The sequence below is a fragment of the Periophthalmus magnuspinnatus genome, chromosome 7 (genome assembly GCF_009829125.3).
Source record: "Periophthalmus magnuspinnatus isolate fPerMag1 chromosome 7, fPerMag1.2.pri, whole genome shotgun sequence".
Classification (NCBI taxonomy): Eukaryota; Metazoa; Chordata; class Actinopteri; order Gobiiformes; family Gobiidae; genus Periophthalmus; species Periophthalmus magnuspinnatus.
Window position 1 is genome coordinate 5,334,648 of NC_047132.1, and position 144,179 is coordinate 5,478,826.

The 144,179-nt window shown below is 39.1% G+C and overlaps 6 protein-coding genes across 8 annotated transcripts in view; 2 read left to right on the top strand and 4 right to left on the bottom strand.

The window, feature by feature from the left end:
* The first annotated feature begins 10,134 nt into the window (after positions 1 to 10,134).
* Positions 10,135 to 77,270, top strand: LOC117373744 (chemokine-like protein TAFA-1). The gene is made up of 6 exons (XM_033969837.2): positions 10,135 to 10,351; positions 13,310 to 13,451; positions 71,819 to 71,959; positions 75,578 to 75,702; positions 76,817 to 76,906; positions 76,996 to 77,270. Exons 2-5 carry the CDS (start codon positions 13,310 to 13,312, stop codon positions 76,847 to 76,849), a joined length of 441 nt encoding a protein of 146 aa, XP_033825728.1. The 5' UTR covers positions 10,135 to 10,351; the 3' UTR covers positions 76,850 to 76,906; positions 76,996 to 77,270.
* Positions 77,271 to 96,274: 19,004 nt separating this feature from the next.
* On the bottom strand, positions 96,275 to 104,357 carry LOC117373885 (chemokine-like protein TAFA-4). The gene is made up of 5 exons (XM_033970008.2): positions 104,345 to 104,357; positions 103,153 to 103,263; positions 101,629 to 101,784; positions 99,907 to 100,031; positions 96,275 to 96,855 (listed from the first exon to the last, which is right to left on the bottom strand). The coding sequence occupies exons 1-5, from the start codon at positions 104,355 to 104,357 to the stop codon at positions 96,844 to 96,846; spliced, it is 417 nt and encodes a 138-aa protein (XP_033825899.1). The 3' UTR covers positions 96,275 to 96,843.
* Positions 104,358 to 105,042: 685 nt separating this feature from the next.
* On the bottom strand, positions 105,043 to 111,773 carry uba3 (ubiquitin-like modifier activating enzyme 3). Of its 3 annotated transcripts, none has more exons than XM_033969729.2 (18): positions 111,704 to 111,773; positions 111,563 to 111,601; positions 110,750 to 110,873; positions 110,573 to 110,653; positions 110,400 to 110,482; positions 110,240 to 110,320; positions 110,022 to 110,065; positions 109,873 to 109,937; positions 109,641 to 109,796; positions 107,460 to 107,562; positions 107,242 to 107,352; positions 107,064 to 107,117; positions 106,954 to 106,990; positions 106,792 to 106,873; positions 106,609 to 106,709; positions 106,464 to 106,527; positions 105,582 to 105,636; positions 105,043 to 105,507 (listed from the first exon to the last, which is right to left on the bottom strand). In XM_033969729.2, exons 1-18 carry the CDS (start codon positions 111,721 to 111,723, stop codon positions 105,419 to 105,421), a joined length of 1,389 nt encoding a protein of 462 aa, XP_033825620.1. In that variant the 5' UTR covers positions 111,724 to 111,773; the 3' UTR covers positions 105,043 to 105,418. The 3 variants fall into 3 exon arrangements, 2 of the variants coding, with proteins under 2 accessions (XP_033825620.1, XP_033825621.1); XM_033969730.2 differs by having other exon boundaries at positions 111,540 to 111,601; positions 111,704 to 111,755; XR_008648738.1 differs by lacking the exon at positions 105,043 to 105,507 and having other exon boundaries at positions 106,464 to 106,523; positions 106,605 to 106,709.
* Positions 111,774 to 112,059: 286 nt separating this feature from the next.
* Positions 112,060 to 115,371, top strand: LOC117373759 (PRA1 family protein 3-like). Its single transcript, XM_033969859.2, has 3 exons — positions 112,060 to 112,350; positions 112,978 to 113,195; positions 113,774 to 115,371. The coding sequence occupies exons 1-3, from the start codon at positions 112,169 to 112,171 to the stop codon at positions 113,947 to 113,949; spliced, it is 576 nt and encodes a 191-aa protein (XP_033825750.1). The 5' UTR covers positions 112,060 to 112,168; the 3' UTR covers positions 113,950 to 115,371.
* A 138-nt stretch (positions 115,372 to 115,509) lies between these two features.
* On the bottom strand, positions 115,510 to 118,660 carry lmod3 (leiomodin 3 (fetal)). Its single transcript, XM_033969604.2, has 3 exons — positions 118,070 to 118,660; positions 116,063 to 117,679; positions 115,510 to 115,652 (listed from the first exon to the last, which is right to left on the bottom strand). Exons 1-3 carry the CDS (start codon positions 118,355 to 118,357, stop codon positions 115,605 to 115,607), a joined length of 1,953 nt encoding a protein of 650 aa, XP_033825495.1. The 5' UTR covers positions 118,358 to 118,660; the 3' UTR covers positions 115,510 to 115,604.
* A 1,517-nt stretch (positions 118,661 to 120,177) lies between these two features.
* The window catches only part of frmd4bb (FERM domain containing 4Bb), a 30,384-nt gene continuing 6,382 nt past the window's right edge, over positions 120,178 to 144,179 (bottom strand). Inside the window, exons 2-23 of the mRNA XM_055222951.1 lie at positions 135,246 to 135,311; positions 134,587 to 134,681; positions 134,249 to 134,341; positions 133,780 to 133,864; positions 133,457 to 133,513; positions 133,346 to 133,368; positions 131,785 to 131,868; positions 131,635 to 131,700; positions 131,391 to 131,448; positions 131,213 to 131,299; positions 126,036 to 126,112; positions 125,789 to 125,927; positions 125,567 to 125,708; positions 125,247 to 125,380; positions 125,017 to 125,133; positions 124,688 to 124,916; positions 124,549 to 124,602; positions 124,293 to 124,437; positions 123,957 to 124,124; positions 123,041 to 123,813; positions 122,350 to 122,485; positions 120,178 to 120,801 (exon numbers count right to left, since the gene is read on the bottom strand). Of these exons, the coding sequence (XP_055078926.1) occupies positions 120,762 to 120,801; positions 122,350 to 122,485; positions 123,041 to 123,813; positions 123,957 to 124,124; positions 124,293 to 124,437; positions 124,549 to 124,602; positions 124,688 to 124,916; positions 125,017 to 125,133; positions 125,247 to 125,380; positions 125,567 to 125,708; positions 125,789 to 125,927; positions 126,036 to 126,112; positions 131,213 to 131,299; positions 131,391 to 131,448; positions 131,635 to 131,700; positions 131,785 to 131,868; positions 133,346 to 133,368; positions 133,457 to 133,513; positions 133,780 to 133,864; positions 134,249 to 134,341; positions 134,587 to 134,681; positions 135,246 to 135,311 (2,868 nt within the window). The 3' untranslated portion in view covers positions 120,178 to 120,761. The remainder of the gene's footprint in view (positions 120,802 to 122,349; positions 122,486 to 123,040; positions 123,814 to 123,956; positions 124,125 to 124,292; positions 124,438 to 124,548; positions 124,603 to 124,687; positions 124,917 to 125,016; positions 125,134 to 125,246; positions 125,381 to 125,566; positions 125,709 to 125,788; positions 125,928 to 126,035; positions 126,113 to 131,212; positions 131,300 to 131,390; positions 131,449 to 131,634; positions 131,701 to 131,784; positions 131,869 to 133,345; positions 133,369 to 133,456; positions 133,514 to 133,779; positions 133,865 to 134,248; positions 134,342 to 134,586; positions 134,682 to 135,245; positions 135,312 to 144,179) is intronic.

Sequence of the window (144,179 nt, forward strand, 5' to 3'; positions counted from 1 at the left end):
CTATAATAGAATCTTACAGCGTTGACCATTGAGGCAACACAAAATCCCATAGAAGCAACATTATCATCCTCAGAAATGTGTGGGGTGACCTATGCTGGGGAGGTTCCTCGGTACTATTCAACTCATATGCAGGCTGCAGTGGCCCAGAACAAATAGAGCTGAGAGCGCTGGGCTAGTGTCCATAATAAACTCCAGAGACCCCCCAACAGCAGGTACCAGTCCGTTTAGGAGACATTTGTTGAGATAAGTGCTGCGCGGCAAAGGGCGAACGGCTGCTTTGACCTTGTCGGAGAGCTTGGATGAGAACATTTCTGCAGAATCCTTTAAGAGACGACATAACATACAATTTTTTCTATGACAGTTAGAGTACGTCTATCCTATGTCTGTTTTCATAATAGTGAACATACTTTAGCTATAGATGTTTGCGGGAAAAAGCGGTGTTGGTTTTGACATCTGCGAAATGTTTGGAGAGCTTCAATCGCTAGGTTTCACATGACAACACAACAGTTGCCGTGTGCCGAGGTGACATGGGGGCAGGAAAAATGACTGCTGTTAATATGCAGATTTTGAGGTTGGATAATAGAGTGGCATAATGGACTACTATATACTGTATATTGTCACTATATATCAGGCAGTAGTTATATCATACCATACAAATGATATAGAAGAGGCCTGGTTTCTACCCGCCCTTTTGAAAGTGTGATCATATAACAATAATACACTCTATTTTACTGTAGGTTGGTGATTTACTTTTCACTTTCAGTTTCAGTTTCTTTAAATGGCCGGTATTACACTATGATTTATGTTATAATGTTGTTTCCGTATCACAAACATACCTGGAGTTGTGTTTTTTTGTTTCATTCACACATGTTTAACACACAAACAAACCTACATATTTAGGCTGAGTTCTTCTCTCAAACTGAAAACACTCTGTTCCACCTTGTGATGTCATCATGTGGTAATACAGGAAGTGCTCCGCTGTGTTTTTAAACTCCATACACCTTCACTGGATACTTTCAACCCTGGCATTGCTTATGTTTACTGAACTACAGATGAAAAGTAGCCGTTAATCTAAAAAAAAACTACCACTTCATGACATCACAAAGTGGAACAGAGCATTTTGAGTGGTGGAGATGTAGACAGACTAATAATAAAGGGTTACTCAAATATGTGTGAATGACAAAACACACAACTCCTGGTATGTTTTTAATGAGGTAACAACATTGTAACATGGCGTAAAGCTCACAAGAGTTAGTTTTGCGTAATATAGAACCTTAAACAAGTACTATTGTCTTTGTACATTTTGAATACGGAAGGAGCATTTTGAGGCCTATCTGCTGACATAAAATTACATGAATATATCAACTTGTAGCCAATTTGAAATGTATAGAGAGAGTGTAGACTAAAATTATATGTTCTGAAATGGAGCCATTTTAAGAAACCATATATGGGAAGTCAATCATTTTTGCAGTGTTTACAATAAAAGCCGTTTTGTGGTTCAAATTCAACAGGATTTTTTGTTTGCGACTTCCATGTCTAATATTTCTATTTCCCAATGCACTAGAAACGCAAAGGTGTGATCTCAAATATATATCTAAAACGCACCCCGTGAGTGTGGCGAGCACATAGCCATATAATTATACTGCTCCATTCAAGTGTTAATGTAAGTGAAGGGCAGAACATGAAATACATGCATTACAAAGAGTGCCAGCCATATCACATACAATTTTTAGGCATGTCAGGTGAAAGAAGCGACGCAGCTCCTACGCAAAAGAAATGATTGATAGCATGACTTTTCCGCACAAATATCTCGGCTGATATCCTTTCTTTGAAGCCACTGTAATCTTCACCTTTAATGTTTTCATATCGGGCTGTGCATCTTAAAAGACAGGCGAGGTATCGCGCCTAGCGCAGCTGCTTTATCTCAATTATTAAAGCAGCTCTTAATGCAGATTGGCACGGATGCATTGTGACATTTTAAAGGCGGGTTATGTTTTTTTTCTCTCCTATGAGCTAGTCGTCGCTTCACCTGGAATGTTCCACAAAACAGCATTAAATGTATCTATCTCCATGGAGACAAACAGGCCAAGTTACAGGCCCGCTCACAGTAACTACGCCAGTTTTTTTCCGAGTATTTTTTCAGCAATAAAAACACCTAAATGCCAGAATGATAAGTGAACACATCAAAAGGCACCCATTGTGTGCTTTTTCACACGTGTGCCACAAGGTAGAATATTTTTACAGTAGCAAATCTCCAGGGGGAGTAAAGGCAGTTGAATAGAACAGCTAGCTAACCCCCAGCCAGAAGGATACAACATCTGCTACACCTCTGGAGGCAGACGTCAGCAGTTTGCCGTAAAAGAATAGCTAGTTAAAATGTGTATAAAGCTTAGACTACTCTGGTTTCACCCGGGGACTACAATCCTGTAATTCTGTGTGTTAATTTAAAATGTTCTAATGCGCATGCAATGACATTTGACTTAATGGGGGGATCAAATAGTGTTGCTCTCTCCAAATGTCAATCGGACTGAAGGAAATAATGGAGGAAACGGCATTTGCATTAGGCAGAGTTACATGACGGTTAAAAAAAGCGATAAATATCATGCTGCGGGTGCAAGTGTTAGGTTTTCAACTACACACTGATAATGTCATGTATATGAAGGGAACTGGCTTCTATTAGAATTAGACCAACTGGGGGGGGAGGTTTAACTGGTCTAATTCTGGGGGTGTTTTAACTGCTTCACTCCTGAGTGCACCAGCTAGTCCAATTTGTTATGCATGTGAGCCATCTCCATAGGCGACGCCACCGGGACAAGTTACAGGGCAGATCTGTGGAGAGGCAACCCTGCTCACAGTAAAAACACCACACACAAAAAAAAACAACAATTAGTACTGACTGTGAAACAATCCAGGCAAAGCAATACCATTTCCATAAAGACCCAACCTGAAAAGTCACATCACGCACCTTTACGTTACATGAAATGCCAATCTGTACAGAAGTTGTTTAAACAGCCTGAATAATGTATAATATAGGACCTTTAAAACTCTATAAATAGCATGCGTTGGGAGTCAGATTTTCCTGTGGTTTTCACCTCTGCTTCTCGTCACAGCGCAGGTGCACGAGGGTTTGTGTCTGGGAAGTTAATGAGTTGTTTCAGCTTAGAGAAATGTGCTGTTATCCCGCGCTCCGATATAATGGAAAAGATTAATATCCTTAAAAGAATCTATTAAATGTTAAGATCAACTGATGTAAGGTGAGACACAATTTCCATCAAAGATGAGGAGCTTGGCGAATTGAAAAACATCCTTCTCCAGACTTCAGTTATTCTAATAGCAGGTTGCAGTGGATTCAAAGGCCACGTTCCCACTGAGTCTTGTCTTAGTATAATCTTATTTCTTCCTTGGCTGAACCTGAGAGTTGACTCATGCAGATAAATTCGACACTGAACCGTTTTTACACTGACCTTTCCGCAGAGAAGAGAAACAAAAACAGTCAATGGAAATGCAAATGTATTGAAAAGGCTTCCCTCGCACTACTGTTGTTTGTTGTCAAGTGTTTTTTTTATTGATCGCAGGAGGAAAGCAGGACTGTAATACCAACGATGCTGTATCTTTTATCAAATCTTTTCAGGACTAAGCTGGTTGGGGAAAGCAGTTTTGAACATATCATTTACAATCATTTAAAAAAAAAACACACATTGTGCTTGTGTCTGCTATATAGTTATGATCTATGAAACACTTGGATCATTATGTTATAATTTGGGCATTATAAATCACAATATTCATCTAAAATGGCTTAATAAAAGAAACAAATCCGCTAGCTTATGCATTAGAGTAGTGGAATTTTTTCCTTTGAACCAAAATGTCTACACGACGCCGCTGAATCCTATGCGTATCACTGATTAAGAAAATAAAATGGGAGAACAAAATGAGGGCGGTAGTGAAAACAGGACTTGATTGGCAATATGGCGTCTTGAAAGTAAGCATTTAAAGATTGCTCAAACATGCACGAATCACTCCAGACTTGAGACCAACTGTGTACAGTAAATGGTGAAGGGAAACAACTACAAAAGCGTTAAAATCTCTGTAAAGTCCAGTTTCCATAATCAGTCTCCTTAAAAGATGCTTTATATGTTTGTTTTAGGGTTCATCACCTTCTTGTCTCATAGAAATGTTATTGCTTTGCCTGGAATGTTCCACACTATGGTATATTTAATTACCAGTCATTTTTATTGCAAAAAAAAAAAAAATACTTGGTTTGTGGAATCCCCTGCTCATGTCCATGGAGTTGACTGAATTTCATGCAGTTTTATGGAACATTCCACGTTGACCACGTGACCCTCTACCAGAAAACTTTAGAGTTGCCCTTAGTCCACTTTAAAAACTGTGAGGGCAAAACAGTCTCTACGTTTCGAATATGCATAAAAAAGAAAATATTAAAGTTTTTCTCACTTGTAATTCAGTCCAATCGTTTTTATGTTTGACAAGCCTCTGAACGTAACTGTATCTTTATCTTTTACAGTCTACAGTTAGTTAATGGGAAGCTATTTCTGTAGCCACCGCTGCCCTGGGGTAGACTGACTGAAGTATGACTGCTAATCTGCGACATCTACCCCTCAGACCATCACCAGTTACTTCACAGATAATGGATAAGTGTCCTGCCAAAGGATACAACAGCAGCACTGGTCAAAGTTGGGAAGAACCAGCAACCTTTAGATTCTTTGACTGTTGCTCTAAGCACTGAGTCACTGTTGTTTATTTGTTTAATGTCCGTTTGATTATGTATTTTACTTCCATTTTTGTTTTTTTTCCCAATGCCTGTAGAACTGCCTGACTTTTATTCATCATTGCTCAAAAGCAATTGTGTGCTGATGCATGACATGAACGAGCAAGACAATGAAATGTTCTGTGTCTGATATCTGAATCTGCCTCGTGGGCACGCTGTCACCGAAATCAACCGGAATATCATCTTAAAATGTCGCATTTTATTTGCGGGCACCAATAGCATTAGTGAAGCCTGGTTTATGACACGAGGATAGGCCTGGCTGAGGGGTAAGCTAAATAGAAAAATACACTGTAGCTCTTCCTTATGCCTCACTCGGAGCAAAACACAACGATTTATTGACATTTCTAGTCTGCCTAGCCACCCCAGGCACGCAGACTAGCAACTAACACCTTATCTTAGAGGCATGGAGGGAAAATTTGACACAAAACTGGAGAAGCGTTAAGTCTGCGCCGATAAAACTGACATTATATACAAGAGGCACTTTTGCAGTTTTAAATGCATGTATTTGAGGCTGGGGTCAACAAAAAGCTGGAGGAGTTTCCTCTCTGGTGATGTCTGTGCCCAACCTGTAAGATTTAAGAGACAGCCCCTGTTGGCAGCTCCTAAATAAAAAGTCTCCCCATTTCCCCGAGGTGGGTAGGACTCTGTTTGCTTAAAGGTGCACTATGCAACTTTTCTAATGGGGATCTATCACAGGTCTTTTCAATCGCAGGTGTTTTATTACAAAAATATCTTGGAAAACAGGCATTCTTACTTTGAGAAGGCTTGCCTCTCCGCAGATCTGACCTGTAACTTGGCCTGTTGGGATTTAAATGCTGAGCAAAACCTAAAGAAGCAACCAGGTGTGGACTCTACAAAGTTACATGCTGTACGTTTAAGTAACTTTTTCAGTTAGTTTTCAGATACTTTTACTCCTATACTCGAGGAATATAGTTCACAGTAACAATCTACAGAGTAAAGGTTTTGGTTTCTTTTCCCATTGTGTAAGTCTAGTGACCAAAGCTTTATGCTGACAATATGAAATGATTTTTTTTGATTTATGAATTTGTGTTTCTTGCACTGCATCTTCAGATATGGTTTCATTTTTCTCAATTTTGTGCGACCCATGCCTTTATTTCATGTGTTTTGAGTAGACTCTTCTGAAATACCTGTGTACTTCTACTTGACAAATTTCTTGGACTACTTTGCACTTGGTCTTTTTGAGTAACAATATTTTGATGTAACAATTCAAGTTCTTGACTATTCTATCCACCTCTGCCCTTTTCAGAGTTATTGAGAGGAGAGGAGAGAGGAGAGAGGAGGAGAGGGGGTGAGAGGGAAGGAGAGGAGAGGGGAGGAGAGGGGGTGAGAGGGGAGGAGAGGAGAGGAGAGGGGAGGAGAGGAGAGGGGAGGAGAGAGGAGGAGAGGGGAGTGGAGGGGAGGAGAGGGAAGGAGAGAGGAGGAGAGGGGAGGAGAGAGGAGGAGAGGGGAGGAGAGTGGAGGAGAGAGGAGGAGAGGGGAGGACAGAGGAGTCGAGGAGGAGAGCGGTCTGCACTCAGGGAGGACACCACGAGGCGGCCAAGCGTGAAGTCGCCTCAGAAAAGTGCTGCTGATCTGCTCCAGAAGTCTCCTTGATTGCTTTGTTTCACTGAAACCGATCATGCCATTGTTGTGTAGCTGTCAAGAATGTGTAATGTCTATACAGATAGAGGTGGATGGAGTAGCCAGAAATTGTTTTCAGAATACCATGGGGCTCTGAAATGCTTGTTTTCCAAGGTATTTTGGGGCAAGAAAAACGCAATGATGAAACAAATGCTATATTTAACGCAGTGAAACATTTCAGGCAACGGAAGAACATATGGAGACAAACAGGTGGCCACCCCTACACCAGGAAAATAAATATGTAGGTCAAATTAACTGTAAAATGATGAGATATCTTAATCAGACTTGTTCTATTGTACTCAGTGTTTTCCAAAGTTTTTACCTCATTTAATATGCCTCTATATGGGCACCTCATATGTTCTTGGTGGCCCTCTTTCTCTCTAACACTGCCCCGGTCTCTATAAATGTCATGTGCACAAATTGACCGACGTGATAGTGGATCTGTTCTATACTTTGTTCTGTAGTGTCGTTGAGTCTGTACATCCCATTTTGTCTCCTTAAACCACGATAATCATTGTGTCTTCTCTTGAGGAGGAGCCATTTCTTAAGGATTCATTCAAACAGATGCCTCTTTAATTCTATGCAATTCATTTTATTTTTGTAACACCCAAAATCACAACAACAGTTGTCTCGAAGGGCATTCATGTTTTGGCTGATGGGGGAAACCGGAGTACCCGGAGGAAACCCATCCAGACACGGGGAGAAACATGCAAAACTCCACACAGAAAGGCCTGGGCGACCCGGGGATCAAACCAAACCTTCTTGCTGTGAGGCATGAGTGTTGCCACTCAGCCACCGTGCTGCCTACACACAAAAACAAACAGGAAAATCAAACAACAGGAAAAATCAGACAAAACAAGAAAAATCGGCCAGGCGAGGAGGAGGGAGGGGGGCGGAGGAGGGCCAGGCGAGGAGGAGGAAGACCAGGCGAGGAGACGGAGAGCCGGGCGAGGAGGATGAGAGCCAGGCGAGGAGGAGAGGGAGGCGGGTGGAGGAGGGCCAGGCGGGGAGGAGGAGAGGGTCCAGCTGTCATCGGGGCATCTGAAAGAGTTACACTCCACAGGGGGAGTGGGACAGGGGACAACATGTGAATAGCATTGCTGATGAGAAAATAGGACAAAGCAGAGGATAGTGCTCAGGTTGCCATACTTCCCCTAGCTAGTTATCTCCTACTGCAGCCTATCTTATCCCGGGTTTTAATGTCACTCCCTAACTCCCTCACTAAGTAACCTGGTCATAAGCTATACCGAAGAGGAAGGTTTTAAGCCTGGTCTTAAATGCAGAGACTGTGGGGGCCTGTTTAACATCAGCAAATCAATTAATTTAAAATTAATCAACAGGATGCATGAAATACAAAAATGCAACGTGATTAAAAACGTTTAGAACAGTACAACAGAGCACAATAGAATGAACCTAATTAATATATCTTAACAATTGCCTTTGTAATTAAATTTGAAAGCTGTGAAGAGACTTTATGGACACCCTGTATATGTAGATAAATGAATTCAATCTTGAAACTGCATTAATCTCCCTTGAAAAGCAGGATACATTAATTGCACTGGATTCAAGAGTTATTCACACGATGATGTCTGACGTGTTTATTCCTTTAAAATCTCAACATTTAGAAAAATCGATAAAACTATTGATTTTTGACTCACATTTGACATTTGGGAGCTTTCAGGGAGCTTTGAACTTTACATATTCTCCAAACATACACGCTCCAAAAAGTGCAGGAGCGGCAGTTAGTATGAAAAGGTCCATGAATACTGCTCTGCTAGAGACCTGAGTCCATGATTGTGTCACGTTCACTTTCTTTTAAATTAATGACCCACCATTTTGAGGATCTATTGTTCTGTCTACAGAGCTCTGCGATTTATGCTCTTTGGCTGTGGCTCGTATGTCCCATTTCCCTCAGCTCAGAGCTAAGGCACAGACTTTACACTGCGTAGGCCTATAGTGCCACATCTGAAGCACTTTCTCGCTGTTCTCCTCACTTCGTCTGAACTGGGACTGCACCCTCTCTTCCTGAGCTAGAATCAAAATAAAAAGTGAAGTCTTTATGCCGTAGAGATGGCGGTGTGAGCCCGCGCGCTGCAGGCCTTGGGCATGTTCTGCATGCTAGTGATAAAACATCCAGACACAATGGAGGGAGAGTGGAGCTGAACGAGCAGTGAAGGTGGCAAGAAGTGATCCAGTATTTTTATTATCAGCTCTGGTTTTCACTGGCCATCAGCTCATCTCCCGTGCACTCAAGAACCTCCTTTGGAAGACTGGCATTACTGTCCTCCATGATTCTCCCTCTGCTTCTTTTTAAAGTCAAATGTGTTTTTATCCTTTAAAGACTCGCCCATAAATCCACGGTATGATGTTCCTTCCAGTGCTTAGGATTCTTTGACACTGCATAAAACAATAAGGTTTCCTCTGGAGCCTTGACTCTCATGGAAACCAACGTCCAAAACTCTTCTTCTGGTTAAATGAAGAATGTATTTTCAAGTTTTTAATATACTGATTTGTCAGTATTACTTTATTGATTAGTTTGAATCTGGAAAACAAGGCAACATGTTGTTTTTTACAGGTTTCGCCAAAAATATGAGGCTCACTACACTGCATAAGATATCTAAAATACATAGCAAATGACGATATTTAAAGCTGTCAACTGGCCAAATCGTTGAAGGAGTGAAGACGTTTCGCTGCTCATCCAAGTCGCTTCCTCAGTTCTGGTCAGATTACTGCTGGACACTGTCTTATAGGAGCTAACTACACTGAAACTGTAAAGGATTTGTCCAGTTGACAGGTTTAAATTTCATCTTTTGCTATGGATCAACCTGGACAACTGAGGAATTACACAGACATATCTGAAATACAACGTCAACGTCGCTGTTTAAAATTTGCCCCTGTGCTATTTTGTGCATTTTTGGGACATTTCTACGCATTTTTACGCAGTTTTACGCATGGCCACTTCACCAAACTTGCAACAGCGACTTAGACCAGTGATTTTTAAGAGATTTTTTTTTGGTACCTGTCTCTTACAAAACCAAGTAAGCCAAGAAGAGTGTATACTTTCCCCAAATCTTTATCCAAAAGTTGAATTTTAAGAAGAACTGACATCAAACAGCGCGCACTTAAAACTTTTGACTTTGCGGTGACGAATAAATCCTCTCTAAATGTAAATAATTGTAAATCAGGTAGTCACAGTCTGTCTGATCACTGCTTCCACTCCTGTTTTGCATGTATCAGTAGTATAAGATCAATCCGCCAGGGCTGGGGGGTGGACTTGAAGACACGCGATACAGTTTTTTTTAGTCTGGAGCGCGCGTTTGGAGGCATTTGTTTCTTTTCGCGCGGTGAAAGAAGAAGAGGAGAGAGACGAGGAGGGAGGAGAGGAGATGGTGTAAAGGAGGAGGAGGAGGATGGAGAGGGGGGGGGGGGGGGGGGTATCAGTTAGACTCGCTGCTCAGAGGCTGCCTCACGCCAGAAGGATGCAGACGCGGAGAGATGCGACTCCACTACAGTTAATTAAAGCGCACTACTCCGCACGTGGCCACAAATGCAAACGGGGTAAATTAATCCAGTGTGAGAGGAGTCGGAGGAGTCGAGTCTTTTGAAGGGCGCAGACAGACGGTGGAGGTATTTATTTGTGTTTGACGAAAAAGAGAGACACACAGAGACACAGAGACAGAGACAGAGACAGAGAGAGAGAGAGAGAGAGAGAGAGAGACAGGGAAAGAGCAAGAACTGCAAATCTCCCGGTCATTTCTGATTCACTGGACTGTTGCTACCAAAGTGAGGAGTTGAGAGTGCTGGTTTGCGTTCTGGGAGTTGAGAGGAAATTTAGTTATCGCTTCGGATCAGCGCGAGTCACGTTATGCATGGATTTATGGCACAGCTTTGAGACAAGAAAACACTCTTCTTTGGGTTGTTCAGGTAAGAACTGTACTCACCACGACACACATTTACTGTAGTCTGTTTTTTGCATGTCATCGTTGAATTATAGAACTATTTTCAAGCCTGTTTATGTGTTTATTAAATCCTAAATCCTGGAAAAGTCCTGTTAGAAATGTCACTATAAAATAACCATTACAACTGATTTAAATGGCTGCACATATATAACTGGTTGTGCATTAATGTGGCTTGTTTATTCTTGATTTTTATGTGTTGAATGTCTGGGAAAACTCCACAAGCATCACCATTTATCCAGGCTTGGGTCCATCATAAAATAGCCAGTGATGTTTGAAGAAAAAGAGAAAAAATAACATTACATTATATTGAAGAACATGGTGAAACAATGTCACTCGTCCAAGTTGAACTGCTGTATCAAAATTACAAAACGTGACTGGAATATATAGAATAACTGTGTATAATGATGCTTATGTATAACTTTCAGGGCCTAAAGCCTCCTGAATTTCTCCTTTTCACTGTAACACGACTTCATATCATGACACATTTACTGCACTGAAACATTTATTTCAAAACTCTTTCTTTCCGTCAACTTTCTGCCATGACCAGGAGCAAACTATGTTCTATTTTCCGTTTTTCGTCTCTCTAAACAGCACGGCGAAACATTACAAGGCTTTTGATTCTTATTACTGCTGTGTCACTGTCACATTATTCTGACAGCCACAGAAAAGCCTCAGCAGCTGCCTTTCCTTACTTGTGAAATCTTATCTTTCTTTAAGTTTTTTGGAGTTTTTCTTGCGGGGGGGCTGGAGGGGAGGAACGGAAAGGAGGGGTAAGAACATCTAAGGAGCCTGTCATGGGGAATATGTGCTGCATGGAAGAAAAAGCTCCCGGGGGATCACTCTACATTTGCCGTGGTGAGGCTCAGGGACAAGACGGGGCCAAGTGGAAGAGGAAGACACGAGAAGTCATGCTTATATAATGCTGCTAATGATTAACCGTGATGACTAAAGACCTCCCATGAACACGACATTTTTTATAGCGCAAACCAAAACACTTTTATGTACTATTTGGGAAATGCAGTGATTAGGGATGGGCCACTGGGTGTTATTGACAAACATGAAAATATTTCGACCGCACGGTTAATCAGAATCAAATCGAAATCGCAGTTTGAGTTGGAGTTTTTGAAGTATCTTCATAATATTTTGACATTCCAATCCAACAGAAATGTGCAAGATGGTTACTTCAGATGTGTTGGACTATGAAATGACCCACATAAGAGACATATCTCGAAAAGATTACAAGTTAACATACCATCTTTATTTTGGGCTGTTTTTTGCATCATTATGAGACCCCATGTTCAAATTGTGCACATCTTCAAAGCAACATTCACAGTTTTATTGATAATTCGATCTCTTACCCACCTCTAACAGTAATAGGGATAAAGCCTGCTGTTGAGTGGCAGTATTCAGTGTCAGTATGTGATGCTGTCCCTCTCTTTGTTGGGGTCAGAAGCCAGTATTCCGGTATTGATCATATCAGTGGTTCTCATATTTGCACATCATGTATCACCTCATAAAGTATTTGGCATTTAAAGTACTACCAGGACACAATGATCACTTAAAAGCAGTAAACATGCAGAGCTAAAGTAGCACTGGATCCTAGGATTGTCAAAAGTATCAGAAATCAGATAGTAATCGATACAAAACAAATATCGAATATGCAAAAAGTGACAGGACAAAATTTTTGTTTTCCTGTTTTGGTGTCATTTTGTGCTTTATCAGGATATGATCCCACGGTAACAAAAAGTACTATTACTACTATTAACACTATTAGTACTATTATTTTGTTTATGAATTCTGTTACTAAAAAGCGATTATATTGTATTTTCATTGTGGTATCATTGTGGTAATCAGTATCAAGTATTGAGTCAGTTCCTTAGTATCGAAGTTGAGTTTGATTGAACACTATTGGTCTCTTGACTAAATCAAGACTTAAACAGATTTAAGGTCTTAATCAGGACAAGACCAAGGACTAACTTCAAGGCTCAAGTATATTTTTCACATTTAGAACTGCAGAACACCAAATATCAAAAAGAAAAACTATTGATGAGACAGTTTAAGAACAAGTGGATTGTATGGTATTTTCATCAGTTACATTGAAAAGAAAAATCCACTAATGCTGGATTTAAGCTCCTTTCACACATGACAGAGTGTGCATTTGTCCAGAATGGTGATATATATTGCTGAAAAGGTTCATTATCTTAACCTTACTCAGCCAGAACAACAACTGTGTTATTTGTGAGTTCAAAAACTCTTGAGAATCCCCCTAAGCTCCATATAGCTCCTGCTGCAGCATTTGAGCTCGAATCCACCAGTGCATCAGAGCAATTGTCCAATCACAGGACAGCATGTGCTTTAGGCAAAAGCCAAAGGGGATGTACCTGGGGGGAAAACAGAACAAAAATAACCGAAAACTACTGAACCTTGTGATTTTGTTGTTGTTGATAAAGCTCATTACTCCACCTGGCTTATTACAATCTGAGAAGAAAGACAAAGACAAAATTCTCCAAATTACTTAATATCTTGATAACTTCACCATGTATCTGACCAAAACTGCACTGACAAGGCAACAGCTTCACTGCAACTCATTCCAAATCAACTATTCATACTGAAAAGCACTGGGAAACTGTATTTATGTGAAAAAAATGTCACGATTCACTTCAGCTCACTCACTATATACTGTTCTGTTGCTGCTTATTTAAATTCTTAAAATCTAAATAAAATAATTAGTCCATTAATCAAAATGTTAAACGACTAAGACATGGATCAATTAATCGACTAAATAACTAAAGGACTACAGCCCGACCACCCACATCACACCTCTTACCTGTATATTTCTGTCTCACACACTGTATCCCTGCACACTGATGTCTGGAGAAGCATATATGATGCAGTGTCTGACTGTGTATGTGGTCCCCAGCAGATGTGTTCTGTCATGTCGTGGCTGCTCTTCCTGTGCCTCTGGCTCAGTGTCACTGCCATTCAACTGTGTCAGGCCACTTTCTATGACACCATCCCTCAGCATCCCGGGACCAGGCCTGGACGCACCACCCTCCACATGATCGGTGAGTCGCAATCTCTTCACATTATGCACTGGTCTGTCTGCAAAATTGGAAAAATAACACATTTTTAAGGCTGTATGGTTTTAGCAAAGTGCTATTGCAGTTCTTCTGACTATCAATGAGATTACATTTGTGGTACATATATATATTTGTAAATCAGGATTCGGTTCACAACGTGTCCAGAAGCATTACAGTTGCAGTTATTACAAAAATACTGAAATAGTGAAATGTGAACTGCTTTTTGAATCACATCGCATTTCGGAACCTGATTGGTGAGTCCTCATCTCTTAGACCTAATAACGTAAGGGTTGGAAAAATAACATGTTTTCCGTTGGGTTGGGTAATTGAATTTTTTCAACAAATGTTTTGGGTTTTGCGATATATTTTGAAATAAGTGATACATTCTCTATCCACAGGCATTACTGTTTGAGAGAAGATGGAAATATGAACTAAACTAATACAAGAATAAAGTGCATTTTGTAGAGGTCTAAACTACAAGATTATCAGGTCATGTAAGAATCCATGAAGACTATTTAGTTTTGTAGAGAAGGCATTATAATAGTAGAAATAATTAGCATTCATATCATTATGTATGAATATAGATATAATTGGTGGTGTAGCTTTTAGTTGAAAATCCCCCAAAGCACTTTATCATCTATATCTGTAAAAGGCAGAGACGGTGCTACCATTAGGCAAGAGTAGGCGGCTGCCTAGGGCCCCCGAACTGGAGAGGCCCCCAATCAATTGCCCTTTAGCGCCAGCAATAGCCAACGCCTCAGACCCATTTGATATTCTGTCAATACTACATTAAATGAGAGTAGTTTACTTTTAAACCTGAAAACACTCAAAATAGTATCTGTTTGATAAATCCATTTTATCTGGCAAATCATCCCCCATTTTCATGTTAGACTAGTACAAGAGTGTGTATCGAACTATTGAACTATTCCAATTTGAACTATTGAACTATTCCAATTGGACTTATTCTTGCATATACAAAAAAAACCCAAAACAAACAAAAAAACACTTGAAAATGATGTAACCTACAGTTAGAGCTCAACATGTCACATTATGTATTACAGCTTTAATGGCTATATTAATGGGTTTGAATAAATTTGACACTGATTCTTTGTAATACCTTTCTATGTACACTGTAATGACTTTTACTTTCCACTATCATCCCAATGCATGTAATAATCATATTTATCCAGTAATATAAAGTGCTAAAAATATTTTTACTATCGGCACATTTTTGTTGAATAAGGCGGTGTGCTCACACTCATCTTGATTTGATCCTGGTTTTGCCCCAGTTTGATTGTGATGTAGAACTGGGTTGGTCTTCTTCAAATCCTGGTGTAGTCCTGGTCTAATTGGTTTTGCTCTTGTCTTGTCCTGGTTTAGTCTGGTTTAGTCCTGGTTCAGTCCCAGTTTAGTCCCAGTTTTGCCCTGGTTTAATCCATGTTCAGCCCCAGTTTATTCCCTGTCTAGTCTTGGTTTAGTCCCAGTTTAGCCCTGGTTTATTCCTCGTTTAGTCCTGTCTAGTCCTGGTTTAGTCCTAGTTTAATCCCAGTCTAGTCCTTTTTTATTTCTGCTTTTGATTCTGTATGTGAAAGTGAGAACGCGGCCTATTATTCATCGTTAATCACACTGACATGAACCATAAAAACCCGGTGAATCAATAAATCAATGTATTGTTTTTTTAACTGAAATCCAATGTGGCCATAGACTCCCACACACTGACTAAGGTTTCACATTAAGCACAGAACAGAAGCACTGGTCTTATTTCACAACACATTCATCCTCTAAATCTCAGTCATTCACAAAATTGATGCAATTACTTTTTCCTATAGCCACACGATAGGCAAGACAGAATGTGCTTTATATGCATTAAAATATATAACAAGCACGATATAGGAGCACTGTGGAGATATTTCTTTTATATTTTTATTTCACTTTCTTCCACTTCAGAAATGATGCACTGGAAATAATATAATGGTACATTTTCTATGCCAGATGTCCTTCCATATATAATAATAACTGGGACTACTTGAGCATTTCTTACTGCCAGTGTGTTAGACCTATACTCGTTTTTCCAGTGTAATCAGTGGTTTGTTTTGAGAAATTTGTTAATGCTTTAAATTTATACTCCTACTCCTTTTCCTACTACAAAATCATTTACCAGTATTTAAAATGCCAGTTTAGTCATGATGTGGCTCATTTCTGTCAGAATATGTACTTATTAGATTGGCTTGAAGACATTATGCTTTTTTGAGGTATTTAGTGTTAAGTGTAAGCCGTAATTTTATGTAAGTCGCAATTTTACATTTTGCCTTTCTCTTCATAGTTGCACTGTAGCAAGCAGAAGATTTTCATTTACTTATTTGCACTGTTGAAAAATGACTAGGTGAATTGTTTGAACCCTACATGTATGACCCAGAGTCTGAATCTCTGAATAATCACAAGTATTGTATTTTCCGGTGTATACGTCACTCTGGAGTATAAGTCGCACCAACCAAAAAAATGCATAATAATGAAGAAAAAAAAACATATATAAGTCACATTTTTGGAGGAAATTTATTTTACAAAATCTGAGACCAAGAACAGAATTTGTATCTTTAAAGGCAAGTTATAATAATAGCTATAAAATGTAGAACAACAGGCTGAATATCAGTCCAGCATGCTAACGTAACACATTTATATTTATTCAGCTACATGAAGCATAGACAGAACTGAACACATGTCTGGTTTGTTAATGTAAGATATTAGCAGTTAATCGGATAAACTAAAGCATAAGACAAGCTAACAAGTTTACTTTGGATCTCACTCCAAATCACTAAATCCGTTGAATTCTTTATCATCGGCGTCTTTAGATGCAGCACCACTGCTGCCAGAGTGCCCTCGCGCAGGTGTCCATGTCACAATAATTTCACACATAAGTCACATCTGAGTATAAGTCGCGCCACCTGGCCAAACTATGTGTGCAACTAAAGTGCGACTTATAGTTCGGAAAATACAGTAAATAAAGAGTCGTGGGCGGAGATAGAGGGTAGGTGAGAGCGGACATTTTCTGAGCACAAGCTTTGAATGCATGACAGGATTACTCAAACGTGCAGGAATCTATTGAAATATGACTTTTGAGCTTTAAGTTAATGACGAAGGACACCTTTTAACTTGCCTCCTTAGTTAAAATATATATTTAAAGATATATTATTTCTAATAAATCTGCAATCAATGACAGATTTTTCAGAAACCGGATCAATAAGAGAAATTCACAGTGGCATTCATATTAACAGAAGTTTCGTTTTGTCACTCTCTATACCAGGGGTGTCAACTCAATTTCACTGAGGGCCACATCAGCAAAATGGTTCGTCTCAAATTTGCAAAGATATAAAAAATATGTCTGTGTAACTGCGTAAATCCTGATAAACTGACATTTTAAGACAGTCATACTTTTAAATTTACCTTGTCGCGGGCCACATAAAATGACATGGCGGGCCGCATTTGGCCCCTGGGCCTTGAGTTTGACACTATACTTTGCTCTATACGGTCAGAATTGTGTAGCATCAAAGAAACCTCATGAAGACTCCATAGTTTCTACTTCACTAGAAACCATTTTGTTTATACAACTCAACTGCATGCAAATAAGGCTCGTTCTAAGTAAAAGAAAGTAATTGGAGAAAATAGGTTAGTGCAAACAGTACTTGAAAGGCCCCATATAATGTATATACTCTCCCACCACGCAAAAAGTGCGAGTACAGCAGTTCAGATGTCATTAATAAACAAGGCATTTTGAAAGTTTTACATAGCACTTTTTATAAGGTCACTGCTGTATGCCTTTCCGGGTTTGTTACATCTGTTTAATTAGCTTGTCACTTACTTTCTGAGAACAGCTATAGTGTATACTTGCATTTGAATCGCATTAAGTCATTTACTGCTTTAATTAATAATAGGCAGCTCCTCATTAGGACCTTAATACTGTCAGCGTTCACTAGTGGAGATCACACTATGCGGTGGCTTTGCACTTCCATCCACAAAGCTATTACAGTTGATATTCATGCTACAGCGCATCTCTCCATATTTGAGCTGTGTGATTGTGTTTCCCTGTGAAATTGAGTTGAATAGAAAATGACTGAAAACATCCAACTTTTGTTTTCCTCTGCCAGGTGTAAGGTATGGTTTTGGTAAATAATTGTGATTGCGACAGAGCTGTGGGGAGAGAGGGAAAAAGAGGAAACATCAAAGAGGGACAAGTTGGATGTCACACCTCAAGCATATCAGCGAGGGGTCTTTTTGAATAATCTCAAACTGTGTGCAGCAGAACTCCCTGTTCCAACAACTTTATTTGTTACATCTATTCTCTCCAAGTATATTAATGCATACCGAGTGAAACTGTAGGTGTTAGCGTTGCACCTATACTCAAATCTGACAATAATGCATTCAATTAATTCACGTTTTGACATTCAAAGAGACATAACCTTGCATTAGCCCTGATAAACATGTCATCTAATCCCTTCTCTATTTTTCCCACCCAGTCCTGTAATTGGTCAGCCTTGGTCATGTTTAACCAATCATAGGGAAGCGTGAACTCTCAGAACAAGCAGATACTTGTAGTTAACAGCCTATACCACTCTATTTACTCACTAAATTTGATCATGGTAAGTTATTACATTGTGTATGCAGGCCAGATAAAATGTCAAGCCCAAAAAAGCATGCACTGGTCAGAGCTGGGTTTGAACTTTACCAACTTTCTCTTCTTACAAGATGGTTAATCTATCACGTATTTTGCCCCCAGAGAATGTCAAAAATTCAGATGGAAAGCAGAGGACAATGCCACTTGAGACGTACCACTTCTGAGCAAAGTCACTGAACAAAATATCTAAATGTTTAACCTGAACTTTTGCAGACTGGCTCCAAAAACTCACCAAATGAGTCTTAATCGGTATCACTTTACTACACGGCCCCACCTTTTAACCCAATGTGCTTTACACCTGCCAACAATCACAGCTGTATAATTGAATACTACCGCCACTTTTTGACGCTTCAGTGGAAAAATAATTTCAGTGAAGTTAATTTACACTGACAGAAAACGTTGAACACTGTGCCAGTTTGGTTTCATGTGGATAGGTCCTGTAATTGCAACGGTATTAATTATAAACCAAATCAAAACAATTCTTAGCGACCACACATCTCATTTTTTGTTTTTGTTTATGACGATGTCACAATCTAAGCTGGGGGCAGTATTCATGGGTTTAAGAGTGAAATTAGGTCCATTGCAACAGCAAAACTTTTTTTTATGAATAATGAAAAGTCCTAAAATTGTGTCGCAAACTGGGAAAAGTAATGTGACCGAAACTACGGCTTGGAGATATGGAGATTTTTTAACTTCGTATTGAACAATCGTGATTTGACTTTATTTTTATAACAACAAAACATGGCTTTTAATATTATTTTGCTCATGCACAATGCATTCATTTAACATTACAAATAGTCACATTTCTCTCTGAATTCTGCAAAGAGGATTGGTAGTAGATCTCTTAAATTCAAGTCAATGTCATTTATACAGCACAATGAAATACAACTTTAGCAGCCCCATAAAAGTCAACAAAATACGGGTAATATAATATATAGGCAAAGAACAATAAAACAATAAAACATCAAGATATACTACCTAGCTGGAATTAAATACCAGGGAGAAGAGATGGGGCTTCAGTCTACGCTTAAACTAAAGAGTTAGTCTGAGAGGATCTGACAGACAGAGGGCGCTGTTCCATAGTCTGGATGCTGCCACAGAAAAGGCTCTGTCTCCTCTGGTCTTGAGTCTGGCTTTGGGCACAGCAGCAGGAGCTGGTCAGCTGACCTCTGACCTCAGAGCTCTGGGTGGAGTATAGGACTGCAGTAACTCCCTCAAATAAATAGGACCCATAGAGTGCACACATTTAAACACAATCTATAACATTTCTCCTGATTAAAAAAATTAAGACTGATGATTAGAGATGACAGAATCTCACTTGAAGTTTGATGCATAGTCGTAACTGAAACCCATGAACAACAAGAAATATTCAGAAGGAAATGTTTTGCCAGATTACAACAAATATGTTGTAATATGGCAACAATACAATATATATGTTGTAATATATATATATATATAATACAAAAATGTATTTATTGCATAGTCATTTTACTTTCCCCTGATCTCTATTAAATATTATTTGATTATCAAGTGCGACATCATCATGGGTTAAAATGTTCTGAGTCCCATCGACACGAAGCGCTGAAACCCAGGCTAGTCTAAACCTCCTGATGAATTAAAGACACAAACTGAATAATGTATGAAATAACTAAATGTTTGTTTCCGACCTTGAACTATAATGATACAAATAATGTGAAATGTGTGTGAAAGTTCTGTTCCAAAATCATTTCTAAAGGAAAATCAGACTATAGTCATCACTGGTTGTATATGTTCAGATAGCATTGTGTAAAGCCCTAGAGCAGATTAAAATCTGCTAAAACACCATTAACGTGAATGAGGCTAGAATTATATTGTACCCTGAAGTAGCCAAAGTAATGACATCATCACTTCACAGCCCCATAGGCTCGTACACGGTGATGTCATCTGTAACTGAACATCTTTGCTCTGTTGTGACATCATGTGCACACAGCCCATGGAGAGTGTACAATTCAAAGCCTTCAGGGAGTTGTGCTGCTGAAAGGGAAAAGGCCTTGTCCCATTTACCATAGTCTAGGGCTGCTTCTCTGGCTCGGATAAATGAGATGCCAGTTTTATGAGAGCAGGATGGGCAGCCTGTCTGGATTGATTCGGACGCAGAGACATTTGTTCTGTGCTGCGTGCTGTGTGCTGTTGGATTGGTGGGAGGATTGGGGTTGACGGGTCATGAATTGGTGGCACAAGGCCGTTGGCTGCAGACCATTGGGCCAATCATTAAAGGCAGTGAAATGCCATAGGTTCACGGTGACTGGTATTACCACAGGAAATCGAGATTACAGGGGCGTGGGATCTGTTGTGTCCTTGCCAATGGAAATGTAGATCTACGGGAGATGGTATTAAAAGAGTCAGTCCAGAAACCTAACAGGAATTTAATCTTAATCTTAATAATTATTTTCACTTAGGGCATGGTGATAGTCCAGCGTTAGTGCTTATGTCATCAACCTCATTTGCAGTGCATCGAGTCATCTCCTTCAGCAGGGCGATGCATGCTCCTTTTACAATTTTCTCCACATTTTGGGTTGGGATGGGAGTCTTTAGATGCAGGCTGGATGATAATTCCCTTGTCTTGGCAATGCACATTGAATCTGAAACATGCCCTTTTTGATTCCCGTTGTTCCAAGTTCGAGAATTCCTTGACACATTGTTGTCTTGAGCATGATAATCCACCCGCTTGCAATATATTCAAGAACTTTAAAATAAAAATAAGGCTTGGTGATGTGGCAAATCAGTTTTCAATTATTTATTTTTAATTACAAAAAACATTGCAAATCAAAGGTATTTATCCATAGTTTGAACTGTAGATTGCTAATTGCTAATAATCCCCAAACTGATGATGATGATGATGATCCTGCACAGATTTATTTGCACAAAAAAAAAAAAAAAAAAAAAAAAAAAAAAAAAAAAACAGAGAGTAAATAAGATGTGTAGTCCACTATCAATAATTAATAAATATATCCCGATTTTTTCAGATGAACCTATTCAGTTTTAAATCCAAATAGCCATAGCTACTTTTATAGCATTTTAATTATTTAATTGTTTTTTGACATATAATTTTACTTTGTTCTGAACATAGACTGTATATATAAATGGACATAGCTAACCCACTAGCCGCTGTGTTTCAAATAGGAAGTGATCATGGGCGCATTCTGTAACTGCCGCAGTGATCCCCGTCATTCTCACCTTAAAATGTTCGTATTAACCCGCCCTATATGATCCTGGGGTTTTTATTTTGCTATTGTGTCCAAATTGACAAATCAGAGAAATCTTTCGCCGAGTATGGTCCCGCTAGCCTTAGCAACAGGTTTGATTGACAGTGTTGCTAAGTGACTGCGGACAGAAAGGAGCATTCTCACTTCGGATTGACTCTTTGGTTGCTATGATACTCATGGTCGGAATTCCTTACATCCCAATTCAACCCTGTTACTGCGATAAACATCATTTGATTTGAGCCAAACTTCGTTCACTTCTTCATACAGTCATGGTTCTGAATGTTGTTTTTAAATATACATTTTGTGAAATGTGCCACATTTAAAAATGAATTCCACAATGTTACCTTATACAACAAAAGGGTAATAGTGTGACTCCCGGTTGACAATGGTCGAGTTTATGGATTGTTCTTATTAAGTAGTGAAAATTGTCTAATCACAATTTTACAGCCGTAACTTTACAACTAAGATTATAACGCTGTATTAAAAATTAAACGATAGTTCAGAGGCTTGTATAAAACTTTTTTACATTAACATTCAGACAGTGCTTATGGTTTTAAGCAAGTCCTGTCTCTTTCTGCCAACAGACAAAAATGAATCTTAGACAGAGTAGCAATTTAATTTTTAGATGAAAATCCTTGAAAAAATAAATGCTTCTCTAGTATGAAATTCAATATGTTGTGGGGTATTTGTTATGCTGCATTGCTCTGCGTGTCCAGAGGGTGAAAGAGGAGGTGGTTCTGAATCCACCCACTTACAATACATTCAGGAACTGTCATTGGTGTCAAAGGTCATAGTACGAAACACTGCTAAATTATAATCTGGAGCTCAGTGTGTTCCTTATTTTATAGTTTTATAATAGTGCATTTAGAGCTATTTCAGTCTCAGTCTCTTGACCGGTGCATGCTGTGGTTGTGTCCTTAGGCAAGACACTAAACATATGTACATGTATTTGTGTGATTGGTGGTGGGTGGAGGGGCCGTAAACAGCTGTGGATTAGAAATTGATGAATTAAGATTAGAAATGACTGGCAAATGATATTGAAAAAGTGAAATAGGTATGAATCAGTTTCTTGTGCGTAACCGGTGAACACAACCAGCACAGAGGGTTTGAATACATCTGAATGAATCCTATCTTTACATATTAAGTTGGACTGTGTAACTTTTCTGGTGGGTGGTACACTACCTGCTTGTCTCTGTGAAGGTGTTATTTGCCTACAGTAAAACATATATTTAAATTATACATAGCAAAGAATACATTGAAAAACATACATTCTTATTGTGAAAGGGCTGGCTTTTGCTGGCCTAGCCCTCTTGTCTCCATGGAGATGTGTCCACTCGTGTCTTGGCTCTGACCTTCGGAGCTCTACATGGACAGGTTCCTGTACATAGAGGACTCGACCCTATTGATACTTGTCTGAAGCTCTGTTATGTGAGTTAGACTAATCTGAGCTTTATTTTAACACATTTTGACCATGAAGAACTGACTTAGTTGGAGCTACAACACGATGAGCTACAACACGATATTTTGTGCTGTTAAATACAGTAAGTATAAAGCTAGCTCGAATAAACCAACAGTTTTTAAGTTAGTCCTTCTCACCTTTTCTTTTTGTAGAAAAGCAAATGAGGCTATGGATGCTTCGATTGATCACAGTCTCCTAAACTGTGCTGTTTAAGTCCATTTTATTTAAAAAAAGAATCAATAGCAGAAAACCGGAGCCTTAGGTCTTCTGGGCAGAACGTACTGAGGGTCCCTTAAACATGTTTTAAAACTCAAGGAGACCACTTCATCTAAAGACATTATTTTTCAAGTAAGCATTGTAGCCTTATGACTCACTTTGCATTTGAACTTCATTACAACGTGTCCGTGGAAAGTGCTACATAGCATTTACTTAGCCTACTTATATGTGAAATGCTATGCTCTGGAGCCGTCATGGCAAACTATTAAAATCTCCATGGAAACAAGCAGCTGGTGGACCTTCATAGTTTCAGTGTGTGCCTTGATTGGTTTACTATGGTTGTTGAGTTGTGACAATTCATATTTTTTACCATTTTAAGGATTTATATGGACCACAGCAGAAAAGAGAAAGTTGGAGTTTTGGGACTGACAAGACAGTTTAATTTGCCTTTACACTTAAGAAGATTATTATTATTATTATTATTATTATTATTATTATTATTATTATTATTATTATTATTAGTAGTAGTAGTAGTAGTAGTAGTAGTAGTAGTAGTAGTAGTAGTAGTAGTAGTAGTAGTAATAGTAGTAGTAGTATTTATTATTGTGTTTATGTATTAATTATTATTATTAACTCAGAATTTAGTGCTGTCTAACTGAGACTATTGCTGTCGTATTTTAAAGAGACTACCTCAAAACCCTCATTTCAAAATATATCAATACTGGATGTTTACCACTTACCAAATTCTTAGCGCAGACAGCTCACAGGAGACTAGAGACTTGCATTAACCTTGTTCTTGTGAAATGTGTTTGCTCTGAGTAATCATTTCTTTTGACAGTGCATAACCAACAACCTGGCTGGACTGTCAATATTGGCTGCCTTATAGCGCCGAATACAAGCACAGAGTCCATTAGGAGAATGACCCTCCAGTATGTGCTTGTGCATGCTCAGTGATTTGGAGGATTGAGCCCACCCTGGTTCCACCCTGCAGCTCTAGTTACAGATTACCGACCAGACACTTGTTCTAACCCAGGGCTTTTATTGCTCCGGTCATGACTACAGTTTTGAAAGCTGCTATGTTGGGCTCTGAAGAAATTCTTTCGACTAAAGATATGTCCTGCTGATCAGTTTATTGAGGAAAAAAAAGGGGCAAAACCTCTCAAAACTATTACATATCTCTATGTATCTGTATCTGGACACCTTCGACCAACTAAATGACCAAGCAACTAAAGGCTTACGGATACTATAGATAGGTCTGGTATGGTCCTGGTTCTGGTGCTGTTTAGCCTTGTCCGGTTTAGTCCAAGCTTAGCCCAGATTTGGTCTTGGTGTAGTCCTGGTATACTCTTACATTTGCAGTAAAGATGATCACACTACCCTCACACGAGGCAGTTATTTCTGTTCATATTTAAATTTTCTGTTTAATCCTCATTTATCTCTGGTTTAGCCCTGGTTAAGTCCAGGTTTTATCTTTAGTTCTGGTTAAATCTTGGTAAAGTCTTGGTTAAGTCATGGTTAAGTCCTGGTTAAGTCCCAGGTCATTACCATTTACAGTAAACGTGCCTTCAGCTCTCCTCACAGATTATAGCTATCCACTCTCTCCAAGACACTCAGGGATGTTCCTTATGCTTATGTTTAAATCCTGATCAAGTCTGAGGTTATTCTTTGTATAGTGCTACATTCATACCGTAAAGATGACTACTACGTTGTTCACAGATTAAGGACAGCCACTCCCCCCATGGCATTCTGGTGTCCTGAGTTTATAGGCCTAGTGTTATAGTCCTGGTTTTGCCATTGGTTTAGTGTAGCTCTAGTTTAGCTCTTGTTTAGTCATGGTTTTATCCTGGTTTAGGCCTAGTTTATTTGTGGTTCATTACTTGGTTTAGTCCTTGTTTAGGTCTGGTTTGGTCCTGGTTTTGTCTAGGTTTAGCCCGTGTTTATTCCTGGTTTATGATCTGGTTTAGTCCTTGTTCAGTCCTGGTTTGGCCCTGGTTTTGTCCCGATTTAGTCCTGGGTTAGCCCTTGTTTATTCCTGGTTTATAATCTGGTTTAGTCCTTGTTTAGTCCTGGTTTTGTGCTGGTTTAGTCCTGGTTTAACCCTTGTTTATTCCTGGTTTTGTCCTGGTTTTGTTCTGGTTTTGTCCAGGTTTAGTCCTTGTTTATTCCTGGTTTATTCCTGGTTTACGACCTGCTTTAGTCCTGGTTTAGCCCTTGTTTATTCCTGGTTTATGATCTAGCTTAGTTCCTGTTAGACCTGGTTTTGTCCTGGTTTTGTCCAGGTTTAGCCCTTGTTTAGTTCTGGTTTATGCCCTGGTTTTGTCCTGGTTTTGTCCTGGTTTTGTCCTGGTTTTGTCCTGGTTTTGTCCTGGTTTTGCCCTGGTTTTGTCCTGGTTTTGTCCTGTTTTTTTCCAGGTTTAGCCCTTGTTTATTCCTAGTTTACAACCTGATTTAGTCCTGGTTTAGCCCTTGTCTATTCCTGGTCTATGATCTGGCTTAGTCCCTGTTTAGACCTGGTTTAGTCCTGGTTTTGTCCTGGTTTAGCCCTTGTTTAGTTGTGGTTTATGACCTGATTTAGTCCTGGTTTAGCCCTTGTTTATTCCTGGTTTATGACCTGGTTTAGGTCTGGTTTAGATCCAAATCCTTATGTTCACAGTAAACAAGCCTGCAGCACTCCTCACAGATGTCACTGTCCCTCGGGCAGTCTCTCCTCTGCAGCTTGTCCGTCCTCTGAGGTATGATTCATAAAGGTGCTGTATTTATTTGGTGCAAAGAGCGTGAACGGTGCTCAAAAGGGAACAGATTGTGTTCTCTAAAGTGCTGGCCGCTGAATTTTCTTTGCGGGTCATTCAATTCCTGACCAACTATACGTGACACAGAAGTGAAAAAAAGTAGTAGGCTCACTGTACACGTTTAGACAGACCCAGTGTAGAATTTGAATGTGATTGACTTGAGAAATAGGAGGAATAGTGCCCGTGGTGGTTTTGAAGTGTGGGGGTGTGCGTGGAAGGACAAAGAGAAGATGAGGTGCTGATGGCCTTGCTCTGTCCTTTGTGAACTCAACTCCCACGAACAAATGGTTTAGTGGGGTCAAACTGCTCCAGAGGTCATTCATATTCTTCCATAGTCATAATGTAACAGTATAACTTCAGTCTGGGTTTGTATGCAGTGTAAAAGCAGGAATTTATGCGATTAGTTCAAATAACAGGGACTTTACTCTTTATTTTAATTGTAGATTAAGATATGCGTAAGTTGTTGTGTCTTTAGGCAAGACACTTAACTCACCTTGTCTTGTACGAATGTGGTGCGTACGTGAATGTCAGTGGTGGTCAGAGGGGCCGATGGTGCAGATTAGCAGCCTCACTTGTGTCAGTCTACGATGTGTGAGTAAATCAATGTAATGTAAAGTGATTTATCATCTTGAAAGGTGTGTATAAAACCAAGACATAATAAGAACTAAAATGGCACTTGATTAATTGTTAATTAACTTTCTTGACAAACTGATACTAATACTGTAAAAACAGACTCAAAATTATACAGATAAGATAATAAATAGCCAGGAAAACCTATTTTAAACTCAAGGCATATACAGGATGTCCATGAAGTCATATAAAGACAATAAAAAAAGTGTATTACAAAGGCAATTGATAAGATATATTTTTTACCTCATTTAATACACCTCTATATTGGCTCCATTAGTCGCACGAAGCATATCAAGACTGTGCTGGATTTCTTGCCATGTTCGCTGTAGCAAAGCCTCATCAATGTTTGCAATCTCATCTGTTATCTTTTCCTTTAGTTCAGTAATGTCCCGTATCTTTGTTTGATACACGATATCTTTAACCCAGCCCTATAGAAAGAAATTCAGGGGTGTGAAATCTGGTGAACGTGGCGGCCACAGAACTGCTCCATCCCTTTCAATCTAACGATCTGAAATTGTTTGATTGAGGAGCTTGTGAACATGCAGACCCCAATGTGATTAAAAACTTATATAACCACTGAGTACAATAGAACAAATCTAATTAATATATCTTATGAATTGCCTTTGTAATCACATTTTAAATTTGTAAAGAGACGTTATGGACACCCTGTACCTTAAAATGTATACATGTATATTTTTGCAGTGTGCAGCTTAACATATGCAGAAGAATACAAGCTGCTTGCAAATGTCTTCACTTCAGTGTATAATAATTTATTCAGACTTTAGCCATAAATACTTTACTGCATGTGATATCTGTTTTACTCTCTCCTGGCTGCTGCCAATTGGATTCTATAGGAGCTACATACATAATAGTGATCTTACTTCTTACGGGTCAGGCCTCTACTGAACCTTCTCAGCATGAGGACAATGTAACTGTTGAGCCATGTCATTTTAAGTTTTCTTCTTTTACTTCTGTTCAGATGAGCAAATCCCCCCATAAGCCTTACCGAGGAGCCCAGGAGACCAACTGTTATCCTCCTCCACAAGGAAGAAGTGCAGACTGGTTCACTAAACAAACATGAAGAATGAGTCTGGTTTGTCACTGGCAACGGGCGTATCCGTATGCACTGTTTTAGATGCAGATAAGTTTATGGGCTCATGTATAATGCACATCGTTTTGACATCCAGCTTCCTCTGGCCTCCTCTTCTTGACTGTAGGGTAAGACTGAAAGATAAATTGCGATTGAATTGATGTTGCAGTTAGGCCTGTCACGATAACACATTCTGATGTTCGATATATATATATTATATATATTGCTGAAGAAAATATGTGATGAGCCTAAATCCCCCTAAAACTATTGTAAATGTGAAATATTTATGAAACACTTCCACTTTGAATTCATAATGAGTCGTAGAAGTTATTCATTCAACCCTTTTACAGCTCAAAACTTATTGTATTGCCAAAAAATTTCCAAAAATGTCCCTCTAGTACAAAGAAAATGTACAATAAATATTGACCCCCAAAAATGACTGCTTGATTGGCATAGCAATTATCGCAACAGACCTAGTTGTAATTTGAATGGTCAGTAAATGGTAAATAGTAATGGGTCACATTTTTATATAGCACTTTTCCACCTTCAAGTCACTCAGAGCGCTTTACATCAAGGAACTAATCAACCATTCACACACACATCCATACACCAGTGTACGCTGACGTGTATTAAAGTAATATAAAAAGTGATTTAGGCCTGCACAATATATTGCAATCAAATAAAAGTCTGAGTTGGTGTAATTATCCGACCACAAATGCGACAGTTATTTATAACAGAATGTCCTCTGCAGAGAACAAAATATCCTGTCTTTTAATTGAAACATCTTGTAGCTGTAGTTTGGGCCTCTACAAACCTGTTTTGAAATGCATGTCTCTCTTGGATTAGTTTATCCTTTCATATTTCAGTCTTGTCTCAAACGTCAGTGCCCTTGGAGTGGCTCACAATGTGCACTCTGAATGGAACCCTATTTTTAGACATATATCTTAAATCTAATCGCTAATCTAATTGCAATTAAAATCCCAATTATATTTTTCCCTCTCGAATCATGCAGTTTTGTAGTAATTGCCTAAATACAGGGAATAAAATATTCAATTTTTAGGTAATCTTATTTTGTAAAACTTCGTAGCCTCAACAGACATGTCCTGGAGTGCATGTTATACTTGTATTAGTTTAGCAGACAGTATCTTATTGTTCTGTCAAATGTTCGCGCTCCTGGTGATTGTGAAAATGTGCTTTGTGGACATTTTTGAAACTATACTACAAATCAAACTTTCATTAAAACAGAAAAGTTGCAAATTCCTATTTTTCCCCAAATTGCTCAGAAGTACTTTGTTGTCTGTGGAGTGCTACTTCAGTCTGTCCATCGACTCTCAGCCGGATGTTGTAACTCACTGACACTGAGGGCCGCTGACCGCACTGTAAAACCCTCTTGGATAGTCAGTAAAATTGATTTTGTATGACTTAATGGCTCCATTGGAGAGCACAGGCAAAGCTTGTATGCATAATGGTGAAATGCAGTTTACTGGCATTAAAGTACTTGAGGCATTTGGCTTGTTAGCTGGGCTTGAAAACTGAAATATAATTCTTACTAAATGAATCTGAGGACAATCAGCGGTCTAATTATTATTGTATGCTTACAGCTACAAATAGGTTTACGTATTTCAGCATTTCTCATTTATTTCCTCTTTTTACATCATGAATTATTCATAGAGTCGAGCTCCTCTAAGCTTGTGGATATTTGTTTAAACAGCACGTTTAATTGAAGTCTTTCAGCCTATTCTGTTCAGGGGCTATGGTTTGTGGTCACAACGCTTAAATGCAAAATGAATTTCTGTGGCCCACAGCCTAATTAATTAACCAGCCTTTTCCTTTCTAAACATTGTGCCAGGGCTGTATTGTCTCTGGCACAACTCTGAGTCCCTAAGCTTTAATAAAAGGTCTGAGAGGGCGACAAGAAGGCTCTGTACATGTCAACACGGAGGACAGTTAACAGCATCTCATGTGGTCAAACGCTGTCAAGTGGTTTACACCTGACACTGCCCATTCACAATATTCAAATGAGTTTTATTTCCTCTGTTTTATCGCTTAATACAACGACAACATTTGGTTACAGCTTAGAATAACTCGGAGATTCACAAACTTTTCAGGCCACAACTCCCAAAATCACTTTGCAACCACCCCAGGACCCCCCAAGATAAAGTCTAATGGAAATTTGTAAACTAAGGACAAATATTTGACTAAATATAATTTACCAATTCAACACACTCTGTTTTGATTTGTAAAAAAAACTATTAACTGCAGTGTAATTATGGTAAATATGGTAAACATTTTATACAGCACTTTTCCACAGACACTGGGGTTGAGGTAAGTGTTTTGCCCAAGGACACAGTGACAGCATCTGAATATACGTTTAGAGCAGTGGTTCTCAAATAGTGGGGCGCGCCCCCCCCAGGGGTGAGATGCCGAGGGGGGCGCGTATGACACTGTAGTACTGTACGCGCTGTACGCAGCGCGCGCACAGCAAAGAACAGGAGAGAGCGAACAGACCGTGACACAGGGCAGTGAACAAGAAACACTTTTTCTAAAGAGACACTATGGAAAACATTTTAACAGGGATGAAAAAAAAGGCGGATATAGACGGAGGTAAAGTCACCCGAAAAATAAGACGAGGAAGTCTGATGAAGCGTATTTAGAGCTTGGCTTCACCGTGACTCCGGTGGGACACGTGGACAGACCGGTGTCTGCTGTGGCAGTGGACAGTATGAAGCCAAATAAGTTAAGACCCCACCTCATTACACTTCAGTCACGCTGATAAGACGCTGGAGTTTTTTCAGCGTAAACATGCCAAATATTGCCAACAATCATCCCGCTTTGTAAATGTCACTTAAAGCAGCAAGCACTGATCATCATGTAAGGAGGTGTACCAAATTGCTAAATTACTTGTTTTAATTTGATATTTATTTAATTTTAATGTATTATTTTGATATTTATTTAATGTTTATTTAATTAGATTTTTAATTTGATATTTAATTATCAAATAAAATAATTTTATAATAATATAATAAAATAATATTATGGGGGGGGGTAGGGTTGGGGGGGGGGGGCGAATTTTTTTCTTCTTTATAGGGGGGGCATGACAGAAAATAATTGAGAAGCACTGGTTTAGAGCAATGGACAAACACTAATACGAACTGAGCTGCTGTTGGTGATTTATGGATCATTACTCAATATTAATGTTGAAATATTCCACGGTAAATCTTAACAACTGATCAATCTCTGATAGTTTTCCCTGTAGGATTTAAGCAAACATGATATGGCTAGTTTGACATAATTTTACCCTGCCCTACAGGACGTATTAAATTTAGCCTCATAAAAGTATTTCTCAGTGGACCTACAAACTTGGGTCTTCTGCCTGGAGTATGTAAAGTTTAGTTCCAGCTGGACAGTAAAAACCTTTAATATCACTATAAAATACAAGGAGATACGTGTCTTTATAGGGTCACTGGTGTAAAAATATGGCGTTGTGGTGTACAGTATAGGAACATTGCGTATACTGATAAAAGGATGTTTGGGGCTTTAATCTATAAATAGTGTGAAACTCGCAGCAGATATGTTCTTATTTATTTGTGCAAAATAAAATGGGAAACGGGAACGCTGATACTATTAGACAACAGTATATTACAGATGACAGGTAGCGTCTTGAATGTGCACAGGTTTACAGATCAGAGCCTGCTGGATGAGAGAGTGAAATCTTAACAAAAAACGAGTCTGTGGGTTTCATTTATAAAGCGTGAATGTAAAAATGTAAAAATGTTGAGCACGTGACTTTCTACTTGTGACCTATAAAGGAAAAAATGTGATGTCCAGACGTACCGCAAAGTCTTGTGGAGTTTTTGTAGACGTTGTAGAAGGAAATCTGAGCGACTTTCAGGAGGTTTGTATTTTATAAATGACATATTTTAAGACTACTTTTTTCAAATCTTTCTTTTTCACTACCTCGGCTTGACTATAGCCCGAGAAACAACACCTTTCAACTGCAGTTATTCTTTCAATGAGTACAGCAAACATAGAAGGACAGCAGTACAGCAGACATGATTGTTTTCATAAGACTAACTATGCATCTCTCTGATTGGCCAATACGCCTGTCAGTCAAACCTATATGAACTCACACGATCTGGTTTAGGAAGAGTCAGGGAGGGCACGAGATCTCATTCCACAAGATGTTGCATATTTAAATTGTTACAAGATTGTGCACACGTGTCAAAAATATCAAAAATGTGATTTCGTGCAGGTGACTTACATCTATTTGAGAAGCTGCAGTTAAAAACAAAACAATGCCACACTGACAGCAAAAGTAAAAAAATCTGAATGAATCACACATTTTGTGGTCAAAATTCTGAACGAGAATTTGATATATTTATTTTATTTTCCAGTTTTGCATGGCATATCGTCTTGTGGGAATAGTGTCTTTTACACATTCAACATAAAACCTGCCGAATCAGCATAAAACTTGTTTAATATGATGGCCCATTATGAAAAAAGAAATAAAAATGAACGTAATTATCTTTGAACCTTCAAGTTTAGTTCAAGAAAAGTGCCAACCAGCAATTACAAAACTTATAAAATGAAATCGTGATCTTATTCCTATAAAAATCTGCTGCTTCTCCATCTCGTGATTCCCTGATATTTTATTATTATTATTACAACAAAGCAAAAGCTACAAAACATGAATCAAATTGAAATGGTGATGTGAATTCTTTGTCATATCGCTCACCCGTATGCATCACGTCCTTGCATTAACATGATTTAACGTTTTATTATTTTCTGATTAGTACGGTCTCACTATTTGAAAACAAGGCTTTACACACTGAAGTTTCAACCAATGGCGGCGCACCTCAGTGAAGTGCATTAATAATAAAACCTATTTTGACACGTTCGTTCTTCCGTAGATGATTCACATTAAGTATGCAATTAAATAGTTCTTCACTATACTCCAGCGATCCATTAGGAAAAGTCTTTATCTGTCAGCTCAACCTAACTTTGATTTGGATCTTTTTCTTACAGAATACAGTGACATGACAGTGTAATATCTAACACATCACTGCAGATTCAAATGACTCCACCGCACAACTTTTCACAACTTTTCACATCTTTTCACAACTTTTCACAACTTTAACATCTGCTTTATCAAAAGTATTATAAGTCTTCATTTTTACAGTTAGTTTTACAGTTTAAATTATACATGAACATATATATGAAGTTGGTTTATTCATAATTACAAAGACATTCTACATAATGTAAAACGTGTTGATTTTTATACTTTGTGTTTTGGTTCTCAAGGCTTTTATTCAACTGTCCAGCATTTTATACTTTGGGTTCCCAGATTTTATGACTAAAGGCTGTTTCTGAACTCAGCATTGTGCATTTTATAGTAATCCTGTGTTTGCAATGCATGTATCATTTCTGTTTTCACCTACCCCCATTTCCGCCCACAATTCTGTACTTATTTGTCCATCCATCCATTTTCTTCCACCTATCCGGTGCCGGGTTGTGGGGGCAGCAGTCTAAGCAGGGACTCCCAGACTTCCCTCACCCCAGACACGTCCTCCAGCTCCTCCGGTGGGACCCCAATGTGTTCCCAGGCCAGACGAGAGACATAGTCCCTCCAGCGTGTCCTGGGTCTTCCCCGGGGCCTCCTTCCGGTGGGACACCTCCCTAAGTACTTATTTGTGATTTATTAAAAAAGAGAACCAGACTCTTGGTCAGAAACAAATTTAAGTTAAAAATGTTGCGTTTTCGTCATTGTTTTTCAAGAATAAAAACACTGTAAATCAAAATCAGCAGCGTGTTTCACAAAAATGTCCCGATGAGGAGGCCGCACCAGCATCACTGAGTCGCACTTTGAACAGGAAGTCAATAAACCCATTTTTATTACTAGATTGTTTTAGGTCAATATTGCAGCTTACAATAAATGAAAAAAAAATAAATGTTATGCTTTACCACTAAATACCAATACTTAATTACTAAACCTGCTACTTTCTGTTATAAATATGGTGCCACTTTGAGGAACGGTTGACCATTGACAACATATCGTATTAGGTTATGAATTAGTTAGTTAGTTACTATGGCAACGGTCCTAACATGTCGTCATTCTGGCGACATAGATCGACATATCCTCAGTATGTGACAACTATCCAAAGTTCAGTTGTGATTGTGTTGCCAGTCGTCCTATAATACACAAAATTGACTCTTGTGAGTTTTAAGCCATGTTATAATGCTGTTACCTCATCAAAAACAGACCTGGATTGTGTTTTGTCTCATTCACGCGTGTCTAAGTAACACTTTTATTACTATTATTAGACTGGATACTAGCAGGCCTGTCACAATAATTACAATATTGATCTATTGTTCAATATATGAAAGCTGGAACAATAATGTTTGGGGATCAATATTGGTCGTGTGCTCAATTTATTTGTAAAAGTGGGCGATTTGGGGTATTTTTATTATAATAGAAAAGATCTGAGGTGTAGAAGGTTGAATAAATAACTTCTATGGCTAATTATGGGTTCATTCTGCTGTTTAACTGTTGCAGCTCAGGTTTTTTAATGATACTTTCAGTTTAAAAGTCCTGTATTACGCAAAATTGACTTTCGTGAGCTTTCAGTTATGATTGTACTGCCAGTTTACAGGTCCTATACTATATAGATATTACTATGTCTACATCTCCAAAGCTCAAAATGCTCTGTTCCACCTTGTGATGTCATGAAACTGTATTTTTCAAGTTAACAGCTACGTTTTACCTTTTGTTTTACACAGTGCAGCACTTCCTGTAGTACCACTTGAGTGTTTCCTGTTTGAGAGAAGAGCCTAAATATGCAGGTTTGTGCGTTAAACATGTGTGAATGAAGCAAAACACAACTCCAGGTCTGTTTGTGATGAGGAAACAACATTATAACAAATCAGAAAATGGTGTAATATGGGACCTTTAAGTTCTTGTGCACAGACACGATCTATAAACATGTTCTGAAATATGATTCTCTTTATTAATTCATCAGATCCTATTTCAGTCTGGTCACTTCTTTGTCAATTCTTCTGAACTCGTTTAAAATATGAAATCAGAAATTTGATATTTTAGATATTTTCCCCAAATTGTTCAGTTTGTTTGGTTACAGTTGTTACCTTAACCTTTCACTTTTTCACTACTTCATTGATTTTACTAAGTGGAGCTAACTCTCTCGGAATCGCCCACGTCCCATCTGGTTTCAGCCCTTTGGCCCGCTCAAACTGTAGTGAGATTTACTTGATCTCATGAACATTTGTTTTAGTTGCTGCTCTCTCTCCTCAGGCTCACACTGCTCTTTTAGACTGTGGACTTGTCACTTCACTATTGCCCATTCACTTAGATGCATTTTTATCTCGTCTTTCTACTCTCCATCACGCACATGTGAATCATCTATATTCTATCTGTTTAAAGAGCCCATATTATGCTATTATCTGATCTGTTTTAATACTGTTTCCTCATCACAAACAGACCTGGTGTTGTGTATCGTTTCATTCACACATGTTTAACACACAAATCCCGCATATTTAGGCTGAATTCTCTCAAACAGAAAACACACTGTTCCACCTTGTGATGTTAGGAAGTGGACACAGGATACAGAAAGTGCTCCACTGTGTTTTTAAAATCATACCTACAACCCTGGAATTGCTAATCTCTTCTGAACAAAAGGTAAAAAGTAGCTGTTAATTTGAAAACTACCACTTCATGACATCACAAGGTGGAACAGAGCATTTTGAGCTTTGGAGATGTAGACAGACTAATACTAAAGTGTAACTGAATGAAACAAAACACAACTCCAGGTCTGTTTTTGAGGAGGTAACAACATTATAACATTGCCAAAAGCTCAAAGGAATCATTTTTGTGTAATATAGGACCTTTAAACTGTCTATATTTAAATTTGGGATTATAAAAAACTAGAGATGTCACAATTTTTTATTTAGTTTTCTACACTTTTATTCACACGGATTGGCCACAGTTTAGTCCTTTTTTTTTTTTTTTTTTTAGAGTTGAAATGCGCTTTTTTGATAGTTTAACAAGTTGTCATTTTAATATATATTTTATTGCATTTATTATGTTTATCTTTTAATTTTTTAGACATTAATCTTGAAAATATACTATAGTCAGGCTTCACCACCAATGCATTTAGCAATTGTACATATTCAATTCAATTTATTTTTGTAAAGCGCAAATTCACAACAGCAGTCGCCTCTCAGGGCTGAACATGAGAATTCATTTAACCAATACAAAGTTAGAAAATCAACAATGAAACAGAAACAGACTAGCAAATTAATCAACAGAAAACAAGCAAATGGAGAACAGTCTCAGAACTCTCCTTAAACTCTCCTTCTCGGCAAAAAAAAGCCAGTGGAAAAAAGAAACCTCGAGGAGAACCACAGTCCCACGGACGGACAGGCTGCAGATGTGTCCAGAACTAATGCGCTTCCATTCACAAGTTAGAGTTCAAGTCTGTAGGGCCACAGCCACTCAACTAAGGGACAGAGAGGGGCCCATTCACAGCAGAACAGGAGCCACCCCAGCAAAGCACCGGGTCATGCAGCCAGACGAGGGAAGTGAGGGTCCCGGTCCACAGAACAGGATCAGGGCACAGGAGAGGATATTACATATTACTCTGGATAATTCAGATTATATTTTTTACATGCTAACACCATTTCAAATCTATACTTTATGTCGAACTTTGTGCACTATTAAAGGGATACTGGTAAGTCTGTCTCAATAATTACAATATCAACCTATTGTTCAATATATGAAAGCTGGGACAATAATGTTTGGGGATCAGTATTGGTTGTGTGTGCAGTTTATTTGTAAAAGTGGACGATTTGGGGTATTCTTTATTAATATTTGAGCTGTAGAAGGTTGAATAAATAAATTCTATGGCCAATTATTGGTTCATTCTGCTGTTTAACTGTTGCAGCTCAGGTCTTTTAATGATACTTTCGGTTTAAAGGTCCTGTATTATTAGATTGATTGGCAATTCCAGGTGTGATATGATCCAAATGATTCCAGTGAAGGTGAAGGTATGGAGTTTAAAAACACATTGGAGCACTTCCTGTATTACCGCATGACATCCCAAGGTGGAACGGAGTGTTTTCAGACAAGAACATAGACTAAATTTGCAGGGTTTGTGCGTTAAACATGTGGGAATGAAACAAAACACAACTCCAGGTCTGTTTTGATAAGGAAAAGTGTAATTCAGGCCCTTTAAATATGATTTTCCTGCTTTGTCTCAGTGGTAGAAAGTAGTTTCACTGTTATTGTTTATTGCAATTTTTCACCTTAGTGATACATGGAGTCTTAAAAAACTTCAAAATGTGTTATCGTGACAGGCCTAGATACTGGTTAATGTTTTATAGTCATCTAAGTGTACCCCATCTAGACTAGCTGTCACTGTTATCGACTCCATTTCTTGCAACAGCTAATAGGAGTATAGCTCTCCAGAGGAAAAAGGTTGGAGACAACTGATCTATAAAATGCTCCAACGGAGTACCAGAAGAACTTTGATCACAGACGCATGTTCAAATCCATCTGGTCAAATCGACTTGTGTCTGTACTTAAATCAATTTGGCAACTTGGCTCATGTTTAAACCCCTGATTACTGTATCCATTATCCAAATGCTCCCAACTGTTCTACATCCTCACAAAAGACTGGATGAAATATAAACGCCATCACTGTCTGTAACTCATCTCTGTAGTTTGGATTCTCTCAATGCAAATATCGACTTGAACGTGATGATTTGTGAAAAATTGCTCTATTTGGTGTCTACTTTGTGAACCCTCTTGCCTATTTTAAATTCTTGGCAGGAATATTGAAATTCATTATCATTACTTAGACCTCATTAAATTGAAAAGAAGCATCTCAACTTACTAATTGGTTCCAAGGGGGACGGTGGGATGAAAAATAAGCTATGTAATTAATATTGGGTTTATCAGGTTGTACGGCACAATCCACTTTTCCTGCTTTTATAGTACCTCCGTGGTGTGCTATGAGTCTGCTCGCATATTTGCACTATATCAAATTAGCGTTCCAAAAGAGTGGCACATGTGCGTGTAAAAAGTAAAAGTGCAGTAACATTCTGGCAAGCACCGGGATCGTGAAAACTAGATGGAAAATCGGGTTTTACATGTGGCGATAAAGTGTAAAGTGGTTTCATGTCCATATTAAAGCTTTACCGTGCCGTCATTTAAAGGTGCAGTGTGAAACCTGGCCAGAGGAGGGTATGTCGCCTGCTTGTTTCCATGGAGATGGTATTGCATTGGCTTGAATGTTCCACAATATGACATTAAACCACAAACTGTATAAAGAACCCATAGCGGCATATGTGCTCCAGTCAAATGAAGCTCATCGAGGTTAAAGACGAATTTGGAGCTGAGTTCTATATTTGGAATTTCGACTGCAAGTATCATAGCAACCAAAAGCCAATCTGGAGAGAGGCTGTTGAAGGTAATGCCCCTGGTTTAGCACAGATGTTCATACCTTGATTTACAGACACAATAGCGAAATAAAAAGAGCAGATCAAGACGAGTTTTACAATAGAAAGTGAAGTGGAGTCGATGGAGCCAGAAGCGCAAACCAATTCTCACTTTCTATTTGGAATGCTGCCGCTAGCAGGTTAGCCATGTCCATTTGTATAAACAGTCTGTGCTTTAAACATATCGATCATGAATTTACTCATGTTTTCTTATTGCTCTAAAAATCTTGAATAAAATAGTTTGAGTCACTTCTTCACAGATCTGACCTGTGACTTGGTCTGGGATTATCTCCTGCTTAGATAAGTTTGGTGCTATACTGTGTAACATTCCAGACAAAGAAATGACATCTCCATGGAGACAAAAAGATAGAACCCTCTTTCAGAAAAGTGACATAATACACCTTTAACAAAAGTCAAGTCACGGTCAGAGCTCAGGTTGAATAATGAACGTTAAGTTTGATAATCTCATACCATTTACAATTTAATGTTTTGTTCTTGTGCAAGACACTTCTCCTACAGTATACTTGACTTTATCTGTGATTGTGTCATTGTGGACAGGCAACGAGTCCATATAAGTAAATACAATACCCACAGAATGATATAAAAACTCACTAGAAGAGCTGCAGAACAACTCCCGACGATTGGTGAATACATTTAACATAGTGTCAGGTTGCTCAAATTGAATCCTGATTACTATTGTTGCTCCTATCAATTATAAAAAAAAATAGTGTATTTCAAAATACAACCAAACGGTTAATTATGTTCTGTTCTGAACGTCATGAGTGTCTATGCCCCTGGAGTAAAGCTCTTATCAAACAATGGCTTTTAAAACATGAATTACAAACATTGCAAATACATGATTACGATTGTACTCACCGCCTGCAGAATGGCTTCAGATAATTGCAATATATTTTACTACCCAAATAATTATGAATACAACTTTTTGTGTAATCAAGCACCATCAAGTATATGAATCTTACTATGAAACTGGACCAGCACCCTTAGAGCTCAATGCAACGCTCCCAATCTCTCAACAGAAACAGAAACATAAACAAGCATACATAACAGGTCCTGGTCAGTCAATAATAATAAAAGGAACATATTTATTCTGCAACACTTTTTGGTCCTTCAACCCCTCATTTCGTTTACACAGTGGGCACATGGTTTATGGGCCCGCTCCCCCGTGTCATTGTGCGTTATGTGGTGATCACGTCTCTTGTTTTGCACTGGCAGCCAGCAGCTTGTGCATAATTGTTGCCTTTAGTGCACATGTCATATACTCTGAAAGGTCATTTAGTGGCTGTATTATGCATTATTACACAGTTTACATGGAGCAGGCACAGTGGCCCCCCGCGCGCCCTGTCTCCCCGGCAGAGAGAGGCTTGACACGAAACAGCTGTTCTCCAAAGGTTCTCTCTCTCCGCTCTATCCCTCCTTTTCTCTCAGCTCAGTGTAAGGGCTTTCATCAGTGTTGGCGATCTAAAAATATGCATTAGCAGCTCTGGACATTTGCCAGGCAGCGAAAAGGCAAGATAGAAAAGTCGGGCTTCGTGTGACATTTAAAAATAAATGACATTGTGCAGACAGGAGAAACAGTGTAGAGTCAGTGTGGAATCAGTGGAGGCTCGTGGAGGTTGGGATTTGGTGGAGCTGAAAGTCACACATAAGTCACTGTGTTGATATGGACTGTTGTTATTAAGCAAAGTGCAATCATCGTGCAAAGTGTTCCATTAGCTCAAGAAACATACCAGTAGTCATTTCAGTACAGAGAGGATGAATTAAGTAGAAAGCATGTATAAATGGTGTAGTTATGATAAAGTATTACCAGAAAAGGACAATAATAAAGAATAGAACAGAAATATAAGAATAAAGAATAATATCACAGTTGGTGGTTTTCATATTCTTGGATGTCATGATATCATACTCTCAGATGAGGGAAAGAGCCTTTTTCTCTATTGATAGCATTGTACTTTGCTATGAAATATCCAAAAGGTAAATTTACAAATGTTGAATTAAAATGTTTACAGTTGACAAGACCAAGAACTCACTGGTTTACAACAAAAAACTGCATTTTAACAATATTACTTTTACCTGCCCCCATATGTATTAAATATTATTGGGCTAATGTTGTGATTCAATCTGAAACTCAGCAATTGTTGGTTGTATTCAAGATGACTATATAAATGAAAATGTATATAACTTCTATGATCAAATAAACTATAAAGAATGTGAAAAGCCTGTAGTTTGACTGTTAAACATACGATCGTTATGTTTTATTCTGGCCTTTACTTTACAAAATGTGTGTGTTTTCTCACAGTGTTTTGATTGTTGATTTGGCATTGATTTCATGCCAGATGCCATGTCTCATTAACTCCTATAAACTTGCGTGCACGGGGCTGTCACTGGCATAAAGATTATGATGTTTTTGATCATTGTAATTGTAGAGATGGGACACAGTCTCGTGCCAAAAGATGTCAATCATGTGTTGTCCTGGTGAATAATCATGTTATACAGTATTTTATTGCCTCCAATCGGCTCCAATATGATTTACACTGCATCGATTAAACATGCACTATGTAACTTTTCTGACAGACCTTCTAGCCTCAATGGAGAAGTTATTGCATGGCTTAGAATGCCCCACAATATCTCTTTACATGTATATCTCCACTAAAGATCGACTGAGGGTTTTTTTTATGGTCGATGCCATTACTGATGGTTTAGAGAACGATCTTTTTGGGCTGATTTTGATTGTTTTTGATTATGTAATTCAAACTGACTACAATAAGAGAGCAGTGTAATCATGTTTCTGTAGCTATCTGTTCATATTAAAATGTTAATATAAAGCTTTGTGTGTATGTTTTAGGCAGCAGATTGACAAAAACAAAATATCGGCTTGTGCTGGAGATTTAAGGCCGATACGCTAAAAAGTCCAAATATCAGTCCAATATATCGGCCATCCAATATAATGATCTGTCTCTAGTCTCCACAGACAAATGCAGCTGAAGCCACCAACACAACATTTCCATTTTATGATGACTCAAGTAAAGGTTGTCTTTGCTTTTAAGAGGTATTTCTAATTAACAAACACAGGCTTACATCGGAGTTTCATCTCATTATTGTCTTTCTTCCTGTCTCCTGTATATGATTAAATGTTGCAAAATTATTAAGTAGAATATCACGTAAAACCAAAATCATTTTAATGGTTCATTTTAACATGCACTTGTTCCCACATTCAATATACAAACTCAAGCACTAAATTAAACACACTTGTAACTGTTCCATCATAGTCTGTTTGTTGATGCACGCTTGATATAGACTCAACAACCTACTCTACACCACTCCACTACAAAACCAATGTAATTACCTCTTTAAACCGATCCATACCATAGGCTGCCGCATGTTTAATAAGTCTCTCAAAATCCACTCGGCATTGTTTACGGAGCAACGCACACGGCAACGAGACTCAAATACTGATGAAAAAGCTGCAGCCTTTTTCGATGTTTTATTTTTTCATACAGTTTTCATGCATCTTAAAACAACAGCCACTCTGTGAGCTGAAAAGTCACTGTGCATTTCAATAAAGCATCAGACGTGCTTGGCCCACTGCACAGGACAAATCTTACAGGCTGCTGTCAGGGCCACCAGGCATATTTCATGAATTTTTATTATTTTATTTGTCATGGATAGCGACAGTTTTCTCAAAAGTAACTGGTTCTTTTCTTTGCTTGTGAGATATTTTGATTCTTGTCTGCAGTATTTTGTGAAAAGCGTGGAGCACAAAAGCGCAGGTGATGGAAAAAATGATGAGTAATAACAGCATCGATAAAAGGGTTTTGGTAGTTATTTCTTGACGCACCAAAAGTTTTTGAAAGATTTTAATAGCTTTAGTTTTTTATTTATTACTGTATAAGTCAATGGAAAAGAATATGCAACTTACTTTTTTTGTATTTTGTAACATAAATCACAGCATCTGGGTTTACTCCCTCTAATGTTGTGTAACAGATTATATTTGCATTTTTATGATACTGAATCTTTATTAAGTCTCTTTGAACATTGATTCAGCATATGTTAGTGAAAAGAACAATTGACAACCTTCAAAATTAAGTGGAAAATATAAAAGTCGAAAAAATACACATTTTTCCAGCACCTGCATGTCTCCATGGAAAGTGTTTTTTGTGTTGCCTCAAATGTTCTACAGAATGGCATCAAACTCTTCTATGTCCACAAGCAGGTGACACTTCCAGGGCCAAGTTACACACCAGAAATATGGAGATGCCTGTATCGGGTACTCTGGGTGAACAGTGACTCTGAGCAGTGAGGAGGTGACCATAAAGAGAAGTGCACATTAACTGTTGTGCTCAGCTTTAATCGAATGTAACTGTCATCTGAACTATGGAAATATTCAGGACTTTTAAAGCTTTTTATAGTTCACATAGGACATCAGTGCAGTGCTTGTATTTATATAGTAGCAGACTGATGTGGCTAAGTGATGCTTCCGATTCTCTGCTTGTGCACGCATTGTGACTTGTTGCGGTTAAAAAACAAATGTAACGACTGAATAAAGTGGATTCAGAGCTTTTAAAAGGTGTAGGATTTCCATAATGTCCAAAGTACATCCGTGGTAAAAGTGAGATAACGCTCACTGTTGTGCAAAAAGTGTTAAATATTAAAGGCTCTTCCCAAATGATATTGGGACATTTAAAAACATTTAAAACAGTCTCTCAAAAGAGTAGATTATACTGTTATTAAATTATATATAAATTATTTAATGCAATAATGAATTAGGTAATAATAATATTGGATAAATTGGATTTCTCAGGATCGGCAAGAACGCAAAATACTCGTACTCGTTGTGTAAAAAGTGGTATCGGTGCATCCCTATTGAACAGAGTATGTCATCTCCTATCATCCCAGTCATTGTATCACCAAAACATGACACGGTGACTTTCTCACACAAACCCCCAAATTTTGTCTGGAATAAGTATAATACCGCTGGGATGTTTTTGCAGAAGGCAAGCAAAAATAGTCACTCATTTTGACACCACACAGTCACATGTTTGCTCCCTCTGCCTGTCTTCCATCTGCATTAATTTGACATCCTCTAATCTGGTGCGCCCATTTCCTGTCAGCTACAAAACTGCTTATAGCCCCGCTGACTTCTATGTCTGCAGTGAGGAGTGCAAGCAAGCCTATTATGGGTCACCTTGGTTGCATTCCCATTAAAAGGTGACAGGCGTGCTGCTAAAACATGGACTGGCGCGCCTCGGAAATCACAACCTGCTGTCTCAACTAAATGACTTTCAGGCTGTAAAATAATTAACTTGGTTTAATGTGGGCTTTTTTTCTACTTGGAGAGATGTCATAGAGTGAAGGAGCTCTAAGAAGAGAGTGAGAAAGTGGGAGTAGGAAATGCACAGAGCCGTAGCTGTCAATCAGGCATCACAAGCCCCAGGAGATGGACTGGTTACCTGCTAAATTGAGTCCCTAAGGCTTTTCATTTGCCTTGTAGTTAGACCAGTGCATTGACTTCGTCCTTTCAGTCAAATGTTCTCATTCACTTTGCGTGTGAGGGGATGTGTCATCATCATTGCCGTGTTGGGATATAACTCAGAATTAGGGCTGCAACTAACAGTTATATTAGTAATCCACTAATCCCCTAATTTTATCGATGTGTTGGCTAATTGTTGGCCTGTCACGATAATTACAATATCGACTTATTTTTCAATACTTGATAAACGGGGCAATTATTCTGGGGATCAGTATTTATCGTGGGAACTTTTTTATTTTTTTGGGGCTTTTTTGAAGATTTGAGCTGTAAAGGGTTGAACAAATAACATCTATGACTTTTTAACTGTTTCATTTATTTATTGGAGCTCATGTTTATTAATAATATTGCACATATAGAATAGTTTTTTGGGGAAAATCCTGCTTTAGGGTCATAGTGTCAGTGGCGTAATGGCATTGAATATCACTGTTTATCCTCTATCTTCACCTGCTTTCTATCACCTGCTTGACTCCTTGGACATTTTTCTTTGCCTGGGATGTTCCTCAGTATGGCATTCAGTTGTCAGTTGCCATAGACCAGTATGTGACACCACTAGTTGCAGGTCAGATCTATGAAAAGGCAAGCCAACTAACAGTAAGAATGCTTGTTTTTCAAAGTGTTTAGCATAAAAAAAAAACACTTACAATTGAACTGAAAACAATAGATGAGTTTAATGTGATACGCTCCATGCACAGTCCAGGCAGAGAAGAGCAGGAAATGTATCTTTAAGTAAAGCTAAAATATGTCATATAGAGGTGTATTCATACAGTATTTACAAATAAAGACAACTTTTCATTTATGAATTACAAAAATTTATTTTTTTCTTTAAAAAAAAAAAAAAAACATACATGTCTTCAGTGGTGGAAAGTAACGACGTACAAGTAGTACTGTACTTTACTTAAGTCAGTTTTACACTGGATACTACTTCATGGATACTATTTCATCTGATCTGAGGGTTTATTTTTACCATGTGGTAATGTCCTGACTGAAGATTTCGAGTTCAAGCTTTGGCTTTGAGCAAAACAAAAATAAATACACAAAATTCATAAGAAAGAACTTTGTACTATATTGTAACTGTTGACCAAAATACAGTATGTATCTTTTTAGCAATATCACTGCATTTATACTTTAACAAATTAACACTTGTATGACATACTTTTACTTTTTACTCTTAAAGTACATTTTTAACAAGTACTTAAGTAGATTTTTTCATTTGATACTTTTGTCCTCTGTGTTTTGGGGCGACAGTGGCACAGTGGTTAGAGCGGTGTTCTGAGGATCAATTCCCGCTCGGACTAAGTTCTGTCATTGTGTCTTTAGGCAAGACACTTCACCCACTAGTGTGAATGATGGGTGGTGGTCAGAGGGGTCGATGGCACAGATTGGCAGCCTCACTTCCATCAGTCTAGGCAGCTGTGGCTACAGTAGTAGTTTACCCTCACAGTGAATAATGATCATAATGTATCATTTTGAGAGGGTTTGTTGAGCCTGTAAAGTGCATTACAAGTGTAAGGCATTATTATTATTATTATTCTTTATGTCTTTATATGCAATAACATGTGGCGTCGTCTGTTAAAAACTCCAGATCACAATCAGACGTTATTAAAACATCCATCAGTGACTTTTGTATTGGACCAGTCACAGTTATTCTGATTAGTTGTTGTCGCGCTGCTCCACATCAACTGGTTTTAGAATTAACTGTCACAATACAATTTAAGAAGGATAATGGTTCAATAATCAGTGAATAAAATTTATTCTATACTTCAAACTGCAAATAAAAAATCTGTACATTTTGGATTAGTAAGACATCATAACAGACTGTGTGAACGCAGGAAAGGTTTTGATTTTTGTCATGTTGTTTTGACAAGCGCAGTGTTATTTCTCACTTAAGTATGACAATGTGATATACTTATTGCAATATTGTTTATTGTGTCAACAACAGTGAGAGACAAAGGTGCGTAGTTATTCCACTCTGCCACGTCAATAACAGAGCTGCGACACTGTGACACATGACGGATTCTTTAAGGCCACGTACCTGACTTTTATTTTTTCTAGTTAAGGAAAATTACACCAAAATGCATCAGGCTGTGTGCTGTACTGAATTAAACAGACTATGCATTTTAATAGGGACTTTATTAGGTGAGAACCATATGGAAACAACCGTATGCAATGCAGCCATTTCGTCACAGACATATTTTTGGAAGATTAGAATCATGTGGAAGCGACTATCTTGAATTACTCCTGAAAGTTGTTTCTCTGTCATGGTTCAACATCACAGTGAAAGATGGGACTGAGTGGGCGGGGCTATTAGTACTCATTATGGCAACTCTTGATACATGTCTCACAGTACTAGTATTAATTAATTTTGATATATTTAGGCCTTGGAAAAACAAATATTCTCTCTTTTATTTTTAGGGTAATTTTCCATAAAATAACATTCTATTTAAAGATTCTATATTACACAAAATGTACTCTTTTGAGCTTTAAATCATGTTATAATGCTGTTGCCTCATCAAAAACAGACCTGGAGTTGTGTTTTGTTGCATTCACACGTTTGATTAACCCTTTATTATTAGTCTGTCTACATCTCCAATGCTCAAAATGCGACGTTCCACCTTGTGATGTCATGAATGGTAGTTTTCAAGTTAACAGCTCCTTTTACCTTTAGTTCAGTGGAGATTGGAATTTCCAGGGCTGAAATCACCCAAATGATTCAAGTGAAGGTGTGTGGAGTTTAAAAACACAGTGCAGCACTTTCTGTATTACCACATGATGACATCACAAGGTGGAACAGAGTGTTTTCTGTTTGAGAGAAGGACTCAGTCTAAATATGCAGAGTTTGTGTTAAACATGTGTAAATGAAACAAAACACAACTCTAGGTCTGTTTGTGATGAGGAAACAAAATTATAAACATAGATCATAAAATAGCATAATGGCTCAGACATCCAGGTATGATCCACAGTAAAAGAAAAAATCAATTCTGTCAACTGGACTAAAAGTTTTCACTGCTCATCTAATCATCATCGCTGCTTCAGTTCTTCGCAGCGAAACGTCTTCACTCAAAAACTTTTTGTCCAGTTGGCAGAATTGAATTTTTCTTTTACTACGGGCCGTTTAATTACACTATCTCTTCTCTGTTCAAATACAGCAGAGTGCGGCCTTTATGGAGTCATTTTCTTGCGTATCTGCGGAGATACGGCGTGATTAACCCAGTGAAGTAGCGCGTATTGAGGCCCCTACATGTATTGTATTGTGAGAGTCTCATTGAACAGTTGTTATATTCAGTATTGTTGCATCCCTAATCTGCTATGTGATTTGCATTTGGATTTTTGCATGGTAATATGTACTTACCCAGGCTTCAGACTATCAATATTAGCTACTTTGTATTCGACAGTAGCGAGATGACTTCATTGATATAACAGAAGGAAAAACTCAACTTTTCTAAATAAAATACATCCCGCAAACTGCTATACATTCTCATTACGGTCTTTTTTACATCGCAGAACAGATGTCAACACCATGTTCCGTCCCTGTACTCAACCTCCTCCAGAGACAACCTCCCAGACTGCTCTCAATTCACTCCCAGCCGGTCACGCACACCAGTTACTTACTGCACACTGTCATTTCTATTGAGATATACTGACCATTTCTGAGTGCGCCGAGGCTGCTTCATCCCATTGGAAAGAAATATGGCAAGTCCCGCATGGAATAAACCAACATTCATTACTAAACGTGTAGACTGTGCTGTGCCTAAGAGCTAAGACTTATTTGATTGCTTAACTGTAGAGGTGGGTGATATAACATCTGAAAGGTAATATTCAAATAGTTGTTGAGAAGTTAGGCAGAGAATATTGAGCGTGTCACTAACTTTAGAAAACGACATACGAGCTGCGAAAATAGCTTATGAGTGCTAAATTAATGCAGTAAAATCGGACATTGATTTTCTTAATGATGTTTGTGTATCTCTGTGCCTGGCCGACCAATACTACACGCTTTTACAATACAAACATGTAAGACCTGGACCTCTGATTTGTGATGGGAGTGACTGACAGACAGTTTAACCAATCACAGAGGCCGATTTCAGCGGAATCAATGAGCAAAGCAAGAAACTTTAATGAACAAGTTTTATATTTTGTTCTGCATAATAAGAGAATATTCAAGAGGAGATGGATTCTGTATTTGGGAGCCATGTGCTACAAATTAACGGCTGTGATTGGCACATCCTAAAATACCTTCAGTGTTCTAACAAAAGGGACTGGCTTACAAGTATCTCCTTTTACAATAGCAACAACCTGAACTAAGAAAATGCACACTTCAGTTGCTCATGGATTGCAAACATTATTACGAAAAAATGTTGTCTTTCAAAGAAATTCAGGATATTATCTTTCAATATTACATTATCCTTTTTTTACTTGATAGCGTGCTGACTTGTCTCATGTGGTTTTTGAAGCACCTTGGTTGGATTCGATGAGTCACTGAGTGTAGTCTTTGAACAGCGCAGAGCCAGAGACAGAAACAGCTGCTGTCATCTGAACATAACTGTATTATGGCTCAGGGCTTTGTGTACAGTATACACAAGCGAAATGAACACAAAGGACAAAAAACAGCTCTAAGTGAAAACATGTGAACTCTAAGACGCTCTATCTTCAAGGGCACTGTGGCTGAGCTGCTGAAGCACTCACCTCACAGTATGCACGTTTGCATGTTCTTCCTGTGCCTGCCTGTGTTTTCTGAGCATCTTAGCTTCAAAATAGCTGGAACATGAAACAATCCCATTAATCCTGCAGCTAAGTTTGTCTGACCAACATAAAGATCTGGAAAAATAACCTCGTACAAAATTTTAAACTCAATTTTAATATTAAGGAATACTCTGATACCACGATGATAATAAAAAACTAATTTTCAACATTATATCTTTTTTTTTTTTTTTTTTTTTCTATTCCCATGTGTCTTATATCTATGTATCCCTCAGTGTCCAGGTAAGTTCCATAGTAGTCCATGGGTGTATACTAGTCTATGTGTCTTTTACTTGTGAAAGATACAGCTCAAGATCTTTTTATAGCTATTCAGGAAAGGTTCATTTCTGTCTTGTCTATGTGTATCTGTACCTGCTCAATTGAGTATCTAGTTTGGATACTAGTTTTAGTATTGATAGTATCTGATTTTTGATACCGGTACTTTTGTCAACCCTAATTGCAAAACAATACTATGTCAACATTAGTTAACACATTGTCTAAATGATAAAAGTAGGTAAGGCAAGTTTATTTGTACAGCACAATTTGTACACAAGGTAATTCAAAGTGCTTTACAGAATAAGAAAGACATTAAAATCACAATACAACAAATAGAAACATAAATAATCACAAATAATCATCATAAAATTAACATTAACGGAGAAAAGTGCAGAATAAAAACCTTTCAGTCATATTTGTTCATAGAATTTGTTCATTTGTTCCCAAATGCTTACCAATAAATATACAAATTTAAGAAGCAAAATAATAAAATATAAAATTTCCATTTCATACAAATCACAGTCAGAAAAATTAAAAATAAATAGTACCAAAATATGAACCGTTGAAAAGAAGTTGACTCTAAATGATGTAATATTTTTCCAATCTGTTTCTTTCATGTCCAAAGCAAATTTGGGCGTTTTAAGTTGATCTACTCAAATGTTTACTCAAATAACAAAAGATATTTAGTGGAAAAATGATGCATTCATTTAAAGTATGTCTCATTTATTGTGACGGAATTGACAAAACCAAAAGCTTTTTGTAATATTTTCACAGTTATACCCAAAGTACATTTGAAAATAACCCACCATTTTGTGCAGCTAAACAGTAGGACTCACAATAGACCCGGCTAAATTGCAGGGCAGTCTGAAAGTGATTTCAAACTAAGCAATGCTGAATCCAGTGGGCTTCGTCCTATTGTAACCCCTGACCACGGCCTCATTACACATGCATCACTCCTCTGCCAGCTGTTGGCTATTACCGACCAATTAGACTAAAGTGTGGATGTGGAATTCTGCAGTCCCAAACTTCACAGCTCTACAAAAATTAGAAACAATTGTTATTCATTGCTGATGACATAAACGTGTCAAGAAAAGAGACTACTATGAAATCATTTTGAATTCACATTTCACAGTACAGATAATTGAATACATATACCCCAATATATTGTTGATGAAAATGTTTAAAGGGCCCATATTACGCTATTTTCTGATCATTGTTATAATGTTTCCTCATCAAAAACATACCAGGAGTCATGTTTTGTTTCATTCACACATGTTTAACACACAAACTCTGCATATTTAGGCTGAGTTCTTCTCTCAAACAGAAAACATGTGGTAATACAGGAAGTGCTCCACTGTGTTTTTAAACTCCACACACCTTCAGTAGAATCATTTGGATCATTTCAGCCCTGGAATCTGTAGCTGTTAAAATCTACCACTACATGACATCACAAGGTGGAACAGAGCATTTTGAGCTTTGGAGATGTGGACAGACTAATAATGCAGGATTATTCAAACATGTGTGAATGAAACAAAACATAACTCCAGGTCTGTTTTTGAGGAGATGACAACATTATAATATGGCTTAAAGCTCACAAGAGTCCATTTTGGTGCAATAATGTTGCAGTCTTATCTTATTTGCTTTCCAAATCCTTAGGGCATTTGAATGTGAAAATGTAAAACTTTTTTGAGTTGGCCAATTTAATTTAAAAACACTCCCTGGTGTATTTAAGAATGCAGATCAAGATGTTTGGATTCATTCCAAGGTGTATCTGACTGTATTGAATGTATTTTGATGCCAGACTAAAAAGCCCCAAAATCTATATAATTTAAAACTAATTAAATCCAATCTAATCTTCAAAACAAAACACACATCAAGCCATCAAGCCCGTTTTTTGAATACAAGGTTGTTACACTATGTACATAACACTTCCCCCTTTGTCCAAACCTTCCTGGTTTGATGTAATCCCACTGTTTTCTGACAGCGTCTGTTTCAAAGGCTCACTAATGAAGAGGCAGCAGCGCAGTGCAGCGGTTCAGCTCTGACCTCTGACCCCGGGAAAGGCAATTTTTGTATGACCCCTGTTCCCTGTCAATCAAAATATTGGGGTCGAGAAACCCCAATCAGCAATACATGGAATATTTGAAATACTGGGGTCCGTTTGGTTTATACAAATCTGACTCCTGGTTTAGGCCCTGGTTTACTGGACCATGGTATGGTCCCAGTCCAGCACTAGTTTAGTCCTGGGTAAGAACGGCATGGCTTTGTTCTTGGCTAGATCTGGGACTGTCCTAATTTATCCCCTGTATAAAGTGGAGAATGACTGAGCCAAGATCCTGCGGGACTTCTATATACACCCTGACATGTGTCCAACTGGACATTGTGGTGGTGGATAAAGAACAGAGCAAAGCCGTTGTGGTGGACACTGCAGTAACAAGTGACAACATCATGAAAAAGGAACATGAGGAACTAGAGAAATATCAGGGGCTCAAAGAAGAGCTGGAGAAGGCCTGGAAGGTGAAGGTATCAGTGGTGCCCGTGGTCATCAGAGCACTCAGGGCAGTGACCCCCAAACTGGAGGAGTGGCTACAGCAGATCCCAGGAGAAACATCAGACATCTCAATCCAGAAAAAATGCAGTACTAGTACTGCTGTACTGCGCAGAACCTTCAAGCTCCCAGGCCTCTGGTAGAGGACCTGAGCGTGGAAAAAGGATGAGACCACCTGCGGTCTATATTTTTATATATATTTATATATAAATTTCATTCTCACCCTCTGCAGGTGGTCTCATCTGCTCTTATAATTATAAATATAATGTAATAAATATAATGCAATAAATAAATAAATAAATAAATAAATAAATAAATATATATATATATATATATATATATATATATATATATATATATATATATATATATATATATATATATATATACTTGTTTTTCTTTTTTTGAGAGAGAGAGCTCAGAGACATGAACAGAAATATGGCCTTGCACACAAATCACAACTCAATGTTTTTTTAGCGTCTGATAATGGAGAAAATGGAAAAGGCAAAAACAATTATACCCTTGCGTGGCTTTACCCCTTTACCTGATGAGAGCGCTCATTGGCAGCCATGTTCCTGCACTGCTCTCTGAAATATTCATCAGGCAAAGATGGGGCCTCGGAGCATACAGCGTGTAGTACTCCACGGGTGAACTTCAAGATCTGTTCCTGTCACGGCTGCACTGGCTTTGTTTAAAAACTCCCCCCTCACAGCCCACCTGACACATGGAAACACCAAGTCCATTTGCATATTTACTCCCTCTATAATGATGTCATGATGTCAGTTTCCCTGTCCTCCCGTGCTCTCTCCCCCTCCCCTACCTGTGTGTCTGGAGCTGGGTGGAGTGCCTGACTCCTCCCGTGCACACCTGGGGTGCATCAACCTAATCACCACCACCTGCTGCTGAGTACAAGAAGGCTTGGCAGTCTACACTCGGTGCCAGACCGTCCGCGTGTAAAACGTGAATGTTTCTTGCTAAGCTTTGTTATATGGTACTTTCCGGCAAATGCTCATTTGGATTTATGCACCCTCCAGATTCCTGCCTCTACTCGCCCAGCTCCTGCCGCCACGTTCCAGTCCCGGTATCGCTTCCAGCTCGTCTTGTCTCCTGCTCGTCTCGTCTCCTGCTCGTCTCGTCTCCTGCTCGTCTCGTCTCCTGCTCGTCTCGTCTCCTGTCCGGTCCTGGTCTCTGGTTTGTCACCCGCTCCCCGCTCTGGTCTTCGTCTGATCCGCCTGCCCTGGTACCGCACCTGCTTCTATCCCCGTCCTGGTCCTGTCCTGCCCGCCTCTACCTGCACCGCACCCGCCTGACCCGTCTCCCGCTCCCCGGTTCCTGTACCTGCTCTTGTGACCTGTTTAAAGACTGCATTTTCACCGCTGTAAATAAACACTGTTAAAACTGCTCTGGTCTGCATCCTTTGGTCCTATCCGCACCGTTACGACAGAACGGTCTGGCCACTATGGACCAAGCAGGCTCAGATCCGGACCAGACGCGCCGCCTCACGCACTCTCACCCCGAGGCGGTGCTGGGTCAGCATGAACAATCCATTCGGACTCTATTGGAGCTAAATCAGACATTGTCCCAGCAGGTGGCACAGCTTAACCACCAGGTGGCCGCGCTCCTCGTCACCCCGCCTGCTGCAGCCGGAGCGCCGCCACGCCTCCCGGAGCCGAGAGGCACGGATCCGGAGCCGTATGCTGGACAACCTCACCTCTGTCGCGGATTCCTGTTCCAGTGCGAGTTCATGTTCCAGCAATGCCCTTCTCGTTTCAGCTCGGGGGCCACCAAGATCCGATATATATGTGGATTACTCCGGGGCAGAGCTCTCCAGTGGGCAGAGGCGCGCCTAATGAAGACGTCTGTGGATAGCCTGGATTTTAATGAATTTGTGTCCACGTTTAAGCTGGTGTTTGACCACCCGCACTACCAGGACAATGCTGCCTCCCGGTTATTGACTCTCAGCCAGGGCTCCAGGACGGTAGCGGATTATTCCATTGAATTCTGGACACATGCGGCGGAGCTGGACTGGACGGACAGCGCGCTGCGGGCTGTGTTTGTGCGGGGCCTGAACGAGACTTTGAAAGATGAATTGGTTTCCCGGGACGAACCCCCCGACCTGCGGACCCTCATCTCCCTCACTCACCGTATAGACAACCGCCTACGGGCTCGTCGCCGAGAGAGACGCCGGTCACCGGTCCCGCCGGAGCCACGCGCTGCCCCGCCCCCGCCGGATGAGCCCATGCAACTCGACAGGACCCTTGTGTCGGCCGAGGAGCGTCAACGGAGGCGTCGTCTGGCCGGGGCTTGCCTCTACTGCGGTGAGCGCGGACATTATGTGGTCACTTGCCCAGTTCGGCCAAAAGGGGGGGCCCACCAGTAGCACTGGGAGTACTGGTGGGCGAGCAACACATCCTGGACTCTTCTAATAGACTGCGGCTCAGCGCCACCCTGTGCGTTCGCACAGAGACCTTATGCGTTTCCGCCCTTATCGACTCCGGGGCTGAGAGGGACTTTATTGATGCCCAAGTCGCGGAGCAGCTCGGGGTCTACCTGGAGCCCCTCGAACGCCCCTTAAATGCCCAGGGGCTCAATGGACGTTTTCTGGGGCACATCACTCACATCACAGAACCTGTCACCGTGATTCTGTCCGGCAACCACCAAGAGAACCGTCAGTTTCATGTCCTGTCCTCCTCCGCTTCTCCTCTGGTCCTTGGTTACCCCTGGCTACGCGCCCACAACCCTGTTTTCGATTGGGCCAGGGGCGGAGTTTCGGGCTGGAGTCCCGATTGCCACGCCAAGTGCCTTCGGTCCGCCCTCCCTCCGGCCGGGAGGTCCGTTCCTGTCGCTGATCCGTCCCCAGACACCCCCAATCTGTCCTCGGTGCCTGCTGAATATCACGACCTGGGGGAGGTTTTTAGCAAGAGCAAGGCCCTCTCTTTACCGCCCCACCGTCCATATGACTGCGCCATTGACCTCCTGCCGGGTGCCCCACTACCATCTAGCAGGCTATATAACCTGTCTAAACCTGAACGCGAGTCAATGGAGGACTATATCCGTGGGTCCCTGGCTGCCGGAATCATCCGCCCGTCCACTTCACCCGTGGGAGCGGGGTTCTTCTTTGTGGCTAAGAAGGACAAATCCCTGCGGCCTTGCATTGATTACCGGGGTCTGAACAATATAACTGTAAAGAATAAATACCCGCTTCCCTTACTGGACTCGGCATTTACGCCCCTCCACGGTGCGACCATCTTCTCAAAGTTGGATTTGCGGAATGCGTACCACCTGGTGCGCATCAGGGAGGGAGACGAATGGAAGACGGCCTTCAAGACACCCCTGGGACATTTCGAATACTTGGTTATGCCCTTCGGTCTCACCAACGCCCCTGCCGTATTCCAAGCCCTCATCAACGATGTGCTCCGTGATTTCCTTAACCGATTCGTCTTTGTTTACTTGGATGACATCTTGATTTTCTCGCGGTCCCCCCAGGAGCATCATCAGCACGTTCGCCAGGTTCTCCAGCGCCTCCTCGAGAATAAACTGTTCGTGAAAGCTGAGAAATGCGAGTTTCACGCAGAGGAGGTCAGCTTTTTGGGCTTCATTGTGGGGCGGGGCCAAGTAAGAGCTGACCCTGAAAAGATCCAGGCTGTCACTGAGTGGCCCGTTCCTACCAGCCGGAGACAGCTCCAGAGATTTATCGGCTTTGCCAATTTTTATAGACGTTTCATCCGGGATTTTAGTAGGGTTATCTCGCCCTTAACTAAACTCACCTCTCCTGCTTTGCCGTTTGCCTGGTCTCCTGAGGCGCAGACAGCCTTCGAGAAGCTTAAGAGACTATTTACCTCCGCTCCCATCCTGCACCAGCCCGACCCTTCACGGCAATTCATCGTGGAGGTCGACGCCTCCGACTCGGGAGTGGGGGCCGTGCTTTCGCAGAGGTTCGACCCCCACAACCGCCTCTGTCCCTGCGCCTTCTTTTCCCGGCGATTGTCCTCGGCCGAGGTCAATTATGACGTGGGGGATCGGGAGCTCCTTGCCGTAAAGCTGGCCTTGGAGGAGTGGCGCCACTGGCTCGAAGGGGCGGAGCAACCATTCATCGTCTGGACCGACCATAAAAACTTGGAGTACATCCAGTCCGCCAGGCGCCTCAATCCCCGTCAAGCTCGTTGGTCCCTCTTCTTCAGCCGCTTCAACTTTCTCCTCACCTACCGCCCCGGATCTCGGAACGTCAAACCCGATGCCCTCTCCCGCCAGTTCGCCCTGGAGGATAGCCCGGTCACCGCAGAAACAATTATTCCCTCCTCGTGTGTGGTGGCCGCGGTCCATTGGGATATCGAGGACACCGTCCGAGAGGCCCAGACCAACGACCCCGACCCAGGTAACGGCCCTCCAGGTAAACTGTTTGTTCCCGATTCTGTCCGGTCTCAGGTGCTCCAGTGGGTCCATGCCTCCCGTTTCGCCTGCCATCCTGGTGCCGGTCGCTCTCTCTCCCTCCTCAGGAGACGCTTCTGGTGGCCCACGATGGACACAGACACCCGGGCTTATGTCGCCGCCTGCCAGGTATGTGCTCGGGCCAAGGCCTCCCACTCACCCCCTTCTGGTCTCTTGCATCCTCTCCCAGTTCCTCGTCGCCCTTGGTCCCACATCGCCTTGGACTTCGTGACGGGCCTTCCCCCTTCCCAGGGGAACACGGTGGTTCTCACCATTGTGGACCGCTTCTCCAAGGCCGCCCATTTCGTTGCCCTGCCTAAGCTCCCCACAGCCAAAGAAACTGCCGACCAGCTGACCAGTCATGTCTTCCGACTCCACGGCATCCCGGTGGACATCGTGTCCGACAGAGGGACCCAATTCACCTCTCAGGTATGGCGGTCTTTCTGCGACGGTTTGGGGGCCACGGTTAGCCTCACGTCCGGGTTCCATCCACAATCTAATGGGCAGACGGAGCGGGCCAACCAAGACCTGGAGTCGGCCCTACGGTGCACAGCCTCCGCCAACCCCGCGACCTGGAGTACTCACCTGCCCTGGATAGAGTATGCTCACAACTCCCTCGTGAGTTCCGCCACTGGTATGTCCCCCTTCGAGGCATCGCTGGGATATCAACCCCCTCTCTTTCCCACGGAGGAGAGGGACCTCGCCGTCCCGTCTGTTCAGCGCCATCTCCAGCGCTGTCGCCGGATCTGGAAGAAGGCCAGGGCGGCCCTTCTTCGGGCTGGAGCGCGCACTAAGGCGACGGCCGATCGCCACCGTGTCCCGGCGCCCGTATACCAACCTGGCCAGATGGTTTGGCTCTCCGCCAAGACGGTCCCGCTGAAGACGGACTCCCGTAAGCTGTCCCCCCGATTCCTGGGACCGTTTAAGATCATGAGGATCATAAATCCATCGGCGGTGCGCCTCCAGTTACCCCCGTCTCTCCGGATTCATCCGACCTTTCACGTCTCCCAGGTTAAACCAGTCCGGACCAGCGACCTGTGCCCTCCGGCCGATCCCCCACCGCCCGCCCGAGTCATTGACGGCCACCCGGCGTTCACCGTCCGCCGCCTGATTGACGTTCGTCGCCGTGGTAGGGGCCTCCAGTACCTCGTCGATTGGGAGGGTTACGGTCCGGAGGAGCGATCCTGGGTGCCCAGGGCACGCATTCTGGACCCCGACATGGTGAGAGACTTCCACCGCGCTCATCCTGACAAGCCTGGGGGTCCACCAGGAGGTGGACCTTAGGGGGGGGGTACTGTCATGATGTCAGTTTCCCTGTCCTCCCGTGCTCTCTCCCCCTCCCCTACCTGTGTGTCTGGAGCTGGGTGGAGTGCCTGACTCCTCCCGTGCACACCTGGGGTGCATCAACCTAATCACCACCACCTGCTGCTGAGTACAAGAAGGCTTGGCAGTCTACACTCGGTGCCAGACCGTCCGCGTGTAAAACGTGAATGTTTCTTGCTAAGCTTTGTTATATGGTACTTTCCGGCAAATGCTCATTTGGATTTATGCACCCTCCAGATTCCTGCCTCTACTCGCCCAGCTCCTGCCGCCACGTTCCAGTCCCGGTATCGCTTCCAGCTCGTCTTGTCTCCTGCTCGTCTCGTCTCCTGCTCGTCTCGTCTCCTGCTCGTCTCGTCTCCTGCTCGTCTCGTCTCCTGTCCGGTCCTGGTCTCTGGTTTGTCACCCGCTCCCCGCTCTGGTCTTCGTCTGATCCGCCTGCCCTGGTACCGCACCTGCTTCTATCCCCGTCCTGGTCCTGTCCTGCCCGCCTCTACCTGCACCGCACCCGCCTGACCCGTCTCCCGCTCCCCGGTTCCTGTACCTGCTCTTGTGACCTGTTTAAAGACTGCATTTTCACCGCTGTAAATAAACACTGTTAAAACTGCTCTGGTCTGCATCCTTTGGTCCTATCCGCACCGTTACGACAAATGACATCTGGTTTGGTCTGAAAGACTCATCCCAAACAAATCAAAATCGCAATTGGAATGGTCACGATTAGGAAAACATGAAGGAGGCAATGCAATTATTTATATTGTTGTCTGCTAAAAACAAAATATCCAATCTTCGTCATGAAACCAGCTAAGCACTACAAAATGTGCATCTATATAATTTAGTTTATGTGGTTAGTAGTTTTCAGATTTCAAAATTTAAACTCCTAGACCTATTTTATACAGAGTGGACGAAATCTTTATTTGAAACACATATTGAAAGAAATATTACAATCTAAATACTTTTTTTTTACTTTAGTTCTTCCTTAATTGCTCAGGCTTGCAACTCAACCAGAATAAAACAGGTATTCAGAAAACAAAATGTCCTGTCTCCAACCTAGTTAATTATTAGTCTTCTATTGTGCACTTTTTAAAATGCCCGCTGTGAACTGAGTCTTGATTTAAAACATTCCAAATCAATCAGCAATATTTGCCAGAACAAAGCCCTGATACTGGTTTCTATTCCAAATATAACAATAAAGCTAAATTGCTTATTTTCTATCAAGTTCTGTGGAGTTTTTAATAAATCAAAGTGGAAATCTGGGCCTGTCTTATGCAATTAAGCTGCAGCATTAAGAAGAACAACCCCCCGTGGCCTGTTGTTTCAAACGCTGCCCCACTGCTTCCACTGGTACATGACGATAAGCTCTACGCAGGCATGCCTTTTGTGAGTGCATCTGACAGCTAGCAACATTTATCCAAGAACCGCAGATCGTCGGCTGTTGTTTATACTCCCTATGGTTTACAGTGCAATGATAATCAAAACATTTCCCAAACAATCTAAAATCATCTCCAAATTACTATCTTAAAGGCCCTGTAGTCAATTTGGAACCACGATGGAGGAGCATGGTTTAGTTTGCTTCGTTTACCAGTGCAGTGTTGTTCAAACTGTGTCGTGCGTACCGTCGGTGGAACGTGAGCTCCTTCGGGTCAGCCTGTCGCTGTAATTACTATATTGAGTTATCGTTCCGTGTACGTGGTAGCTGGAGCAATACATTTTGGGGATCACTATTTATCATGGGTACTTTCTACTCTTTGCAAAATTGGGGGTATTTTTTTAAATTTTGGTTATAATATGCTAAGATTTGAGCTGTAGGGGGTTGAATAAGTCACTTCTATAGCTAATTATTGCTTCATTCATTGCTAGTTATATATTCCAGCTCAGGCCTCTTAATGATACTGTATGTTTTTAAATAGTTTAATTGGATTATCTGGCGTAAAGTAGTTTCAATATTACCGTTTATTGCAGTTTATCTCTATAGAATGATATTGTGGTTGAAAATGTGTTATCGTGACAGGCCGACTTTCAAGAGTCTATGTGAGTTTGCTTCTTTAGAGTTGATTTTACCCACTTTTTTGTCATCCTTTGGATAATTTCTTGCTTAGAACTACACTGGAAATGATGTAGGCCACTTTTAGACCTGGGTTAGACTAGTCCTGTTACATACTTGATAACACGATAACACATTTTGAAGCTGAAGAAAATGTAGACCATGTATGTCAAATGTAATTATGTAATTATATTTGGCCCATGAGATCATATCAAATGTGCATTAGAGCTGGCCCGACAGTATATGGCACATGCACCACTAATACTACAAATCTACTACTACTGTGTACTACTACAAATACTTTGCTAGTACACTGGAGCGCAGTCGAGACCAGCAAGTGCCCCACCTTTTCTTTTGACATTCATTAGCAACCAAGCTACTTGTCATCTCAGCCAAATTAATTACTACAGAGAGAGACATGATTTATTTTTATTTATTTAAATAAAAAATGAATACTACTGATGTATCTTTTATTTCAAATTGAACTTCTCATTTGTTTGTAATACCAGATTTTGTGTTTAAGCTAAATTTAAGTTCGTTTCCATATGAAAAGGTTAAACATTACATATCAGTTGCAGTCAATTTTTAAATAAACATTGAGTTTGGCCTGTGAATTTGTCTCAGTTTTTAATTTTGGCCCACTGTGAATTTCAGTTTGACACCCCTGATGCAGACGATAAATGATAATATTGAAATTAATCAATAGAATCAGGGTACAATATGGTTAAAAACACACATTCTGCAATAAATAAATAGCGTAATGAAACACTTTGGTAGTTAGTTTGAATCTATAATGAGTCATTGAAGTAATTTTTTCAACTTTCCACAGTTCATATCTAATTGTAAAGCAGGAAACATAACAAAAATGTCCCGACTAGTTCTAGAATAAAGTAAATATCGAACATGTATTGAACAATAAGTTGATACAGTATTTATCATGACAGGCCTATGGAAAGCCAAATCTGCATAGTGCCTTTTTTCACTCTAATGTTGCACCATGAAAGAGAAACAACTGTGTGGGATAGTGCCAGGCCATTGGTATCACATAGTTCTCATCCAGCAATATGGAAAAATGGACCGTCACGCCTGGTTGTCACTTTATGGCTCTCATCCAATAAAATGCAGCGACATCATTATGGTAACACGCATGGTGCAAAGGATGTTATCTTCAATTGAGTAGAATTTGACTGTGTTTTGTTAAGCAAATTAAAACAAAAAAAAAAAACACTTTTGTGGTTTGGCTCAAAGTCACGCCTCATTATTCAGAACATCACAGATCTCACAGCAGGTTGTCGGAGAGAGGCGCTCCCGGAGACACAGAGTACAAGAGTTTTTTAAAGCAACACGTGTTATCTTTGACCTTCAACACTGGAAACATACATAAAGCCTTATCTTTAACCTGAGGCCCCATGTGCCAACATTTGGACACGTATGCTCAAAAACATGTTGGATAAGTGGAGCAAGTTGTGTTTTTCCCTACAGTTATGCAATAAAAAGACTCAACATGACATTTTCACCACGCAATCGTATCTTTAGATTAGTCAGAATGTCCTCAAATTAAGATAAATACTACTTGCAGTACTTTTCCAGATATTTCATAACAGCACTAATGAAATAAATGCACAATAAACATGTTTAAGACGTGAGACAGGCCTCTACTTTGACATTGTAAGTCCAGGCTCAAAACGGTTCTGTTTATTTGTGAATATGTCTTTTTATTCAGCACTCTTCTCTTAAAGTTGGGTTAAGTGTCTTGCCCAAGGACACAACAACAGCATTTATTTGTGGATCGCTGAATCCTACCGGTCTACCAACGATGTTTACGTCGAGAGTGAGATTCAAACGGCCACGGATAAACGCTCTACCAACTGAACCACTGTCGTCCCAATTTTATGACGATTTTTGTTTTGTTTTTTTATCCGTTTCTGTAAACCGCTTTGAATTACTTTGTATACGAACTGCGCAACACAATTAAACTTGCCTTGTCTTTAACGGCTGTGGGACATTCCGGGAAAAGAAATAACATCTCCATTGTTACAAGCAGGTGGTTAACCCCCCAGTAGAAAAGTAACAACTCAACCCGGGTATATCCTAAAATAATCTTAGATACAGTCCAATTAACACATCTCACAAATGTTTATTAACACCTGGGAGAACATCTGTATTTCCTGCCACTTGTAAAGATGATATAAATCTTTTTTACTATACCCCTAAGCCATATGTGTCGGAAGATCACTCTTTTATAATGTGGCACATAAAAGAAAAAAGTGAGCAAACAGCCCTTCCTGATGTAGTGTTCTCGTACCCCAGGGGGTCTTATGGGGACGTGTTGGCCTAATCCTCCTGACAGCAGCTTCCCAAACTTAACAACTCACTTATATCACTATATATATGCGCACGCTTCCTGATTGTAAGCTTCTTTATGTCATAGTTTTGCAGCGCTTTGACAATATATGCTAAATTCCCTATATTTTCATTCCAAGCCTTTTATTTGGGCGTCTCGAGTCATTTTTTCAATCACTCTAAATGTATTAAAATTGAATTATTCATCTAGACGTTGTTTAAATTTTACATTGCGAGTAGCAGACCTCATTTTCCACTCAAGCGGAAAAATTATATGATATGATTATGATTAATGAGCTGAGGATTTTTCCAATGTGATTTTTTCTTTCTCCTAACCATTTAATACTATTTAACAGTCTCCTGGGACATGCTTTGCCGCTGTCTAAATCCCCCAAAAATTCAAATATGCAAATCTAACTGTGGCGTATTTCACAGGCAGATCCTAAGAGTCAGAGATTAGTTCGAATCATACTTCTGGGAATGTATAGAAGCTCAGTACGTAACAGGTGTGGGGCTGACATTCGCTCCTACTGGTTTAAAGTGGCACTGCAGGCTCAAAGCAAGTCTCAAGTCAAGTTACGTGTCTGAATCTGTATAATAATAATATTTCCTTACACTTATACTGCATTACAATGAAGTTTAATCACTCACTCCGTTCTTCATAAGTAGTCACAGCTGCCCTGGGGTAGACTGACAGAAGTGAGGCTGCCAATCTACATCTACTCCCTCCAAACACTGCATTCATAATTGGAACGGTGGATGTCTTGCCTAAGGATACAAAAACAGTGTCACTGATCTTAGCAGGGTTTGAATCACCAACCTTAATTATCAACCTTTCACTGTTGCCTACTCTGTTAAACTTGTTAAATTACTGCGGGCATGCACATCCTATTTTTGGAGCACTCAACACAATTCATAACTGAGGGCAGGTGCTGTGATTTTGGCAGACTGCGTTTATAACATACACAGCTTTTATACATTTGCTTGTGTTTTTGTTTTCTATGTTGGTAGAAGCTTTGTAGGCCAAATATAATACTGTTGTTATGTTCTTGGGCAAGATACTTAGCCCACCTCACCAGCAGTGTCTGTGTGTGCTGGTGTGTGAATGGGCGAGTGGTTCCTTGATGTAAAGTGCTTTGAGCGACTTAAAGATGGAAAAGCGCTACATAAAAACATGACCATTTACCATGCATTTACAAGTGATAAACCAGTAGGTAATTGGATGTTTCCACTGCTGTTTGTAGCATGTTTTACATTCTAACAATTAATGAATCTTATTGGGTTTTTTTGTTGAAAGCAAAGCAAGGCAACTGTATTTGTATAGAACAGCGCATACACAGTAATTCAAAGTGCTTTACAGAATAAGAAAGATGTTAAAATCACAATACACAATCAAACCAAAAATAATGATAAAATTAAGATGATTTTTTCAAAAATCATCTCAAAAATCTTTCAGTCATACGCATCTAAACAAAACCACTTTAAGTCTGGATTTAAACACTGTCAAATTAGAGGCCTGTCTCACTTCTTGAGGAAGAATGACACCATATATCTATATCTATATCTATCTATCTATCTATCTATCTATCTATCTATCTATATATATATATATATATATATATATATATATATAGATAGATAGATAGATAGATAGATAGATAGATAGATAGATAGATAGATAGATAGATAGATAGATAGATATAGATATAGATATAGATATAGAGATATAGATCACCAGAGCGACAGAGGCCCAGATCTACCACACCAGACCCAAGACCCAAGGTGTAGGCTGTGCAAAGCGGCTCCTGAGACAATCCAGCACATAACTGCAACAGGGGCTAGTGGCGCAATGGATAACGTGTCTGACTACAGATCAGAAGGTATCAGTGGTGCCCGTGGTCATTGGAGCACTTGGGGCAGTGACCTCCAAACTGGAGGAGTGGCTACAACAGATCCCAGGAAAAACATCAGACATCTCAGTCCAGAAAAGTGCAGTACTAGGAACAGCAAAGATACTGCGCAGAACTCTCAAGCTCCCAGGCCTCTGGTAGAGGACCTGAGCGTGGAAAAGGCAGGGGTGAGACCACCCGCTGAGGGTGAGGAGGAGATTTTATATATATGTACTCATTACACGGCTTTGAACCCATGCTGGTATAAAAGATCGCCTAATAAACATTTGTTAAAGTTGCCAAAATATCTTGCATTGTTTGCTTTGGATAGATAAAATATGAGTATAAATAAGTATTCTTTCATTTGAATGAAATGCAAAGGAAACATTTCAACTTAAAAGCTTTGTTGTAGTCCTGCCATGACCCGGATTCGAACCGGGGTTGCTGCGGCCACAACGCAGAGTACTAACCTCTATACGATCACGGCTTTTCTGTGAGAATGTGTCTGTGTCATGAATTTTTAACCAGACAGCGGTCACTGGACAACCTAACTTAACTGTTTAGTCTGTTAAATGCAATTACCGTAAATTTCGGATTACAGAGCACACCTCAATATAAGCCGCACCAGCTAAATTTGAAAAGAAAATCAATTTTGTCCATATATAAGCCGCACCTGAATATAAGCCGCAGGTTTTCATATTGTAACAAGAGATATTTACACAGAAAGACGGCGCACCGACACGCTTTTTTTTCACACTCATGGAACAATGTTCAAAACAAACACCACTCACGTCACGCAGACACAGACACAGACACAGCTCACTGTCCTGCGTAAAGAGCCCTGATTTTCAGACGCTGTGCGCACAGGGGTCAGGAGCAACTTTCGCCCGTCCCTAATGACACACTAATAAGCTCGTCCGTAGATGTATCATGAAAGAGGAGACTACGATCTCCAAGAAAAAGAAAGATAAATTTAACAGACAATGCCTACTTAAAATCAAATGTTTATTAGACAATCTTTAATAAATTTATACCAGCATGGGTCCAAAGCCACGATTATATATATATGTACATGGGCATAGCTAACATGCTATCGCCCAGGAGTAAAGGCGACAGGGGCTAGTGGTGCAATGGATAACGCGTCTGACTACGGATCAGAAGACTCTGGGTTCGACTCCTGGCTAGCTCGCAGGAACTTTTAACTAGACAGTGGTCACTGGACTATGCAACTTAACTGCTCCATCTGGTAAATGCACTGAATAAAATCACTGGCTACTCCCTCAAAGTAAATTAAGGCTACACAAGGGTTCATTTGCTCGCCCAAATCAAAATGTATCTCTACAATCTTTTCAGCAAGTAAATGTGACACTTCTTTTTTTGTACAAATTGTTCTTTGTAGTCTGATTGCTCTACCATGACCTACCTCACAGAAAAGCTGTGATCGTATACAAGTTAGTACTCTGCGTTGTGGCCGCAGCAACCCCAGTTCGAATCTGGGTCATGGCATGGTTTCTTCTTTTTATATATAGATATATACACTCACCTGAAGGATTATAAGGAACACCATACTAATACGGTGTTTGACCCCCTTTCGCCTTCAGAACGGCCTTAATTCTATGTGGCATTGATTCAACAAGGTGCTGAAAGCAAATGTTGGCCCATATTGATAGGAGCATCTTGCAGTTGATGGAGATTTGTGGGATGCACATCCAGGGCACGAAGCTCCCGTTCCACCACATCACAAAGATGCTCTATCGGGTCGAGATCTGGTGACTGTGGGGGCCATTGTAGTACAGTGAACTCATTGTCATGTTCAAGAAAACAATTTGAAATGATTCGAGCTTTATGACATAGTGCATTATCCTGCCGGAAGTAGCCATCAGAGGATGGGTACATGGTGGTCATGAAGGGATGGACATGGTCAGAAACAATGTTCAGGTAGCCCGTGGCATTTAAACGATGCCCAATTGGCACTAAGGGACCTAAAGTGTGCCAAGAAAACATCCCCCACACCATTACACCACCACCACCAGCCTGTACAGTGGTTACAAGGCATGATGGATCCATGTTCTCATTCTGTTTACGCCAAATTCTGACTCTACCATTTGAATGTCTCAACAGAAATCGAGACCAGGCAACATTTTTCCAGTCTTCAACTGTCCAATTTTGGTGAGCTCGTGCAAATTGTAGCCTCTTTTTCCTATTTGTAGTGGAGATGAGTGGTACCCGGTGGGGTCTTCTGCTGTTGTAGCCCATCCGCCTCAAGGTTGTGCGTGTTGTGGCTTCACAAATGCTTTGCTGCATTCCTCGGTTGTAACGAGTGGTTATTTCAGTCAACGTTGTTCTTCTATCAGCTTGAATCACTCGGCCCATTCTCCTCTGACCTCTAGCATCAACAAGGCATTTTCGCCCACAGGACTGCCGCATACTGGATGTTTTTCCCTTTTCACACCATTCTTTGTAAACCCTAGAAATGGTTGTGCGTGAAAATCCCAGTAACTGAGCAGATTGTGAAATACTCAGACCGGCCCGTCTGGCACCAACAACCATGCCATGCTCAAAATAGCTTAAATCACCTTTCTTTCCCATTCTGACATTCAGTTTGGAGTTCAGGAGATTGTCTTGACCAGGACCACACCCCTAAATGCATTGAAGCAACTACCATGTGATTGGTTGATTAGATAATTTCATTAAGGAGAAATTGAACAGGTGTTCCTAATAATCCTTTAGGTGAGTGTATATACATGGCTTTAGACCCATGCTGGTATAAATTGATTAATGATCGCCTAACAAACATTTGTAAAAGTTGCCAAAATATCTTGCATTGTAGGTTTATGGTTAAAAAAAAAGGGATGAGGAGAGTTTGTAGTGAATTCAAATGACCGAATATGTATGATAATAATGAAAATCGGCCCTACATATCACCCCAAAAATATCGGCCGAGCTCTTATCGGACACCGGTTGCTCTAGATTCCAAACAATCGGTATCAGCATTGATGTTGGACATTCCTGTATTGGTCGATCTCTAAAACTAAGATATAGAACATAATATAGAATTGGATTATAACATTTGGATAATGTAAAAAGATTAAGGACAGTAAAGAATTAGAACACTAAATCCTATTTGAAGGACCAGTACAAGAAATCCAAATGTTCAAATCATATAATATAATTTGTTCTGTTTACTTGTAGAGTGTTTGATCCCCATTTTCTGTAGGATTGGTTACAGTGGAGAAATCAGACTACAAAGACCAATTTGCCGCCGGCTTCGACTTTGACGTTTGGGCGGGCGGGACCGTGTGGAAGAAGCTGACCGAGATGAACACCCGAGCCTGTTACAGAGTGCTGATCCCTGGAGTCTTCAGACGTCCCGCGGCAGAACACAAATGGTCACAGACATTCCCCTCGCACGACATCGCATCCATCTGGGCCTACACATTCGAATGGTTTACACCACACATAGTCAGTAACTTTGAATTCAAATTGAAACACAGACTGATTTACACGTGCATACAGTTACACGCCATCAGCCCCACGGTGTACGGCAGAGACTGTCCAGTGTGCGGGGAATCCCCTGAGACTCTTCTGAGACTCTTATACATCTTTTCTGCGAATGTGGTGCCGCCCGCCGCTTCTGGGTCCGGGTCCAGGACCTCCTTGCCCGGAGGCTGGACTGGGGTCTCCCACCGCCAGCGGCCCTGGGAGGGGATGACCAGGAGCACTGGTCTCTCCGGAAGGGGGCACCCTGGGGCCGACCACCGCCCCAGCGCCGCGGCCGACCGTCAGCTCGTCGCCGGAGCCCACCACAGCCCAGCTGTCGCCGCTCCAGCCGCTTCAGCTGACCATCACCTGGACCATCGTGCAGCAGGTCAGGTGTTCCCCCATCACACTCCGGGACACCCACTGGACCAGCGCACCCCAGATCACCACACCCCAGACCAACCACCGCACCCCAGATCACCCATCGGACCACCGCACCCCGGACCACCGCACCCCAGACCCACGTCCTCCGGAACATCGCCACCATCACCGCCCGACCGTCCACCCGATCACCCATCCAGACCCAACCTCCCCCTTATCAGACTCATCATGTCCATAGCCCGGTACACCATCTTCTTCATCAGAAACCTCCACCTATATGATCAGCGCACCGCCCCCCACTGGACCCTGTTCACGAACCGCCTTACCACCCACCTCCAACACCTTCACATAGCCATTTCAACTTAAAAGATTTGGTGAAGGCCTGCCGTGACCCGGATTTGAACCGGGGTTGCTGCGGCCACAACGCAGAGTACTAACCTCTATACGATCACGGCTTTTCTGTAAGAATGTGTCTGACTATGGATCAGAAGATACTAGGTTTGACTCCTGGCTAGCTCACATGAACTTTTAACTAGACAGCGGTCACTGGACAACCTAACTTAACTGCTTAGTCTGTTTAATGCAATTACATTGCAGTGAATAAAATCACTGGCTCCTCCCTCAAAGTAAATTAAGGCTACACAAGGGTTCATTTGCTCGCCCAAATCAAAATTTATCTCTACAATTGTTTCAGCAAGTAAATCTGACACTCATTTTTGGGTGCAAATTGGTCTTTGTAGTCTGATTCTCCACTGTAACCTGTCCCACAGAAAAGCCGTGATCGTATAGAGGTTAGTACTCTTCGTTGTGGCTGCAGCAACCCCCGCTTGAATCCGGGTCATGGCCTGCCTGCTACAAATCTTTTCAGTTGAAATTTTTCCTTTGCACTTCGTTCAAAAACAAGAATATATTTTATCTATCCAAAGCAAACAATGCAAGATATTTTGGCAAGTTTTACAAATGTTACAAAATATACAGTATCACACACAGAGGGTTAGTAAAGTATTACGTTTACTCATATGCAAATGCAACCAGGGCACAGTTCTCCAACTCCTTGATTTTCAACCAGTGTGTGGGGAACACTGTGCCTTGAGGTAGTCCCAGGTGTGCCTCCAGAACATTTCCAATTTTAGTCGACAGATTCACTCATGGATTTAATTGAATCATTTACTATTTTAGAGTGTCCCGAGTAAACTTCTGATCCAAAAAACAAAACAAGCACCTTTACCAAGTTTAAAATACCTGTTACTGTGGCATATACAGGCCTGTCATAATAATTACTTTATCAACTTATCATTGAGTATATGAAAGCTGGAACAATACATTTTGGGGCTCAGTGTTTATCGTGTGTATAATTTCTTTGCAAAAATATGGAGATCTTTGCCATTTTTAAGTAATATAATCAGATCTGAGCTGTAGAGGGGCGCATAAATAGCTTCTATGTCTAATTACTGGTTCTTTCTGTTATTTATTTATAGCAGCTCATGCCTCCTAGTGATACTGTCTGTATTTAAAAATGTGTTTATTAGGACTATCCTGCTTTATTTTAACTGTGTCAGCTGTGTGGGGGCAAGAGCAAGATTTCCCTATTGAAATGCCATGAAATATCCAAAAAATAAATTCACAAATGTTGAACCTGATCAGTGTTATTGGACTAGATCCAAGAACTCGACAACAAAAATCTGCCTTTTAACAATATAGTGATTTTACCTGACCTCATATTGTATTTATTTTATTTTATTTCTTTGACTTCTTTTATTTATATTTTCCCCCCATTTACCTTCTCTATATCTTCCTTTCTCACTTACAAATTACTAGTTCTAGCACTTTTCTCTGCTGTCCCCACCTTAATCCCTCCAGAATCACGGAAATATCACACACACACACACACGTCACACACCATACAAACTTGTCACATACAATTGTCAATAGCTATTACTTCTATGCACCACGTTTGGATTGTTATGTCTTAGTATGTCTTATTACCACTTTAATATGACTATTTTTGTCAGTTTTGCCTTAAATAAATAAATTAACATTTTTAAAAAATATATTATTGGGCTATAAAATGATGTGATGTCATCTGAAATTGAGCAATATGCCAATTTTTTTTAAATATTCCAGTAGGTGACATAGGGTTAGCAGTACTCTAACACACATCATATTGTAAAGCATTACCTCACATCTCCTTCAAGTGCACAGAAACTGAACCTTCACTCATTTAGATTTTTTTTTTCTCTCTCTCAGCCTCCTCCTTGATCTGGTGCCATGCTGATGGGCGGTGTAATTGTCTGCTAATGTGATGCCTGCTCTGCTCTTGTGTCTGAGAGAGTGAATGCTGTGGGAGGGAGAGGCCAGGGGTTATTTTGGGTGGAGGGTTGTCCCGGGTCATACAGTCAGTAGTTTGCTGATAATTGCAGAGTAGATAACATTCATAACCCTGAAGCATCCATATTGTTTTTGCTAAATAGATGTGTTTTTTTTTCCCAACACATATTTCTCTATCATGATTATACTGCAGGGGCAATCTTTTTATGAAAATACAGTGTAGTGCAGGAACAATTACTCTTGTTTACAGCTCTTTTAATATCGTCAAGGTAATGGATTCACATTTATTAAATATAGATACAAGGACACAAAGCATTCAAATCTCACCATTATAACTCAGTGCCAAGTACTTTGGGGAAATGCAGAGGTGAATAGCCAAAAAATGAACTCAAGTGAGAATAATGTCACTTCAAAATAATATGTAAACACCAACAGGGGCTAGTGGCGCAATAGTTAAAGCGTCTGACTACAGGTCATGAGATTCTAGGTTCGACTCCTGGCTAGGAACTTTAAACCAGACAGCGGTCACTGGATGTCCTAACTAAACTGCTCCATCTGATAAATGCACTGAATAAAATCAATGGTTCTTCCCTTGAAGTAAATTAAGGCTACACAAGGATTCATTTGCTCGCCCACATCAAAATTTATCTCGACAATCGTTTCAACAAGTAAATCTCACACTAGTTTTTTTGTACAAATTGGTCTTTGGAGTGTGATTTCTCCACTGTAAGCTAACCCACAGAAAGCCGTAATCGTATAGAGGTTAGTACTCTGTGTTGTGGCCGCAGCAACCCCGGTTCGAATCTGGGTCACGGCATTGCATCTGTAAAGGTTTTAAGTTGAAATGTTCCCTTCGCATTTCATTCAAACGCAATGATATATTTTATCTATCTAAAGTGAACAATGCAAGATATTTTGGCAACTTTTACAAATGTTTATTAGACAATATTTCATGAATTTATACCAGCATGGGTCTAAAGCCATGTAATGATTATATATATGTACATGGGTATAGCTAACATACTATTGCCAGGGCAACTTGCAACAGGGGCTAGTGGAGCAATGGATAATGCGTCTGACTACAGATCAGAAGACTCAAGGTTCAACTCCTGGCTAGCTCGTGTGCATTTTTAACCAGACAGTGGTCACTGGACTATGCAACTTAAGTGCTCCATCTTGTAAATGCACTGAATAAAATCACTGGCTCCTCCCTCAAAGTAAATTATGGCTACACATTGTCACATTTACTTGTTTCAGCAAGTACTTGTTTCAGCAAGTAAATGTGACATTTTTTTGTACAAATTGTTCTTTGTAGTCTGATATCTCTACCATGACCTATCTTACAGTAAAGCCGTGATCGTATAGAGCATAGATTATACCCAAAGTCTGGCCCGGGGGCCGAGTGCGGCCCGTGTACAAATTTCCACTGACCCGCAGCCACACAAATGACAACAGGGGCTAGTGGAGCAATGGATAACGCGTCTGACTACGGATCAGAAGACTCTAGGTTCGACTCCTGGCTAGCTCGTGTGCACTTTTAACCAGACAGCGGTCACTGGACAACCTAACTTAACTGTTTAGTCTGTTAAATGCATGGTATTCCTCCCTCAAAGTAAGTAAATCAGATATAGAACATGATATAGAATTGGATAATGTAAAAAGATTAAGGACATTAAAGAAATAGAACACTAAATCCTAGGACCAGTACAAGAAATCCTAATGTCATATAATGTTTTTTTCACTTGTAGACTGTTTGCATATTGTACCATTGAGCACAAACTTAACTCGTTTTGTCTTTGTGAACTGGTAATTGATTGGTGTTAGAAAATGGCTGCCATGTCCATGTTCGTGGGCTATAATTTGATTCACTGTTGGTATATTAGTAATGTTCAGGCATGAATGGGTAGTAAAGGTGTACATTTACATATATGCTGTTTCCAATATAAAAATAATCTTTATATTTGTAATAATTGACTTAAAAGCAGATAGATTTGTACATCATAATGTTTTTTTTGTTTTTTTTATCTGACTGCATCAGTAATAAGACCAGATCGTATATCAGCAACGCCTCAGTAATTGCAGAGGATATTTACTTTTTATGTTTAGTTTGTTGACTATTACGTCTTGAGTCATTTTATTTTAAGATAAGGTAAAAGAAAAAGATATGAGAATTTCAGTGTTGCAACTCAAAGTTCGCCAAGTTCAAGACCAGCTGAATAATAGAAATAAACAATCAAAAATCACAATAAAAATGTAACCAATCCAGCTTGAATTTCAGAAAAAACTTGGAATAAAGATACAAACATTTGGTATAGTGACACCTCCACCCCCCACCTCCCTGTGCCTGATGTTTACTGAAAGAGCTTTTTGTCTTGTTAGAATCCTCAGCAGGTCGACTTAATGTGATTTGTTCTGTGTTGTCTTGACAGAGGGGGGTACGTGTGAGGTAATTGCAGCTCACAGATGCTGTAACAAGAATCGAATTGAAGAACGCTCTCAGACAGTCAAGTGCTCCTGTCTCCCTGGGAAAGTCGCCGGAACTACACGAAACAGACCATCCTGTGTAGACGGTGAGTTCAGGGCCTGGATTTAGAAGCATGTCATGTAAAGGACGCCGTACCTGATCTTTACTGTCTTAAAAACGTGGAAAACAGATCTACTTCAATTTCAATGGTTTGCGGTGATCCGCAAGTTATTCCTCACTTACTTTAGACAATCTGAACGTCCTAATTGGTCACCGTGATCGGTTTATAAGAGCTTTTCACAACTTTCAGAGGCCAGAGTGAAGTTTTGCCATCACGGTAAAGCTAACAACAACTACCGAGCTAACATGAACGTCCTGATTATTGGAAGATAAACATATCTCTACTGGAGCAAGATATATTTTGCTCAAATACATAGGAATCAGTTACAGGGTGTTTAAAAGGGACATTAGAGAAGTTACACCTGTTTGCCTCTATTGTTATTGGTAAGATCAGTGGTCTTTTCACCTTGACCACCCTCTAACTCGAGTGATGGTGATTCTTTATGCGATTTAAATCTGTTGTCCATGATTTAAACACAGACATCATTCCTCATTCGCTCTAGTCAGCGCTCGTGTACTCCTGGTTGGGAAACACAGGCTTAGAAGTTGGCAGAATGTTGAAATATTGATTATATATCGTCGAACATTTTTTTGGATTGACATAATATTTATTGAAAATTATATTGAGATTTTTGTTAAGAATGCCCAACCTAATGGTGTACAATTTTAAACTCATCTGTTGAAAGTATTAAACTATCAGTGTTTTTGCGTTGAAAAGCATACAGTGTTATATACTGAGAGTGTAAGACTGCATGTACAGATCTCACTTAACATAACCAGAACATCAGACACGGCAATAACATCTCTGTGAAGACAAGTAGGTGGTTAACTTTGCACCAGAAAAGTGTGACAGTAGAAATAAGGACTTTTTTCTGTCCTTCCTGCTGAATTAATTACATATAAAGGGACATAAACACAAATTCCACATCTTTACTTGTAGGCCTAGGAAAATTATTTGATAATTGATGTCTGAAAAAGCATCTCTAGAGGAAAAAAAAGCATTGTTTTGTGCAGTCAAACATTATAAAGCAACAAAACAGGTGCAGGTTCAAATCTGCCATAATAGTGAATGAGGCTGGAATCCCATTGGACCCTGAAGTAGAGTTAAGTTATCATCACAGCCGCATATTGTGTTCATGTGATATCATTACACTCTAAAGAGCCCATAGTTTAAAACTGAAGTGCAGATCAGACTTCTATGGTAGATCATATTGCAGATGCTATATCCTATAGTTTATGATAAATGTCTCTCCTCATCGGGCCAATCTATGTGAAACAAAAGCAGGGAAAGAGATTAACCTTTTTCACTTGGTAGCAAATGTTGTAGCATTATTTGACTATATAGCCTTTGGTTGCTCGCAGTGGATGCAAAGTCAGGTGAATTGCGGATCCAATCACTTACACATAACACAGTTTCACATTGTGGATGGTCCATTTTGAGATTGGAGAAATAGTCACTCAGCCATAAAACTAGAACCTTGCTCTCCATCTGAACATTAACCTAATCTATATCCTAATCTAATCAGCGCACTATATTGTTTGTGGCATTGTATTGCATTAACCTTGAAAGTGAACAGGACTTAAAGTATTTTGTTGAGCAGTTTGAGGATGTAGTGCGTAAATGTTTCTTACCGTATAAATGTTCTGGTTCAACATTTGGAAATTTTCCTTGAGGATATTTCACAAAAAAATACCAGATTAATAAAAACAGGAAAACTGGCTCGTGCCCCGATGAGAGAGAGTGACATCACCGCATTCAAAAATCCAAAAACAACCAATAGCTTGACACGCAACACTGCATTACAAGAGTTCACATTCAAATCACATCACAAAACTGCCATGTTTCGTAGATTTGCCTGACTAAAAGTTACCAGAGAAGCAACGTCTCGTCCCAGATAAGATTAATACAAGCCACGATAATGTCACAGTTGTATTCTGACAGACTGAATATATCTACAGGGGAAAAGCTTTGCTCCAGTCAAACATGGAGGTGAATGTAAGCCCACCGCAGGCAAAGAGGCAAGAATAACAGATACACATACAGAAGCAGAGAGCACACGACAAAATGGCTCCTGATTATATAGGCGGTCTGGAGTTATTCAAAGATGGCTTTCGACATCTTTGACAAACGTCCAGCTCCAATCCCTTTAGAAACCGATTTGATTCTCGGTACAAAACATATTGGCTTTGGCAGGAACCTCTCACCTGCAGCTTTTATCTTAAATCCTTTTACAAATATTACCACAATCTTGGCACCGACCACAGGGGAACGGAGGTCTCTCAATGTCAGTTCTGACAGATCCTTTTTCCTGCGTCACACATTACCAGCCATTTTCTGTCTACTTACCCCGTATTTAAGGCAATTTTCACTCCTAAGAGCACCAGTGTGGTCTGCATTAAAGTCAAGTCACAGATACACCTACCACTCCTCGCATCCATATAACGTTTTTTGACTAATAGCCCAATGTAGTCGTACATGCACTCTACCCAGCGCCCCCTCCAAATCTCCTGCTCTTTCTGACTTTTAATGTTCCATAATTAATATTGCAATACATCAGTAATGACCTCATGTAAGCTCTATGGAGGTCTCAGAAGTGCAGACCTGTGGGTAAGGACTACACCAGGATAAAACCAGGGATTAACATATCAAATAAGGGATAGCAGGATGTTGGCCAACACAAAGGGGGGCTAAACTAGAACATGATCTTGGACTAAATCAGGTCTAAAACAGGATAAAATCAGGACATAACCTGGTCTTACACTGCAAAATGACACACAAATAGTCTTTATTTTCAATACAATATGCTGACGTACATTGTCCGTCGTTTATCTTGGGGGTTACGTTCTAATCCGTGAAGTATCAGCTTTATTTTTTACAGTTGTCCTATATGTTTTGCAGCTGTAAAACCCCTCACCACACACTTTATACACTTTTCTCACACAGGCATTAACATTTTCTCACATTTCTCTCTTGTTTAAACACTCTCAAAGTTCAAACCTTCATAGGCGCCTTTGTCTGTGCAGAACGTTTCATCGACATTGTGGGTTTTGTCGGGGAGAAAACCTGCAAACGTACAGCACTTAAGAGTCACACTGCGATCCAACATTTATAGCAATATATATAACATTTATAGCGAGGGACAACTGTACATCCGCACACGTCACCATGTTGTTGTTTTTTGGTTTGTTTGGGTGCTTCAGCTTTGGATTCCACCCAGACAACAATGCTGCTTTGTGATTGGTCTTAACTGGGCAATCGTAACAGCGTAAGCAAGATAAACTCAAAGTCAGTGAGAAAAGGTTCGATACTCACTGACACTAAAAACACTTACAGTTAACACAAAATATATGTTGTCTTGTTTATTATAGTATCAATGCTTTTGATGACCCTAAGCATGACTAAAACATGAATAAACCTGAACCAAGCAGAAAAATCTTAATTAACGCTGAACCAGGTCTTAATAGGGCTAAACTCTTTCCAAACCAGGATTAAACTAGCATCGGGCCGAACAAGCCTGTTGACCACATATCCACATGTTTTTAATCTACCTTGACCTTTGCTCCAGGTGAATTGTAACGCAGTGCTGGTATTTTGTGCCTGTAGCGTCCATAGTAATTGGGAAGTGGTGGTGTGAGATGGAGCCTTGCCTGGAGGGAGAAGAATGCAAGACGCTGCCTGACAACTCGGGCTGGATGTGCTACGCCGGCAACAAGATCAAAACCACCAGGGTAAGATAACCTCTCTTGACCGAAGGGAAACAAGATATTACAGCTGAAGAGTGGGCGGCAATGCTCAGCGCGGTGACACTGTGACTGTGGCATCAACAACAGCTGCTTTTTGCTATTTCAATTCACTCAAAAGGACTTGTTACTGCAAAAACACATGCGGGAGTTATAATGTTTTCAATTCGGAATCGTGATTTGAGTAGACGGATGTATAAACTTATTAGAGCGCAGATTTGTTTTAAGATATTCCTGGCTGGGTGTCACAGAACCACATATGCAAAGCTCTGTGTCAGCCTCAGCATCATGAGATCAGCTCCTAACTATGCAAACTGTCTGGATGTCTCTCCCAGCTCTTCGACCCTGGGTCACTCTATGATCACATTTTTATTCAAGTATTAATCTCATCTGCAGCTATACAGATTACAGTCCGATTACATTTTTTCCTCTTTTTCAGGGGGTATACAGAGAAGAGAAAAATAAATAAATACATAAATAATAATAATAATGATACAATACACAATAAAGACAAAAAATAACGCATATCGAAATAATACCATATAGTAATAATAATAATAACAATAATAATAATAATGATAATGATGATAATAATAATAAATACACAATAAAGACAAAAAATGTATAAATAAAAAATAACTATATAGAAATAATACAATGTAATAATAATAATAATAATAATAATAATAATATAAAAAGTAAAATAATGAAAGTAATCCTGTGCAGGTTTGAATTCCTTCCGTTCCAGACCCCGTGTCACAATACATCAAAAATAATAATTAAAATACATTCTTGGTTGCATTGAGCCTTTGACTTATCTACTACAGCAAGTTGCAATGTATATGTGCATCTACCTTATTCAACAAAATTCTACCTGAAGATTTAACCACTATATACAAAAACAATAATACATATTGAAATTAATCAGAATATTCAGCAGTGAAATCATACACTATATACATATCCTATAAAACATATAAAAAAAAAGTTTGCATCTATTATTTAAATTATTCTTAACAACTCAAACCAATTGTTAAGAAATTAAAACCACTGTTAATTATTTTAAAAGCACTAACTTATTTTCTCCCTTTTCTCTTCTCAGAACTCACAGCCATATCCAACATCAACATATTAGCACATGGAGGAGGAGGAGACGCCTGCAGACGCCTCAGGTGCTAGGGTTAATTCGCAGGTCAGCTTGATCTGTTTATATTAATTTCATGGATCACACTTTTTGCCACTGTGAAATTTGTATCATCTTCTCCTTTTTTCTCATTTCAGCGTTGTCACCAGGCCAATTATCACAAAGACAATGAACTTCTTGTTGCTTTAAAGAAATGTGAAGACTTGTCAGATTAAAGTGTTAAAAAAAAACATGTAGACTATATGAAGCATCAGGCTGAGCTCAAGGCGGCGAAAATGCGTCGTGCTCCAAGCTGCCTGCAGGGGAGCTCCATCAAACTCAATAATGAATATATTTTCATCATTCTGTTTTTGGAAACTTTGTGACAGAACGGGATGGGATCTGTCTCCGTGTCCAGATTAATATCAAGAACGGAAAAAACACATTTGACGTCAGCCTGCAATCGAAACGAACGGAAATGAACCAATATCAATGTGTAAAAACAGACGGTCCTCAGGTTTTGGAGTTTTTATTTGGAAGATGTGGTTGGAAAATATTGTACATAGACTTTTTGTTCATATCTGTCGCCATCAGCTCCAACGTGGTGGTAAAATTATCATCCCTGAATGCAATGTTCCTGCTCATGAGACAGAGGCGAGTACGAAGAGGTCTGAAGGATTTAATTGCAAAAATACACTGGTCTCTGTAAGATACCGCTGAGCTGTACCAGACGTCACTTACCCTGAAAATGTCACCAAAAATGTGGTTCTGTAGGTTGTTTTTGATACTTGAAATGCCTTATTTGTGTCTATTATTCAGTGATGATAGTGAACAAATTGAGCCATCAACTGATCTGTGCTGAAGTTTCAATAAAATCAATGGGTCGAACAATGTGTGTCTTAGGCGAAAAACATCATGTGTGCAACCACCGGAGTTACTTTTACTGCTTCAACTACTACATGCACTACTACATCTACAACTACGACCACTACTACTACTGCTACTACTACTGCTTTAACTACTACAGCCACTACTACATCTACTACTACTACTGCTACTACTGCTTCAACTACTACACCCACTACTACATCTACTACTACTACTACTACTGCTACTACTGCTTCAACTGCTACAGCCACTACTACATCTACTACTACTACTACTGCTTCTACTGCTTCAACTACTACACCCACTACTACATCTACTACTACTACTACTACTACTACTGCTACTACTGCTTCAACTACTACACCCACTACTACATCTACTACTACTACTACTACTACTACTACTACCACTACTACTACTGCTACTACTACTGCTTCAACTACTACAGCCACTACTACATCTACTACTACTACTGCTACTACTGCTTCAACTACTACACCCACTACTACATCTACTACTACTACTACTACTACTACTACTACTACTACTAATGCTACTACTCCTTCAACTGCTACAGCCACTACTACATCTACTACTACTACTACTGCTACTACTGCTTCAACTACTACAGCCACTACTGCATATACTACTACTACTACTACTACTACTACTACTACTACTACAACTACTACTGCTTCAACTACTACACCCACTACTACATCTACTACTACTACTACTGCTGCTGCTGCTACTACTGCTTCAACTACTATACCAACAACTACATCTACTACTACTACTACAACAACTACTTCTACTACTATCACTACTACTGCTTCAACTACTACACATACTACTATATCTACTACTACTATTACTTCTACTTTTACTACTACTACTACTACTACTGCTTCTGCTGCAACTACTACACCCAATACTACATCTATTACTACTACTGCTACTGCTACTACTGCTTCAACTACTACACCCACTTCTAAATCTACTACTACTACTACTACTACTGCTCCAACTACCACTACTGCTACTACTACAACTGCTTCAACTACTACACCTACTAATACATCTGTTACTACTACTACTCCTTCAAGTACTACACCCACTACTACATCTACTACGGCTTCTGCTATTACTACTGCTACTGCTTCAACTCCTACACCCACTAATACATCTGCTACTACTACTACTGCTTCAATGACTACACTCACTACTACATCTACTACTACTACTACTTCTACTACTACTGCTGTGACTGCAGCTATTCCCACTAGGCCAAGTTAGTCATGAAAAATAATATAACCTCTAAACAATGCTCCTAATTGGTTAACCAATGTTACTTCTACTACACCCAGTACTACTACTACTACTACCACTACTACTATTTCGGCTACTACTACGAAATTTGTCAAAAAACCCCAAAACCTCTAAACAGTGCTCCTGTCATTGTAATTGGTCGACATAAATCTGTTTTGTTTATGCTATTCCCAGTATAAATCCATGTATGACTTTGCTATTACCCCCAAAGTGTAATTGCCTTTTAGACCTGTCATCATTAAAACAATTAAACAGTAATTAGGTCATTTTAACGAATGGGAGCTGGGGGCTATGAGCTGTACAACAAGGTAATGGAGATTGATTAACATATGAAGAGGCGCTTTATTGTACGTGGAAAATGTATCATTTAAAGGTGCGCTTTGGAACATTTTTGGTTCATATTAAACATGGAGACAAACAAGTGATGCTACCATGGCAATTCCCTGGTTAGATCTGTGGAAAGGCAACATTTCTCACAATAAGAATATGTGTTTTTCAAGGGATTTCTGAGCCACGAAAACACCTGGTACTGAATAAATGCAACATGGATAGTTTTATAATGCTGTACTGTGAAAGATTCAAGGCAACACAACATCTCCATGGAGACAAACAGGAGGTGGACATCCTGCTAGAAAGGCTGCACGGTGCTCCTTTAAATCAGTCAAAATAGGAGACACTTCTTGAAATACACAAGCTACACTTCCCCATGGCTCTGTAAAGTTTTGATTTATCCATGCACAATCCAGTATATGTTTGTTTACTGCACGTGAAAAGGAAGCCGTGTAGAAGATACATCGTCTATGAACAAAAGAACAATTCTTTGGAGAGAACGAAAGAAAAAAGTCGTCATGATGAATTGCCTGGTGGTGTAGTGTGTGTGTGTGTGTGTGTGTGTGTGTGTGTGTGTTTGTGGCTCTATGCTCCTGTATGCTGACTGTAGTTCAGTGGGACAACTGCAGTGGCATCCAGATTCCTTCATTAGGTGGTATGGTATTTTCATAAGGCCATGTTCACACTCATGCATAGAACTAAACCGGGACTAGACCAGGACTAAAACAGGACTACTAGGGTCAAACCAAGTTCATTAAGGCTAAACTGGGCTCAAACCAGGACGACCCAGGTGAACGTAGCCTAAAAGTACCAGATAACATAGTGACCAGGTTGATACTAAATAGCCTTAGTAAAGCAAAAACAAAGACATACCTGTGATTCATAATGAGCAAATAGTTTATTAAGAATTATTCAGGCTCTTTAACTACTTAATTAAGGGGTTAGGAGATAGGGTTTGGGACATTTAGTTGTTAAAGAAGACCTACTGTCCTTGTGTATGCTATGTTATAATTTGGACATTTTAAATCGCAATATTCATGGAAAACAACTTAATAAAAGAAACAAGTCCACTGACATACATGTTTAAAAATTGTGGTGCACCCACTACAACATCTACTGCTACTACTACTACTGCTTCAACGACTACAACCACTACAACATCTACCACTACTTCTACTACTACTCCTTCAACGACTACACCCACTACAACATCTACTGCTACTACTACTACTGCTTCAATGACTACACCCACTACAACATCTACCACTACTTCTACTACTACTCCTTCAACAACTACACCCACTACAACATCTACTGCTACTACTACTACTGCTTCAATGACTACACCCACTACAACATGTATTACTGCTTCAACAACTACACCCAGTACAACATCTACTACTGCTGCTACTGCACATCACACCAGCAAGTAGCAGATTTAAAAAATTTGTACCAATATGAATCCTACCTGTATCACCAATTCAGAAAATAAAATTGAAGAACGAAGTTAGCACAGAGCAGTGGGCGTGTGTCGGCGGCAGTGAAAACGTGGGATTGATCGACAATATGGCGTCTTGAAAATAAAGGATTACAGTTTGCTCAAACATGCACGAATCACTCCAAATACAATTTCGAGAGGGTAAAAGAAACGGGGAAATAACTATAGCGTGGTTAAAAGCTCTGAAAAGTGCTTTAATAAACTATGTGTTCATTATGAATTACCAGCAGCTCTTTTATGTGGTTTTATATTTCTATCCACCCAAAAATACATAGTGACAGTATTGTACGCTTTTCTGTCCCTTGTCTAAATTTAAACTCAATAGGTCTATATAATGTTATCATGTTATCTGACACCCAGCAATACAAAATGTCATCATCCATCTTCAGTGAAAATGAAATCTCATCTTCGAAGTCCCACTTGGGGTGTCAATTTCAACCTTTCTTTTATATTGTTTCATTTAGGAGCTCTTAGTGTGTAACCCGTATTTGTGAAACAGCTGCTGTGTTTGTACGGCAACGGTAGGACACGCCATAACACGGAGTTTCTTTTGCTTTAAACATTGTTTTGGTGAGATTGAGAGGCTGCAGATGCTGTGTGAGCCTGTGAATATCCCGTTTCCTTTCTGAAGTCTTGTTAGACAGACAGATGACAAAGCAGCCCGTATAATAAGGCAGAAAAGTGAGAGGAACACAGCTCACCTCACAAAGAAGGGGATTTTGGCTGCCATTGAAACATACACTATGAGATTTTTGTCTGAGGAGCACTACAAAGTCGACTCCTTTATGGCTGCTGTAAATCTTCTTCAAATCAGACTTTAATTAAGCCCCATGAGAATATGGCTATACATTATAATTGCCTGTAAAAGAAAAAGTCTCTGCTAAAACATTTCCATATAAGGCACTGCAAACAGGGATATCAAGTTAAATGACTCAAATTCTGAATCTTAATTTCTCGCCTAAGATTGACAGTAGTTTTTTTTACTTGTTTACTTTTATGTGAAGCAGTTTAAATCAGGCTAAAACAATAGTTATAGCTTCAGAACGCAGCTGTATCTGAGTAAATGTCTGGCCTGTGATGGCGCATGGACTTTAAAAACACAAAAGCACTTCCTGGATTACCACTTAATGACATCACAAGGTGGAACATAGTTTGGAGCGCTACAGAGATATGCAGGACTATGGTACAACATTCAAAATAGAAGTTGAAATAATGTAATCTAGGATGTTTAAGGGCAATTTCCTTACGCAATATTTGATCCAGAAGTTATTTTGAGGAGCTAAATTTATCAAAAGTACCTCAGCTGAACCTGGTATGTAGTGGCGGGAACAACTTTTACCTAAAACGAATTGTAATTGTAATCGTGACACATATATACAAGATCTGAAGATGCAGATAAATAAGAAAAATCCTATGTCTTTCATATTCTCAACTCAAGTCATTTAACTAATATAGACACACTATAGATGCACTGTTCCATTCCACAGTGAATGTTGAGCCTGATTGTCATGCACATGTCTGCTGCATCTGTGTTTTGGCCCAGCCACCATAACCACATTCAAATTACACACACTGTCCATCATCTATTGTAGTCAAAATGATAGCAGCATTTCCAGGAGACGGCACTGAGTGCCACATGAATACACAAATAAAGTAAAAATGCTGTTTAGGTCTTGGATTGTTTGCTCTGGGCAATCACACGCTGGTTTGCATTTCAAATCAAAGTCTGTGTTTGACATGGCATCGCTAAATGGACATAATGCGAGCGGGGCGGAAGTACGCAGCATCTTAATTTGTGCCCGTCTTTTGGGAATGTTTTTGTGCCACTTGTGCTGTTGGCGCTCATGTTTCAGATAAGGCTAAGGAACAGTGGAAACAGCAGTATGTGATGGTGATGCAGCCTGACTGTCTGTCCTGGGAACAGTGGGTCCTATGGGGCTTAGCGGAAGACACATTTCATTCAAAACACACTGCACTCGTGCCCTGGTCTCTATACAAGCAAGTCTGTTATCGTGAAAATCAAGCTCCAGCTCAAAGCAATGGATTTCAGATGACATCGCAATGCTCCAGTGTATAAAGACGCGAGCTGGTGAAGCTACATTAGACAGGAGAAATGCACTTTTGAAATATGGTTGGATGTGGTATAGGAGGATAAAGTCTAGCAGTCAGATTTATATGTCAGATGCCCTTCCTTATGTAACCAAACACACCACTATATTAGAGAGAGCAATGTGAAAGATAAGCGGAATTTGAACTGGTAACTATATAATACTCTGGCAAATGCTTAAGACACTACACCACTACAGCTCCCTGCCATGTTTATTTGCATCGTTATTTTTTCCTTCTGATTTACTTTCTTTTTAAAGGTGCACTTTGTCTTTTTCTGCTCCTCCATACAGATGTTATTGCCTTGAGTAGAATATTCCACAGTAGGACATTAAATGCATCTAGGCTATCTTCTTGGAGCGGATGATGCTGCCAGGACAGGTACAAATACAGGCCAGATCCCCAGAGAGGCGAGCCCGGTCACAGTAAGAATGCAGGCTTTCAAGGCAGTAAAAACACCAGTAAATGAATAAAATAAAGATAGTTTAATGCCATACTGTGGAACATTCAGACCAGAAAAGTTGCATAGTGCACCTCTATTCTCTGAACTATGTACTAAAGAGATTACATATATCAGCATAATCATAGACTGTATATAAATGGACATAGCTAACACGCTAACAGCCAGCTCCAAGTGGGAGGTGAGCATGTGGCATCTGGCTCTGGCTCCAATTCACTTTCTATTGAAAAACTGTCGCCCCTTTCTCCGTAACTGCTGCTGTCAGACTCGTCATTTTAATCTTAAAATGTTCGTATTTACCCGCTCTACATGATCCTGGTGTTTTTATTTTGTTATTGTGTCCGTTAAACAAAATATGAACATTAACAACAGGCAAATCAAGTGCTTTCATTCCTCAAAGTCACTCCCGCTAGCGGTTTGATTGACAGCGTTGCTAAGCACCTGCTCCCTGCCAAACTAGAGGTGTGGGCGGGAATGGACGTTATCTTCAAATGCCTCGCTCCGGATTGGCTCTTTGGTTGCTATGATACTCGCAGTTGGAATTCCAAATATGGAACTCAGCTCTAAATTTGCCCAAATTTTACATACATACATGACGCACAATCCGCCCACAACATATGCACAAACTTCCTCAAAACACTGCAACAACTTCAAACTTCTCTGTCACTTTTTCCTCGGTGTTAGCGGCGAGCGATGACTGAGATTAACCAGTCAGACAGACCACATCTTGTAAGCGAGCCGTGTCTTCCTCTTCTCCAGTGCCCCTGCAGGATTGGGAGGGATTTCAAAGTCAAGGTAATGCAGCCCAAACTGGATTCTAATTAAAAGTGACATCAGGTACCCCCCTCCCCTCCTCGCCCCTCATCCTCGAGCTTTCATCTAAATGATTCATGCAGCTCTTTCATGCCGTCTCACAAAAGAATAACAACTTGATCACACAAAGCAAACATGGACGGATCCACTGTGACAGGGGCCTGGTGTCTGTTGCCTGCGTTTATATAATGCAGTGGGTACATTTACACGCCCTGTAACAATCAGATAACCCGTTTATTAGATATGATTATGAATGTGTTTATAACAAAAGAAGTCTGATTATCAAAAACATCAGGTGACATGTATCAGTTACTCAATACATTTTGGAGGAACTGTTGTATTTGAACGACAAAGTGCAAGGAATTTCAAAATAATTCCTTCACTCTTTAAAGTGGTAGCAGTTTAATTTGTGGAGATGGATTCCACTGCATGATTCCATGGAAACTGGAAGTTAAAGTTCAGTTTTTATGCCATACTGTGGAATATTACAGCCAAAGGAACAAGATTTGCATGGAAACAAGCAGGAGGAGGCAGGTTTGTGGAGATGCAAGCTCACGCCGAGTAAAGCCAAATGTTTTGAGTGTTTTTCAGTGCAATAAAAAACTTGTATTTTTGTCAGTTTTTAGTAAAAATTTTGTCTTGCCACATTCGGTTCAGCATCATTTTCCTCAAGCACATCTGCACAACTGTGAACAATGACAGAGAAATCAGATTACTCACATCAGATCTAACTGTTTACATGACGTTCCAATAATCTGATAACTCTCGAAATCTGATTTAAGTAGGTCTATGTAAACACAGCCACAGCGAGTCATATATGTGAACCACTCTGCAGATACTCAAAGCGCTTTCTTGTCTCCAGCACGGCAATTAAATCAAATCTTCTGCCTCAAAGTGTTTACTAATGCAATCAGAATGCCCCCATGAAGCGAAAATGTGACAGAATCGTCTCTTTCCAGCGGGCCGGTATTCAAATGTGTGCCGTGACCCGCTGTGAACTTGACATGATTGTTTGCAAATGGCGCTGACACCTGCATTGGCCATATGTCGGCTGGTGCAGCAGTGACTTCTTTGACTTTGTCTGTGTGCGTGTCCCGTAAAAATATCAGGAAAAAAAGGAAAAAAAAAAAACAAAAAATTGCAAATTGATTCCTTGTGTGTGAAATTGCAGAGGATACAAGTAGGCTAGATAATTGCTGAATAGAGAGGGTGAATGCTTAGGAGTGTTTTTTTCTTCCTCTTATAAGTGCGAAGGGGATTTATCTCAGTGTGAGGGAGCCCGTATTGAATAAAAGATGAGCCTCTGCTTCCCTTTGTCAGAGCATTGTGAACAGTATAACATATGGTACACAATAACTACAGGTATGCACAAATAGGGCTGCGATGGTGGAGAGATGCAGTGGGGACCGGGAACGCAGCTGGGCTAAAATGCATTGAAATTGTACAAAATGGTAGATCATTTCTTGATACATTATTGTGATTACTGCTACTAGATACTCCCACTACCACTGCTACTCTTACAGATACCATAGCATAAACATATTTACACTGACTCAAGTATTAAAACTACTACTACACCACTGGTTAATATGCAGTTAATATAATTGTGCACAGCGTTAATTTTGGCGAGGTCACACTCGCAAATGAGCTTGATCTGGTTAAAAAATAATACATGTTCATATTAGTAGATTAAAATCAGTGATTCACTTTGTTGTCAGGATGCATTCTTTTAAGAAAAATCTGACTTGATCGCACAAAGATAGTAAAAAACAAGGTCTTATAATGTCTGTGTAATCCCTCAGTCGTCCAGGTATGAGCAAAAGAGGTATAGCAAAAGAAAAATTAAAGTAAAGACAAAGTTTTAGAGTAAAGATGTTTCACTGCTCATCCAAAGCTGCTTCTTCAGTTCTTATATCTGTCTAAAGGGAGGAGCTAACTACAATGAAACTAACACACCTGTTTGTTTACAGTATCTGTTTGTTAGCTTGGTCCATTGAAGTACTCTAAGTGTGCACTGTGCCTGAATTTTTGCATAATCGTTCAGGTCCCTAATGGGTGCTCTCAAATCTATTATCATACTCGCCATTAGTATTGTTTTCCTTGTTTTGATTTAGGTCTGAAGATGGAGTTATAAATAGGAGATAGATGATGTCTAAGCCTTCCGTTCCTGTTCAAAGATGGATTGTCTTTCTTAACAAAAATTGCCTCTTAAACTCCCCTCTCAAACCATTTCTTTTTCTTTTTTTTTTTTTTTTTTTTGGGCTAAGATCTGTACCTCTTATCTATCTAACCGTCTTCAAAGCGGTGATGCATGGCTTTGAGATGGAGATGTACGGCGATGTACTCACGGCGGGGCTGGTCCATTCTCTTAAGACCATACTAAAACTACTCACTTTCGTCAGTAAATATATAGTTTTAATATTCATTTTGATACTGATTAATGCACAAACTACACGCACGTTTTGCCTAACACTCAAACAAAGTTAGCAAACTGATGTAGTAAAATCCAAATTAATTTCCACTCACCAATACAAAAGAATTAAAGTAAAAGCCACATTAAGCTATCTATGTGAATAAAGCTTTTACCTTAAAGTTCTAAATGCTTCCACATTACGGGAGCATCGCTGAAGCTGCTCTAACTGTCCCTTTATTATCCCAGGCAATGGACAATGACAGTAATGTTTTGTTTGCTGCAGACAATGACACTAATGCGAGCTTTATCTCCAGATGCTGAAGCAGTGAACGGAGCAGCCACCGTCCAACCCTCCTCATCGTCACTCTGGCATCTCGCTGTGGGATATTTCACCCAAATTTGACTCTAATGGAGGCTGACGTTCAATTACAAATATGCTTTAAAAACAGTTAGAGAGTTAGACGGCCCCATATGCTCCGTGCTGAAGGGGTCGTGTTGTAAGTAAACAAATATGAAGGGATTTATGCAGCAATTTAGATCATAATTTGGGGTGAGATCTTGCAAATTGCATTAATTCTTTCTTGCTTTGTTTGTTCAAATTAAAGGAGAATGGACCTAAATTGCAGATTCCTTTTAAGAACTCATTGCTACTTTCTGTTTGTTTTTTTCATAAACTGTCACAACTGATAAAGCTATGATAAATATTAAATAGTGACTGTAAAGGAAATTAAAATATTGTGAGATTATTTTACCTTTTAGTGTTAGAACACTTTTCATGTAAACCATTTTGTTCCCTTTTGATTGCTAATCTTGTCAACATATCAGCACTTATATTACTATTTATAATGTGTGTGCTGATAAATGCAATCAGACCAAACAGTTGGCTTTGAGCTCTCTCTCCTTCGAAATGTATCACACCTTGTATTGTTTTGACTCTTGAGGTAATCCAGCTCATGAATGCCTCCAGGATCTCGTCTGACCATCCCTCAGTAGGCGTGTCACATCCGCACTTTGAAATGTATGTCATCTCAAACTATATAAACCTGGTGATTTCCATCATTCGGTGTCTGACATTAGGAAGAGATGCTGTCGAGATGCTATTTTTTGCAAGAAATAAACTTTGTCTTTGCTTCAACATTCATTAGAGCCTGCAAAAGGAGTCGTATTTCCATTACATGACCGTGGCTCATTAAGTAGAGCGTTGGTCCACTGATCTGAAGGTTTGAATGTGACCATATTACCATGTGAACATACAATAAAAAAAGCATGAAAAGTAGTCAAATCCACTGTGATGATTGTGACGACCTGCAGGTTCCAAATTACATGAATCCTTCTTGTTTTGTCTATGGGCTCTTAATATGGTAGTGTATTGTCTTTGAAGGGAAATACAGTATGTCCTCTGCATTTGACCCATCTTCCAGTGCTGCCATGGCAACCTGTCCAGAGCAGTGCAGTGCCCAACGAACCATCTTAGACCTTGAGCTTAGCTGGAGTAATCAAATATGAACAGATCTACAGATGGGACAATTTAGATCATAATTTGTGGTGATATGTGACAAATAGCATGAATTCATTCTTGTGTTTATTATTCTAATTAAGGGAGAATTGACCTAATGTGATAGAACAACCACATCAACCAGACACATTGAATTCACATACATCTGATCGTGGACTTCAGGAAAGTCACAGCCCCCCTGCCTCCCCTCACCCTGACGGACTCCCCCATCACCACTGTGGACTCTTTCCGCTTCCTGGGCACCTGCATCACCCAGGATCTCAAGTGGGAGCCGACCATCAGCTCCCTCATCAAGAAAGCCCAGCAGAGGATGTTCCACCTGCGGCAGCTGAGGAAACGCAAGCTGCCAGTCCAGATGATGGTGCAGTTTTACACGGCCATCATTGAGTCCATCCTCACCTCCTCCATCACTGTGTGGTTCGCTGGGGCCACTGCCAGGGACAGACAGAGACTGCAGCGCATTGTGCGCTCTGCTGAGAAGGTGATTGGCTGCAGCCTTCCATCTATACAGGACCTGTACGTCTCCAGGACTCGGGGGCGAGCAGGCCGTATAGCAGCTGACACCTCTCACCCTGGACATGGACTATTTGAGCCACTTCCCTCTGGCAGGAGGCTACGGTCCATTGGGACCAGAACCTCTCGCCATAAGAACAGTTTCTTCCCCTCTGCTGTTTGTCTCATGAACACTCTATAATATCTGCACTAAACTGGACACTTTATAACACCGGTCACTTTAATAAGCCACTTTGCACTGTTGTTCTGATGCTGCTATTGTACATATTTTTTCCCTTTAAGTATTTCATTTGATTTTTTTAAGCATATCTTTTTAACTTTGTGCATGCTCTTATTTGTATTTGTATTTATTCAGTGTGTTTATGTTGCACTTTTTCACCGTATCAAGTTCCTAGTTTGTGAACTGTGTTCACAGACTATGGCAATAAAAGTCTTCTGATTCTGATTCTGATTCTGATCATACTGTTTACATTTCTATTTCCATTTCCATTTCCAAACACCTGCAGGGTCTATAGGCCTATATGAGCTTCAGATTTTAAGTTAGCTGTCCAGAAATGTGACACAAATATCCAAATAATGAAATAGCTAATGTATTCTTCAAAGGTGGAATATCTTTGGATAGGTTTAGAAAATAAGTTCAGAAATTTAGAGGTAGATACAGTCAAAAAAAGCATTACATTTGACAGTTTACTCGTTCTGATCTTGACACATTAAATGCTGCCTTTACTTTTTGTGTATTTTGTATATATTTCTGTGACGTTTAAAGTTAAAAAATAAACAGAAACCACTGAAATGTTTTAAAGCATGCAAGAGCAGAGCAAGAATCCAGCTCCAAAGGGTTTGAAGCAAATGTATTCTGCAAGTCCCACCAGTGTTTTTGGAATAAGGTAAGGAGAAGGACTGAGGACTCCAACTTTTATTCGATATACCAAATTATGTTTCTTTTTCTGCAGGCTATTATATTTTATAATTGTTACTTGATTTTCATTCTTAGTATTTTTATAATTACCTAGTGTTTTTTAGGAGCAGAAAACCCAAATGATTTCACTCCCTTTGGACTCAAAACCCCCCATGCTGAACACGTTTTGCTTGTCCAGTCTGCACCTGTTTAAATGCTCAGTTGTCTAAATGTGTGTTTCAATGTCAAGTTCATTAAGATAAGCCTGACTGTTTTGTTGATTTTTGTTCAGCTTTTGCCGTGAAAAGTAATGTAATAAATATTTCAATTATAAAAAGCCCAGCACAATGAAGACCCCTGCCCTACATCTTAGTATCCAGAGAATTTGGAGTGTTGGATTGGATCAGGTGGTTATATAGGCTCCGTGCAGCTAGCTCACTTTCTCAAACGTGTATAAATTGTATAAAGAAGAGGATTTAGTGAGTGTGACGTCACCCACAGTGTTCGGCTCCAGTCAAATGAAGCTCGTCGATGCTAGCAGTTATAGCGGCCAATCGGGAGCGAGGTTGTTGAAGGTAACGCCCCTTCCTGCCTGCATCGCTGATTTAGCAGAGAGCAGGCACTTAGCAATGCTGTCAGTCAAAGAAGACACCTGATTTGTCTGTTATTAATGTTCATATCTTGATTTATTGATACAACAGTGAAATAAAAACACCTGGAGCATGTAGACCGGGTTAATACGAACATTTAAGACCAAAATGACGAGTCTGACAGCAGCAGTTACAGAGAGAACAGCCACAGTTTTTCAACGTAAAGTGAATTGGAGCCAGAGTCAATGGAGCTGGAGGTGCGCCCATGATCAATTCCTGTTTAGAATCTATGGTCTCAAATCTAAAAAATCTGAAAACATAAAATAAACAATATAATAAAATTCTAATTAATTTAAACAAAGACTACCCAGTTATGTTTATATGAAGAATACCTCAGTTTGTGGTGTGGCTTTAATATTTAACATGCCTCAAAGTTAGCATTAGCATTAGCACTGAGACACAAACATGCCTCTTTCTAAACACATAAGTGTCCTTGGGCGAAGTAATCATTTTAACATGTTGTCAGTGATATCCACCCACAGCTCCCTGTCCACTGCCTTATCTTTAAACATTTATCGATTTTACCATGACTTGGCAAAAACCTCATAGAGTTCATTTGGACTAGAAGTAGCAACTTTAACAGTGAGGCGCTATTGTGCACTGAGCCTATTCCTGCATCGAGTAACAAATTAATAAATGTTGAATCATTCATCAGACTATTACGCAGCGATATGTAATTTACCACTCTGAACTTGCTTTTCAGTTTTCTTTGCTGTAAAAAATACAATACCAGAATGTCTTAATGTCACGAGAAACGCAGCAATAGCGTAATAATACTCCTTTACATTATTGATGCCATATCACAACACAGATGCTAAGGAATTCAAATGTAACCATTAGTACTGTCCAATCAGTGTACATTAACTTGTAATTGCAGTGGTCTGTTTTAATTAAACACCGGTGGACTCTGGACACTGCAGATGGTACCATACGTATGCATAATGACAGAGCAAATAGATGAAACCTGTGAGCCATGACCAAAGCACATTTCATCAGAGTCGCCTATAGTGGCCCGCAGTAAAACAAGTCTAATTTAGTTCGAATGCAGCCAGAGAGAGAAAGAATTGTGTTTACATTTTTATTACAAGTGTCAGCGGTAGATGAGGGAAAACGTGTTAAAAGGCAGAGCAGAACAGCACTTTCATTATGCTTTATACGCCCTAGGATAGTTTGTTTTCTATTAAGAGTACATGAACTACAGGCCCCAGAAGACACCAAAGCACGGGAGAGCCAACACTTTGTGCCTCACATCGTACGGAAAGAGTGCAGGAAGCGGAGGTTTGCTAAACAAGATGAGGTTTTGCTGATTATAAAACTCTGCTTCGTTTTTATGCTTCATCGTGTGGTTAATTTAGAGGAAAATCCACTCAAATCATTGTGCATTGGGAGTTGTAAGTTGGTCGCAATACGGCTATGCTGTTGTGTCCAAATTAAAAAGCGTGTACAAAGGAGTACTTTGAATATGTACTCATTTAATTCATAATACTGCCACTAAGGTCTACCAACTCCAGTTTAGTATAATGTAAGTAGTAGTATATGTTTAATTACTGTATTTTCTGGACAATAAGTCACACTTTTTTCATAGTTTGTCCAGGGGTGCAACTTATACTCGAATTGTATGTGAAATTATTAACATATATAATTTCAAATCTTCGTTATTATCACACTGTCAGTCGCGTAAGGGCACTCTAGACTTGAACATTACAGTAATTTAAAAGACATCTGAGAAAGACTGTGCAAAAAATGCCCCCTAAAAGAAAATGGTATTCTCCTGAGTCTGATGACAGCCGTGAGGAAGAGAACGCGGCGCTTCATCTACCTCTGGAGCAGACGGAGCAGTTCAGACACTGAGGATGAAGAAATGAGTGGATTTTGTGATTTAGACTGAGATCCAGAGTAAACTTGTTAGCTTGTTTTTTATGCTTTAGTTTATCTGATTAACTGTTAATATCGTATGTAAACACACCAGACAGTTTGTTGTCTGTGTTACATTAGCGTGATTTACTGATATTCAGCCTGTTGTTCTTTATTTTATTCTTATTATTATAACTTGTAGAAAAAATGTCTCTTTTTGGTCCCGGATTTTGTAAAATACATTTCCCTAAAAATTGCGACTTATAGTCCAGTGCGACTTATATATGTTTTTTTCTTCATTATGCATTTTTTTGCGGATGCGACTTATAATCCAGAGCGACGTATAGTCCAGGAAATACAGTAGTAGTATATGTTTAATTACTATAAATGAAATTATATACAATAAATATTGGAAAAGACTATGCAAGTGCACACTCCAACCAATATATTCTGGTCAGATCCAGTGACCCACAGGTTGGTGATGCAATTCCAGCTCCCACAGATGAATGCTGCCGTTGTATCTTTGGGCAAGACACTTAATCCACTTCACCCTCATGTCTGTGTACAATGTGTGTGAATCGGTGAGTAGTTTCTTGACGTAAGCTGCTTTGAGTGCCTTGAAGGTGGGAAAATGCTATACAAAAACGTGACCATTTACCAGACTGTTTTGTAATGAATCATCAGTCAAAATCAATCAAAAGAATCTCTTACATTCAAACTTTATTTCAAAAACATGCATTCTTACTAAAAAAGCGAACTCTGATTATTACCTTGGCTTGGTGGCATAACCTCCTTGTCTCCATGGAGATTTTATGCCAAACTGTGGACCATTCTTGTTAGAGGAGAAAGATTTTGATAACGGACCCTCCATCAGAAAAGCTGAACTGAACTTCCCACCACTATTTCGCAGTGCAATGGAAAACACATTCAACATTTGGATACTGATCTTGTTCTGTTTTGTACCTTTATATGGTCACAGTTGTTCTGCTGATACATTCATTCGTATCTGTTATATAGCCTTGGCATTTCTCCGTGTAAAACGCCAGTGTCTGAGCGTCCCATTCTGAGTTGCACTGAATAAATGTGTTATCTTTCTGTTTTTCTCCAGCAAAAACAATTTAAGCACCTCGAAGATAACTTATTTGAAGACCACTTATTCTAACTTGAATGTACAAATGACAAAAACATTCAAACACCACCTCATGTTCCTTTGTAATGTCTGATTTAAAGCCGCGCTGCACCACACGTCTCAATGTCTCACAAAGCTGTGCGTAAAAACAATGAAGACAGGCCCCTGGAGTGTCAGACACCCGCAGAGATGTGATAGATTTTAAAGTTTATTCCTGAAAACATTTTTAAATATTTCAACCAAGATTGTGGTTTCAAAATACAGGCATTTGCTGGGAAGTGACATAAGGTATAAACAAAATACAAATAGAATTTTTAAAATGGCATCGCGGAAAAGTAAACACAACAGAGTAAAAATATGCAAGTTATACATCAGCCTGAATCAACAGCTCAGTCCCCGGTGGATTCCTCTTTTGGGAAATGTACTTCCATATGTTTCTCGTCGCCAGAGTTTTTGCCAAGTCAACATTTGGGGTCAATATTTGGAAACTTTTTCTGTCAAGGATTTTACATGATTGACAGTAATGTGCAAACAGCTGTTAACGAACAACAGCAGTGATTTTAATCTACAGGAGTGGGACCCAAGACGCCTCAACGGGCTTCAAACTACACTCCTGAACTAATGAAGAGATGATTAATTGCTTTTTAAATGTTCAATAATATCTCAATTAACCAACTATTATTAAAGCAGACCTATTATTATACCAGCCAACCATTATTAAAGCAGACATATTGTGCAAAAAGACACCATATTACCGATCAACCTCCACCATTTTTCTTCAGTTTTATTTTCTTAAACGATATATGTAAAGTTTGGCAGTATCGCATAGACATTTTGGTACAAATGAAAAAAAAATCTGCTAGTTACTCGTGTTATGTCATTCTTTATCCTAAATCTTTACTTGTATTTTTATGTATTGTTATAGATCTCTTTAACCTAACCTTCATGATACTATCTGATATTATGCACAGGTGTATCTCTTGTCTGTTAACCTACAAGACGATGTGTTCAGCGCCTCGAGCCACTTGGATTATATTATGCAGGTATAATTGTTTTGATGGTATGAACACACTGTATGTGTGTTCATTTGTGAGCTGAGAGCGAGATGACACTATTAGGGACGACAGCTCTTTGACAATTGTGCACGATTGATTCAATAATTCAGACTTTTTGATTCAAGACAACTTCTCTGTAGATTTTAAGGTATTTATTATTATTATTATTGTCATTATTATTATTATTATTATTATTATTATTATTATTATTATTATTATTATTAATGTATTTATGGGAATATTTATTTTCCATAACACTAGTGTGATTTGCAGCTATCCATAGGGGGCGCCGACAGCTACACAGCTCCTTGTGATGACGTTTACAGTGACGTCAGCTCTCATTGGGCACTGCAGTTGTTTAAGTTGTTTTAGATGAATATTGCAATTTAAAATGTGCAAATTACAATACAATGATTCACGGGCATCAGAGATTATAACTATATAACAGACACAAGCACAACAAGTCTGATTTAACTACCGGTATGTTTCCTTATAAGACAGTAGGAAGTGCATATCCACTGGTAAATTTGGGGTCACTGAGAGAAAAGGCTAGGAACCACTGATAACCAGGATTTATTTGTTTCTTTATTCATTAAGCAGTGGCACAGTGGATAAGTAGTCACCCATGAACCAAAAGAATTACAGTTCAAATGCCATCAGAGCACATTTTGCATATCAATGACCAAGATACTTTATCCACTTTCCTTCTCCCATCACAGTGATATAGTTGATCGCATTCGGAAGGGCATCTGACATAAAAATCTACCAAGCCATTGTTAATTTTTGCAAAGGAATATCATAACAAAAATGGTGCATTCAAATGTGATTTATCCGAGGGAACAGTGATGTATTTTCACTTGCAGAAGGAAACAGTCTGATTGCCATGTCCCATAATAAACACACGGCTGCTGCTGTTTACATAATAATAAAACATCATTTGTTTAAGTTAATATTTACTGACAGTCTACTTTAAGAGATGCAGAAGAGAATCGTAACTACACAGAGGTTACTCTCAGCTCATTTGCGATAAATATGACAAAATGGAGCGCACCCTTGTTTTAAAGTAAACAACATTTTTACAAAAATCATACTTTTATTATTTCCCCTTCTTTTTAATACTGTTTTTGCCACATCACACATTTCTTTTCAGTTCGTAAAAGCTGATACAATGTGATCAGAATCCTCTATTTACAATGTTCCCAAATCTTGAGAAAGCAATGATGCCAGGAAATGTGTCTTACATAAATTTTCAGTGTCACCTTAGTCCTGTCAACAATGTCATCTGAATTGGGTAGCTGATTTGAGCTCGCCTGTTACAAGAATGCAATTTGAATAATACATCTTGATGCTTTTTGATGAATCATTGTTAAAATTTGAGTGTTTACACAATTTTCGTCGATTGCTTCAAACCGGGAGGCCGCTTTGCAGATACACAAACAGTCCTATTGCATAATTACATTAAGTCAACAACTGTGATTTTCGCTCGCAGTGTGGGGCAATGATACACGTCTGATGCCTCCAATTGGGACAATTTGCACTATATATACTGTGTTAGTGTGCAAAACGCCTCTCTATAGCAAAGGTGCCAAACACACTGGAGTGAGTAGATAAAAGAAAGCAATCAGGGCGGGTCTGAAGGAAGAGAAGTGATTCATAAGAACCCCAAAGCAGATCAAGAGGGAATAATGCTAAACAGTTTGTCCCGTTGGAGCATTGGCTGGGAGGCACAGCGTCTCTTCTGTTTCCCATCATTACTATAAGCGGCGTCCCCACCACAGGAGCGCTCGGTTTAGAGAGACAAACAAAAGCGTGATGTAAATACTCTCAGCAGTGAAGAAGCCGCCAGTCTCGTCCCCACCCGCCTTTCTCCGAGCGATTAGCATTTCAAACGCTCCTTGTTTTGCATCATGTTTGAGTGCGCGCCATCACAGCCTTGCAGGTAGCGGCCTGTCCAAGCGGCTGAGTTGAAAAGCGGTTGTGTTTGTATGAATATCTCGTTGTGGGAAGAGAAGTCTAAAGGGATCTGACCCCTTTACCAAACTCCAGGTATTCATCCACCAACGCGACCTACTCATAAATTTCTCAGTGTTTGTGAGCTCCCGGCTTTGATTGGCAGAAAGAAAAGTCGCCTGCTGGATTCACACAGAAGCACCTGAAAATCCACTAAAACCTCCATCTCTCAAAGTCTGCAGTGGACCCATCCAAACTTTGATTGAGTGCATCACAATATGCCCAGAATATCAAGTCTCCAACAGTGACTTCAGCAAGAGATTTCCTTTCTGATGTCTAAAAAAAGCAGCCACGTCATTTTATCTGTGCTGAGCCGCTAATAGATTGTCCACTCCATGGGATTAATCCAGACTAGAAGTGTGCTTGAGCTAAAGGAAATTAAAATAACGAGTTCCCGCGGTTTGAAAGCTCAGCCAGGAGATATCTAATTAAATCTATATTGTTTTGGCCTATCTGGTGAGGCGTTCGCTGTCCTCAGGGTCCCATGTACATGGAGGTGACTGCTTCCACAGACTTGTACTGTTAAAATGCCTCCTCTGCTTTGCTATCGGGCCACCTAAAGACACAAGCAAATAGTGATATGTTTCTGCAACAAGATATGGTTAAGTAAAACACGTACATCATTATATTCTAAGGTTAATCCGTATGCTGTGTGGGTTTATAGGAGTGTTAGAGGCACGGTACCTGATTTTTTTTTCCATGTATTTGAGCTAAATTTGTCTTGCACCAGTACAGATATATGGTATAAACTGCTCTTGAGTATATCGAAGTATTTCTGCTGAAGCGGTGGAAGAAGTACTCAGCTTTGTTAAGTAAAAGAACAGATACCAGAGGAAAAAAATAAAAGTAATATAATAATAAAAGTAAAAGTATCACAAGAAAAAATCTATTTAAGTAAAAGTATTAAAGAACGTGTTTGAAAAATGTACTTAATGACTAAAAAGTAAAAGTATTTCACGCTGATTTTGAGATCTAATAATGCATCAAACGTAGTGATGTTGATAATAAAGATTTGTGCTGAATTTTGTTCAACAGAAACAACTGAATTAGTTTTTTGTTTTTTTTTCCCCTAGCAGTGTTTATTTTATATTCTTGTCTGCTGAAACTACAAACATGTTAAAAATAAACCCTCAGCCTTTTCAGCAGGTCTCAAACAATAATAAAAAATGCTTTTACTTTTCAGTCCTAATCAAATATGCACAGTACAATATTGTTAACATGCTGGTTGTTGTTAGCTTGACCGTGACGGCAAAACTCCACACTGGTCTTTGAGAGTGGTGAATAGAGCTTATAAACTCATCGTGGTGAATAATGACAATCCTAATCCGAGTGCAGAAACTAACTGAGGAATACCTTGGGACAACTGCAAACTGTTTAAAATGTTGTACAAGTTAATAATAATAACAGTAATAAATTAGGTACAGCTCCTTTAAGTGCCACATAACTCGTTCAGTTGTTTCGAGCTCCATTGACAAAAAGCAGACGGGGCTTTGTCTGAACCTCCTGTTGAATTAGACGTATTGGCAAAAGTAGCAGTTTCACTCGAGTCAATATCTGTGGGTGTACCTATTTTTACAACAGAATTGATTAAACATTTTTAGTTCTGGATTATATATGAGGGAAAAAATGTCTGAGCAGTATCTCAAGGTGGAAACCAGGAGTGCATTTAAAGCTGCACTGTGTAACTTTTCTGCAAGGCCAAGATACAAGTCACATCTACGGAGAGGCGACTCTGTTTTTAGTAAGTATGCATGTTTTTCAAGCAATTGTTTTAGCAATTATAATTTGTATCTATAATGAAATAAATGTGAGATACATAAGTTTAATGCCTTACTGTGGAATATCTCAGGCGAGCAATGACATCTACAAGGAAACATACAGTTGACATACCCTACCGCCAGCAAAGTTACGCATTGTAGCTTTAAACATTTGAAAACAGGAATGTATAACCCCAAGGATCATGTAAAAAATTCAGTTTTTGTAGTGAATGAGTGTGTGGAGTTTAAAAACACAGTGGAGCACTTCCTGTATTAGCACATGATGACATCACAAGGTGGAACAGAGTGTTTTCTGTTTGAGAAGAACTCAGTCTAAATATGCAGGATTTGTGTGTTAAACATGTGTGAATGAAACAAAACACAACTCCAGGTCTGTTTTTCATGAGGAAATACCATTATTTTATACATCAGAAAATGACATAACATGGGCCCTTTAACAGTCCCATGGCTTACACTTGATCACAATAAAAATCACAATTTGAACTTCTGTCTCTACATGTCCCAGATAAAAATGCTCCTGTATTTGGATGTCAGACTTTGGTGTTTTATACATCAGTTTTAGTTTATATATCCTGTGTGTTCATATCTATCAGATTATAGAATTAGTATCCCTGAGCCCATTGTGCCAAGAGCTGAGCTGAAGGGGGAGATGGCCACTGAGAGAGCGGAGTGCAGCTGATTGTGAAGTCTCTCTGAATTAAAGAGGAGCTTACTATAAAAAGCACTATAATCTGGATTCAGCCTTATATTTGCACAGCGATAAAAAGTGATTAAAACTGGTGTATAGAGCAGGGTTTTCAATGCAAGATGATTTCAAAATATTTAAAAATCATGACCGTTTTAAAGTATTTGTTGCTAGTGAAAAAATATATATTGGTAAAATTAGGCTTAGAAATAGAAAAACTAGTCAAATATAAATATACTTTAAATGTTTCATCACTGGCATCGATTTAATTTTGCAATGTTTGTTGCAGATTGTAAAGAGGTACTGACCAGGAAAGTTTGGGAATGGTTGCATTGATAAATAACACTTTGTTTTTAGACTGAATAAATACAGTTTTTGGAGTCTAAACCTCAGATTAGATATTCTACAGTGTGACATTGTTCACAAGATTAATTTGACAAGTTTGTGACCTGAATCCTGAACCAATAATGATGATGTTTAACCATAGACTGTATAAAGAAGTGGACTAAGTGTGACGTCACCCACAGCGTTCAGCTCCAGCCAAATGAAGCTCATCGAAGCTAACGGTTATAGCGGAGAATTTGGAGCTGAGTTACATATTTGGACTTCTGACCGTGAGTATCATAGCAACCAAAGAGCCAATCTGGAGCAAGGTTACTTCCCTTCCTGTCCGCACCTCTGGTTTAACAGGGAGCAGGCGCTTAGCAACGCTGTCAATCAAACCTGTTGCTAACGAAAGCGGGAGTGACCTCGGAGAAAGAAGGCACCTGATTTGTCTGTTGTTAATGTTCGTATCTTGATTCACAAATAAAAACACCAGGATCATGTAGAGCGGGTTAATATGAACATTTTAAGACGAAAATGACGAGTCTGACAGCAGAAGTTACAGAGAGAGGGGTGACAATTTTTCACTGTAAAAAGAATTGAAGCAGTCTATGGGTTTAACATGTGGATTTTGGAATTTGTTTGGCTTTGGCTTTTACTTCGAAAAACAGCGAATCATGCGTTATAACACCTCCATCTGAAATTATGATATCAAATTCAAGAACATGAACGCAACCTACTGAACCTATTGATTGACCTGTTGAATCCAGACATAACGCTTTAATAAATACATTTTTTTAACAGACTAGTCACAGCTCACCTTGGTGGTCTTGACTTTGTTCCCGGAGATGCATGACCAGCCCGTGAGGTCAGGGAGAACTCGGCACTCCTCCCCCTCCAGACACGGCTCCATTTTACACCACCACTTCTGACGGACAATGGATGCTGGTGAACAACACACAACCAGACAAGGTCACTCCTGACAAAGAGCCTCTCAAAAGAGCTGAAAACCCTAATCTCAATCACATGTACCACCCCACCCACCACTACTCCAATGTGAGAAGCACTGTAAGGATGTGTTCTTCATACTCGTCCTGGTTTTGTCCTGATGCAGACATGACTTGGAACTTGAGTCCTATTGCTGGGTTTCAGATTGGATCGCAACATTCTATAGGTCAATATTACTTAATACAGATGGGGGCAGCTATAATTAATCTTGTAAAATGCTGACTTTTGTTGTAATAGAGTAGTACAGTGAATAGAAATGATGAGGTTCAACATTTGTGAATTTACCCTCTGGATATTTCATGCCAAAGTGCAATGAGATCAATGGGAAAAACTGGCTCTTGCCCCTCATCTGGGAGCATGACATCATCACATTCGAGAATTTGAAAACCACCAATAGATCCAGCGCTAAAGAGACTACATATAACAATTTTCTCCAAGCCAGATCATGATTTCGAACCTTACAGAGGTTTACCAAAAGGAGTGGGTGGGGAAGAGTATCTGAATCGGAGAAGCACTGAATCACAATGTCAAAATTTATCCAAAATAACATATCGTCAAATGTTTTTAGAGGTTGAGTTCACGTGGCGTCACAAGACTCCCTATAGTTTAAAGGTGAAAATTCGGTTTAACTGTCAGATAACAGATTTGTGGCCCGCGTTAACGGTTAATAGTTCTGTAATTACTAGGTCTATCCACATGAAAGCTCAATGTCTGTTAGTGTAAACAATCAAAACTCGAGTTATTTTTTCCCATCGGCTTCAGAAACTGGTGCCATTATCTAACTCCAAACAGGTGATTGTTTTTAGTTGAACTGACTTTAAAGAAGACATATTGTGCTTGTCTTTGCTATATAGTTATAATCCATTACACCCGTGGATCATTATGTTTTAATTTTAAATCATAATATTCATCTAAAATGACTTAATAAAAGGAAGAAATCTGCTGACTTTTGTGTTCGAAAACGGCGGTGTCCAATGGGAGCTGACGTTGGCGTAAAAGTCATCACAACAAAGAGCCGTGGAGCTGTTGGCCCTTCCTATAGATAGCTGCGGATCACACTGGCGAGTAGCGGATTTCGATTGTGAAAGTAAAATTGGAGAACAAAGTAAGTATAAAGCAATGATTGGATGCTGGTGGCGGTGCAAACGGGGATTCATGTGTAATGTTGCGTCTGGAAAATAAGCGGTTATTGCGTAAACATGCATGAATCAGGCTCTGAAAAGTTGATTTTGCAGAATAGGTCAGCTTTAAAACATGAAATCTTGTAGATTTGTGGGCGAAATCCCTTAGTAATGTTCAGCGTTTGTGAGTTTCTATTTTGGATTTTGGATTTCTTCAAATAATAATACATCTCCAGTATAATTACATAGGCCCATGCTACACCACTGATTATGGCAACATCAAACTGTAGAATATAAACGTTTTTAGTCCCAATTTTGATATGGTGTGCGTAAATCTGAGTGCAGCCTTTGTCCGGTCAATAACACATTCATACTATAAGGGGGCGTTGAGAAGAGTATGCACCTAATATTACCTTCCACACAAGAGGGTAAGGCCCTTGTTGTGCCGGCCACCTGTCCTGGAAAGCAAGAGCACTTGACTGTTTGAGAGCGTTCTTCAATCTTGTTCTTGTTGCAGCATCGATGAGCTGCAACCACTTCACAAGTCCCTGTCCTTTCCTGTGATGACCCTGAGGAGAGGGACAGGAAGTCACAGAATGGATTTTATGTCAAGTTTAAATAAGTTTTATGACTCTTGATGCAAAGAGACATTTGAATTCTTCTTGTATTTCCATCCAATGTATAGTGGATGACAAGAAGGGTCTCTATCACCTGATGTGTTAATTTGTTACGCTATAGCACCACCTGGAGGTTCAAAATGGTTTAACAAATGCAGGGAGGTGCTGGTATTCAGATCCAGATATCAGAATGAATTTAAGGAGAACAGCAGTAATTGTGAGTGCCCTGGATCTGTAGACATGATGTGCAAGATACGCAAGGGAACTGTGCATTTGTTTCCATGTATCATTGTCCAGTGAATTCTGTGGTTGAATTGGACAAAGCTATTGCAAACCCACTGAGTGCATTTTGCTGTTTATGTGCTCGTTCTCCAACAGCTGCAGGGTCAGATGTTCAGGATTGAACAGACTAAAAATCAAAGCACAATCCAAATACATTACATGCAAATGAATAGAGAGGTATGTGGTATATAAGTGATTCATGTGAGCCAGCTGGAGAAGACTATGTAAAAGAAAGAACTATATGGTAGCACTTTATAATAACTACACTTTAAGGAGCCTGAATAAAAAATGAACAAAGACTTCATTCATAAGAAACAGTTTATAAAGAATTCAGAGTTAGTAACGGCTTAATTAATACCCTAACTCTAACTCATAACCCTTTAATTACCGGTAAGTAGTTTTGACTGGGTTGACCATCACTGTCTAATAGAGGAGAACACCACTGTATGAAATGTATCTATAAGGGACTATTTCAAACACTGCCAGAATCCCTCACCTGCTTGTTAACCACTGATACTAGAACATTTAATACCAGATCACAAGACTGTATAAGGCTAAGGACAAGCTACACCAGAACTAAGACGGAAAATGGAATATACTTCAAGGAAAAGCAAAATGGGATAATTTTCTGCCATAATCATAATTTAATAATCTGGTAACAAACTGTTATACATGCACCTGCACCTGTTTTTAGTGTTTTATATGGACTTATATACTTATTAGTTTTGTTTTTGTTTGTATTGTATTTTGGACAGGGCACTCATGAAAAAGAAAGTCTACATGCTCTCATTAGGTTCCCCTGTACACATAAAGATAAAGCCAAGAGAAACAATCCTTATCACTGAGAATAATTCAGGCTCAGTAAGTGGCTCATTAAGTATTTGTTAATTAAGTCTCTATTCATAACACAATACATACGGTCAAACTAAAGATGACTTTTCTCAGAACAGTAGGAGAGAGCTGTTCTTCAAACTGTCTGTAAGAGGGTGACCAGCAGGTCTAATGAGCCCCTGGAGGCCTGTGGTCTGGGCCTGTTACCTGTCTCTCCTCTGGAGCTTTGGTTGCCACAGTCCACTATCTGAATGCACAGAGCCACCACACAGAGCAGGAGGGCGAGGCAGTGCAACGGCCACATGTTTTTTACTTCACCTACACAAAAACATATACTGATGAAAGGTAACAGTGATGGATGTATATTGTATCAAACTTGTATTTATATTACATACATTTTAAGCGTTTTGTTTTATGTTTAAAGGTCCTGTATTATGCAAACTAGACTCTTGTGAGCTTTAAGCTGTGTTATAATGTTGTTACCTTCTAAAAAATATACCTGGAGTTGTGTTTTGTTTCATTCACACATGTTAGAGTAATCCTGGTTTATTAGTCTGTCTACATCATCAAAGCTAATAGTAGTTTTTAAGTTAACAGCTCCGTTTACCTTTGGTTCAATAGAGATAGGCAATTCCAGGGTTGAAATTATCCAAATTCTTGTAGTGAAGGTGTACAAAGTTTAAAAACACAGTGGAGCACTTCCTGTATTACCACATGACATCACAAGGTGGAACAGTGTGGTTTCCATTTGAGAGAAGAACTCTGCCTAAATCTGCAGGGTTTGTGTGTCAAACATGTGTGAATGAAACAAAACACAAATCCAGGTCTGTTTTTGATGAGGAAACATGTTATAACATAGATCAGGAAATAATGTAATATCTGTGCTTTAAATATTGCTTTAATTTTGTTGTACATTGTGAAGTTTCAGCCTCTTGGTCTTGTAACAGCTACAGGGTCTAATCTCATCTTATTCTGTGTAGACTTCACCTGCTCCATTATGATTATAACAAAGAGCAATACAAGACTAGATCAGTCCACTTATGTGATCACCTTATTCTTTGTCAAATGAAATTGCAGTTGGTGCATGTTGACAAAGCAGGCTGAAACAAACAATTACGATGTCAAATGTTTTGTAAAATTAAGCCCAAATAGGTCAGGATTGAGTTAGTCTGAAGACTTACCTCGTTACTCGAATACCACACCCTTTCAGTTGTCTTGGCTACTTTACTTCTTGGATCTCTGTGCGTAAAAGTTGCTTTTGGTGTTTTCTACGTCGTTATCCTCCAGCTTTAGAAGTTAAAAACCAAGCAGAGTAAAAAAAAAATTTTAAATAAACCATAGGCAATTCACCGTTGCTCCCCTAATTATCGACCACTTGAGATGACAGTCAACCAATTACCCGACCTTTTCATTTTACGCACACGTTTGTTCCCCTGGAGATATGCTCAGTGGAGATGTCGAGATAGATGCGCTGCTTGGATTGATGAGCTGAGGGCTGTCAGCTTTGAGTGGGCAGGAAAATTAAAACTTAATCAAGACTCAAACCATCTGTCTCTCGGACAATATGTGTCCACTTTCATTAGTGCGTAAGAAGCTTAGGGCGCTCTTACATCCTGTCACTCCGACCCAAGTGGACGAAAAGATTAGGGAAATGTCTCCGTACGTTTTTATTCAACGCAAAATATTTACTTTTATGTATTTATGTAGCATTTTAAGGAGCTATAATAACACGGTAACAGGACTAAAACTGGTTTGGTAAATATTCACATACAAAAGCGCATGGACACAGAACACGTGCGCCATTTAGTTTAGTTAAAGGTAATTTGTGGTAAAATTATTATTTGTAACATTAACTGCAACACTGCAATATAAAGGCTGTAAATTGCCAAGTAATGATTAGTTATTTAAAGGCAATATGGAAACAGGATTGCAAAAGGCACTTATCCCACAATCGTTAAAATCCTCCAGCTAAAGTAGCTCCAGCTCAACATCTGGAGAGGGCCAATGAGGGATTGGTCAAATGCTGTGGACACATTTCCATGTAGTGTAAAGTGTATCTGAGTTACTTTGCTGTAAAGTGCAACCAGCAAAACAGAGTAATTTGACATGAGCAGTTTTATTTAATACACTTTATCCAGTCATACTTTGTACTGTGTTCATACAAAGGCAAGCGATACAGCTGCATTTGCAAATACAGAAATGTGATGTCTAAAGCATATATGTCCATAATAAAAGCTTTATTACAACAGAACACATCATTACTTATGTGACTGACAGGGAAATCTGCATAAAAATACACAAATACAAACTAAAGACTAATAGAAAAACAGAGTCAAGTGATTACTGTTCTCTTGTATGAGACAACACAAGAGCTTAAACACCTTATTTACACCATTGCTTTAAATAGACTACTCTAAAGACATGGTAAAGTTACTTAGAGAGATCAGTGCTTTGAAGAAGAACAATAAAGTTATCAAGCAATGAAGTTCAGCTTGAATAAAACGGTCTGGGGTGTAGTAACATCAGCCACAGCGAGCTCCTGCCCGTCAGACAAGCCCAGCTCTGAAATATAAAAAAAATATATGATTCAATTTATAATTAAAATTTGACCATAGCTTAGCCACGTAGACACTTACCTTTTAATGTCTTGCACAAATTCGGCCTAGTGCGCTCTTCAATCGATTTAACAGTCTAAGAAAAAAGTACGACATGTAACATTTGGTAGAATTCTGGTACTAAGGTAAGAAACAGTAGTTGCACTTCAAAGCACAGTAATAGCGTGATAATAAAATGGCAATAGCATGGTAACAAAAATATGTAGTTACATATTAATCATGATGTGAATGTGACTGATCTGTCATCCTACTTTATTTCATGTTTATATAAATAATCTTGAACATAATTCATATCTAAACCACAGACTGTATAAAGACGTGGACTAAGTGAGTGTGACGTCACCCACAGCACTCGGCTCCAGTCAAATGAATCTCATCAAGGCTAACAATTATAACGGCCAATTTGGAGCCGAGTTCCAGATTTGAAATTCCGATCGCAAGTATCATTGCAAACAAAGAGCCAATCTGGATCGAGGCTGTTGAAGGTAATGGCCACACTGCTGGTTTGGCAGGGAGCAGGCAATTCACAACGCTGCCAATCAAACCTGTTGCTAAAACTAGCAGGAGCAACCACTGGGAAAGAGGGCACCTGATTTGTCTGTCATTAGCGTTCATATCTTAATTTACAGACAAAATAGTAAAATAAAAACACGGGATCATGTAGAGCGGCTTAATACGAACATTAGACCAAACTGAAAAGCCTGACATCAGGAATTACAGAGAGAAGGGTGACATTTTTTCAATAGAAAGTGAATTGGAGCCAGAGTTGATGTCTATTTATATACAGTCTATGATCTAAACCCTAAGCCTGAAGACTTATAATATGCATCCCAGTTATCATGCCATTCCCATGCTATTGCTGCACGGTAAAGTCCAACTGATATATAAATAAATTGTAATTACCTGCAAATATAGTGTCTTATTCTTTCCTTCAAGAGTTGTTGTAATAGCAGGTGACTTCATCTGCCTAGAAAAGTACAGAAATATGTTCTACTTTAGTGAAAACCAAAACCTGGCAAGATATTTTTGTCTAAACTAGAGTACTTACAAAGAGGAATTCTCTGTTAAATACTCTAAAACCTCCTGTAATTTAGCAGATGGACGGAACTGGAGATCTTGAGGCACCTGGCTACAGGCTGAACAATTGTCCTACAAAAGGAAAACACAAGATGTTCAGAAAAATATGAAAGCATAAAATCAAACCAAAATTATGGTTGAATCTATCACCCACCTTTCGCTCTGCTTCAAAGGTGTAAGTGTAAAGCCCGTCCACGTCATTAAAGACCATGTAATTATTTAAAGGAATATATGCACTGTGGAAGAAGGAAAGAGCAGTAATTATATGTCTACAGGGTTGGAAGGTTAAATACTGCATTAAAATTTCAAAAAAAACCTTGAAGCAATTTTAAAAACTTCTGTGGCACAGGCAGCTGCAAAAATGGCAAATAATTAGAGAGAGAATAAGCAGGACAAATGTGAATAAAAAATATATATATATTTCACCAGCAATAACAGCATTTGTTGAGGCCACAGCGGGGATGATCCTCTTCACAACGCCTGTCAGTGTTGGTGTTCATTTTAGTTACGGTATGTAGCACATTTACAACAACTCAAACTGCCCAATGTGCTTAATAGGCAGTCCAATTTAAATCATATCATTACATTTTGTTTGTGCCCTCACCTTGGGTTAATCTGTACGTCACTCCAGTTATGTTAAACTCTGCAGCTCTTTCCAGCGCTTTTGCAAACACCCACTGAATATGCTCTGGATTGTCTCCATCTAAACTGATTTCTGTGAAGATAATAGATAAAGTCAGGAAATTGAGACATACAAAAATTAATCAAGGCAATTTCTGAAATATTTCATTTATATTAGATATGTAAAATTAATCTATTTACCACCAAATGGCTTTTCTTTAGGCCACTGTAAGACTCTGGCATATTCAATACAGTGCTCTGGTATCCTTGGCATTGAGGCAATGGTACACATGGGAAAATTGATCTGTGAAGAATAAGATAAAACAAAAAAAAAAACAAAAAAACAAACAACATTACGTTTTTAAAACCAAGGAAACTAAGGTAAATCGGACTATTATTGCTATTTGAGTTATTCAGTCATTGCATCAGAACACAAGATGATTACTTTGACTTGGTCATTTTGTTTTGTCTTCTTTTATAGAATACTAATTATACATTTGACAGATTTATTTTGTCTATCATCATTATTATTAGATAGGGATGAAACACAATCTTGCAAGCTCACAGGCCACAAGATCTGTGTCCCTCTGGACAATTATTGTGATATTTTTCATGTCTAATTTACTATCAATCTCCAACCAGTAACTAGCTGAAGAGTGCACAAATGATGAGGAATATGTTATTATATAAAAATGGCAATAATACCGTAAATTTCGGATTATAAGCCGCTACTTTTTTTCCACGCTTTGAACCCTGCGGCTTTTACAGCAGTGCGGCTTATATATGGAATTTTACTGGATAACGGACCCTGGGGGGCGCTCTCTAGCTGTAAACGTAAAAGTGAGACAGACGTGGGGAAAGATTCTGCTCTGAAGAATTCACTAGTTTTGATTTTGAACGATCATTTTGCGCATCATGAAATGGATATGATGCAGTTTTTAAGATAAAGAAACAGAAAGGAAACAGAGCAGGGGTCGGCCTTTAACACGCAAAGAGCCATTTGGACCCACTTTCCACATAAAATAAAACACTGGGAGCCGCAAATACTTTTTGACATCTAAAATGAAGATAACACTGTATAATAACAATAATGTAACGGAATAATGTAGGTTTTACTTTCACGGACAAGCCTTCTACACGTGGCAGATAAATATGGCAAAAACAACTTAAGTGCATTAAAAAAATACAACTCACCAAACCGCTGCATCATGCATCGCGCTGATTATGTGATTATGTCTACTCTACTCCGCAGTTTCTTTAAAAAAACAACAACAAAAAAACTCGTAGCGTATCGTTTAATCCCAGGTGCTTATTCTCCATGTGCCAAAGCAGTTTTGAAGGTTTCATTGCTTTATTTGCTTTTCCCGTATGTTACGCAGAGCGGACTGTGCGCGTGAGTCACCTGTAGCGACAAACCCAGATTTTAAGTAGGCATTGTCTGTTAAATTTATCTTTCTTTTTCTTGGAGGTCGTAGTCTCTTCTTCTGGCTCCTCAGTTGTCCTTTTCCCCTTTGTTAAAAAGATCTCCAAAGACTTTTGTTTTGGCTCATTTTCACTCGCTTGTGGCTCTACTTTAATGCGTCGTGTCTGATGTGTTATACGTGATACGTCACCGCGGAGACAAGAGCAGATAATATACTCGCTACTACATCAAATAGATTTCTGTGGCGATTTCCAGCAGGATTTTCATGATACATCTACGGACGAGCTTATTAGTGTGTCATTAGGGACGGGCCAAAGTTGCTCCTGACCCCTGTGCGCACAGCGTCTGAAAATCAGGGCTCTTTACGCAGGACTGTGAGCTGTGTCTGTGTTAGTTCCCAAGCCACGCAGAGCCGCAGTATGAGGCGGAAAGAGGCGCATACGGCTCCGGAGCCGCGAGTTGCCGACCCCTGAAATAGAGCCACTGCACGTGAGCTCGACATCAATGAATCCAACTTGGTCAATGTAAAAAGACGACAAAAGTTTTCAGAGGAAATAAAAGCAGATTTTCCGTGTTGGTGCAGCTTTATTTTCTAAACCTGCAGATGTGTTCATCCCGTGTTGTTGTCGTGTTGGTGCCAATTTTCAGGCACAGTTTAAAAAAAAGCGTGTCGGTGCACCGTCTTTCTGTGTAAATGTCTCATGTTACAATATGAAAACCTGCGGCTTTTATTCAGGTGCGGCTTATATATGTACAAAATTGATTTTCTCTTCAAATTTAGCTGGTGCGGCTTATATCAAGGTGCGCTCTGTAGTCCGAAATTTACGGTAATAATAATTTTCTCTCATCTTATGCCATTTTTAATCTTGTCTTGTGGTATGTATGTGTTGGCTCACCCTTAATACTAGATGTAAGACATTTACTTGAACTGGTTATATATTATGGATATTCAGATGTACCTGTGGTGGATACAGCTCCAGTGTGCAGTCGATACACGCACTCATGCCAGGCAGAATGACTCGTGCATTTCCTTTAAAGCCCTCGGTCCCTCCATCAATGAGAGGAATAATAGAGCTGGAATCAAGAACTCCATCTTCATAGCTCAACAGGGAGATCTGTACAGAGGACAGTATCAGTTTACTTGGCATTGCAAGATACATTTATACATAGTTTAAAACAGCCGGATCTTACCAGCATGCCGTTCATCCAGCGCCTTGCAATAACAGAATCCAATCCACAGACAATAATATGGAACTCTAAAAAAAATAATGTAACATTTGATTTACTTAACTCCCAAGTACAATTCTTTGGAGATGAGAGCCAATTGTAATGTTACTTACGTCTGTAAAATGACTCATCAAAATCCTGTATCTTTTTGAAATGACTGCACAGATAGTTAAGGAAAAAGAAATTTAATGTTAAAGCACATTTAGGGCATGCATATATATATATATATATATATATATATATATATATATATATATATATATATATATATATATATATATATATATATATATACATACACACACACATATACATATATATTAAAGGATACGGTACAACTTCACATCCAGGAACACGGTTGTTAATAAATTCAGCTGCCACATCTGCCTTTGGTCGACCAACATCTTTGGGCCTGTCAAAATGTGTATCGTTGTAAGAATAAAGATATGGACAAGTAGTAACAAAACTACTTAACTGGAAATAATTTATACCTAAAGAGGAACTGCCTGTTGAGATTGGACACATCAATTGTGTCCATATCAACAACATGAATAACACGGAATCCAGACAGTGCCTAAAGAAAATCACAAAAAAGGCAATTTTCAATGATGCTCACAGTGCAGTATGTACAGTACTACGCAGTTATGAATTTATATTAAAATACCAGATTTTTTAGAAGTTCACATCCAAGTCCTCCAGCACCAATAACTAAGATCTTGCATGTCTCTAACAAGAACTGTAGGGTCTAAATAAATCAAAACAAATTATAAACAGTTCAGTATTTGGCTATGTTGTTTGATGTCATGATACAAAATGATGGTCATATGACATCTTAATTTACCTCAGTGCTTGGTTCAAAGTCTGGATGGGTGAATGGCCCAGGTCTTTCCAAAAACTTCTTGACATGATTCCACCGCCCATCCCAGTCGCAAGAAACATCACTGTGTCCACCATCAACAGCCATTCTAGAGGCAAAGCAGAACAGGACACGCTGAACTTGTATTTAAATATTTCACTATATACTCTACACTAGGTGCCTTGGACATGGGTATTTTGTATGTACTGTCCAATTTCATCTTTGGCACTATATACATGAAAACATAAAACTACTACTACTACTACTACTACTACTATAAAACATGGACTAAACCAATTCGAAATCATGTTTAAATTGATTGGGTCAGCATCACGATTAAAGCAGGACCAAAACAGTCTAAAGAAGAACTGGTCACAAATAATTCGTAAACCAGGTCTAAAGACAGCTCTAAATAAGGATTATATAAACCATTTGATTATTTACAGATCTGTCAAAACGTGGTCAGCAGACTTATAGTTACAGTACAGTATTTCTAAAACCCTTAAGTCTAAAATCTTATCACTAATGCATTTAACATAACATGCACATATCATCTGCACTATTTATAGAGCAAGCGAGCCAAAGCCAAGCCAAACAGGTCCAGCTAATAGATCTAGGTGTATATGATTTTATATACAAATGAGCAGTGTGTTAACAAGTTAATTAAGTGCACGGAAAACTGGGCTAATGAGATCGGATTTCACTAAATGAATGGTTTATGTTGTATGTCTCCTGGCCCAGCAGTCGCAACGCAAACCTGCTGCCAGTCAGAGACCTTTATTTAGCATCAGCACTAACTTCTCAGTCAGATCCTCTATTCTCCGTCTTTTCTTCTCCCTGCAAGTGACAAGTAAAGCAAACATCAGCGTGCTTTGTTTCTGAGACATTAAGATGGCGATTAGTGACGGTAGATTATATTTTTCTTATAAATTCACTTACGGCTCCTCGGCATCCGCCATACTTTCACGGTCCCATGTCCTCGATGGTCGACGACTTCCGGGTACTGCGCTTAGTCTTCAAACTGAACATGAAACTTTCGTAATTTTCATCACTTTTTAAATATGTTTTTATTTATTTTATTAAATTATATACTTCTTTTAATATATATAATTTGCATAAAGTGCCAGTGTCAATTTAATAAAAACCTAAATTATTTTTAAAACCAGAAATATCAGAATAATTTTAAATAATTAAACACATTACGCATTTTTACAAGTTATTTTCAATGTAAACTCATTTGTATTGCTCAAATATTGGAAATGCGCAACATAACGCAACGTTGACCCAAACTCTCGCGATAACATTAGCATCCTCGCTGTTAGCCTAGCTCGTCAGCTGATCTGTCAAAATATCTCGCAGCAGCAGTCACAGAGCGTGCCTGTAGAGTTTGTACATGTTATAGTCATGGCAGGGAACATGGAGCTTGCGCCTCTCAGACCGTGGGATGACTTTTTCCCCGGAACCGATCGCTTTGGCAAACCCGAATTTTCAGATTTGACCAAATGGAACAACCGAGTTATCAGTAATTTAATGTACTACCAGACGAATTACTTCGCCGTGGCCGTGGTGGTGTTCCTCATTGTTGGGTAAGTTGGGCAGAGCATCGCCTGGCTTTGTGTTCACGGGCTGCATACCTTCTGATCCACACCCATAACAGCCTGCTATTCTTGTAGCTCAAACTGTAATCCACTGACTATGCACGCATTACAGCCCTTATAGCTTAAAGATTCAGCTACGTGATTGTCATGTTGTCTTAGATATTACACAGCTCAATAAAATCTATATTGTTGTTTTTGTTTTTTGTTTTTTTTACAGTAATTAGGTCTTTTGAAGTAAAAATGTGTGTTAATGCTTGTTATCCTTAAGCCATCCAATTCACATTGTTAACACTGTCTCTTCTACCAACCATCAGGCATCTTGAACAGGTTTGTATTCTGTCATGCTATGCCATAATCACTGAGTAGTGTCCAAAGGCTTCTAGATTATATCATGGTTTATGACGTGAGAATTATAGAGTAGAGCTTAAGCCCCAATGCACTCATTTTCCAGGATGTCGGTGTTTTTGGCAACCAGCAGGTGCTGCTATTTCACAATAGTAAATAGTCCAATATTTTTCTATTCTTTGTATCTTTTAGTTTTTAAACATGTATTTCAGTCCTGACTTCCTTAATTGCACCTTTACTGTTATTTATGTATTTTATTGTTATCCACAGGTTTATGAACCCACTGGGCTTGTTTTTGGGAGGAGCAGTGGTCGCTCTTATCTTTGGTGGGTTGGTTTGGGCTGGAGAGAACAAGTCTTTCATCAAGAACTTCAAAAAGAAGAACCCCACTCTGTTTGTGTTGGCTGTGATGGTCACCAGCTACTTTGTGCTTTCTCTGTTCGGTGGAGTCCTTGTCTTCATCTTTGGAATCACATTTCCTCTGCTGTGTAAGTTACATAAGGCATAAAGGTGTGTTCACACTTGCATATAGACCACATCAAAAATGAACTAGTCCAGGACTAAACCAGGACTATAACAGAACCAAATCAGGTCTATCATCAGAACTAAGGGACGAGCGTGCATGAGCGTGAAGGCACCCTTAGTTAACATTTAGTTATATTATGCTGTAATTACAAATCAGACTTCAGTTAAAGTGTAGTTGTTTTTTTATACAATTCCTAAATCATTTGCTGAGTTAAATGACAATACACTTAAATTCATTATGAGATCGTAAATATAAAAGGTAAGTAATGTTTTAAAAAGGCAGGGCTTGTCTAAAACATGTGAGACAGTAGAGGAGATCAGAGCCAAAGAGACAGGTTCAGTGGTTCCCCAGGGCACTGTGTTGATGCGTTGCTATGGCTTGTTGATCCAGCCTGAACTACTTTTACTGCTTGATCTCATCCTGACAGTATGTGCCCGCCTGACATGGGAATAAAATTGGATGGAATAGAACATTTGGCGACACTTAACATTTCAGCAGCTTATAATATAGCGCTTTGATTTTTTTATTTTTGTCATTTAGTAATTCTGATCCATGCATCACTGCGACTACGCAACATGAAGAACCGTCTCGAGAACAAGATGGAGGGAGTGGGTCTAAAGAAGACGCCGATGGGTATCATCATGGACCTCCTGGACCAACAGGAGGAGAGGATGAACAAGATTCAAGATTTCATCGAGGGAAAACTTAAGGAATAAGGCAAAAGGGAGGTGTTAGACCAAACATGAAATTATTTTAGCATATTCTCACATGTCCCCTTTGACCTGTTAAGTCCTGGTTACCAGCTAATCTGAGTATTGCAGTTGTGTGTATGAGTGTGACAAAGGGATGGTTTTATTTCTGCAAAATGACTGACATATCATGAAGTGACTAAATTGTAGTACTTGTAGCTTAGGCTTGAAACATGTGTTTTGCCAAAAATAGAGTTGCATATTATATTTTGATGTTTATATTCCTTTATACATTCTTTTTGCTTTATATTTTGTGTTGGCACTCCCCAGCTAAAGGCTAAGTTTACAACTCATGATAAATTTGCACAATCGTCTTCTGGGACTAAATGTAAAATGCAATGAGCAGAGCTTCAATAAGGGTTCAGCATTTCTCTAATAATTATGTGTCTCCTATAGAAGCAATGCAGAAACACTGACAGTTTAGCAAGTAAACCAGAGGTTAGTTAAAAATGTTATCTAGACACCAAAACACATTAATTTTGAATCAGGTCTCTTCATTTTGCTACCTCACAATCATACATTTACATTGATTTAATCTGGCATTTAAATACATAAAGTAACCTGTCGCCTACAGTTCACTTATGACACGTTTTACAGTGGCAAGATTTCCTCCACTAAGTGTTCACACTGTCCAGGCTGGCCTGAGTGTAGCCCTTACTGACCACAGCTATGCAATAGAAAAATGAATGGCAACTGCAGCTTTATGGTTTGTATATTACATATTTACGTTGTGTCCTTATTCAAAGTAAAGCATGTTGACTATGTATATTGACTGGTTGCAAGATATTTCTAAAGCTGACTATAAAAATCCCAGTATTGTTTTGTAAAATTGTCATAAACAAATGTATAAGCCCTAATAATCATTTGGTAGCAATTTAATTTTGCACCACCACATTACCTGCAATTGAATTATGTTACTGAATAATTCACAACCATGTTTATTTATATGTGTATTTTTTCATCCAAAACTGGAAATTATACATGACTACTCCCAGGATAATAAAATTGGTTTGGATTATATTTCAGTCTTATACATTTTACTATTTAGAGTCAGACAACAGTAACTTATGATTAGTGATCCAAAACAAAAGCTCAACTAATGATGACTTGTAATGTAATGTAATTGCCATAAGTATTGGTTTATAATGTTACACCCATTGCACTGTGTAAAATAAATATCTAATTTTTCCCAGAGATTCTGTGGAGACAGTGGTGCCACAGGTGTTTTAAATAGTAGTAAAATGTCACTTATTGCCTCAAGTCATCTTAAGAATAATATCTAGTAAAAATACAGTTATTTTTATGTGTAAAATGTTTATTTAAAAAAAACAAAAGTATTATTTGTTATACCACTTTATTGTTCAGGTTATTTTTAGACTATGGGGGGCACCATAGTCTATTTTATTAATGGAAAACACTTGCGTATCTTGTTATGTAGGTGAATGAACCAGCACAACCATGAAAAAAAAATGCTTTAAAATAAATAGCAAGTACATCCTATAGTATTATGCCTATATAAGCTGAGTGACAGAGATGAACAACTTGGGTGTGTGGGTACATAGTGACAGGTTAACTGGTTGGACACATCCAAAGTGAATACATAATAATAAATGGATCAAGCCTTAAATGAGACTCGTTTCACTTGATTCCAGTGCTTTAGGGAGTGGCACCTACAAGCAGAAGCAAAGACAGTTGCGTCACAATTTGGATCACACTCAGAAACACATATTTATTGCATAATGTTTTAAAATGTAAAGGTGAGCTGTGTAACTTTTGGTGGAGTGTCTGCCAGCTGCTTATCTTAATGAGAATGTTATTGCTTCACAGTATCTTATCTATCTCCATGGTGACAGCAGGTGACACCATCGGTCCAAAATACAGGTCAGATCTGTGGACAGGGCCCTGCTCAGAGTAAGAATGCAAGTTTTTTCAGTGTATTTTAACAATAAATATAACCTGTAATTGAATACAAGCTGGTTAAATTCAGCGCTATAGTGTGGATTATTCCTAGGATGAGCAGCTGGGAGAACCCCCTACCTGAAAAGTTACATAGTGAACCTTTAAACGATATTGTACTTACAGATTTGAGGTATGCCACGTTGCTCTGCTTAATCTGGTTTAGAAGCATGTCTCTTGGAGTGACATCGACTTTTGGGGGCACTCTTCTCCGTGGAACCGGTTTCAAAGTCTTTATAAGAGCTCCCAGGTTTGGTTTTTCATCTGTCGCCCCTTCGCCTGCTGTATCCTTCACTCTGGGGGTCTTCTTAAGCTGAAAACCCGACTTGTTATCGGCCCTCTCTCGGGGGTCTATGTCTAAAAAGGGGTCTCTCTTCTTGGGCGTTTTCTTCAGTTGGACGTCCTTTAATGGGTTGTTCTTTGCTGATTCTTGCTTGGGTTTGGGAATGCTCTTGTGCTTAAGCTGCTTTTGAGGCCCTTTGTCGTGCTGTATATTTGCTTCATGCTGTACTTTTGATTCAGTAAGAGCCTCCAATGGGGGAATTACCCCATGTTCTTGTAACACTTCTATGGGATATCCCAGCATTTGTAGTAGACCAGGTGGTAGATTAAGACTGTTTTCGTACATCTGTAGCATCTCTTTTTGTTCTTTTAACTGTTGCTGTTTCTGCTCCTCCTTTCTCAGCTGTCTCTGCATATCCAGATTCCTCGTCAATATATTTGTCACCACCATTCTTGGACCAGGCAGTTCAAAGTGGTAGCCCATCTTCAGTAATGTGTTGTTGGCTTTGAGCAAGCGAGAGATCTCCATTTCGGCATGATGACCTAGCATGTGTCTTTGGTTGTGAAAACGCAGCTCTGTCAGCGTCTCGTTGAACTGAAGGCAGCGGATTATAGCCACAATTCCTTTCCCTGTGATGAAATTTGACTCAATGTTTAATGTTGTGATGCTGCGGTTTTCCCTCAACATATTTGCGATGTGGAAAGCGATGTTTTCATCCACACCTGTGTTGGCTATACTAAAAGTTTTCACATGCTTGTTCTTCTTCAGGACGTTGACGTAATCTAGTAGCATCTCCTTGGGAATGTTTTCTATGTTATTAAGGTTGACCTCAGTTACAGATGGCTTGTTATTGCGAATTTTGTCGAGAGTGGAGTCCAAGTTTGTCTCGTTACCCGAAGGTCTTGAAGTCATTTTTATATTTGGCAGTGCTAGCTGTGGAATTTTTAATTTGTTTATTTTCATTTCTTCTTTCGGAGGCGGTTTGTAAGTGGATTCCTTCACCTCATCAGCAGGAGAAGGCGAATCTGCTCCTTTGACCTCTTCTTGTGCTCCTTTGACCTCTTCTTCTGCTTGCTGTTTACTGTCTTCTGAGTGTGAAATCTCAGTTTGAACGCTCGGTTCTTTTGTCTTTTCCGTATCTTCAGGACTTTGCTTGTCATCCTTGCTCTTTTCAATTACTTCTTTACTCTCAGTCTCTTCCTTTTCTTTTGTAACTTCTGTAGTGGTATTTGCTTGCTCTGTTGTGACAGTTTTCTTCTCTGTTTCATCACTTTTTGGACACGTTTCTTCCACTTCTTCCTCAATAATTTCTTCAATAATTTCTTCAATTATCTCCTCCGTGCCATCGTCGTCTATACCCTCTTCTGTTATTACCTCTTCTATCACTTCATACACAATGTCCTCATTATCAGCTGTTTCTTCTTGTTCTTTTTTCTCAGCCTCTTCCCTTAGAATTTTCTGACAACAAAAACACAAAATACATACAGGTGAATGGGTAAAATGACAGTATAAAACTTTCAAATGGTTGATGGTCACATTTTTATATAGGGCTTCTCCACCTTCAAGGACTCAAAGCGCTTTGCATCAAGGAACGACTCACACATTCACACAAACATGCACACACGCATTCACACACTAATGTACACAAACACTGGGGGCAGGATGGGTAAATATCTTGCTCAAGGACAGCAGTCATCCGTGGAAGCTGGAATCACATCCCAAAGCTTCAAAAGAACTTCAAAATGAAACGTTTTTGGTCCAACACCTCAAAGATCACTTTTAATACGGAAAAAAAAAAATCGACTCAACTATATTTTTGGATAATGACGCACATTATTGTTGTCTTACCTCACTTGGTAGCAAAGTAGCAGGCACTCTCTCCTCCTCAAGCATTCGTTTTGATTCTTTCTCCCAGTATAGGTAATCAACAAGCGACCGATGATCAAATGATCCTGTTGGAGCCTTTTCTGTCTGGTCTTTTTGCCTTTGTCCCACAGGTACGGTTTCATCCGGAGCAATCATAATATCCATTTCACTCTGAAGCTCCTTAAGCTCCTCTGGTGACAGCATAGCAAGGAGCTCATCTTCATCAATATCTTCTTCATTTAAATCCTCAATCTCTTCTACCTTAGACATTTTGGGCACTTTGGTTTTTTACAACACCAAGTAGAGATCTTGAGTGCGGTTAAGCGAAGAGCAAACTGGCCAGTCCAACCGAGTGGGGTCTACCTCTGTCTCATGTGGAAGCTATAATTAACTATGGTGAATTGCATGGAAGATATTTAAGGCACAGTCTAGGGGGGGAATACACGCTAACATTCTTTTTTCAGTGCCTTGCTCCCAGCTGGCCCGGTTGTCAGAATCGCAAGGGGTGACAGTTGCTTCGGGCATAGAAAAGCGCTGATTGACAGGAGCAGGTGCAATTGGAGGGAGGGGGAACGAGGAAGACGGGGGGTGCACAGGCTAGACAGTGCGTACATCCCCTCCCACTTTTCCAGTGTTTCTGAGAATTGATGGGTCTCAGATGACATCATAACATTGTGTAAACGTGTATTGTAAATAATGGTTGTTGCAGGTATGCAGGTATTGTGGTGCGGTTGGACTAAAATATATGCGGTAAATACATGAATAAATGAATAATCATACCAACCTTTGTGTTTTTTTTAGATAAGTATTTGGGTTTTGCTGTGTGATAGGTGCGTTCATGTGGTATCGCGACATTGTTGACAGTTCATAGTGCAAGTTTGGTGCGAGGGGCTGTGGGGACTGTTAATCTGACAGAAATGCAGATGTGTTTTTTTTTTAGTTTTAGCCTGGATTATGTTCAAAACCTTTGTAATCTGTATCCATAGTAAACAGCAACTGACACTAGACCTGTCACGATAGCATATTTTAGTGTCTGATCTATTGCTGAAGTAAATATACATGATAAACAATAATATTGAAACAAAATTAGGCCACTAACAGAATAAACGTTAAGCAGTTTTATCCTCCATAAAACTGAGTTACAACAAATAATAAAAATTAAAATTAAAATAAAAAATAAATAAAATAAAATAAAATAAATAAATAGCAGATTGAAACACTTTAGTAGTTAGTTTGTTTCTATTTTGAGCCATAAGTTATTCATTCAAATTTCTACAGCTCAAATATTGTCAAATTGCCAAAAAAAAAAAGTTAAAAGAAAAGTTACACACGATGAATATTGACCCCCAAAAATGATTGTTGCGACTGTCATGTATTGAACGATAAGTCGATATAGTGATTATCATGACAGGCTATAACTTGCACACATTTTTTTTCAAGCCCAAGTGCCATCATCTTTTTGCAGTGGTGGAAGAAGTACTCAATTTTGTTACTTAAGTAAAAGTACAGATACCTGACCAAAAAAAGTAAGTAAAAGCATCACATGAAACAACCTACTTAAGTATTTCGCACAGATTTTGAGGTCATATAAAGCTTCAAATGTCATGACTTTGATAAAGATTTGTGTTAAAAATAAACCCCTCAGCCTCTTCAGCAGGTCTCGAGCAATATTTTTTACGTTTCAGTCCAGTTAAAAGTGTCGTGGAGTAGAAAGTACAGATACTGCTCTCAAAAGTAAAAAGTATAGCTATAATTTCAGTGAAGTACAGTACCAATATTGTTCAGCGATACCTGTAAGATGAGTGGACTTTAAACAACAACATCAGGGAGCAAAATTCTTTCAAAAACACAACGGTTTTCAGCATTTGTAGATTTCCAATTTAGATGTTTCCCTCAAAAAGTTATATTACCTCCTGCCCTCCATCTGAAATCCAGTCCTGGAATGTGAACCCATTTGCTTATACTGGCCCCTGTGTCCTTGTGCTCATCACTTTCTGTAATACGAACACATCCATGACAACAACAGCTGAATGAACATGATGTGAGTAGCGTATCTAAAAGGCTTTGAAATGATTCCAACACAGTAACTTACACACATACATTTATTCACATCCTGGTGGAAAATGTTGAATGAAACCTAACATTATTATTAAGCTATATACACACTGTGACTGTGAGAAAAAAAAAAACAATTTGCTTTTCTTAAATTACGGCAGTAGTGTTGTGATAAAATATAAAAAAGACGAAATTCTTTATCAAAATCTGGTTTCTAAACATGCATTTGAGAACACAATACGGCACCAGACAAATGCGTCTATAAACATTGTGATTTGAACAGTGAAAAGAAGAAATGTCACCACACTGTCTATTCTACTGCACCATGGTCTTTCATTCTATTGTCTACATAAGGCAGTAGTTTGTTCCTGTTAAAAGACACTTAGAAATGAATGCGATGAAATTGTCCGTAGACATTTTGGATCCTGTGAGGTTGTGCAACATTCTGCCTACAATCCACCCCATCCAAGGCACAGGAAAAGTCATTCAAGAGTGTCCCAGTGTATCTGCCCCAACCTGGACAAACTATACAGACTAAATGGTGTTTAAAATCGTCATATTCTCGATGTGCTGCTTTCGATGATGGCTTTGTTTAAATACAAGTGTGGTTTGGTCCTTGTCAGTGGAGTATGCCCATGTAGCCACGATCCAGGTAATATCTAGATAGACACAAGATATATATATTATGTTACATTTTATACAGTAGAATATGCCCATGCACATTGGATGCATTGTACATATGAAGGTTTTTGCTGTGTGCTCTTTATTATTTTTAATGTTGTTGGGTTTGTTTGTTTTTTACTTTTTTTTTTAGATTAAAATGTATTAATTTAGATTAAAATGGAACAGTGATTTTTGACAATATATTTTTTGACTTAAATTAATTTTTGAATGTAACTTATTCAATTCTCGTAATGCAAATACAAATACCAAAAGCTTGTATAAATTCCACAATACAGCTAGTTTTAATAAAGACACACTCGAACCTTCATGGTACATCTGTTTTAATGCTTTTAAATGCCATGCCTAATCAACCAATCGTAAAGCTGGATGTTCATTCTACATACTTGATGAACTGTCCTGTGATTGGTTGTTTAAAACTGCACTTATAAGCATTAGAATAATAAACACTGATAAAGTAATGACAATGCTCTCAGTTTCCATGCACAAAACACACACAAATACTGCTAAACAACATAACAAACTATAAACATTAGGCAAGATGACACTGTGACTGTGTGATTTGTAACTCAAATATGAAGTGGTTCACCAGTGAGGAAGATGAGGGTGACGATGGTGAATAAAATAATATAAAGTAAATGATATCTGGCACTGATTACTCTCACCCTTAAGTGTTAGACTGGCTGTCACCAGGTTCAGCTGAGCTACTGCCTTCAACTGACTGAGATTTTTTTGGCACTGTGTCAGACTTGGACACTTTGCAATCTGGAGAAAATCTGCACACACCATTAATGACAACAACATTAACAATTTGTTATTAGAAGCAACTATCTAACCATAGGGGCACGCATTATTCTTCCTCTCTATTTATTTTGACCTACAACTGTGTATTTGTCATGTAAAAGATTCATTTGAAATTTGTCTTATTTGTACATACTTGGGTATTTTATGTATTGAAATTACAGTGTATACATGCCATAAGCTCAAAAGTAGATAAACAAACAATAATAATCGTAAATCAATAGAGTAATTCACAGTTTGGGGAGTTATTAACTATTAACTCTGCCTACATGTAGTTGACAACATTCAAACTGTCAGTCCTCTAATTGGTGGGCCAAAGCTTAACCCAATGCACCACTGTCTCTCTAAATATCTAAATAATCCCAATGTGCTGAACTGAACTGGGAGTCCCATTTGCGAAGTGATTTCAATATAATTTAAACATTCTGACGGTGTGTTTAACAATAAAACTGTATTTTTCAGGGAAATTTGGCCCAAAGACACAATAAACTATTCATATAAGCAACATTCAAGGAGATTAAACAGGCTTTGCTTCTTAGAATTATTACTGTTGTCAGTTTCATTTCACTGTTGGAGTCCCGAGGCAGTTGCATGTTTATTTTGAGGGTCCCGGCCTAAAAAGTTTGGTACCCATGGCTTGCATTACAATTTCCAATGAGCCAAATAGAGTTTTTTGTTGTTGTTTTTTTTTTCATAAATGATTTGATAGAATAAATGTACCGTACCTGGAGTGAGAGGGGCTGCGGTTGTATGGAGACACACATGCTCCGTGGAGGTACAGGGGACAGTCGGGCACATCACAGTCTGTCAGGCCCACTGACAGCTGGTTACGCCAGTTACCCACACTCTCCACTGACGACACTGCAAACAAGACAGGGTTTAAACATAAATACATGCACTAAATGGTGGTATAGTACTTGTTATGAATGGAAACACTACATTAGGGAGCCTGTTGATGAACATAGCAAAAATGTCATCAAACATCATCAAGATGAGGTACTCGATCTTCTAACCGTGAAATTACGTGATGGGTATAACTTGTTCGTAGCTTTAGTGTAGCTTTTTCATGTGGATAAGTGAAGCAGGATGGGCCACCTTTGCACAGTCAATCAGCTCTCTTTCCAAAGTGTCATATAGTGACTCACATGCCCCTTTCTCACAAGTTTGTAAGTGATACAATCTTTTCTAATTAGATGACAGCTTGTAGTGTCTTAATTTTTGTCACCAAGTTCTGTTTTTAAAAGACACTTTCTGGGGCTGCACCTAAATTCAACCGTTTATGAGAAAAAAGTTGTGTCATGGAGAAAAAACAGTAAATTTTTTTGTCAATATATTTGAAAAGTGCTGGTACAATAAACTGAGCAAAAATGAAAATCGTTAAAGGTATAGATCAAAATAAAATCTAGAATATCCTACCAGAAGAGAAAGAGGTGGTTCTGCTGGAGTGGCTGATGCCTGCGGGCATGGTCTGGTAGCCCAGGCTGAGCTGTGATCCTGGGTCAAAGTCATACCCCATGAGCATCCCTCTGCCTCCTCCAGGTGGTGCTCTGTTGCGGTGGTACCAGCCACGCAGATGCTCTTCCACCATAGCCTTCTGCATGTTTTTAGCCAGTCCCTCAGTCCTGGGCCCCTCTCTGCTCCGGGGGGGCCTCATCGTAGCATAAGGATTCTGAGCGAGGCTGTCTGCTCTGTCATTGTAGTGCTTGTATCTGTCGTGTCCGTTGTACCCGTTCACTTGGTAAGAAGGGTGCAGGTTGTAGTGGCCCTCTACTTCACTCTCATACACATAGGCACCGTTAGCATAAGGCTCCATGTCCGAATAGCCTGACCCATAGTAGGCACTGGGTGCATAGTGTGCAGGGGTTTCACAGCTATAACTGCTGGAGTTATGTGGCACCAGGTTGGGCATACTCCCAGTGTTTCCGTACACGTCTAGCTTCCTGTGCAGGCGATGCATGGTGGAGCTTCGAGAGTCCAGAGTACTGTAATGGGAGTTTGTGGCACCACATAACTCTAGGCTGGACTGACTTGTGTAGGAGGAGCAGTCCTCTAATGCCTCGGAGCTGTTACTGCGATGGGCTGGTGACAAGATAAAGATGGGCTTTTCAGAGTCTTTATGTTTCCTCAGATGTGGCTGTGACTCCAGACTGCCACTGCGATGCCTAAAGCAATGTGGAGAGCCTTCAGACCTGAGGTAAGCACAAACATAATGAATGTTGCAACTTTGAAAAAAGATTGATCTGTTACGTTTTGGGGTTATTAATAGAATGCATTTGTTAGGAGGTCAAAAATAACAAATAATCAAAGACACATAAAAGGAGCAAGTTCACACCTGAGCTGGCTGCTGCTGTAGGCGTTGCGGGTCATTATGGGGGTGGGCGGCAGGCTGCATGCATCTCGAGGAGCTCGGGGGAGGCTTTTATAAGGGCTATTGTTGGCGGAGGACACCTGTCTGGGTTTCTGGTAGTAGTGAGGCACATCTGTGCTCTCTGGAGCTAATCTAAGAGGGTAAATTAAAAGGAGTAGGGTAAAATAAAAATCAAGAAAAAACAGGAATCAGGGCTATGACATGATGTGGCAGATAACATAAATACTGCCAAAACATGATGTTATCATAACTCAAATGAAAATAAATGTTTTGATCAGTGTGTCAGAAATGCCATAGTACCTATTGTGATTCTTGCTGTGCTGATTCTCTCTGTTTGGCCCCTGCCTGTCAGCTTCATAGTCGGCTCCCAGGGACCTCATGGGGCTGAGCTGAGGGGTGCTTTGTACAGAGCAGGAGCGGGGCCTCTGACACGAGTCTGAGTCCTCTGAACACAAACAGACAGAGGTTAAGCCTTCAGGGCACACACGCACATCCACACACACACAGGGCCAATGAGAGCCTGGTCTGACACATCACCAGGATGTTTCTGACTAACCGTCGTCCTGAGGGAGGCTGGACATAGAGCCGCAGTCTGAGCGGGGAAGTGCATCTGCACACAGAAAATAAGTAATAATGAGTTGTCAGTAATATTAAAATAAAGTTATGCAGTCAAGATAAATGTGTATCCACTGCACCTGCGATGATGACAGAGGCGCGCTGCGTGGGCTTCTTGCCTTTCTTCACTCTGTACTGGTTCATCTCGTCCTCGATCTGCTGCAGTTTGTGCATAGCATCCAGACAGTTCCTTCTCCTCTTCTTCTTCACAGTTTTACATATATCTGGTTCATTTGCCAGTTTTTTAGCTGCTTCCACAATCTTCTGCTGTAGAGCAAACCTGCTCTCGAGGTTTCTGAGGATAGGGTCCTGTTAACACACTCCAGATTAATAAACTTCATACATATTTCATAGGCTATAAATGTGTAAATTGCTCCCAGAGGAACTGGAGAGCAGCACTGGGACATACCTCATTGTAGGGGAAAAGGTCGTCCAACTTGAACGCTGTGCCAACTCGCCGTCGGACATGAGGGGGTCTTTCTCCAGAGCTCAGTGGATACTCTTTTGGCAGTTTGCCGGTCAGCTCCTGAAAACAAAACCTTTGTCTTAGAATGTAAAGCAACTGCTGTTTAGTCTGTAATAAATGTCAGTGTGATGGAAATGAAACCTCCATTAAAGCCCCATTGGACTGATTCTTACCGCCTCTCGTAGACAAATCTTTTTCAGCTCTTTCGTCTTCTTGTTCAGAATATCCTGGATCTCCTGTTCTTTTTTTCTCAGCTCACAAAGCTTCTCCCTTTTCTGTTCTTCACTCATCTCTGAGTCTCCTGATTCTGTTTGAGAACAAAACTAATTTAAGCCAAAAGCAATTCCAGGGCTGAAACAAAACCCAACTCCAGGTCTGTTTGTGATGAGGAATCAGCATTATAACATAACTCAGTGTAATATGGGCCCTTTAATCTTCATTTGACTATTGTCTAAGGCTACTGAGTTTTGAAACACAGTATAATAATAATTACCTGTAGACACCAAGCTCCCATTGCTGGCAGTGATCAGGTCATTCTTAACGCCTGTTTCTCCAAGTTTGGTTATTTTCGTTCCTCCCTGTTCTGTTAGATCCATCGCAATTTCTTCCAAACTTCTTGTTGTTCCTAACTTAGCCTGTAAATGCGAAATGAAAATAAATATGACCAAGCAAAAAATTTGATTGTATGAAAATTGAATAAACAAACAGTTCTTACTTTGGTTTGCTTTCTGTCCAGGTAAAACTGGTGCTGACTAATGGCCATTACCCAGATCGTTTTGATGAGAGAGTGGCTGGCGTACCACGTGTGGATGAGAAGGCCTGTCTGTCCAAAAGTGCGTTTAGTAACTGCTCTCCTGTGGCACAAGATACACAGAGGAACAAAATTTTAGCTGACTTAAACTGAAACAGGAAGTGAATAAATGTAATCAGTTCTATAATATATAAATACTTGATTTACTCACCTGTGTGGGTCGTTTACTTCTATAGCAAACTTCTTCTCACGGAAATACAGGTTCTCAAGTTGCTTCCATTGGTACAGCTGCAATTAATAAATGTACAACAGTAAATATTTAATAAAGATGGACAATAAATTTGCTGTACTGTTATTTCATATATGTTATCATGAAATATATGTGTAACTATCCATATTTTTGTATTTCCATATAACACAAAATTGACTCTTGTGAGCTTTATGCCATGTTATAATGTTGTTACTTCAAAAACAGACCTGGAGTTGTGTTTTGTTTCATTCACACTTGTTTGAGTAACACTTTATTTCTAGTCTGTCTATATCTCTAAAGCTCAGAATGTTCTGTTCCACCTTGTGATGTCATGGAGTGGTAACAGCTAATTTTACCTTTTGTTCAGGACTGAAATGATCCAAATGATTCTAGTGAAGGTGTGTGGAGTTTATAAACACAGTAGAGCACTTCCTGTATTACCACCATGATGACATCACAATGTCGAACAGAGTGTTTTCAGTTTCAGAGAAGAACTAAATTTGAAGTTTTTGTGTTAAACATGTGTGAATGAAACAAAACACAACTCCAGGTCTGTTTGTGACGAGAAAACTACATTATAACATAGTGTAATATAGGCCCTTTAACTATATTTATACTAAGAATTTTAAGTAGAATTGCAAAATCTAAATGGGATGTTAACAGAAAGACACCATTTTGCAAAGCTGGATGCTAAAATGCAGTGAGACACATACCAAAAATGAGCAAGAGCCTAAATATGAACTTATCCAACCCCACCCCTAATTAAAAAGTACATTCACATTAAACACACCTTCACCAAAGTCCTCACAAGAATAATAAAACAACAAATCCATTCCAGGTACATTTTTTTTACTTGAGCTGCACTATGTCAGTGCACTGGTCGAAGGTCCGCTACCTGCTTGTCTCCATAGAGAAGGTATTGCTTTGCCTGGAATCAGTTGTAGAACGTATCAAAGTGCAAGTAGTAGTAGTAATTTTTAGGTATCTATACTTTATTTTACTTAATTTTACAGTGGATATGTTTTACTTTTACTTCACTACATTTGAGAGCAGTATCTGTACTTTCTGCTCCACTATATTTTTGAACAGGACTGAAAAGTAAAAAGTACTTTTCATATGATTTGAGGGGTTATTTTTACCATGTTCGTGAAAACATCCTGAATAAAGGTTTCGATTTCAAGCTATGACTTTGAGCAAACAAAAATAAATACACAAAATTCATAAGAAAAATGAAAATATAGATTTGTATTGCAACAGTTGACCAAAATCTGCAGCACTTTTTAATCAATACTCATCACTACAATTTAACAACACCTGTGTGAAATACTTTTACTTTTTACTCTTAAAGTACTTTTTAAAACTGAAATACTTTTACAGAAGTAGATTTTTTCATGTGATACTTGAGTTTACTTTTTATCTCTGTATCTGTACTTTAACTTCATCCACCACTGCCTGTAATGTCCCATAGTATGGCATTAAACTAATCTATCTTGCACACATCTATCCGTAACTTGGCCTGGTAGTGTAATGTGCTTGTCTCCATGGAAACAGATATGTTTAATGCCGTACTGTGGAGCATTCCAAGCACCACCAGAAAAGTTACATTCAACACAATACAATAAATAAACAGGGTGCAGCTAGCATAGCATACACACTACAGCGCAGTGGAAATTATACGCAGTTGTTTTTACAAGTCGGTGCGACCACAGTCATTAAAAATACCAGACTGCATTGAAAACTGTCATTAGCTTCTGTGCTGTTTGGGGTTATGCCAAGTCTGGAAAGACACAGCTGGAGAGCACATGTTATCTTTAAGGACTCCTGTGTACAACGCTATATGTGGCTCACTGCAACTTCTTCCATTTCACAGGTGCTGTCTGACAAACCGAGTATGAGCAAGGTGTGCGTCATTAACCCTGCGTGTGTTTGTACAAGATGTGACGAACGCAAGAGAAGGATTGGCAGCAAGACTTTTTTTTAATTATTTGTACATATAGGAAAAAAATATTAGATTGTAAACATGCTCTATGATAAGTTTTGGAGAAATGGGAAATATGCAATTCGACAACAATCCTATGAAAACAAATTGTAGACCTACTTCAAGTGTGGCTTTTAAATATCCTAGCAGCAGTAAATAAAAACATGAAAAAATAAGGTAAAGTAAAGAGGTATAGAATCAGTTGGATAGTGTGCAAGAAGCAAGTAATATGCAACAAAACAACAATCTTAAGTAACAAAGGTAACATATGAATCCAAAAATCTAAAAATTTTCTATAATAATTGTCTTCATTCATGGGTTTTAGCTTCCTGTTTGTAGGTTTAAAAGTTTTAAACATTTGGGGATATTTTACCTTTCAAATGATCAAATACTGTGTTTTGAATTGTTGTTTTCTATGGCAACGGTGCTAATCTTCATTAGCCTGACACCCATGGATACGCCTATGGAGTAACACAACCATAGTCCTATCTAAAAGGAAATAAATAAAAATGTGTAGCTTTAAGTGCCCTGAAGTGTACATTTGAAGAAGAATGCAAAAAAGCTCTTGTATAATAAGAGTAAAAAGAGTATTGGCGAGTATGTTTTTGTGATAGCATGTAAATAGTAAATACGCAGCAAAAGTACAACCATGTTTAAAAGAAGTATGTTTAGAAAATGTACTTCAGGGTTAGCTTTAAGTTTGCTACAGGTCATATACAGAACCAGCAATATAAAAGGCTCTGTAATTTGCCGCATTTTGGTGAGATTTGCAAAATGGTAAGTACACATGATAACAAGCCTATCTAAAAAGAAATATATTCAGTAAATGTACACATGTAATTTGAAGTATTATAAATAAACAGGAGTAGCATCCAGTCTTACCAGTATGGTTTTGGTTGGCTCAAAGTCTTGTTTAATCAAGCACTTAAATCCCTCAGTGTATGTTTGTTCAAACTCATGTCGACTTGTGACTTGTCTCAGGTATTCTCATAACACGCACTAAGCTCCGCTCTCAGCCCCACCTCTTTCTAAGTGCGACATCATCACCTCAGACCCTCCTCTCCCTCACCAATGTGCAACGCCAGGATCTGACTTGCACAACTCTGGATTAAGGCCAATAGAGACAGGCAGCAGTTTCCCTTGTGCCATGCTCATTATTTTGAATGCAACTGTTTTGAAATCACAATCTGTACTGTGAAAATGAACGCCTTGTAAATTGGATATTACTATTTATTTCAAGTATTGAGCTAAAGTATCTGCTCTCAGGGTTCATATTTCAAGTACAACTTTCTTACTAACTTCTCAGAAATAAAAACTAAGTTAAACATATTAAGTAGTATTAAGTATATCTGTGCAATCCTTCTGGTAAGTTTATTAACGCAAGCATTTTTTTTTTCTTAGAACATCGATGTGAAAATATTTCCAGTGATCCCTACACTCAACTATTCCAGTTTTATCAAGTCTGGCCTCGTCTGCAGTGACAGAAGCCTCACCTTTGTCTGAGTGAAACAGATGATGCATTAAAGCTGGTGAATCATCATAAACACAAGCTTTCCCTGCATACACCCTGTGGCTCTGCCTAAAACATTAAGAAATAGCAACAAAATCACAGTTTGAATGATGTACTCTGTATGTAGCAGTTTGCCTTAACCTTTTAGAAACATTATTGTGTCCTTGGGAATGAACTGACCAGGCTGAGATTAATTATTCATAATAACAAAATACACCATAATATGAAAGTTCTTTAAGTGCACATTTGTGTTTTGGTTCTCAATTCTCTATTGTTATCAGTCAGAAAGCAGAATGAGGTTCTAACTTTGGGTTGCCAGATTTGACTAAAACTCACAGCAGCCCTGTTGACGTGGCATCATGTATTCACAGCTTCATACTTTTGTTTGTGAAAAGAAAGCTTGATATAAACCTACAACTTAATGCAAAACATATCATTTTTGGTGTTTTCGAAAAAGATATTGTCTTGAATCTTGAATCTACTCCTAATCCTGTCAAAATATCATATTTACTGTTGTAAATTTTCTATCCAGAAACCCAAATTTGTTGTATTTCAATCCCTTTTGTCCTCTTATATAATTTCTCTAAACTATTGCACAAACTCAAAAGCCCTGAAAACAAAAGCACTTTGAACAGTATTTGAAATATAAACTGTATTACTGTATTTACGTTTGTCTAGCTATTTTTTCACATGCCCTATGAATATAAATGCTTAAGCCTCTTGCTGTTTTTGCTGTTTTTGTTTATATTTGTATATGTATATTTGAAAAAAATAAAAATAAATTTAGTGATAGTAATTTCGCACCGTTGTCATAGCAGTTATATAAACCGTCGGGGACACTATGAGCAATTTACATAATTTATAATTTACCTTATGAGTCTTTATAATAGAATTCAAAGAATGTTATGTGTAACACTAGTACAAAAGTAAATACAAGGCGTGATAAAATAAACTGAGACGACAAAAGACAACATTTCAATAGACACTCCACTCCCTGAAGGGCTGAGAGAACATGAGCAAAAGTTATTATGATGTGTTCCCCATTATCTATTGTTTCAAATTAAATATAAAATGCTGGTGGTGGATACTCAAGTACTCAATTTTGTTACTTAAGTAAATGTATAGATACTGAGTTACTCAAGTAAAAGTATCACATGAAAAAATCAACTTAAGTGAAAGTATTAAAGTACCCATTTAAAAATATACTTAAAGAGTAAAAAGTGGAAGTATTTCTCACAAATTTTGTTAAATGTTAAATGTAGTGATACTGATTAAAAAATGACACTGATACTTTGGTCAAAAGTTGCAATACAAATCAACTTGCTAATTTTTCTTATGAATTTTCTGTATTTATTTTTGTTTTGCTCAAAGTCAAAACTTGACCTCGAAAACTTTTAGTCAGGATCTTTCCACGAACATTGTAAAAATAACTCCTCAAATCATATGAAAAGTACTTTTTACTTTTGAGTCCTGTTCAAAAACGCAGTGGAGTAGAAAGTACAGATTTTGCTCTCAAATGTAGTGAAGTAAAAGTAAAAAGTAACCATTTAAGTAAAGTACAGATACCTAAAAATTCTACTTAAATACAGTACTTTCCTACTTGTACTTTGTTACATTCCACCACTGAAAATACTAAGTGAAATGAATTACCTTCCGTGGTTTGAGCCTGTCCTGCTGATCGTACTGGCCAATCCCTTTATAGCTGATTCCCAGCCACCACGGGATTCCCTGTTTATCCTATGACGGCATGGAATCACGGACAAATTAGTGAAAGGCTCAGTAGCTTAGGGTGAGAGATATTTGATATGAATCCTCCTTGTAAACTTACCTTGACTTCATAGTAGTGCACTCCATACGTTGGCAGTGATTCAACCAATGTCAAATACCTACAACCAACACAATACATCACATTTACTTAGAATATGAAATAATATGATTTTGCCAGTCAATTTAGCTATAAATCACAATTTTTCATAAGGGAGGTATTATTTGTGTGGGGAAAATGTAGACCCAAAAAGATTTATAAGACATTTTATAGTGTTACTGCTGCCAAGTGTAATTTCAATACTTACTGCACAATGGCCTGCCCTCTGGAGACTCCCTTGAGCTGTTTATAGTGTTCAATAACTCGATCTTCACTGCCAAGTCATAACAATCATTACATTATGGAGAAAGCATGACTTAAACAAATGACACTGTATGCAAGGGACAATATGGCTCACCAGTATGCGAGGGATGGGTGTTCCTTCAGTACTTTGGTAGGTAGAGTAGGCAGTTTTTTCAACTCGCTTCTTGTGTTTTCATCACTGAAGGAGTAAATATAGGTTTTTAGCGAATGTATGTTACAAAATATGAATAAAGATCGTTGCAATTGTAATTCGTGAAAATATATAGCTTACAATTACACAGGAATTTGAATTTTTGGTCGCATTATCAGAGTAATAATATTTGAAAACAGCTGAATTTTGAGTGTTTGTAAGATTTGTTCTTCCAGGAGAACATTTTCAGTAGAGAAAACACTTTGTAAATGTCAAAAATGTTGGTGAGAAAGCCTTAAGTACAACATTGTTCGTAAGAATGCTTCATGAGTGAGGCTCTTACTTGTAAAACATGTGTATAAAATCAATTCCTTGGCTCCTCCTCTATATGGCGCTTGCATATCTCTGCTACAGTATGTTTCTGTCAGCTCTGTGATACTCATTAGACCTCAGATGTAAGCTCCTCAGCGCTCCTCAGTGCACAGTGGAAAGCCTCATGTAACACTGCTATTGATTTTGTTGCCTGTGCTAAAAGCTCATTATTAACTCATCCAGTTGCTGTTTAAAAGACTGTTTAAGATTTATTGACGAGCTTCAGGTGCAGGTCTTTAAACTGTAACTATTTGACTTGACTTTCAGACACCACCTTGTCTCCATAGAGATTTATTTATTTATTTATATATTTATTTGACAGGGACAATGCAAGAAGAAGATGCCAGAAATATTTCATAGTACGGCATTAAACCATCTATCTGACATATATTGAATCTATCTTTGGGTTGCCAGATTTAAAACTGATAAAAGACAATATTTTAATAGACACTCGACTCCCTGAAGGGTTGAGAGAACATGCCCAAGTTACTATAAGTTACTATGAGTTTTCCCTATTATCTATTGTTTCAAATTAAATAGAAAATATTGGTAATGGATGAAGTACTCAATTTCATTAGTAAAAGTACAGATACAAAGGCAAAGTGAAGTGTAAATGTAGTGATACTGATTAATAATGACATATTTTGGTCAACAGTTGCAATATGGATCAAATTCTATTTTTTTCATATGAATTTTATGTCTTTATTTTTGTTGTTTTGAAGCTTGAACTCAAAACCTTTAGTCAGGATGTTACCACAAACATCTATCTGATATATATTAAAACACAGGTGTTTTCATTGCTGTAAATATCTTAGAAGTGAGTGAGGAGGGTGGCTTCTCCATAGATCTGACCTTTTGCTTGGACTGGTGGTGTGACCTGCTTGTGTAAGTTTAATGCCATACTGTTGAAATTTTGGTGTGACAATAGCATCACCATGGAGCTAAGCAGGTAGAGGACACTCCAGTAGGTACAAGTTATAAAATACACTTTTAATGGAGATCGGGAACACGTTAAAGTAATTAGATTGGGCTCAATATGTGTGGATTTGGACATTTTTTGAAGTTATGAAAAGTTAAAAAAAACTGACACTTGTCCCAAACCCATAAGTAAGACATGACCACATTTTAAAACCGGAAAATCACCCGGTCTTACCTGGTGTAGTCTCCTTTGGCTTCCTGGTAAACAAAGGATTCTTGTTAGTACATAATTCACTAATATTCTAATGCAGTGTTTACATATGTGTACTAGGCCATGACAAGTCACCTGCAGAGCACTGGCAGCGAGCTTGAAGACGTTCTCACTTTCCACTTCAATAAGACCCTGCAAAACAAAACACAAAAACAACAAAATGAGAATCAAAAGACGTAAAATCTATATAACCTTGTACAGGCCAAGCTCACTCTAACCCTGCACTAACCTTTTTCTAGCAAACACAATCATTATCTGCATTGGTAATTTTTAGCATTCCAGTGAAAAGTATGAAAAAAATTTACCCTGAAGCCACAATCTGCAGAGCTGGGCTGTTTCAGAGGTCGACAGACAGTGAATCACCATAGAAGAGCAGACCAACAAACGCATATACTCACACTGTACACAGCAGATTTAGCATTCAGATAGAACAGTTCCACACTGATGATGTCCTTTAGTTGGGTTATGCTTTCCACATAAAACCTGGTAAAAAGAAATATTTGTATTGTGTTGAGGTGTTTCCCAGCAACAAGAATCTATTCATCAAGTCTCAAGGTTATGCACTACAAAACGGATTTGCCATAACTATTTGACTTAAAACTGAAAATTAAGGTCAGTAATGCAACATTTTGCTGATTTTCCGTCTATATTTTTGTTAGTAAAGACAAAAATCATAGATACATCGAAACCAGTGTCATAGTCAAGTCTATTCAGTTGTCCTAAAGTAAATCAAATCACCTTCAAATCCAAATATTCTTTCCATGTTTCACAGTCTAGTGTCAGACTTTACCCTTGGTGGGTCAGTGTTAATAATGACTGCTCCTCCTACTGGAAACTGTGTGCTTTGCATGACAAAACAGTTCTTACCTCACCAGGAAACTGAGGGGAATAGGCACCGTCTTCTTTGCAAAGTCATGATCCAGAACTCTGCGGTCCATCTGTAACCATTTACGCTGGCCACTGTAAGAAGCAAGAAGGTTTAAAAGTCTTAAAGACGTTTAAAAGGACCATATTATGCTGTTATGATGTTGTTTCTTCATCAAAAATATAACTGGAGTTGTGGTTTATTTCTTTCACATATTTCTTTCCAGGTATGTTTTTGATCAGGAAACAACATTGTATCATGGCTAAAAGCTCATAAAAGTAAAATTTGCATAATATAGAACCATAAAAAAGTTAGAATTTTCATATAAATAAAAACCTACTGGTCATCGGAATACGCCAGACCAAAGAATTCCTTCTCTTTGAGGTTGAAATGAGAGGAGACCAAATCGAGGAGTTCGTACGACAGAAGCTTTGGCTGGAAAGAATACATTTATTATTATATTTAAATGCATTTACTATACAAAGCATTTTACATCAAGGAACCACTCACCCATTAACACACACATTCATACACCAGAGTACATAGACACTCTACCAATTGCAGCTGCTGTCGCCCACGTTATTATTATTGCTTTGATTTTCTTCATGTCCTCACAGTGCAGCATTATGTTCATTATGCCATAACACACATAAGACTTTTTTTTCTTTTTACAGATTTTTTTTTCTATATCTGTCAGTATTTTTTATGTGCTGTTGTTTAGTGGTGTGTTACTACTGTGTGTTGCGGGCTTTTCCTGTAGCTATACACAGCTCTGACCTGGTTTTGCCATATGTATAGAACTGGAAGACTGGTTTATTCCAACGAGGTCCCTGCTTGTTATAAGTTTTGATGTAGGATTTTTCATGATTAAGAACCAGTTAAGTAAGTTAGAATGATATTTAAATGCAAAAATATTGTCTGAAGTGGTGCAAAACGCTGATCATCACTATGTATTATAAGAGATTCTGTCCATGTGCCTACTCCAACACCGTGTTTTACCTGAACCAGCAGCTCCAGCTTCCTGTCGTCCAGCAGCTGCACTTGGCACAGCCTTCCTTCAGTCATCTGCACAGAAACAAAGCGAAAATGTTCAATACAGATTATCTCTTTTCTATATAATCTACCATAATACAGCGCAATGAAACCAGCAGCAGCGCATAAGCCACTTTCAGCTTTGTAGTTTCACTTCAATAGAGCGGCATTTGATACAGACTTCTATAAATGTATTTTGTTTGAGGCCTGGGTGGTAAATATATCCTTGAACATGAAATAAGCACTCAGACTGGTAATGACAAGTCGCCTATTGTCTCAGGGATTTGTTGATGTGGTAACTGAAAGCCGGATTTGAAATTATCCCTGGATTTAACTCTACAACTCCCAGTTCTTTCAAAAAAAATGTGTCAGCCAAAATTAGATATAAAGCATGCATCGCTTGTTTTTATTAAACTAATTAAACCCTGAAAGTTCTAAACCTATAGAACTAGGTGGCAACACGGAAAACTACTGCAAAACAGCAAGGGCACTTCATCAGGCTTAGTTTTCTAATAGTTGAAGTATTCTGGGAAATGTAGTGTGTACAGTTACCAATAAGATTTTATTATAATTCATCTAATGATATGGTGATATGCTAATCAATCAACTTCCTGAGTGATATGACCCACATACAATTTACCGGTATATCAGTATAGGCTTGTACAAATGTCATTATCTGCAGTCTACACAGTCAATGCTTGAGTTAGGCAATAGGAGTAGCTGCAGTATTACACAAAATATATTGCCTGATCATAAATATATTGATAAGTCATGATTTGATATAGCCCTTCAGTGCATTATTTAAATTAATCAGCCTCAAGTATTAAAAAAAACTACAAATCAAACCAATCTCAGTACACTTTTTACTACTTCAAACTTGTACAAATGACAGATTGAGGTTGCAACAAACCTTCTCGGATACAAAGTTGAAAAAGCCACATGCTACATCCACTACACCTGACAGAATGAGGCTGCTCTATACATCCGGCCCTAAAACAGCAGCTGTACCTGAGCCTCCCCCAGCACAGCGCAGCCAGTGCATCCTCCTCCACGACTGGACCACATCTCTTTAAAAACCAAGTGCCCTTCTCCACCTTTTCAGTCCAAACAAAGGAGCAGTGTAGCATTAACCACTCATAGATCAATACTGCCTGTTTTGGTGTATTGACCAGTGCTGTGGCCTGTCAACAAGGAACTCCACAGCTGACTTAATGAGGGCAGAACGGGCCGGACTCTGGACTGTGCTGCTGTTGTGCTGCTGCAACTATGCAATGGAGAGAGATAATGCTGTTAAAATGCCTCCGTGCTAGGGCTCGGGAATGTGAGAAAAATAAAAGATACATAAAGATAAAATACAAAAAAGATGAATAAATAAATTTAGTTTGTATTTTATCTTATTAAAAATGAATACAAATATTAATTTCACAAAGACAAACGCAGACGACTTTTAATCAGTGCCATTTTACACTGAAAATAGTCAAATTTCTTCCTACTTTTACTGACTTAGAATTCAATATATATGAAAGCTGAAACAATATATTTTGAGGCTCAATATTTACCATGTGTCAATTTCTTTGTGTCAATACTTGCCATTTTTATGTAATATGAGAAGATGTGAACAAATAACTTCTATGGCGATTTCTTGGTTGATTATGATATTTACTTGTTGCAGCTTTTTAATGCTTTTTAATCATATATACAGTATATTTAGAAATAGGTTTACTGCGATTGTCCTGCTTAGTATCAGTGACATAAAGTAGTTTCAATATGATCCTTTATCGTATTATTTCTCATATCATACTTCAAAATGTGTTTTTGTGACAGACCTAATCTTGACCTTGATTAAAATTGTATTAATTGCACAGCCCTACTACGGCAAAAAAGTCTTAAAATGTGATGTGAATCTAAATTAATACCCTAATACTAACATACTACCATTCACACAGACAGTGGCTCCCTCATCTCTGCATCACTCAAGGAAAAACACAAACTAAAACACAACTCGACCCTCTCCTTCACCCCGGTGAACGAGAGGGTCACATTCCTGCACCTCCAGGTCAGGGACAGGTCTCTCACTGTTGTGTCGGCCTAAGGGCCGAACAGAAGTGCAGCGTACCCGGCCTTCTCCCCGGGAGGGGTACTAGACAGTGCACCGACCGGGGACTTCATTGTTCTCCTGGGGGACTTCAATGCCCACTTGGGCACTGACAGTGAGACCTGGGTGATCAGGAAGAACAGCCTCCCTGATCTAAACCCAAGCAGTGTTCTGTTATTGGACTTGTGTGCTAGTCACAGCTTATTCATAACAAACACCATGTGTGAGTGCACGTGGCACCAGGAAACCCAAGACCGGAGGTCGATGATTGACTTTGCTGTCGTGTCATCTGAGATCCATCCTGAGTATCTTAGGTCTCTCCAAATCTGAGGTCATGATTCTCTACAGGAAAAAGGTGGCTTGCCCTCTTTGGGTGGGTGTGGAGTATCTTGAGGTCTTGTTCATGAGTGAGGGAAGGATGGAGCGTGAGATTGACAGCATTGGTGCAGCATCCGCAGTGATGCAGTTGCTGTATCGGTCTGTTGTGGTGAAGGAGCTGAGTCGAAAGGCAAAGCTCTCGATTTACAGGTCAATCTACGTTCCTACCCTCACCTATGGTCATGAGCTCTGGGTAATGACCGAAAGGACAAGATCGTGGATACAAGTGGCCGAAATAAGTTTCCTCTGCAGGGTGGCTGGATGCTCCCTTAGAGATAGGGTGATGAGCTCGGTCACCCTATCTCTAAGGGTGACCGAGCTCGTCACCCGAGCTCGGTCACACGGGAGGAGCTCAGAGTAGAGCTGCTGCTCCTCCACATCGAGAGGCGCCAGTTGAGGTGGCTCAGGCATCTTACCTCGGGGAAGACCCAGGACACGCTGGAGGGACTATGTCTCTTTTCTGGCCTGGGAACACCTTAGGGTTCCACTGGAGGAGCTGGAGGACGTGTCTGGGGTGAGGGAAGTCTGGGAGTCCCGGCTTAGACTGCTGCCCCCATAACCCAGCCCCGGATAAGCAGAAGAAAATGGATGGATGGATAGTCCCTTTTCAAGCAAGCCTATTGGTCGTTTCCGGATGTCTCTGTAATCCCTCAGTCGTCCAGGTCTGATCCATGGCAAAAGACAAATTCAGTTATGTAACTGGACAAAAGTTTTAGAGTGAAGACATTTCGCTGCTCATCCAAGCCTCTTTTTCAGTTCTGGTCAGATTGCTGCTGGACTCTGTGTTATATCTGTCTGAAGGAGGAGCTAACTACACTGATAATAACACACCTGTTTGTTTACAGTTTCTTGTCCAGTTGACAGAATTGAATTTCTCTTTTCCTCTTGTTTCCGGATGCTATAGAATTTCAATCTCTCTCAGAGCAGGGGGCAATATTTGTGTATTGGTTATAAATAGTATCGACAGTAATTTAATAGACACAAAAGATTGTTTATCAATATTTGAAAAAATGGTGTAAAAATAAATTATAAATAAATCATATGAATTCATTTGTTTTTTCTAGGCCTGTCATGATAATCAGATTTTTGTTTGCTCAAACTACGAACATGTTAAAAATAAACCCTCAGCCTTTTCTACAGGTCTCAGACAATAATAAAAAAAAAAACAATACTTTCACTTTTCAGTTCAGTTAAAAAATGTAGAGTAGAAAGTACAGATTCTTACTCTCAAATGTAAAAGTAAAAAGTATCCACTTTAAAATGCACTTAAGAACAGTACTTAAATACTTTCACTTTGTTACATTCCACCTATGTACTATGGTACTACTACTACTAGGCTATTACTATTATCGACTATAAGACTACTATTATTACTAATGCTAATACGACTACCACTACTACCACTACTACTACTGCTACTACTTTGTACTTCCACTCCTTTATACTCCTATCACCTTCACTATATGGACTTATCATTAAATATTTGATAGAAAGAATAATACGTTTTCAGACTCTATATATTGTGTGTAAGTTTTCTTTGTATTCGCAAGGATTCATTTATTTTTTTCTTATTTTTGTAGTATTAAGCATATTTGATAACATTTGAGCTGTAGTAGTGTGAAAATAGTCAGCATCTATGACACTTACTACAATACTACAACCAACTACTGCAGTATTTAATGTGTTCATGTATTGCTGATTATTTTGTTACAACACAGTTCACTTATATCATATATATATATATATATCATACTTCAAATTTTGTTACCATGACAATTAAATGAGACTATAAAAGGTCGCCATGTAGTGTCATCTGAAACGCAGCAATTTCCTGTACAAGTTTAACTCAGAGATGTTCATTTGAGATAGAGTGCTGTGTACACACTACCTCTCCTCCATCATATCCACTCCTAATATTAATTGATTAGATTGGCCTACTTCCTGACAGTCCCACGTACTTGATCATCCCTTTAAATTACACCAGGTCTATTGTTTTAATAACCACTCTCCACTTATAGAGCCTGAATCATGAGCGGGAGAACCACTACTGCCATCAATATCACTTTATGAGCTCGTTTTGAACTCCACATTCAATGGTTTTAATTAATTTTGAAGATGGCCGCCTGTGACACCCACTATGAGGATGATTACATTGATCTCTGCTTAATTAAGTTATGGCAGAGAAGTAGTGGGAGGCTATACTTTGTCTTGTTAATACGCTACGCACTCATATCGCACGGGGAGAGAGGAGATATTCAAAATGTCACAGTACAGATCAAATATATTGCTTAAATAGAAGTATGTTACTATTAGGGGTGGAAGAAGTACTCAGTTTTGTCACTTAAGTAAAAGTACAGATACTATGGTGAAGAAATACTCAAGTAAAAATAAAAGTATCACTTGGAAATATCTGCTTAAGTAAAAGTATTAAAGTACTTGATTAAAATGTACTTGAAGAATAAAAAGTAAAAGTATTTGGCACAGATTTTTCAGATCTAATAAAGCTTCAAATGTAGTGATTTTGAGCTGAATTTTGTTCAACAGAAACAATTGGATCATTTCTTCTGTCTGTTTTTATGTGTATATTTTTGTTTGCTTGAATTATGAATGTGTTATAAACTCTCAGCCTTTTCAACAGGTCTCAGGCAATAATAAACTATATTATATTATATTATATTATATATGTTATTATATTTTCACATTTCAGTTCAGTTAAAATTGTAGTAGTAAAAAGTACAGATACTGCTCTCAAATGATGTAAAAGTAAAAAATAGTAAAAGTATCCACTTTAAAATCTACTTAAAATACAGATATCTAAAATCCATTCTTAAGTACAGTATTACTTTTACTTTGTTACATTTCACCAATGACAAATATATTACTACTAGGCTATTACTATTATTAAGACTACTAGTATTACCATGACTAATATGACCACAACTATTACTACTACTACTACTACTACTACTACTACCCCTATTAGTACTACTACTACTACTTCTATTACTACTACTACTACTACTGCTACTGCTATTACTACTACTAATTATATTACTACTACAGCTGCTACTGCTGCTACTACTACTACTATTACTACTACTACACCTATTACTACTACTACTACTCCTATTACTACTACTACTGTTACTTCTACTACTGTTACTTACTACTACTACTACTACTACTGCTACTACTACTAGTACTACTACTACTACTACTACTACTACTACTACTTCTACTACTGCTATTACTACTACTACTCCTATTAGAACTACTACTGCTACTGCTACTACTACTACTATTACTACTATTACTACTCCTATTACTTCTACAAAGTCTAGTACTATAAAACCCTGGTACTATAAAGCGTGCACTTCTCCTTAAAGCTGCTGGTAAAACCCATGCTCCATGCAGCAGGTCATCACTCTGGCCACTAGATGGCGCAGCTACGAGTGTTTTATATTCATAGAGAATGCTCTTTCTAGTGAGGGATTTGTTATAAATTGCCATGAGCTCAGGCCTCTGAAATCACCAGGGATGAGTCATATGTACAAACAGAGAGTGAGAGGAACATGGCCGACGGGGAGGCTCCTCACTGATCAATCAATCAATATTAATGTTGACTTGCTCATATCCAATTAAATAAAAGGCATGGTTCTTCTGTGACTGATGTAAACTTCAAGCAAGGCATTGTAAAAATCAATGTGTGTGTGTGTGCGTGCGTGCGTGTGTGCGTGCGTGTGTTTTTAGGGATGTTTACACAAAATATTAATAATGTACAAATAATTGCCAGTCTGATTCATACACAAATGTAAATGTGCTGTTTTAGTGTATCTTAGTTGCTTAGACCTATGTAGGGATACAACAAAACACTTTTACTACACTTTGAATCACAACTCAATACACACACAGCCTCATGTTATCAAGGTAAATGGCAAATAGTCACATTTTTATACAGCTCTTTCCCACCTTCAAGACACTCAAAGTACAAAGAAAAAATACGATAAATACTGCGGCCCGAAATATATTGGTCCAGCTTTCATATAAAAATCTACCTAGTAAAATTATTAAAGTACACGTTTTAATTTTGTAATTTACTTAAGATTAAAATACTAAAATATTCCCCCAGATTTTGAAATCGTATAAAGTTTCAAATGCAGTGATTTTGATAAAGATTTGTGCTGAGATTTGTTCAATAGAAACAACTGAATCTATCAATTTTTTCTGTATATTTTTATTTGCATATTTTTGTTTGCTCAGATTATGAAAGTGTTAAAAATAAACCCCCTCATTCTTTTCAGCAAGTCTCAAACAATAATAATTAAAAAAAAAAATCACTTTTCAGTCCAGTACAGTAAGTAAAAGTCAAAATATTCACTTTAAAATCAACTTAAGTAAAGTACAGATTCTTAAAATGTATACTTAAATATACTTTTAGTTTGTTACATTCCACCACTGACTACTATACTACTACTACAAGGCTATTACTATTATTAATGCTACTACTATTACTAATACTAAAATGACTACCACTACTAATACTACTACTACCACTACAACTAATAGTAGTATGACTAAATAGCTACTACAAGCTACAAATCTTATCGTATTACAACAAAAATACCACAAATCTCCCCACTTTTGCAAAGAAAAAGTACACACAATAAATACTGGGGCTCAAATATATTGTTCCAGTTTTCATATATTGAACGATAAGTGGCTATAGTAATTATCACAGCACTTCTGATTGTATATGAAATGTTTTTTTGTTTTTTTTTTCTTTTCCTTATATAGAAACTGGGAGTGAAATGTTTATATTGCGCCATCACGTCTCTGTTGACAGGCGCATCGCCGCTATGAGTCACTCACACATGACGCAACATCATGACTTTGATTTGTTTTTCATGTGCCAACAGAAGCCTTTAAAGGGTCAGATACGGGCCCACGGGGTTAAGCTGTACACTGAAGTCGATGTTAGAAAAGGGGGGGCGAGGGATGAAAGAAACGCCCGTCTTTGTGCTCCTCCCTCCTGAGACGGGACGGCCCTTTGTTACTGTTGTGTTTCGAGGTGATTCTGGCTGGAGTCTGAAGCCTGAGGACGGCATGGCAAACGCTAACAAAGCACATTAAAGTACACGATAAAGCATTACACGTGAAACTAAGTCGGAGTACGCTGCGTTTACGTGGAGGTTTCTTAAGTGTACGATACAGTCTGCTGGTAAAGATACAAAATGCAGATGTTGTCACTGCTGGCTGATATAGATCTTAGAGCACAGACGTAAAGGGCATCTTTGCTTCAGATTGTAAATTAGCGTTTCGCAGATGTCTCTCTCGCTCTCACCTTGTTCCCTTTTTTCATCTTAAGAAAAATATATTAACTGTTCAAACTGAGAATATTTTGACGTCTTTTATGGTCAATTTTATGGTCTGATCTATGTTATAATGTTATTTCCTCATCAAAAACAGACCTGGAGTTGTGTTTTTTTGTTTCATTCACACATGTTTAACACACAAACTTTACATAATCAGCCTGAGTTCTTGTCTGACATGGAAAACACGCTGTTCAACCTTGTGATGTCATCATGTGGTAATACAGCAAGTACTCCAGTGGTTTTTAAACTCCGTACACTTTCGCTGGAACTATTTCGATACATTCAGAGAGACTAATAGTGAAGACTTATATACAGGATCTTTAAGCGTTGAAGATCTTCTTGTTAATTAATGAGAAATGATTTGATTGTTGTTTTACTAACTCTGCGAGGCAAAACGAAACTGTTAAACGAGGTCAAAAGTCGTAACTGATCAATACACTGTGATCCCCTTTTCTTACTTGAAGAAGCCCTTTCGTAAGCGCGCTGGTCCGGGCTGGTTAACCGTGAGCATGAGGCACGGTGCTGCGTAACCCTCCTGTGTCAGACGTCACTGTGGTTAAATGTCATGTCCAGACGGAGACCTGTCTTATCTCAGTTTCCTCGTCATGCATTATTGATGGAAGCTGGTATCACACACACACAGGAGAGGCAGCCTGTGTTCACTACATGCTCCTTTGAAGACGCACAATAGATCAGGTACTAGAGCTGCACGATTATTCCAATTTGAGTTTAATCAAGAACCAGTCGTTTCTAATAGTCAATGATCGGCTTGGGGTTTTAATGGAGAAGTCTGCAGCCGATGCTCTGTCGGTAAAAGCATGTGGTTTGGAATACAATTCAGACTTTGAAGGAATTTGAAAGAATTACATGGGCTATTAGTGTGTTAAATGGAAATACTGCTCCTGAAATTAGTATTGATAAACTTTTTTGATTAAGATTGCAACAAGGTGGGAGATAGAGACACGCGCATCCGATAAATTTGTGACTGCACGCTGGATCCAAAGATAAAAACTATAGAAAAAAAAAGAACAAATTGCACTGCAGTTCTTTGTAGCT

What these genes read in the sequence shown, in the direction of transcription:
- LOC117373744 (XM_033969837.2), top strand. Translation starts at nt 13,310, where the DNA reads ATGTGTTCTGTCATGTCGTGGCTGCTCTTCCTGTGCCTCTGGCTCAGT. An exon ending in CACCACCCTCCACATGATCG is followed by an intron (nt 13,452 to 71,818) that starts GTGAGTCGCAAT and finishes TTGTCTTGACAG; the next exon opens with AGGGGGGTACGTGTGAGGTA. An exon ending in CAGACCATCCTGTGTAGACG is followed by an intron (nt 71,960 to 75,577) that starts GTGAGTTCAGGG and finishes TTGTGCCTGTAG; the next exon opens with CGTCCATAGTAATTGGGAAG.
- LOC117373885 (XM_033970008.2), bottom strand. An exon ending in AAGCTCCAGAGGAGAGACAG is followed by an intron (nt 101,785 to 103,152) that starts GTAACAGGCCCA and finishes CCCTCTCCTCAG; the next exon opens with GGTCATCACAGGAAAGGACA. An exon ending in CTTACCCTCTTGTGTGGAAG is followed by an intron (nt 100,032 to 101,628) that starts GTAATATTAGGT and finishes GTTGTTCACCAG; the next exon opens with CATCCATTGTCCGTCAGAAG.
- uba3 (XM_033969729.2), bottom strand. Translation starts at nt 111,723, where the DNA reads ATGGCGGATGCCGAGGAGCC. An exon ending in ATGGCGGATGCCGAGGAGCC is followed by an intron (nt 111,602 to 111,703) that starts GTAAGTGAATTT and finishes TGTCACTTGCAG; the next exon opens with GGAGAAGAAAAGACGGAGAA. An exon ending in CCTGGATGTGAAGTTGTACC is followed by an intron (nt 110,066 to 110,239) that starts GTATCCTTTAAT and finishes CTATCTGTGCAG; the next exon opens with TCATTTCAAAAAGATACAGG.
- LOC117373759 (XM_033969859.2), top strand. Translation starts at nt 112,169, where the DNA reads ATGGCAGGGAACATGGAGCTTGCGCCTCTCAGACCGTGGGATGACTTT. An exon ending in GTGGTGTTCCTCATTGTTGG is followed by an intron (nt 112,351 to 112,977) that starts GTAAGTTGGGCA and finishes TGTTATCCACAG; the next exon opens with GTTTATGAACCCACTGGGCT. An exon ending in AATCACATTTCCTCTGCTGT is followed by an intron (nt 113,196 to 113,773) that starts GTAAGTTACATA and finishes TTTGTCATTTAG; the next exon opens with TAATTCTGATCCATGCATCA.
- lmod3 (XM_033969604.2), bottom strand. Translation starts at nt 118,357, where the DNA reads ATGTCTAAGGTAGAAGAGATTGAGGATTTAAATGAAGAAGATATTGAT. An exon ending in CTACTTTGCTACCAAGTGAG is followed by an intron (nt 117,680 to 118,069) that starts GTAAGACAACAA and finishes TTTTGTTGTCAG; the next exon opens with AAAATTCTAAGGGAAGAGGC. An exon ending in ACGTGGCATACCTCAAATCT is followed by an intron (nt 115,653 to 116,062) that starts GTAAGTACAATA and finishes TTCTGCTTGTAG; the next exon opens with GTGCCACTCCCTAAAGCACT.